Source organism: Papaver somniferum, chromosome 9 (genome assembly GCF_003573695.1).
Source record: "Papaver somniferum cultivar HN1 chromosome 9, ASM357369v1, whole genome shotgun sequence".
NCBI lineage: Eukaryota > Viridiplantae > Streptophyta > Magnoliopsida > Ranunculales > Papaveraceae > Papaver > Papaver somniferum.
Genome location: NC_039366.1, coordinates 8235328 through 8379506, shown reverse-complemented (window position 1 = coordinate 8379506; position 144179 = coordinate 8235328). Strand labels below are relative to the sequence as shown.

Below are 144179 nucleotides of genomic sequence, written 5' to 3'. Positions count from 1 at the left end.
CTCCACCTTTTAATTTATAAGCTACCAGTTTAACTTGAGAAGATTCAGGAACTTCCATGAAAGTGAAAAAGGAATCGACTTCATAAAACCAATCCAGCAAGTCTTCAATATGTAAACCACCATGAAAACTAGGTATATCAGCCTTCAACTTATATTCTGGTAAAGTTCCATAAGGATTCATACCAGATTTTAATCGTTTTTCATCAACCCATTGTTGCTCTTTGAGTTCTTCAGCTTTGTCATCTTCATCATAGTTGAGGGGTATGGTAATCTTTTTTTTGTTAACATAACCTTCCAAGGGTTCCTTGTGGTAAAGGGTATGGGAAATATTCTCAGGAATATTATCATTCTGAGTAAAAGAAGGTTTATCTTTTTTGGTTTCATCTTCTTCTTTTTCGCCAGAGCTTTGGTCCCCTTATGTATCATCGGTTAATTTAGGCATCACCAAGTCACCAAAACCAGCATGTTTCCATAATTTGTCTAAACAATCTCCATGCATAGCAAGTGCAGATTTTAGAGAATTTGTAGTTGAATCAAGCTTGGTAGCAAAATTGGTTTCTAAGGAACTAAAAGACGTTTCAATTTTGTTGCCGAGCTTGGTTTCAAGTGCTGCGCTGAGCTTGGTTTCAAGTGCTGTGACAATGGAATCAATTTCAGTTGGTGTTAACTTGTCTCCCATTGTAACGAAAGGTAGGTGGGTGAAAATTTAGGGTTTTGAGTTGTTGCGGAAGCTGTGGAAAGGATCTGTTTCTAGATAAAAATCTAAAAACTCTATATATGATACCAACTAGTATAGCACAGAACAGGGGTAACAGGGATAGGTTTAAGTTTCGTCAGAAACTTAATAGAAAACTGATTCTAGGATCAAGATTCTAAGACAAAAGATTGATAAACAAACTTGATAATAATATGATAATAAGATGTGTCTTGTAAACAAGAGTTCCAGTCTTTATATAGACTTACATGAACTGATTAAAGGAAAGAGTTTGACGAAAACTAGAAAAGGAAATACTTGCGAAGCAAACTAACTTAAACTGACGTAATGGATCAACAGTCATAGTTGATCCAAAAGCATGAGGTCAACTGTTACAGTTGATACAGAAGAAGGGGTCAACAATCATTAATGATACAGAGAAAGATGTACTACATCAGGTTCTTTGAAGGATATAAGGTTTTCGCAGAAAGATGTACATAGTCCACCATATTCCCAATCATTAACTGAGGAGGGAAGCTGTCTGGTAAAAACCGGCGGATCTACCTATTTTTTGTCAATTGTTTCGATTTTTGATCCACGGAAGTCCCCGAATTTGTATTTTGTTTTATGATCCCACATTATCTTGGGTTCGTTTAAAATTCCCGATCCATTTTCTTTTAGTCACCGTGGATCTTCTTTATTCAATACGATCGAGTGAAGTTTATGGTTTTACCTGTCATACCATCGTGATGCTAACTAACGAAATATTGCGGAAATATGTTCCTTGTCAACGGTTTTACTTTTGCAGGACATGGATAAGACGAAAGACATTGGAAAAGCAAAAGCATCGTCAAAGGAGACGCCAAGGACTACACCTTTTATGACGTGAAGCAAACAGAAGGGTGAAAATCTCAAAGCTACTACTAGCAAAGATCCTGATGTGGTAGAAAACGTCAATCTTGTCGATGCAGAATCGATAGCAGCGGCATCCACAAAAGCAGCCGCAATTAAGGCAGCACCGGCAAAGGCGAAGACGGCCAAGATAAACGCAGTGAAAGCAGCTGTGGCAGAAAGAGCGGCGGGACAACGAGAGGTCGACGTTGAAGACTCCATGATGCAGCAGCCCCTGTACGGGATGCTATGACCAGAATCAGTCGTTATTGCTGCCAAACACAACGCACCAAGTATCCGGCCACGTTCCTACGGGAGTCATCCAGCCGACGATACTACCAGGACCAGCAGAGGATCCTCCTGTACCATTGATCCAAACCATAGATGATGACCGAACCTCCGTTGTGATTGCATGGCAAGCAAGAACCCCAAACCAAGGATCTAATCCATCAATCCATCTGGTTAAGGAGCTAGAGGAAATGAAACGAAGCCAGAAGGTTTACATGGATGTATTAGCGCTGCTAGCGCGAGAGAATCAATAACTCAAGGAAAGGATGGCATCAGATGCAAGGTCAGCGGCTGTCCATGCTATACAAGACGAAGTTAATTCCAAGGCCCCGGTGCCCAATCAATACCGAAGGATGGTCATAGCCAATCAGCGAAATTCGGAACCATTAGACCGACGTCCTTCCCACAGAAGTGATCATACCGATCCTGACTATGTGCCACGATCCTCAGATTACTATGATAGCCAAACGCGAAAATCCAAGCAAGCGGGGTTGTGGGATGAACACTTCCTTGCCATGGATGAACACTTCCTGGTTCCCCACCTACCGAGAGCACTCATTCCCTTGAAGTGTCTGATCCCTGATTTTGAATGTTATGATGGTTCTAACGATCTGGCGGCCCACCTTCGTTACTACAACCGAATGATGGCCAGATGGGAGCGAGACGACGTCGTTCTGTGCAGCTACTTCCCATCGAGCCTTAAAGGATCGGGATTGTCCCGGTTCGATAACCTTCCCCCAAACTCTATTGATTCTTATGGACGGCTCACAGAGGTATTCTTGGAGACCTACATGTACAACAAGGCTGTCAACGCCGACATGGACAAATTCTTCTCGCTAGCAGTTGCATTCAAAGAAACTATCAGAGAGTACACTGACCAGTGGAACAAGATATGTCAATCAATAGAGAATGTAGGTCCAGTGGTCAGCATCAATTGTTACAAATGGGGATGGACATATTAAGTCCATTATTCGTCGAGATTCACAACAATAATCCTACCACCGAGGGGGATCTTCGAATAATCATTGAGAGACATGCCAGGTTAGAAGAAATCCAACGGGAGAATCCTAGAGATCAAACCCAGAAGTCACATCGAACTAATTCATTCGAACATGCCAGCGGGTCAAAGAGAGCAAACTCGACCGAGCGATAGAACGAAGATAAAAAGGATGAAGGGATGACCATCGTCGTAATGATCGAAGATTTGAAGATCAAGTTTACACGAAGCTGAATACCAGCTACGTATGGATCCTCAGAGATATCAAGGATCGGGAAAATCTCGAATTTCCGTGGTCCAAGGGACAGCAGCCGCCAAGATCTGAGAAGTCAAAAGACTATTGCGAGTACCACTGCTTCAATGGCCACCAAACTGAGAAATGCAAGAATCTTAAGATAATGATCCAGAAACTAATCGATGCTGGCGAACTCAAGTAGTACATTCAGAAGTCAGAACCTGAAGTAAACGTAAATCGGAACAAGCAAGTCCAGCTACCAGAGAATGACCGAACAATCAACGGTATTTCCTGCTCGGAGCCCAGCGATCCAGCACTAACTGATCAAATCGGGAAAAGATTAAGGAAACAGTTCGAGTACTACTGCGAGTTGTATAAAATTGATGGAGAGGAGGTGAACGAGCACGAAGAATGGATGAACACGCCTCTGATTTTTTCTGCTGATGTCGGTCAATGTCTTATTCTATGACACTTCAAACGGATGAAATTGAAGGATGAAAAACTGATGTCTTCTTACTACACTATCTACGGATTCAACGGAGTTGCGATAAAGCCGCTAGGTGACATTACCTTAGAAGTTAAAGAAGTACCGATGAAAGTCAGTAACAGATTCAGCGTAATGGACGCATCATACCCCTACAATGCCATTAGTGGTCGGTGATGGGTCCATAAACTCAAAGGTGTGGCCGCAACCTATCACCAATACCTTAGGTTCCCAAATCCCGAAGGGGAAATGGAAATCTAAGGGGATCAGGTATCTGCACGAGAATGCCAAACTATCCAGAACCAAATCATCGCCTAACAGGAGGAGCGACAAAAGACCCGAAAAAGTAAGGACAGGGCAGAGGCCAAGGACAAAGCAATTGATATATACCTTGAAGAAAGACTCTGACGAAGGGTAATGTCATCCTAACTAATGAAGCCAGCGGCTCAGGATCGAAGGACAATGAAGAGCCTGCCAAATAGCAATCAAAGAACGTTCCTCTCTTAGGGGAACCAAAGCCTAAGTTCACATCAGTTGAACCGACCAAGGACGTCAACATCGGAACTGAAAAAGCGGGGGTCTAACAACACCACCCAATATTTCGCTTAGCAATCTGTATGGACTAACTCCGAAATACTTTGCTAGAGAATCAACTAGACAGTCAGACTCAATCTAGATAAAAGTATCTCAAGGAGTTAATATCTCTCTCTTGATTTGATTTTTACTCAAGCTAAAAACAATAGCGAGTCTTTATCAAATACAAGGAATAACTTGGACAGTACCAGAGACCAATGTCCAAGGATCAATCAATATCAATCAACAACCAAAGGTTGGATTTCCAATTGATGATCACAAACGCACAACCTGTATTATTTCAATTGTATAAAATATAATGCGGAAAAGAAATAACACAGACACCAGAAATTTTGTTAACGAGGAAACCGCAAATGCAGAAAACCCCGGGACCTAGTCCAGATTGAATACACACTGTATTAAGCCGCTACAAACACTAGCCTACTCCAAGCTAACTTCAGACTGGACTATAGTTGAACCCCAATCATTCTCCCACCGATCCAAGGTACAGTTGTACTCCTACGTCTCTGATCCCAGCAGGATACTACGCACTTGACTCCCTTATCTGATCTCACCCACAACCAAGAGTTGCTGCAACCCAAAATCACAGACTTGATAATAAACAGATCTGTCTCACACAGAAAAGTCTATCAAAGGATAAATCTGTCTCCCACAGATAAACCCTAGGTTTTGTTCCGTCTTAAGATATAAAATCAAGGTGAACAGGAACCAATTGATAATCCGGTCTTATATTCCCGAAGAACAACCTAGATTAATCAATAACCTCTCTACAATCCTTCCTGAATACACATGCGGTTTGTCGAGGAATCACAAACAGTGAGACGAAGATGTTTGTGACTTCTTTATCTTGCCTATCGGAGAACTCTCACGATCTCAATCCAATCAATCGATTGTACTCGTACGATAGAAGATGCAAGATCAGATCACACAACTACGATAAAAGTAGTATCGGTCTGGCTTCACAATCCCAATGAAGTCTTTAAGTCGTTAACCTGGTTTTAGAGAAGAAAACCAAAGGTTAATGGAGAATCGACTCTAGCGAGCGCACTAGTATCACACATACGTGTGGGGATTAGTTTTGCACAATGCTAGATGTCTCCTTTATATAGCCTTCAAATCAGGGTTTTGCATTAGGTATAAAGCAATCCTTATTCACCGTTAGATAAAAACCTGATTTAGATTCAAGCTAATATTTCTTAACCGTTAGATCGAAAACTTAGCTTGTCACACACACTTGAGATATACGTTTACTGGGTTTGTGAAAACCATGCCCAAACATGTACGTGTATGTTGGTTCAACATAGTAACCCAAAAGGTTAACCATATGAGCATTTCATATTAACCTTGTTCTTTTTCACCATAACTAGTTCAGTTGACTCAAATGAACTAGTTAAAGAGTTGTTCAATTGTTATGAGATCTTATGTAACTACACAAGACACAATTCAAACAAAGATGATTCGATTCGATTGAATCGACTCATGAACATTATAGCCACGGTTTGCATAAAGCATTCCTTAGTAATTTAATGTTTCATGTTCAGAGCACATCTTTAGATCATAACCTCTTAAGTTCACAAACAAGTTCGCGGACTTAAGTTAATCGGTTGAGTTTTCCAAACTAAGAAGAAATTCTCGGAAAGAGAACTTCCGCCAGTTCGCGGACTTAGCACACAAACGAGTTTTGGAAAATCCAGCAGAAATTCTCGGTCAGAACTTCCGACAGTTCCCGGAATGAGTCTGCGGACTGGGTTCGCGGACTTGGCAAGCCAATTCCACAATCCTCCCGATTTCTCTTGATCAACAAAGTTCGAAAACTTCGGATCAAGGAATACATGGTTATGTAATCTAAACTCTCATTTCAATCATTGAGACATTCTCAGAGGACGCTATGTAGACGTTATTCACATACCGATTCACGTCAGAGCAATTCTCAAAGTGATTGAAACTTTTCATGACTTTCGTCACTAGGTGAAGATAAAATTGATCAAAGAGAAACGCTTTACCAACACACTATTTCGAGATAAAAGATAAGCAATGAATGCTCATCTCGAAATGTCAAATGTGTATGATCTAGTCTATATAACATACGACTTTTGTCTCATAAGAAGTAGGAGATAGAATAGATAGACTTTTGAGTGATATATAAGTTCAAGTCTCCACATACCTTTTTGTTGATGAAGTTCCACGGTTCCTTGTATAGATCTTCGTCGTTGTATGATGAATCGCCATGAAGTCCTTGAGCTCAACTACACTTTTCTATCCTAGTCCGAGACTTAGCTATGTAGGCTAGAAATCAAGACTCATAGTTTTGATCACTAACATTGACAAACATGCTTGAGATAGAAACGCATGCGAGGTCGACCGAGCTATGATCTGCCAATCTCCACATTTGTCAATTTTAGTGACAAAACTATTAATACATATGGAATACAAAAAGATAAACTTTAGTGGCTCCTATTCCATAGTCTAACCTTCAACGTTCCCTGAAATCTTCGTCCTTCCAAATACTCCAATGATCCCAAAGGTTGTAAGTTTAGCATCACCATTGTTGAAGATCCATAGCTATAACAATAAGAGAAATCGAGATTCTCGATCACTATTATATAGTGTCATAGTATTATTATGTAATATCAAAGTCCAATTGTATCACGACTTTAAAAATAATACTACGGTGATATGTATCACTCCCCCTTAGTCAATACTCCATCTCGATCATGGAAACCACTCCCCCTTACACAATGATCCGAAAACCATATGTATTTGTAGTGTGAACTACATTATTTCTCTCCCTTTTTGTCAATAAAATTGGCAAAGGTACAAGAACGGGATCATAATGAAATTTCCACAAGAGACATTTCATAGACTAAAAGAACAATACATACCAACTTAATTTAGATGCAATCATAAAGCCGAAGCTAAATGCATTCATCAAGGAGTTTTAAGATACAAGATAACCCCTACAAGATTCCACAGCCGCACACCCCGCAAGATATTACCATTAAGCACAAGTTCAAAAGAACTCTCCCCATTTGATGTCATTCCCGAAAGAACAACAAGAGCGACCTTAATTTCGAAAGAAAAGAAGGATTTTTAAATTGGACACCAAAAACCATAGAAATGATTTTCTATATCCAAAGCTCAACCAAATTAATCACAAGTAAACCCATGATTAACTCAATTGGAATATGCAACTAAATCAAACCACAAAAGTGATCAATTTAATTGAAAGTGCTCAACATAAGTAAACTTACGGAGCTACGACAAAGGTAATCATACGGAGATGACTAACTTAATCGTTCAGATACTCAACATAAGGAAAACCTTACGGAATATACGACTACATTAACCAATAGAACATGATTAGTATAGCCGTTCATATACTCAACACAAGAATTTGTGGAATATATGAAAACTCAACTAGATTAATTACAAGAGAACCTACAATTAATCTAATTGTAATACAAACAACCAGACTAATCACCGAAGTAATCAATTTAATTATTTTGGGATCAACATAAAGGAACTTATGGAACCCCGACTAAGTTCATCATAGAATATGACAACCTTAACCGTACATGTACTCGACATAAGAAAGAAAACTTATGGAGTACAAACTAAATAACCAAACTAGTTGATTAAATTAGTTCATAATGCTCGACATATAACATCTTATGGAACAACCAACAAGCCAATAATAATAATCGACTTAGTTGTATCATGCTCAACGTAAGACACACAATGGAGCCTTCACGGTAAAGCATAACAAAATGGATCAATGAAGATCAATACAGTGGATAACATACAAGGATCTATTCTATTTTCCATCACTATTTGCATAACGACATAATAGACTTTATCCTTGTCAAACAAAAGATTTCATCCTATTTTCCATAAAATAATTGACTGCATAGGCATAACTTTTGTAATTGTCAAAAGTCCATTCGTCCTTTCATCAATACGAATATCAATATATGAACGACTTTACTTTTGACACAATATGGGACCTTCAAGTTCACGGACGCAAACAATACATATCCCATAAAAAGTTGTAATTTAACAAATCATAAAGATTAAATACTGCAAACACATCATCCTCCAAATATTTTTAGAATTTAAACCAATAAATCTAAAAACAAGAAGATGAAACCGTTGGACATAGCAATGTGTAATCACAATAATGGCTATTCCAAACTCTAGTAATCCTTCTCAAAAATAAGAATAATTTCTCATAAGAAGTTTCCTAGGCTACAAAACTTAGTTTTCCTTGATGATTTCATACCTCAGAAATGGTCCATCAAAGTAGGAGTCACTGATATCCTTGACCATGTTGACCGTAGAGACACCATGTTCAAATGTTAGAACATTGACTTTTCGATCAATAGTGCGAGCATAATGACGAGCCTTTGCACAGTCAAGGATAACTTTCTTCTGATTTCTGATCAAGATATTCTGAGTACCAAGGATTTTCTCCTGTCCATCAATAAGATGGTTTATCTGCAATTGAAGATTAGCCAGTTCGTTCTTAACTTCATTCTGAACAAGAATCAGATCCTTGATAGATTCACCAATCCTTTGAGATCATCCTCAACCATAGGGTTAACTTCTTCTTTGGGAACAGTTTCCATAGAGCTCCTTTCTGAAGAAAAATGAAACAAATATAAGATTTACATATGTTCGTGAATGCCTTGGCTAGAAACCCTAGATTTACTTGAGGATATATGAGCGTTCGCGGGCCGACCAAAATGGCTCTAAAGAGAGATATTGTGCAGCTTCCAAAGCGTCCACCAAAGATCAAAAGTGACAGAAAGAAAAAGAGACTACAGAAGATCATTACAACAAGGGGTATACAACCTAGAGAAAATATAACACAATACTTTAGCATCTCTCAAATCCTCATCCTTGTATCTCTCAAGTTAGACACAAGGATAGAACATTCTGCTGCTAGATAGCAGAGGGAGACATAGTCTCACCATAGGTTCTGAGAGAATAGCTGTAATTTTCTCTAGGATATCTTATCTCAGCAATTCTTGTCCTTTTACCGTAGCTTCCAGGAATAACGGTGTGTCTCACAGTCTTTCTGGGAATCATAGGAGAGAAACCTTTCTGATGACAAAGTCTAGGGCCTCTAGAAATAGGTTCTAGGGGATTTTCCGAAACTCGTCTCCACACACTAGACTTAGATTTATCAGATTCGTTCTTATAAGTACAGGACATACTTTCATTGGTAGAACGAGAATTTACAAATGTCTTGTAATGATTTCTAGGTGAGAGATCATTTTTATAAGATGCCTGGTTTCCTGTGAAAGAGACCTTCACTGTAGTAGTCGTCCGACTATTTACTCCACTGACAGTAGAAAGAAGCAATTTGTGAAGTTCAGAAACACGTTTCTTTCTATCAAAACAATGGATAACATAGTGATTTTCTTTTCCACAAAAGGTACATATTCATGAAGGAGAAGCAACAACTGGTACTTGTTTAAACTTCATAGCTATCGGAGAAGATTGTAAGTTATGAGAACTTTTCTTGACACAATATTCTTATGGAGAAAATTTCATTCTGTATCATGAGAATTAATTTGTGCAGAAGAATTTTTCTTTAAAACAGAGTTTTCCTTTTCAAAGGATTTGTACTGTCCATGGGCTAAGACAAGCGATGCTTCAAGTTTCTCCTTCTTAACACGAAGTCTGTCTAGATCGGATGAATGCGTCTTGATCAACCAATTTTCTCTAATTGAGCCTTCTTTGACCAGCTTTTCAAGATCACAAATCTTTTCACGCTGTATATTGTTTTCTTGAAGAAGTTTCTCAATTTCCTTAGAGAATGACCCTATAATGTTGTAGAGTACTTGTTCACGATCAATAGAATTTTCGAATTCATCCATGAGCTGTACATGATCCTTGAGATCAACAAACTCTGTAGAATTTTTTGAAATTCTCGTGAGCTCCATTTCATCTTTTGCCATTATGTCCAAAGTCTCATTGGAGGAAGAATGACCAACATAGGATGGAACAGTCTTCCTACCTCGGGATTTGGAAGAATCATCTAAGGAGTGACCCTTTGAGGTATTTCCGAGGCGCTTGACAAGGTTGACAGATTTAGGAGGCATTTTGGTATGTGTATGATATTCTGTCCACAGACTCAGATTGCCACAAACACAGACTTGTTAGGTCTTAAACGTGTTTTCCTTCTCTGATACCAATTGAAAAAGCGGTAGTCTAACAACACCATTCAATATTTCGCTTAGCAATATGTATGGACTAACTCCGAAATACTTTGCTAGAGAATCAACTAGGCAGTCAGACTCAATCTAGATAAAAGTATCTCAAGGAGTTAATATCTCTCTCTTGATTTGATTTTTACTCAAGCTAAAAGCAATAGCGAGTCTTTATCAAATACAAGGAATAACTTGGACAGTACTAGAGACCAATGTCCAAGGATCAATCAATATCAATCAACAACCAAAGGTTGGATGTCCAATTGATGATCACGAACGCACAACCTGTATTATTTCAATTATATAAAATATAATGCGGAAAAGAAATAACACAGACACCAGAAATTTTGTTAACGAGGAAACCGCAAATGCATAAAAACCCCGGGACCTAGTCCAGATTGAATACACACTGTATTAAGCCTCTACAGACACTAGCCTACTCCAAGCTAAATTCGGACTGGACTATAGTTGAACCCCAATCAGTCTTCCACCGATCCAAGGTACCGTTGTACTCCTACGCCTCTTATCCCAGTAGGATACTACACACTTGATTCCCTTAGCTAGTCTCACCCACAACCAAGAGTTGCTGCAACCCAAAATCAAAGACTTGATAATAAACAGATCTGTCTCACACAGAAAAGTCTATCAAAGGATAAATCTGTCTCCCACAGATAAACCCTAGGTTTTGTTCCGTCTTAAGATATAAAATCAAGGTGAACAGGAACCAATTGATAATCCGGTCTTATATTCCCGAAGAACAACCTAGATTAATCAATCACCTCTCTACAATCCTTCCTGACTACACATGCGGTTTGTCGAGGAATCACAAACAGTGAGACGAAGATGTTTGTGACTTCTTTATCTTGCCTATCGGAGAACTCTCACGATCTCAAGCCAATCAATCGATTGTACTCGTACGATAGAAGATGCAAGATCAGATCACACAACTACGATAAAAGTAGTATCGGTCTGGCTTCACAATCCCAATGAAGTCTTTAAGTCGTTAACCTGGTTTTAGAGAAGAAAACGAAAGGTTAAAGGAGAATCGACTCTAGCGAGCGCACTAGTATCACACATACGTGTGGGGATTAGTTTTGCACAATGCTAGATGTCTCCTTTATATAACCTTCAAATCAAGGTTTTGCCTTAGGTACAAATCAATCCTTATTCACCGTTAGATGAAAACCTGATTTAGATTCAAGCTAATATTTCTCAACCGTTAGATCGAAAATTTAGCTTGTCACACACACTTGAGATATACGTTTACTGGGTTTGTGAAAACCATGCCCAAACATGTACGTGTATGTTGGTTCAACATAGTAACCCAAAAGGTTAACCATATGAGCATTTCATATTAACCTTGTTCTTCTTCACCATAACTAGTTCAATTGACTCAAATGAACTAGTTAAAGAGTTGTTCAATTTTTATGAGATCTTATGTAACTACACAAGACACAATTGAAACAAAGATGATTCGATTCGATTGAATCGGCTCATGAACATTATAGACACGGTTTGCATAAAGGATTTTTTAGTATTTTAATGTTTCATGTTCAGAGCACATCTTTAGATCATAACCTCTTAAGTTCACAAACAAGTTCGCGGACTTAAGTTAATCGGTTGAGTTTTCCAAACTAAGAAGAAATTCTCGGACAGAGAACTTCCGCCAGTTCGCGGACTGGGTTCACGGCTGAGTTCGCGGACTTAGCACACAAACGAGTTTTGGAAAATCCAGCAGAATTTCTCGGTCAGAATTTCCGACAGTTCGCGGAATGAGTCTGCGGACTGGGTTCGCGGACTTGGCAAGCCAATTCCACAATCCTCCCGATTTCTCTTGATCAACAAAGTTCCAAAACTTCGGTTCAAGGAATACATGGTTATGTAATCTAAACTCTCATTTCAATCATTGAGACATTCTCAGAGGATGCTATGTAGCCGTTATTCACAGACCGATTCACGTCAGAGCAATTCTCAAAGTGATTGAAACTTTTCATGAATTTCGTCACTAGGCGAAGATAAACTTGATCAATACGCTTTACCAACACACGATTTCGAGATAAAAGATAAGCAATGAATGCTCAGCTCGAAATGTCAAATGTGTATGATCTAGTCTATATAGCATACGACTTTTGTCTCATAAGAAGTAGCAGATAGAATAGATAGACTTTTGAGTGATAGATATGTTCAAGTCTCCACATACCTTTTTGTTGATGAAGTTCCACGGTTCCTTGTATAGATCTTCGTCGTTGTATGATGAATCGCCATGAAGTCCTTGAGCTCAACTACACTTTTCTATCCTAGTCCGAGACTTAGCTATGTAGGCTAGAAATCAAGACTCATAGTTTTGATCACTAACATTGACAAACATGCTTGAGATAACAACGCATGCGAGGTCGACCGAGTTATGCTCTAACAGGAATGGCTGAAGACCCCAAGATGATTAAGATAAGAACTTTAATGGATAAAGATCGAGAAGAGGCTTTAGTCCAATTGCTCAAGGATTATGCCTACGTCTTTGCGTGGAAGATAGGAGATATGCCAGGGATCGATCCTAAGATCATACAACACGAGCTTCGAATAAAGCCAGGTACCAATCCCTTCAGGAAGAAATTATGCAAAGTAGCACCTGAATACCATCAGGCCGTGGAAAATGAGCTTAACAAGCTTATGGAAGCCAGATTCATAAGAGAAGTCAGATATCCCACATGGATTGAACATGGTCATCGTGACCAGGAAGAACGCTGGAGTGAGGATATGCATTGATTTCACCAACCTCAATAAGTCGTGCCCGAAAGACAGCTACCCGCTCCCTAGCATCGATTAATTAGTCGAATTCGTAGAACGTCACGAAGAGTTGTCTTTCATAGATGGTTATTCTGGATATAATCAGATAACTCTGGCTGAAGAAGATCAACAACACACATCATTCTTCACCCCACACGGACTCTATTGCTACACTCGCATGCCATTTGGGCTGAGGAACGCAGGGGAAACATATCATAGGATGGTTGATGCAATCTTCAAGCCATGGATTGGGAAGACGTTGGAAGTCTACATTGACGACATGCTAGTTAAGAGCAAGCTGCGCATAGATCACTTGCAATACTTAAAGGATATCTTTGACAAGGTGAGGAAGTACCATATGAAGGTAAACCTAGAAAAGTGCACCTTCGAAGTTACATTGGGAAAATTCCTCGGATACCTGGTAACAAAGAGGGGTATTGAAGTCGACCACTAGTGGAAAACAACAATTCCGCGACTGTCAGGACACGTCATATATACGAGTTAAATGACCCATTGTAAGGTTCTCTGAAAGGGTCGTTTATAAAGCGTTTTTTAATTGAACGACCCCTAAGGCATGGGTCTCTGAACAGAGACCGTTTCTAACAGTAACTAAACGTTGACCCGCGACATTGGTCGTAGATTTGAATTATAATATAAAAAAAATCAGATTCAGATCAGCTGAATGTCTGAATGGATGAATCTGGATTAATCTTACTGGTATTTAAGTCAAACAGTCAAGTCAAATCTAGTTAAGTCAAACTACAATCAAGTCAAATTACAGTCAAACTGAAATTGAAATGCAACTTCAAATTTAACTGAAATTCAAATGCAACCTCAAATTGAACTGAAATTCAAATGCAACTCAATTTTAAATGAAATTCAAGTTCAACTTCAAATTTAACTGAGAATTTTAACATTCATTCCATTGGGTGTAAAACTACACAAAAAAATGAAATACTGAGCTCAGATAATACATGTCCAAAGTTGCTAAGTTCTGACAACAACATGGTAAACTAATAAACTGATAAAAAAACAAAATGATAATTCAGATCCTCCTATGACAATACTTCAAAATGATATTAAGCAGAGCATCAATGTGTTATGTCCTTGGTTCACATGCGACTTCCTGCAAAGCAAATCAACAACAGTACAATGACTTCGTTCGGTTCACAATACACGGTAGAACAAAATAAGTTACTAGATATAGGTCATGTACAACAATGTGAGGTAATTCAACAGACATTCTAGCAATGGGTAGTAGCTTAAAGCACATGTACGAGGTAATTTGACATATAGGTCATATAGATAACAGTTATTGGATCATTAATTGCAGGGATCAAACCATAATCATTTCTATTCTACCAGACCAATCAAGACCACAACTACAATTCACATCATGTGAACAACTTATACAATCCACATTAATTGCAGGGATCAAACCAAAGCAAAATTATTATTTTTTTTGAAGAGAAAGGTTAAATTTCATTCATCATGAAATGAAAAGAAAAAAGAATACAAGATGGAGAACGCCGAAGCGTGACAAGATGGAAGGCAAAAGCCTAACCACAGACAACTAAAAAGAAAACAAATGGAGTGTACAACTCCTAAACCAAAGCAACAACAACAGGCTATTGCAGACAGTGCAAGATACTTATGCTTAGCCAAAAAAAAAAAAATGGAGTGTATAACTCCTAAACCAAGAACAACAGCAACAGGCTATGGTAGACCGAGCAAGTTATTTATCCAAGCAAAACTCATTGAAATATACAATCATAAATACATGCAGTATTGGCCACAAACTGCAGGAAAATCATCACACAACCATAACTACGATAGGAGAAGATTGCAATAAAATATAAGCTTCAGGGAAATCGAAGGCAGATACAGGGTAAGAAAAAGATAGTTGCACAAGCTAAACTAGTAATCATATGTGCGTAGGGGAGCTAAACAAGTACTGATTGTCAAGGTTCAGATTATACAATGCCTTTAAAATGCACAGGAAAACTCACATGTGCGCAAGGGAGCTGCATGATTTCCAATAGTTGAATTATAAGGTGATGGGCAAGTTTATTCACGTACGTGTATCCCCATTTATCGTGCCCTTGGAAAGATAACCAATTATAGAAAATGAAATTAAAACGAAAGTGAACGTAAAAAATATGGAATCTACTAGAAGAGACATGTAAGAAGAAATAGAATGAAACCTTACCTGAGCTTCTCCATTCCAATACTCATCATCTCCAACAGTTGTCAAAATTGATGGAGCTTCATTCACATTTGCAGTGAAGACAAATGGATCTTCCAAAGCATTCTTATTGGGGTCTGATCTTATTGGAGATTCCAAAACCAAATTCCAATGCTCCCTTGTCACATCTCTGCAGTAAAAAACTTGTCTAGCTTGAGAAGCATGGATGAATGGCTCGTCGACTTCTTTTGAGCTTCTCATAAACCTTCTGAAGTTGACAAACCTCAACTTTGTATCTGCATCCACATAGGATCCATGTATTTTGTCTTCAACTCGCACCCAATCACAGTAAAAAACAATTTCAGAGAAAACTCCATAATCCAGTTCAAGTATACGTTGTAGAACGTCGTAGTATGTAGTATCGTTATCGACCAAGTTAGTATCTCTGGAACTTGCTCTAAAACTGGTGCAAGCTTCCATGGTGACTCCACTATTTTGTGTAGTTAAATTTTTTTCTGCATCGGCTGTGTAAAAAAGATAGCCATTAACAAATTTTGAGTTGTACGAAACTGTAGTGAAGGTAGGACCAATTGCCAGCCTACGAAAATCTGTCATGGGAGTGCTTTCAAGTTGTTTCTGTAGCCATTCAATGTATTCTGTAGGTTTTATCCTCCCCGTACGAGTTTGGTTACAATTACAAACGTATATCTTGTACTTCCTGTCAAACAACACACAAAGTGACAATTGATATAAGCATTAACTAATATACCAAGAAACATAATCAAGTAGTACTACTACTCCTAGATAACCTTGCTTCGAGCGAGCACACACAGATTTTTGAAAATGCCATTATAACAATCCCCAATGTTTAACAATTAATGGCAATAAACTGAACCATAAATCAAAAATAGCGACAAAACAATATAAAAGATAATAAGAAACTTTCAGTTTTAACATGTGGTAGTTAACTTCCGGTTTAAGTTCATTAGATGTAATAAAGTAATAAACTAAGATCTATCACTGATTAATACTATATTCATTTCTTTGAACTTAAAATCCAGTGCATAGTGTGATGAAACGATCTAAATAGAAATCAACTTGGGATTTACTTACTCTTCCCATTCAGTATTTTCATCTGAATGTCTCAATATCCACAAACGAACTTGTTCATATTCTACGGTGGTCAAAAAATGTGGTTTTCCTTGTGAATTAGCTGGGTATGGACATAAACATCACTAGGCATTGATATCTTTCCACGACACTTAAAAGATTTTCGCCTCACTGCAGGAAGTATCTCCACGCAATGGCGCGCTCCTTCATTGACCTCATACTGTTTGGTAATAGAGCCTTCTATATAATTTTTGTTGCGACCTAGAACCTTGTAGTATCTCATCATCCTGCACATGCGGTCAGTAAACAAAGATATGTAAGTTTTGCTTAGTTCCAAAAATAATTAACTGGATATTAGTAAACTAAAGAATCGTATATACCTCTCGTAAGGGTACATCCACCTAAACTGAACAGCAATACCATCTTCAACAGAAGTACCATCTTCAACAGCAGTACCAACTTAAACAGCAGTACCAACTTCAACAGTATTACCCGGTTGGTCTTCAGGATTATCAAGACCATCTACACGTCCTAGTGTCTCATTGAATAAGTCAAATATTCTCGTAAAAGATGCAGCTTCCTGATTCAGAACATTATTGGAAGGTAAAGTACGTGCTTGAATATTATCCACACGAGGTCGCTCTCCATGATGGATCCATGTTCGGTATTGGCTGTAGAACCCATAATCAAGAATATCCCCATGTCATCATCTATAAATTTTGGTAAACTATTGTAATTCTTACACTTAACGCAAGGACAACAGAATTCTTTGATACCTTCACCAAGACTCTTTGTTTCAAATTGGATGAAAGATTGAACACCTGTAATCCATTGAGGTGAACCCTTGCGTGCAGTCATCCATTCTTTATTTGGAGTAGTTATAAGATTTTGGTGAGCTAGAGATCTGAGTTCTGAAATCAAATCAGAGTTGTTGAGCCTTCTTCGTACATCCTACAATAGTTTAACTAATTAGGTCATCCAGGTACATATCGAGAACCAACATCCTAACCAGAAACTTCGAGAATTAAAAGCCTTATCAATTTTACCTAGTACAACATCAATTATATTTGCCTGCGATGAAAGTGTTTTTCAGAAATAGATATCGAGAGAGAATATAAGTTTATTACGAGAGGAGAGAGCTTATTTCCTTTTTCTCTTTCTTTTTTGTTCTCGGATCGATGGATAAGAAACTCATGGTGTCAAAAGAGTCATACTGATAACTGACTCAGCTGAATGGGCTGAATCGCCTTTAAAACGAGTCAGATTTCTTTTTTTAATTTTTTTCCCAGTTGATTTTTCCCCAGATAAGTTCTTAATATGGGAAGATTTTTCACCAGAGGAATTTAACCGAGACAGATTGATAAGAGAAGTTCTTATGTGCTTATGAATGATGTAATCTTCTCTTGAATGTAAAAGATTATGGTAAATTGTAGTGTTCATCTCTTGCTAATGGTTTTTGATGAAGTTAGAATTTGAATGTAAAAGATTATGGTGATGAAAGGTACCAATTTCTAGCTTTATTTCCTGATTCTCAATTAGTAATGAGTTGAAGTTTCTGTTCAACATGATAATTATCAAAAGACTAGATAAACAGATGCAAAGTAGGTCTTGCAGAGATTGAAATTTTAAGTTCCTATAAAATACAAGTTACAAGTTAATAACAATATTAAAACTGAAATGCTCGAAAAATCCGAAAGCTAATAAATGTAGGCTACTAAATATATTTCATTGGATAAAAGCATGGCTCCAAAACATGCTGAAGCTACATATCCATATAGTAGTTGCAAGACACTTCTTTACATGGTTTGAGCCTCTTCTTCTTTACAAAAAAAGAGATGAGACTCAAAACCATACAAACTTGCAAGTTCAACTAAACCCCAAAATACTAACATCTGAAAGTTAAGCTTCCCAACCCCAAAATACTTACATCTGAAAATTAAGCTTCCCCAAAAAGTTACATATATAAACCCCGTACGTACGTAAATATATATCCGACATGTATATCCCAACCATGCATGTATACCCAAAAAGAAAAACCAGGCCAGTGCGTAAATATATATCAAACATGTATATCCCAGCCATGTATACCCAAAAGAAGTTCCCAAAAAGTCAGTATCCTCCACTGCAAACCTGAACTCCAACTTGATTAAAAACCATCACCGACAATTGGAAAAACATAGTTGTGCGGACATAAAATCTTCTCGCCTATGTTAAGGTCCTTAAAAGTTTCATCGCAATCAAAAAGACCCTCAGATTCTATACAAACTTCTTTAATCTGGACCAAACGACATTCATCATTTATTAGAGGCATAGTCCTGTCTATAAGGCCCAAGGCAACACATCTCTTTCACCTATTTCTCAAAATTACTCTTTGACTGTTAGGTGGACAACCACCAGCATTCATTCCCTGCAGATCATAACCATATCCAATACAACAGTAAGAAATACTGGTGCACATAAGAAGAACAATGCAAACATAATAAATTTTTCAACTGCTCGCTAAGAAAGGTCATACAAAATCAAAGATTAAACACTCAATCATGATTCGACTATTCTAAAATCTAAGATTTTCTTTTCATTGTTTCTAATTCACTGTCAATTGGAACAAACATTCATTCAATCTAAAAGAAACTCATGCAATTAATCACTAACTAGTTATAGAATGCTACCTAAGCATTAACATTGCTGGTGCTAGCATTGCAGCTTAAACCAACCATTAGTGTCTCAACAGTGACCTCAAGAGTATGGACACGTTCTTCCACATCTCTAGTCTTCATCACCTGTTGACGTAACTGCTCCCTAGGAATGGCAGAAGCGCGCACTTCAGTCTTTGATACCCCACCTCTCATTCCTCGAACAAAGCCCCTACATCAATTCCAAGCACTTACAAAGAAGTAAACAAAACATTAGATTGCAATTGACAAGTTTCTTTTTTGCAAACTGCAATAAAAATTCAAGTTTACCCACCGTGGCCACAACATCTTTTTCCAAATTAGTTTCATTTCTATACTGCTCAGTTTCGTTCAACTCTCTTATCTTTTCCTGCAAAGAACATCAGATTATATGTAAGTGGAAAACCAAGTACAAATAAAACTAAAATATAAATGTATGCAAGTCGATCAAAAACCAAGAAACAACTTACAACATATTCTCTGCATTTTATTTCATAGCAATTTGGGTCCATTAACTCAAGATGTTCTTGAGGGATTTCTTGGTAAACATGTGTTGCCAAGTATACCACAGATCTTGATACACTACCAGTTGGACTTTGTTGCTCCATAAAATGTCGACGACGAGCAATCCCATCCCTTCCAGTAGTGTGGAGAGCTTTCAGTTGCTTCCTTGATTCCCTCCCTATCTGCCTTAGTTTCTTGTCCTTGTCTGAAGCATACAAATCAACAAAGCGTTCCCAATTCTCTCTCCTCACACCTGCTGGTCTATTTTGCTTTTGCTCAGCAATAGTATCAAACTTATCACACCACAGTCTTAGTTTGTTCTTTCTGTTCTTCCATGATTTATTTGCCATTCTTAAAACCTTGCCCTTGATGATTGCAGGTATCTTGTACTCATTGTTAAGGGTCCTACAAATTTCTTCCTTAAATTCCACAGGGACGATCCTCCAATCCTCATAATGTGGTGAAACAACATTCCTGCATATCACCCCAATTCTGGAAGCATATGGCTTAGAAATATCTTCTATTGGTTTTCCCAAGGAATTGAAAGGAATTTCTGGAAGTTGGTTACCTACATAAAACAAAACAAACAAAAAAACAAATTAGATGTCAATTAATCATATAAATTAATCTGAAAAACAAAGTTATATAATATACCGTTGTTCATGCTTTCCTCGGTATCACCAGGATCATTATCCGCCTGATGAAAGGCCTCATGACATCCATGTTCCTCAGGCTGATTCCCAGTACCTTGGCTTGGAGAATGTTCACCATCTGATGAAGACACTTGTCGACTCCCTACACTTGGAATTCCAGCTGGGTTTGCACCATCAGTTGACGGAGAGCCATGTGAATTGAGCAAACCCCTTGGCCAGTTAGCTTCAATTGAGCTAGGAGTAGTACTTGGTGATCTAGTACTAGCAGACCTAGTACTTCCAGACCAAAATCGGCTGCTACCTCCAGCACGAGGTGTTGGCATATTTTTCTACAACAAAATCACACATTGAAATATTAACAAACTCACTTCAAACAAAGTTATTACCCAAATAAGTAAAAGTTGAAGAGAGCCATCACAGAGAAAACTTTAAGCAATAAACTGTAAAACCTATCTAAGTGCAAACATTAAGTTGCAACGACGATCACATGACATCCATAAAGCACAACAATGGTTGCATTAAGCATAACAAACCATTTCATCAAAACCAGAGATTACACTAAGGTCATGCCTTGAATATATGACAGAAAACTGTAACTATTAGTGTTGCTCCCTTCACAAGTCATCAAATAGTGAACATAAGGAATAGGGATAACAGATGCTCAAACTTGAATAACCTATTAACCCATCACATAAAACATAAGGAACCAACTGCAAACCAAAAGGAAGAACAAAGAAAAATCTATGGGTAACAGCCATAAAACATGATTCTTTTCAACAACGCAAAACCTAAAACATGATACACAGACCCAATCAATAATATAATTTAACTAACCATAATACATGATCAATTACTACCACCCAAATCGATAAAATCTGCTATACCTGATGAGAATCTGAACTGCAAAGCTGTTGAGATGTACCTGAAATCAACCAAAAAAACAATAATTATTAAACCCCATGACCAAAATCGACCAGTAAAAGAAAAAGAAAACTTCAATCCAAAACCCTAATTGTACCTGTTGAAGAATTACAACTAGATCGCTATTGCGATTTACCTGAAATCCACCAATAAAACAGTTATTGTTATACCCCATGAGGAAAATCGACCAGTAAAAGAAAAAAAAGAAGGAAAAGAAAACTTCAATAAAAAACCCTAACTTTACCAGTACCTGATGATTTTGAGAATTAAACCTAACTGCTACACAATTGAGAGCTGTAACAGGTTAATCTTAGTAAAGATTTTGTGATACAAAGGCTTAATTAGTTTTAATCTTAGTAAAGATTTTGTGATACAAAGGCTTAATTAGTTTTAATGGTGGAGTTCTGGGAAAGGAGGAGAAGTTTTAATGGTGTCTGGTTTTTTTCTCTGCAAATGAACTATTGGAGAGAGATGGACGATATGAACGAGATAAATACCATCGTTAATAACGAGGTTTATAGAAATGGAGGGAACCGAGTGAGACTTCCCGCCTTAGAAAATATCACTGAATCAACCACGTGTAGCAGTCTCGGTGTGGGTTTCTAAATTAGGATATGAATGGAATTAAAAAATTAATTAAACGACGGTTTCTAAGGCTCCGGGATATGCTCCGAAAATTTACCGTATCAGAGACGGTCTTCAATGGTCAACAGGCCGTTGACCGGTAGTGAGGGTCTCTGATGTGGGTCCATAAAACCCCCTTTTCTACTAGTGGACCCGACTAAAATCTAAGCCGTCGTGGAGATGCCATCCCCAAGAAACCTCAAAGAAGTCCAAAAGCTCAACGGATCCATAGCTTCTTTAGGAAGGCTTATTGCTAGATCATTGGATAAATGCAAACACTTTTTCAATATCCTTAAGAAAATCAAAGAATATCTAGCAACCATCTCGATCCTTCAAAAACCTGATCCCGATGAGGTGTTGACATTGTACATAGCTGCAATCGAAGATGCAGTCAGTGCTTTGTTGGTTAGGAAAAACACGGAAGTGGAGCAACCAATATACTACGTCAGTAAAACCCCTAATACATCAGAAAGGAATTACACCAAGATCGAGCAGTTGATACTGGCACTAGTATAGGCGACTCATAAGCTGCGAACCTACTTCCTAACTCATTATGTTCGAGTCCCAAGCAAGGCCCCGCTGGAATCTGTCCCCAAGAATGCAGGAAAGGTGGGGAGAATAGCAAAATGGTATACGCAGCTGGAGCAATTCAACATTATACACGAAATCCAAACCGCAAAAAAATCACAAGTCCTAGAAGATTTCCTAGCTGACATACCCTTGGAAAATGACGAAGAAGTGAAGGATCTAATAGGGGAAAATGACGATGGAAAGGACCCGGTCGACATACTCGAACCTTCTAATCAGCGAAGATGGTAAGTCTTCGTTGATGGATATAGGAACAAGGACGGTGCAGGCATAGGCATCGTTATCACTACGCCCACCGACGATAGGATATTACATGCACTAAGACCGGAGTTCGAAGGTCACACCAATAACGTGGTAGAGTACGAAGCTGTGGTGCATGCTCTACGTTTAATAATAAAGATGGGGATAACCGATGTACGCCTGACAAGCGACTCACAATTGGTCATCCGACATATAGAACTAGAGTACAACACCTATGACGAGACTCTCTCAGCCTACATGGCGCTAGTCCAAACACTAGCATCCCAAGTGCCCAATATAAAGTTTAGACACTTATGCAGGAAGGATCTCAGGCATGCCGACGCCTTGGCCTACATATCATCAATGCTGAAAGACAAGAATGTGGAAGCCATTAAAGTACCAAAAGTATACGAATCTTCAGTTGTCTCACAGAAAACCCTCTCTACAACTAATCGTGAAGACAATGTAGGAGAGGACATTGCCGAAGATGATGTAGGAGAAGATATAGCTGATGGCTTCACCGAAGACGATATTTTTTCAAGATCCAACGAAGTTGAAGACTTCAGTAACGAGGAAGACTGGAGAACCGAAGTCCATGTATACCTCTAAGAAAGGACGCTGCCCGCAGATTGTAGCAAACTCGAAAAATATAGTCGAAGGCAGGGAGATATGAGCTTCGGGACGAAATTCTATACAAGAAATACTTCCTTGGACCGCTACTGCGACACTTATCCAGAGAAGAAGGTCATCGCATCCTGAAAGACATTCATTACGGAGATGCAGACAATCACAACAGCATGAGGTCTTTAGCTGACAAAGCCAAGATGCATGGGTATTACTGGCCACACATGATACGAGATGATGCAAGGATGGCTAGAAGATGCGAAGAATGCCAACATTTCTCCAAGAAGATCCATGCACCAGCAACAGAGCTCAACTCAGTGGGGATCCCCTGGAATTGTCGGACTATTCATCACTGGCATAGGCAAAATGCGATTCTTGATAGTAGAAACAGACTATTTCACCAAATGGGTGGAGGAAAAAGCTCTATCCAGGATCAGGGACGTGGACGTGTTCACATTTATTTTTCAAAACATTATTTGCAGGTTTGGCATCCCTGCAGAAATCGCCTCCGATAATGGGAAACAATTACAAGGGAAGAACATCGACATGCTCTTTGACACCTTTAAAATCCATAAGAACAAGTCCACTCCCATCTATCCCCAGAATAATGGACAAGTCGAAGCTACCAACAAGACCATCTCCCTAACCCTCAAGAAAACCTTAGATGAACATAAAGGACGATGGTGTGAACAACTACATAACAGCCTATGGTCATACCGAACAACACGAAGATCCACAACCGGAGAATCTCCTTTCCTACTCATCTATGGAGCCGAGGCAGGAATCCCGATAGAAATCATCATGCCTACAACCAAAACCGAAGCCTGGGAGAAGAACCTCACCTCTGACATGATGTTAGAGAGGCTCGATGATTTAGAAGAAAGGTGAGAGGCAGCGTTACAAATGATGGAGAATTATCAACGTAGATTAACAAGGGAGTACAATAAGAAAGTAAATCCCAGGAACTTTGTAGAAGGGCAGTATGTGCTAAGAACTATACCACAATATCAACGAGAAAAGAAATGGGGGAAATTAGCACCAACATGGGGAGGACCATTTATAATACACGATATCGCAGGAAAGGGATCGTATTACTTGCGCAATTTAAAAGGAGAGATCCTAAGGCATCCTTGGAACGCTAAATACCTCAATCCATACTACCCGTAAAGCAACGCAATTTTTCCATTGCGTGAAGATAACTAGAAGAAAAAGATGGTGTATCCGCTCAATATGTTTCTATCTCTGGACGAAGAGATAGAAAGAGATACCCAACCTAAAAAGATGGTGTATCCGCGCAATTCTCTCATGACTCCCCTATCAGTGTCTATGAGTGTACGACCATGGGGAAGGCTTCCAGTAGAAAGAGATACCCAACCTAAAAATCCAGGCAGCGTTCGGCGGCATGGGTGCATGTAAATAATGTACATAACGCACCACATATCCGACAACGCTGCACCAACCCCCACCGTCAAGTAATCCTCTGGCTCAGGATTGGCCTACGGGGTGACAGGTCAATAACAAGTGACGAAGGTATACCTTCGTTACGGCAAAACACTCTCATACCTTATTGTCAATCCTCAGTTTTCCAACTAAAATGTATAAAGTAACATTGCAGGAAACTCAAAAAAACTCCAAACATCTGACAAGAAATGATGATCCATTTCATAAAGAGTGATTACAGGCGTCGGGAACAAAGAACTACAAAGAAAGAAAAAACACAAAAAATAACCCGGAGCGGTGTAATCAACAACTATCAAATCTCCATCTCGCATAAAGACTTTACTTCTCACCCGAAGGCTCCACAGGAACTGTAGGCTGCTCTTTCTGAGAAGAAGGAACACTGCCACTAGAGGATGGGTCAGAAGTAGATTTAAAAGGCTCTGGTACTGAACGACGCTTCCATTTCCTAATGAGGCTTTCATTTTTGAGATCAAGTTCGATATTGGTAATAATCTTGTTCACCTCTTCGGCTAATTGTTTGCGCGCTGCAAAAGTGAACGTTGTAAGCTTCATATTTGCAGCAGACAACACCGATTGAAGACGCTCCAAATCCTTAGTAGTTTGATTCGAAGCTGCATCGAGACTTCCAGCCAACCCTTCGAAGTAGTGGGTCCGACCCTACTGATGGATTAATTCAGATTGAGCCTTTCAAACTTCTCATATGCAAGGCGAAGCTTTCCCTCGAGTTATGTAAAAAAGATAAGGAAATTCAATCAAATAAAACACATAGACCATTACACTTCACTAAACGAACGTATACCTTCGACATTAGCCGAAACTATCTCATATTAATTCGCTACCGCATCACGAGCGTCGTCAAGGAAATCATACTCGTCGGATAATTTCTTATAGTCTAGTCGAATATTCTCGAGATAAAATTGGCACTGATCTAACTCCACCTTCTTCATGGAATCCTGATGATGAAGCCGATTGATTTCACTAGTCATATCCTCGATCCCTTTAGTGAGCCTATATAGATTCACTTCTATATCTCTTTCCTAATCAACCAGGCGAGCAACATCAGCACGAGAACAAGAAAGGGCCAAACCAAGCGCATGGGCTTCGGATCTAGCATCATCCCGCTCACAAACCAACCGTTGTATATACTCACTAATATCAGGGGTATGGGATGATCGAGCCTCACGAATTTCTTTTTCCATATTTTCCACTCTAGTCTTCAACCTAGAAGTAGCATCACGAGCTTCACCATGACTTTGGCGGGTCTAGTAAAGAGTACCATCGAACCCACGACGAGCAGCATCCATTGAATTTCGCATAACTACCATTTGCTCTCGCCGTTCACGATACTTGGCTAATAATAGATTATGCTCATCCACACGAGAATTTTCATCTTCTTTTACTTTGATTACTGCAGTGAACAACTTCCTGATGCGCAAAGCTTGGCGATCTCTATCATTCTGAAGCGTCACTAACCCTTCGGAATCACCCGCTGAAGACAGGTGTGTCTAACTCAGAAAGAACACCTAGAAAGAGAAGAGAAGGAAGAAGGGTAGTAAAAAACCTTTAGATGAAGCGTTCGCTGATGATGCATTGGCACGGGCACTCACGAGTTCCTTACGGAGAGAAGCCAACTCTTCACGAAGCCCCTCTTCAGCGGCACCGACTTGCTGCTTCCCCTTTAGTTGTTCCTTAAGCCCCAGGATTTCCTTATCCTTAGAAGTGATAGACTCTTGAGCAAAATTAAGTTCGTCATTCCTTTGGCTAAGCTTCGCCTCTAATTTCAGAGCTTTCGCCCTAAAAAATTGGTAAAGGGTATGGTTGCTGCGTTCACTATTCAATAACTGCAACGCAAGGAGCATCAGAATGAGAAGAATAAAATAAACAAGTATGAGCTGCCGGGATCAAAAGACTACCTCCATAATACGCTGCTGGGGAAAGACATACTGGCACCCATCAGCAATAACGATCATATCTGCAATAGAAGAAGGGGAAGAATCCAACAGGTTTGAGGGAACGACAACACCAAGATCATGCTGCCAAACTTCAGCTACTTTCTCACGAGAGAACAGTTCCATTCGCTGGCGGGTGAAGGCATCAGAATCCCTCTCACCAGAAATCACAGGGGCAGGATAAGGAACATTCAGGAGTCCTTTCTTCTTCAACCAATCGTAAGTCTCATCATCATCGGAACGCATCACTACACCAACGAAATTGACCGAAACACCTGCAGCGGCGCCCTTACCCTTACTCTCTCTAGCATCCAACTGCTCAGCGTCCTCACCATCTGAACTCCCCTCAGCCTCGGTGTTTTTCACTCCGTCCTCCTCGGCTTCCACATCCCAATCATCATTAAGAGAAAGCAATGAGAACTCCGAAGCCATGGAATCACCAAGATCGACCTGATCATTAGCAGAATAGATCTTGCCAAATGAAAACTCCTGGGTCGGCTCAGACAGATTCACTGACTTAGGGGCCTAAGTGTGAAGATCCAAATCCTCATTTTTCTGATTAGGAGAAGGGCTATCTTCGGAGTCCCGCATACGATCATCTTTCTGTCCTTCAGGATTGATTTCTCCATATTCGTTCCTCTCAGGAGTAGTTTCAATACGTTCCTCATCGTCGGGGAATTCCTCATCATCGCTAGAAGAGCCAACTTCATCACCCACCGGGCTAGTTACTTCAGGAATCTCAGATTCCTTAACTTCAACAGTAGAAGATTCAATAGTTCCAACTTTCCTTTTCTTTGGTACCTACGACAGCTGCTCATCAATCTCTGATTCAAGGGGAAACACATATACAACACGCTAAATTAAATCATATCTTGGTAACAGCAACACCCTTAGGAGGAGGGGGAACGTCAGAGTTTCCTTCATCACCAACATCTTCGGCATCGATGGTATAATCAAAATTCATACCATTGAAGTTAAGAGTCCAAGGACAGAAGTCACCATAACGGGAAAGGGAACCATCACGAACCTTGCTCTGAGAAGTAGGCTTCCATCCATCTTCGCCTGGCACCCATCCATGAGCCCAAGCACCAATAACTTGAATAGGGGTAGCGTGCCATTCATAGTCGTGATAACGACGAAGACGCTCCTTAAAATGAAAGAGCTTGGGATTCTCAGTACCTTCGGTACCAGGAACATACCACAGCTTGGTGTCACTTACTTCGCCTAAAAGACGGACTTCACCAGGAGCAGCATCCATGGCACGAAGACCAACACTCCAGCATTTCCGGTTCCGACTATTAACTAATCTCCAAACGAAGCATTGAAGTTCTTAGCAGTATACCAACTTTTCTCTTTGGGATCGGTCTCATAACATTTCATCATAGTCTCACCCTTACTACGAAGATAACATTCATGCAGCGTCCTCAAATAATTACCACTCAACTGAACCACAGAGCGGCTGTGAGTATGAGGAGTAAAACCTTCACGACGAGCTAACACGTCATAATAGAATGAATCTCCAGACTTATACAAAGGCAACATCAGACCCGCTTCAAAAGCTCCTACCGTCATCAACAGGTGTTGGGAATCGTACTTATAATTGCTTATCATCTGATACGTAAGATCGTCACCCTGGTTGTATAAGCGAACCTCATAACGTTCGAGACCATGCCTAACCTTAAACTCCTAAAGATTAATATTCTTAAAGGATACAACACGCTTCTTCTTCTTCTTGGGAACCAGAGCCATTTGTGCCGAAGGAGCAGCCTCTGAAGATGCTTCCTTACCTGACGAAGTATTCATATCCGAAGCTTTCCTTTTTGACGGAGGATTCCTTGACAAGTTTACTTCCTTGAGAGCAGTATTTTTTGATGAAGTACTCTTTGACAAAGGTACCTTGGGTTTTTGAAGGGAAAACTGGGGAACAACGGTGTTAATGGGTTCAGCGTCCAAAGCTTCAGAACGCTGTGAAGAAGATTTAACCGAAGGACGATTAACGACATAATGAGAACCATGACCCTGATCATCCCTCCTAGGAACATCCCTTGGGGTAGACGAAGAAGAGACCTTACGAGGACGAACATCCGACTGTGAGGGTCGTGAAGGCCTGCCCTTCGGCGGAGAATTATTTGTAGTTCTAATTGGTGGGGACCGATAAGGACTCAACTGATGTGATTTATATGAACTGGTACGACGATCATTATCTGCCATGACTAAACAACTGGGGCATAAAGTATCAACAATCAGAAATCATGATCATCTGTAAAAACAGTTTTTAACTTTTGCAATGGAGAATAGGAGAAAGTATATATACTGTCGTATGATGTATTCCCCATCGCAAAACCTAAAAGGAAAAACATCCAGAAATCAAAAAGTAAGAACAGAACTGTGAAGAACAGATTACCTGCAACAATGGCGGAACTCAAGCAGATAATTCAAGGAAGTCAATAGTAACCAACCAAAATTCCTCCCAACATCCAAAAAACATGCAGGATACAATCAAGTACGATGAAGATATGTCACTAGCGGAATTGAAGAACAAGAAGACAAGAAGAGAATTAAAAATTTTCTGCAAAAAGCAGTGGAAGAAGACAAGGACAGAAAATAGAGAAGAGAAAAAGAATGTTAAATGTTTCACTCCCTTTCTCTCTCTTATTTATAGCCAACTTGAAATTTAAGGGAAGTTATTGCGAGAGTAGGAAACGTGCACATACACAATTATGAAGGAGAAGTTATTGCGGGAAGATGTGGGGGATTTTTTTCTTCCAACTTTGACCAAATTCAAACTTAGAAAGAATGTGGAAAATTGTATACACATAATCATCACCTACCACGTGTAGAAGGAATCACACGTGGAAGACACGCGACGTTTAGACATCGAGATATGATGCCACGTTCCAACACGCCAAGGGCATGTATCATCTTCATCTACTCGTCATCAGACTGATCCAACGATAGAAGATCGAGGAGCACCAAAGGAATAAACTACTGCGGAGTACCTTAGAAGACCCAAGATCCTACTTTACTCTATCCAGAGAAAGATCCAAGATCAAGGGCGTGGATGGGTTTCACTGACAGAGATGTGATAGGGGCAACAGACAACTGTCTGACGCGTGCAGACTGCCTAACCACACGCATTAAAATCTACGAACATAGGATACGTGTCAATTATCCTATGGAGGAGAAAAAAGCGACCCATCGTTACAGCATGTTACCGTTGGAGCCATCGGGATGTTACGAACAACTGTCCCTAGAAAAAATCCCCACATAGGGAGCCTATAAATACCCAACTCCACTAAGAGAGAAGGGGTCGGCCAATTTTAGGAAGAAAGAATTATAGTTCAAGAGAGAGAAATTGTAAGAGTACGTATGAGTTTTATCAATAACCCTATGAGCATCGTTCTCTACTCAGAGTCACTCGACTACTCATTGTAACCTCATCTAATACACAGTGAAAAACCAACCCCCGTGGATGTAGGTCTTAATACTGAACCACGTAAATCATTGTGTCATTTACTTTCAGCACTGTATTCTCTTGGTTTAATTACTCTCGGTATGCATCTCTTACATCGAAACGATGATGAGATCGAAGGCTCAGAGTTTCTCCTACACCGATTTCTTATAATTGTTATGCTTATTGTCGTATTGGTCATTGATGCGAACCTTGATTGTGGACACGATGTTCACCTTCGTTACTTCTGTGTTCACACATCAAACCTTTAAAAGAAATCTAAATCTTTAAAATTCTAAGTCATATGAGCCTCACATTAAACGGTGAGCGAAACCGCTTTCTTAAATTAAAGGACACTTGGTGTGACTCCATGCTGGAAAGGGCACTTGTTGGGACTCTATTGGTCTAAGCACTAAAAATTAAATAACACTAAGTAGGTCACCAGAATCGATGCTGATTCACAATTTCTCCGTTTACACAACTAAAAATTTCACCAAAATAAAATCCATGAAAATCAAGTTTTGACTTTCAATATATTAATCATCTGATTAGTCTAATCCATTCCCTGATAATGATTAGTTAAAAGGTAAATTAGGTATTATTTAAAATATTAGAATTATGAGTTATATGGATTACTATTTAATGACCCTATGCATTCCCAAAACCCAACAATAGGAATTTTTTTACATTTTTTTTAATAAATTATAACTAACTCTAATTAGCTAGGTACTAGGAAAATTGCCGAAACACAGATCTTTGTAAACATTAGAGGCACAAAACAAAACTTGGATATCCATGTGGTGGGGGATTAGAAAATTTCCAATTCTCTGTTAGTAAAATGCATTTCATTCCACAAGCCAAAACTAGATGCATGCGAGCGAGTGAATGAGATACTTGGAATTTAAAGCCAGCGTTCTTGCGACGGTGATGAAAGTGTACTCAATTGACAAATCATTTACTGCAATGCCCAGTACCCTTGCAGGGTTGGTTTTCCACCTCAATATGTATGTGCTTGGACGGTCCATGCTAGTTAGTGTTTTCGAGGTTATTTTATTGACTAAGTTTCAGAGGTATAAGTAACAGGGCAATGTATGTGCTTCTGAGCACCTCCTTCAACTTCAACTAGCTTGTAGTTCCGTTTTATGAAAAAGGAGAGAAATTTTCTTTGGCAGTGACTAAATACAACCCATATTTTAATTAAATACAATCCCCTAAAATATGGAATTATCTAAATACAATCTTGTGTATTTTTAACGATTTTGTTAAATACAACCATATCGGTGTTCAACCAATCTCCTTTCAAAAAGAAAGTTTTTTATCATAAATTTGCATTGTATCACTAAATCGAACGAACAGTTCTTCCTTTAAACCTCTTCTCCGTTTAATTCTTACTGTAACTATTTAAGAAAAAACAATTCAAGTTATTATGCTTAAACTTGCCTCCTAATTGAATGACATGATTATACTGGTTCTTTTAGGGTTCGGCCGAGGTTGATTTATTCCCATTACCAGAAGACCATGTGAATGCCTATTCCGAAAGACTCAAAGTGGAACTAATCCAAATCTATTTTGGATTGTATTTAGTTATTTTTAAAACTAAAAGCTGAAATCTCTAAAAGTGAAATAGTGGTTGTATTTAACCCAAATGTTGGTTGTATTTAGTGACCGCCTTTTTTTTTTTTTTTTATCGTTTCTTGTGTTATGGTTTAATATTATTGGACCGCTCTAATATCCAGTGAAACTAACGACGCGTGTCCAAGATTATTTTGAATTTCAAGAAAACAAAGTTGGCGGGAAACTTTAAAGGGTAAAATCGTCACAAACTGGAAAGAAAAAGAGTCACGGGTGGTGGTGAAACATTTTAACTTTGACTAATCTTACTTTTACTTTACTCTCTCTATCTCTTCTTCTTCTCAATCTTCAATTATTATATTCCCTCTGACTCTCTCTCACTGGTTTTTCTTCTTATCTTCATTTGCTTGTGTTTCTGCAAAAGAATAATAAATCTATCTAGTTTGAAATCTGAGGTGCTTATCTTATACTTGATTTATCTCATTTTCCCGATCTTTTTCCCACACAAATTTCAGATCTAACGAATCATCTTCGTTTTACTTCACAGGGTTACTGCTGCTGAAAATCAAATCCATGACAAAGCAAACCCTGTAGCTACTTTGGATTATGGTGAGTACTCTTTTTCTTCCTTCAAATCTTTGTTTTCCACTATTTTGCTTGAAATTCTATACTCGTCTTGTTTTTCTAGTTTATTACTATACTTACTAATTTCCACATGTTGATTCCTTCAAGTCATGCTTCTCTCATCTGTGTTGTGTTTCTTTCTTGTTTAAAGACATATAAACGCTGTGCCAAGAGTGAATGATAAAACACTTGGTTAACATGTGTCGCATTTGCTTACTTTTAACTAATTTCTATATATGAACCCCCAAAGTTATTGATGTAAGTTGTTAAATGACTACTTGAGCTTCATGTTAAATTTCAATTCCCCACCATGTTCTAATTGTTGATAGTCTGATGTTGTACTTGTCATGTTTTTCTTTCCTTGTTTAATGATTCAGCTTTGTTGTATCTTAGGGCTATACCTACTCTCTCTCTCTCTCTCAATGTGTGTACAAATATAGGGATGAATAATACAACACTTAACATGTTTACTCTAGAGTACTTGCCTCAATTACTTAGACTGATAATTAATGTCTGTCATGTCATCCCAATATTGAACTTTACTTATGTTTGCTTGCAGAAGGCACTCTCGTCAATTTCAGTTCCCTTATGTATTGACGTTCTTCATTTACCACAAGGAAAATCCAGGCCACCGCTAAGGCAAAGGCAAGCCAACGCTCAGTTCCGTGAACTGAGCGGATGCCAAAGGCAGACCCCTCAGTTCCATGAACTGTGGCTGCTAAGGCAAAAGCAGGCAACCATTTAGTTCCCTGAACTATAAGGTTGCAGAGGCACGCACCACTCGGTTCCGTGAACTGAGGCTGGAAAGTTGTGCGCTAAATGAAGAACGTCTTACTAACCAGAGCAGCTTCGGAATATATACTATGTAAGCTTCTCGATCTTTCTCTTCTCTATAACCAAAATTTGGGTTTTCTCTTCTTATTTCTTTATTAAATTGTCTCCTTTCGCGGTATTTCACTGATTCTTTCTTCGAATTTGAATCAGTGAAATTCTAAAAGAATAGGAGACCTTTGCTATGTCGTTCGAATTTGAGGAGATTACTGCTAAACATATTCTTGGTTATCTCATACTCTTGCTCTTTCTACCAACTAATTTCAGATCTGATAATTATTATTTTTTGCTTAACTTCACAGGGTTGCTGCAAAATAAGTCTCTGGAATAGCAATCCCTAGCTCTAGCTATTTTGAAGTTTGGGGTGATTACTGTGCTAGCCTTACCCTGTTGTTTCTTTGAATCTTCACTTGTCTGTGCATGTTGTGCTTCTTTTCATAAAAGTATGATACGTTCTGGGTTATTATTCTAGTCTGTGCATGTTGGTCCCTTCATTTACTCATGTCATGCTGTAGTAGTCATGCTTCTATCATCTATGTTGTTGTGTTTATGACCTCTTTTTTGGTGTTAGATCTGTTTCGTTTTTTTAGTCTTTTTCTTAACAAGTAAACCACTTGACCAATATTTGTCTTGTAGAGAATTTATTTTTATTGAGTTGCACTCATTTGTCAGATAACTTCACATGTTATTAGGTCTAAAGACTGATTTCTTAGACGACCTCGCATGTTATGAGGTCTAAAGATTGGACATATGACTTGGGCTTCATGTTATTTGAATTTCAATTTTCCATCATGTAGGTATCGTTTATACTTGATACTCTGATGCTGTGCTTATAATTGGTCTTTGTATTTCTTTCCTTGTTTAATGGTTCCGATTTGTTGTATCTTAGGGATGAATAATACAACAATGAACATGTTTACTGTGGAGTGATTGCCTCATCTTCCTGCTTTCCACTGGTTTACTTAGTCTGATCCTTAATATCTGTCATGTCATCCAATATCATGTATTGAACTTTCCTTATGTGTCCTCGCAGAAGACACGCCCGTCAATTTCAGTTTCCTTGAGTATTGACGTTCTACATTTACCACAAGGCATATCCAGGCCACAGCTTAGTTCCGTGAACTGAGCGGCTGCTAAGGCAAAGCCAAGCTAAAGCTCAGTTCTGTGAACTGAGCAGACGCCAAAGGCAGACCCTTCAGTTCCGTTAACTGTAAGGCTGCTAAGGCAAAGGCAGGCAACCGTTTAGTTCCGTGAACTGAAATGTTGCAAAGGCAGGCACCACTCAGTTCCGTGGACTGAGAGGCTGGAAAGATGTGTGATAAATGAAGAACGTCTCACTAACCAGAACAGCTTCGGAATATATACTATGTAAGCTTCTCGATCTTTCTCTCCTCTATAACCAAAACTTGGTTTTCTCTTCTCGTTTTTTCATTAAATTGTCTGCTTTCTCGCTATCTCACCGATTCAGCAGGGAGAGTTTTTTAAGCAGAATGCTTGCCGGGTATGGTTTCACAAAATAGTCCTGTTTAGCTTTTGTTGTAGTGCTGCTAGATTATTGGTACTCTGCTATATTATTTGCCATTTTTTTTTCTAGACTGCCGGAGTTTTTTGTTTTGCTAGTCGCAGGTCTATCTTTCTTGTTCAAGGTTTCCGCCATTTTCTGGTTAGAGTTTAGAGTCATGCATATAACTGTCATCTGGCGTAGATTTTTGTTTCAAATAAAAAAGTAATCATCTGTAATTAACTCTATACAAGGTCAAAAGGTAAACCTTATGGACTCGAACTCTATGTTTACTTTGTTGTGCATAAATTGTTTCTAACTTGAGCGTCGGAGTATCTTTTTTGTTTTTTGCAGGTCTTGGCTTTTTATTCCTGTTGACAGTTTCATAAGTAGAGTTGTTGAAACAGTACGCCGCTTCTAGGGTATGTCTGGATTAGAAAAGGTTGCCAACCTTTACCAGATTTTAAATCAAAAGCTATATATATCTGACTCTTGTGTAATATTCATTCTGACTTAAGCTTCAAAATATCTTTTTCTGTTTTTGCAGGTCTTCTTATTTGGATGCCACTCATTGGGGAGGATTGCTAATGTGGAATGCCGGTGCTTGGTAGAGAATGCTTGCCTGCTTGCTGTCAGGGTAAGTTCCGACCAAAGCAACTCGTGTTTTATTTTGCTTCTGAACTAGACTATTAGATGTAGAAATGTGGGCATCCAGTAATGGTGAACTGATAACCAAATTGGTATGAGTGCACTAGAAGTTCTATGGTACACAGTGGCTTGCCTTGGCTTCCTTGACCTTGTATTTGGGATTAATAGGCCTGTTGGCGAGTGTGGTAGGGAGGGTGAAGATGAAGGTGATGTGTTGATACACTTCCCGTGGTCATTTTCCTCCCTTAGTTGTCACAAGATGTAGGGAGGGTATATGTTAGCCAAACCCTATACCTAACCTTGCCCTTTCTGAGATGCATTATTAATTGGCCGCAGTTCCTATTTATCTAATTCCATTGTATGTATTTTGACTTTTTTATGCATGTTATTGAAAACATTAGTTCATGAACTATGTCGTGATCTGTGTAGCAGAGATACATGGATTCAGAGATCAGTAGATTCCGTTGAATAATTGGGACAAGTCCCCAATACCACATTTGTTCGTGCATACATCTTAATACAGGAGGATAGATGCTGATTCATTTGTTTGTGACTAAAAGATTAGTAGAATATAGCCCTCGCAAATTCACTTTGTTTATGAGGTTTTTTGTTTTTCCTAGCTTTTTTTACCCCTTCAAGAAATGGTGTAACAATGACCTTGTTATTAAGCTATCCCAGCTTTTTGGATTTCTTTAAAGGCACTTCACCCTTTGTTATTACGAGTTTCCAAGCTAGAGGAAGCTCAACAAGTATATTTACCTCTTAAAATGATTAGTGGTCATGGTGGTACCAATCTAGCTGGGTTGGCACTTGGCAGGATCACAGTACTTCTCATGGGACTTGGTCATATTCTTTTAAATCATGAGTACCCATAGAATGATGACATGAAGGTAACCTGGTTTATGTAATCGTCTCCTATTCCAAATGCCAGCATAATTTTACTGCAACTAGGAAAAGTTTATGATTGTGTAAAGTCCCTGCAATTAGGCATCTGTGATCCCGTGACCATCTCCTCTTTTTCGTTTATGTGTGAAGACATGATGAACAATGGAGTAAGATTTAGCTGGTCATAGTTGCACTATGTTAAAAGATAGACATTCACTGTAATCCTGGGATTAGGCGTAGATTTTCACCAGGCCTGTGAAATTGACACCCCAAAAAGATAAACCTATTCCATATAACAAAATACATTCAAGATAAACTTATTCCATTCAAAACAATGCATTAGGATGTAATCAAACTAACATACCAGTGCATCTTGAAAATGATAACGGTAATTAGAAAACATTAACAGTCTTAATAATAAACTATCCAACACCCAAATAACTTGCTTAGAAATGCACCTTAATTGTTCAACTCTATAAGAAGAAGTACTAACCAAATACGTTGTTCCCTTGTCCGATCACTAAACGAGGAGGGTAGCCGTCTGATTTTTATCGGGTTGAAAATCAAGTCCTTCTTTAAAGGATAGCAATAAAGTAAGGATGTTGGATTAACTCACACCGATGTTTTGCCACGCACTTGAATCGCATCAGCGATTTCACCGGGAGTCTGCTTAGTATGTTGCTCACTATATTCTCCTCGTCGATATTATCCGTAGCAGCTTTACCACTATGAACGCCATCACTGGTGCTCTTCGTCTTCCTCCGGATCTTTCTCTTTCTTCCATCACTTGTCTCAATATATTAAAAAAAGCCTTGCTCAGAGCAAAATAGTGGCTCAAGATTGACAGTAGTAACGAAAACTTAAGAATGGACAAGATGAGAGACTCAAAAACTCGTATTCCTCATTCTTAAAATAAAATTAAAAATAAGGAAATCAAAATAGGACGTTGGAGCATATTTCTCCCATATTCCACGGCCAAAGATCAGGTTTTAACTTAGGCAAGTCGAGTTTGAAATTTGAATTTCTCTTATCCAAAATACAGAAAAGTCCAACTATTTTAAGTAAATGAATCCTGATTGGCCTTGATCAGATTTATCTTCACTTTCAACAAAAGTGTGTTCTTCCAATCCTCATGTCTGTTCATGTAATCGATTTTGTCAACATCATTAAACCTCTGAACATCTTCCTCATAGACTGCGGCTAAAAGTTGGTATTCACGTGTTTTTAAGAAAGTTGGATCCATTGCCTCATAGCGCTTCAGTGCCTTGAATATAGCAACAGCAGCGTCGAATTCATAGAGGTGGCAAAGACCAGCATCGAGAAGACAACCTTTCACGCGCATGTCCTTGGTAAAATCGTCATCGTTGAGGAGGGACTGTTTTGCTAGATGTTCGAAAATCTGAATTGCCCTAGGATACTGTTCCAGTTGAGCGTATAACCTGCCGGTTTCCCTGCAATATCCGGCAGCCATATCAATTTTGCCGATTTCCTTGAACTGATCCACTGCCTCATCCAAGCATGATATGGCGGCATAGTTGTCAAGAGATCATTTTGTATAAGTTTGCGGCATCTACATAAGCTAAAGCAGCTTCATCCCTTCTACCCAACTTCAAATGATAACCAGCCAGCTTAATATAGACTTTTGCAGCTTCATTCAATGCATCAGCGTATCGGTAGTGCGTAGCAGCTTTTTCATACAAAACAACAGCATTTTTATATTTACAACCGAATACAGCCCATATTTTGACATTTCGATCTGCTTTTTTCTCAAATTCTTCTCCTTCTTTCTCGAACCTTTTTCGATCTGTGTCAGCCATTAGAATTTGTTCTCTGAAAGGCTTTCCGGGAGAGATGAAGAAAGAAGAATTTGGCAGAGAGACAGAGAGTGTTAGGATCGACACCAAAGCGATTGAATCTGAATGAATAACCAACTATGAATATATATATATATATAGAACCTTGAATCCTTAATTAGCAAATAATTAACTAATAAGGAAACACAAACTCTTTCCTAAAATAATTAACATTCCTAATCGGTGTTGGTATCCCGGATTTTGTCATATGACGTCACCGATCGACATTGTCTGTACTCCACTTTGTCTAACTAATAAGGAAACACAAACTCTTTTTCTGATGTTTCTCCCAACAAATTTCAAGATCTAATTAATCATCTTCTTTTTAATTGGTTTTACTTCACAGTTTGGATTATGGTGATTACTGTTAACCCGGGTCCAGATCGTCTGTGCCAATGCTTGTGTGTGCTATATGTGCCACACCAATAGAAACACGGTATTTTTTCTTGGATTTGTAATATCTTCTTTAACTAATTAATTATCTTTCCTAATCGATTAGTGTTGTATAAATAGAAAATCTATTTAGTTAGTCATGGTTAATGAGAGGAATGATGTGGCGTGTTTCTATTGGTGTGGCACATAGGGCACACACAAGCATTGGCACAGACGATCTCGACCCTGTTAACCCTACTACTACTCTTTTGTTCCTCAAAATATTCCTTTCTGTATGTATATTTTGCTTGATTTTCTGTATATCTGCATGTTATGTTAATGGCCTCTTTTACCAATTACATCTGGTTTCTTATCTTTTCTTATGGGAGTACAAGTAACATGAAGAGTGAATGATTAAGGACTTGGGAATCACTTGATTAAGATGTCTCCTGTGGCCGTACACTAATTTGCTTACTTTTGCTTGATTTCAACTAATTTCTTAGACGACTTCACATGTTATTAGGTCTAAAAATTGAAAAATTGTACATAACAACCCCCAAAATAACTGATTTATGTTGTTAAATGACTTAGGCTTCCTGTTTTATCTTTTATTATTCATACAAGTATAGTAATCTGTCTTTAGGACCTCTTTTAAAGCACTAGTTCTAGTTTGTCTCTTCTTAATTATACAACTATAAGTATAGGGATGCAAGTAACATGTTTACAGCACAACATTTGCCTCAAGTTTTATGTTTTGCATCGACTTAGACTAGTACATTGGCTAATGTCTATCATCCGATACGTATTGATCTTTGCTTACGTTTGCTTGCAGATGACCCTCCGATCGAATGCAGACCACCATTCAGTTCTGCGACTGAGAGAAAAGGTGTGCATTCTTAACTCTAGTTCTATGTATGCTTAATTTGTTGAATATTATTTTCTAGAATGCATTGTTTTGCTTGTTGCAGGTCTATCATTCTTGTGCTTACACTATTTTTCTGGTAATAGTTTAGAGTCATGCAATTAACTAGTCATGTGGCGTAGTTTTTTGTTGCAAATAAAAAGTAATCAACTCTATACAAGGTCGAAAGGTAAACATTCTTGACTTTTAACTCTACTTTGTTATGCATAAATTGTTTCTAACTTGAGCGTCAGAGTATCTTTTTTGTTTTCTGCAGGTCTTGCCTTTTTATTCCGTTGACAAATTCAATAAGGAGAGTTGTTGAAACAGTATTCTGGTGACTCGTAGGAAATGTTATCTTTTTGGCTTTAGTTCAGTTAGCCTCTAGGGTATGTCTGGACTAGAAAAGGAGGCATCTTTACAAATATCAAATCAAAAGGTATATATTCTAACTCTATGTTCACTTGTTCTTGTGGAAAGTTCATTCTTCAGAGTATCTTTTCTGTTTTTACAGGTCTTGCCCGCTTATTCGGAGGCCACTCATTAGAGAATGCTTGCCTGCATGTTGTCAGGGTATGTTCAGGCCAAAGCAACTCATGCTTCAGTTGTTATTCTCTAGTCTGCACATGTTGGTCGCTTCAGATACTCATGTCATGCTTCGCTGATGATGTTTCTTAAAAACATGGGTTAGAGTTTTTCTTAGTATCTGTGTTCTGTTTATAAATAATAGTTAGACCGTACATGTGTAAATAATCTTAGGGTTTAGCTTAGGAATTGGCAAGTGTAACAATTGTCTTGGAAGCGTTTATTTTGGATCAAAGACCCGATAATTAATGAATACTAGTGTGAAATCGAACTAAAGTGTATTAGTGGAACTAGGCTAATGCAATTGGATGTCCTACTTCAGGGTCTTGGTTATAACCATTTGGGTTATATTCATCCTTAACTTTGTTATATTAAGCTATGCCCCCTTTTTGTGACCACATTGTAAAACTTGTTACAAAGAACTGATGCTGTTGTCGTATCTCGCATGATTCTAGTAAGAATTTTTCTAATTGTGTGCTGAGAAAAAGTCACTCAGGGAGCACACGACTTTGAGATTTCTCAATCTAAACAAAGTTTAGAGCTACAGGAAGCTAAACAAGTATATTTGGTTATTTAATTACTGCGTTCTTTTTATCTCCTTGACACCTGAAACCGAATGTGATCCATTTTGGAAACCTTTGATTGTGGAGTTATTAGGTTAGCTGAATCACAGTAATGCTCATGGGACTTTAGGCTTCTTGGGTTTTTCACCTTGGGGTTGAACTGATTAACATGTTGTGTAAATTATGAGCACCCATAAAATGATGAAATGAAGCTAACCTGTTTTATGTAATTGTTTCTTGTTCAAGTTGTCAGCAATAATTTTATTGGAAAAGTCTATGTGTCAGTCTTGAGTAGAGTCTATGCCAACTGTGTTGTTTTGAAACCAAAACCAGATCTCTTGGCCTAGTAATAATAGAATATTGCGTGGAAATTATGAAGTTTGATTGACAAATCTACACTGCCCAAGGAAATCCATGTGCAGCAAATGCTTGGAAACAATCAAAACTTTTGAAAATATAATTTTACTTAATTTTTTATGTTTTGGAATCAATTTTCTGATCTCAAGAAGCTTACTCTAATCTTTTCTCCCTTCGTTGACATTCATTTTCATGGAGAAAGATCAGTCTTCCTCCCCTGCAACTGTCTTCAGTTTCCGCAGTTTCTGTTGCATTTTAGTCATTGTCTCTTCAGTCTCTTCCATTTCATTCTTCTACTGGTCTCAGTACTACTACTCAACTAGATCGTCATTTTCATTACCGTTATATGATCAGAACACACCCATTAATCTCCTCACTTACACATCAGCTTGGAACCATCTTACCTTCTCGTCTGACCCTCCTAAAAAGCTTCTCAAGATCGCTCTTTTCGTCAAGAAATGGCCTCAAAGAAACCTCGCCGGAGGTCTTGAACGTCACGCGTTAACTCTCCACCTAGCACTGGCTAAACGAGGTCATGAGCTTCACATTTTCACCACCACCACCACAAATGACACAAATACTACTACATTTCCTAATATGAACTTCCATCTCTCACGGCCAACGTCAGGTGGATATCTTGATCAAGCTCTGGTTTGGAACCAATTTCAGATTCAGAACTCAACTGGGAAACCATTTGATGTGGTTCACACCGAAAGTGTTGGGCTTATGCATACCCGGGCAAAAAATGTAAAAAACCTTGCTGTCTCCTGGCATGGGATTGCCTATGAAACCATACATTCCGATATCATCCAAGAAATGGTCCGGTCACCGGAGGAACAAAGGTCACATACACTAACTGAAAGATCAATTAAAGTTGCGGATGAGGTGAAATTCTTCCCAAGGTACTCCCACCATGTTGCAACCAGTGATCACTGCGGAGATGTTTTGAGGAGGATTTATATGATCCCGGACGGACGGGTTCACGTGATACTGAACGGAGTAGACGAACAAGTCTTCAAACCAAATCCGGCAGAAGGTAAAGCTTTCAGACACAAGGTTGGAATTCCTGAATCAGAAACAGCATTGGTGTTGGGGATGGCAGGAAGGTTAGTAAAAGATAAAGGGCATCCAATTATGTTTGAAGCACTTTCACAGATTTTCGCCGAGCAAGATGATGCATTTCGCAAAAGGGTGCATGTCATTGTTGCTGGAGACGGACCTTGGGGTGCCAGATATAGAGAACTTGGTTCTAATTTACTGGTTTTGGGGCCACTGAAACAATCTGAATTGGCAAGTTTCTACAACGCAATAGATGTTTTTGTTAATCCTACTCTCAGAGCACAAGGACTAGATCATACATTGTTAGAAGCAACAATGTCCGGTAAGCCAGTGATGGCTACCAGATTTGCCAGCATAACTGGTTCAGTGATAGTCGGTCCGGAGATGGGTTACACATTTTCACCGACAGTAAGTTCATTGAAGGATGCCCTTCTCAATGTTATAGGAGATGGCAGGAAAACTTTAGAGAAGAAAGGTCAAATGGCAAGACAGCGAGCACTGAAGCTGTTCACAGCTACTAAAATGGCAACTGCCTACGAAAGGCTATTCCTATGTATCTCCAATAGTACCTCTAATGAAGATGGTGATTACTGTAAGTATATACCACCACCACATTTTTCTGGCTAACTAAACTTAATTACCGGTTCGCGATAATTACATAAATTTTTCAATGCAATTCTGCAGCATTTCTATAACCAATATGAGAATTATCAAAAAAACTGAGTCTTAGACTAAGAAGAAAAAAAATCTAGTCCCAGCTTCAAAAACCATAAGAAGCACAATCCTCCAACATGAAGAGACGCGACATTCCAAGATAAAAATGCATCATACCTGAGTTGAGTTGAACACTGCAGAGCCCTCAGTCTAGTTGCAAAGAGGTGTCGGCAACATAGTTAACACAAATGCCTTGATGAATTCCGGAGCACGATTTGGATTATTATAAACCCTATCCAATTCGGATCTTTCGCTACTCATACTGTATTTACATACATAATATGTCGTAGTACGAGTGTAGCTTTCCAAGGTCACGACACTTTGAGTTGTAGGATTATAAGCTAAAGGCCGAAAAGTACAGTCAGGATGATTGAGATGCCGTGTGCAGTGGAAACCGCGAATCCATGTATCATCATCCGGTAATATCCAAACACTCAACTGATTTTTATGACCGTGGATACAAGCAATAGACCCATTGAATTCTGCAAAACATTTTTCACCACCTTGTTCAACTTCCTCTGGCAACTCAATCACCTTAGATTGGCGATTACAACTGTCATTAGTACCTACAATTCTATTACCGTTTCCTTCACTCCAATACAAGACCCCACCGAGTCCAATTGTGCTAAATCTTGTTTGTAAGAGTTTTGGCATAGTCACAGCCTTATCACACAAAACTTGACAAGAACTCCATTTTTCCAAGAGTATATTTCGATATTGAATTCTTTTTTCTTTACGCCAAACTGTGACTTGGTAACCGGTTTCAGAAGACGAAGTAGAAACCAAACCCGAGAATACAATACCATTGGTAACAAAACCGACCTCTTCAAAAGTGGATTACATATGTAGTATTCATTATGACGATGTTTGGTTGTTGAACATAAAACCAGACCGTTGTTTGAAGCTTCTAAAATGTATAACTCATAGGAGCATACAAAATTTAAGGAAAACGTACCGGTTACAAATTTGGCGATGCAATTGTGACATGCTCGTCATCAAAGGGGAGAGTAGAATCATGAATAATCGTTGTCCATGGCATGTACTTATTGATTTTCGTCCAAGCAGAAATGAAGACAGGATTTGAAAGAATTGAACACCATTGTTTTGAAATTGACCTACAGCTGAAGATTAATTTCCAGGACCTCCAAGGAATACGAAGGAAAATCTCGAACATAACATCATCATTTCCTAGGGGAGAATCAGTAATCATCATCTTCTTCTCCATTAGACACTGCAGTCAATAAAAGAGCTCATTACAAACTAATTTCATGTTTTAGGGATTCTAGAATCTAAAGCAATTTTGGTAGATTCATCTTAAGATTCTTAGCAAAGTAAACAATTATTATGAGGACCGAATACTCTTCAAACCATATATAAAGAAACCCACTTATAGAATCTTCTATAAAATGTTAAAACTGTAGTCAATTTCAAGCCCATTCTTTAAGCCATATTATCAAACAGTGACTGAGCATTGTAAGAAATTGTTATTGGTTCAAATTTAGATCACACTATAATATAGAAAATGAAGATCGATCTATAGTTGCACAAGGTTTTAGTTTAGAAGAAAACGAAAATAAAGACTTACTAATAAGTAAAAATGAAAGGTGATACCATGATCTCATTTTCCAGTTGCTGGAGTAATTAATAGATTCTGTGGTAAGTATACATTTTTGACCGACATTTGTGATGGAAGAAAATATAAGATCGGTCAGAGGTGGTAGACCCAGGTCAATCTTGACAATTGATTAAAATGAGGTGAATTTTTGTTACTGTAAATGTCTAAACCATTCAGCATAAAAACATATCATGTGTATTTATTTTGATGACAAATTTGATTGTGAGGTCCAGAATGCTGCTATTTGAATCACTGCTTCATTTATTACTTCGTCTCTATGAGGAATTTTCTTCTACATATATATACGTGTAGAGGGTTCAAGATAATTAAGAACACAGAACTGCAATTTGAGAACTTGGTGCAGTGCTAAAATGTCGAGCGTTCTTCGGTCTGTCATTAGCATTGCGGTGGTGCTCGCTTTGATATTTGCATTTTCATTCGACTTGTGTCTCTGCGATACAATCACAGTGCGGAATGCATTCACTAACAAAACAGAAACCGCATTTGTTGGCATGTATCATCCTGCCTATTATAAATTCGATCTTGTCAAGTATGGAGCTGAAAACGAGATAAACTTCACTGTCCCGATGGATGGCATCCAGTCTCACCTCGCACAGTGCAGTGCTTTCTATCATCTTAATGGCAATCAGTTCTTGGAAATATGGTTGTATGATTCTGTGGTAGATCACGCTGCATGTGCAAACAAGTGTATCGTTGAATTGCGAGACGATGGTTCATACCGTTTGGACGAAAAGAGTAATACTTGGGTTAAAATTTACGGTGTCAATGTTATAACTTTTGCTCGTACTACTGAGAACCATTTACCAAATATGTAAGCTGCAGTTGGTTAAATGATCTATATTGACATCCCAGAATAATATTAATAAGAAGAATTAACGGTTAAACGGACCAAGATCATTTATGAATTTGTATCGAAACTCCATGCATGCATGCATGCAATACTAAACTGCTGGTCTCGTTTACTGCGTTTCTCAGGTTCCCTCACTATATAATAGGGATACTGTCAGGATATAAAAAACAGAAAAACATTCAAGCAAAGGTAAAACAAAAAATATACAAATTATCAAAAACTAATCACTTTGAGGCTTAGATCAGAAATGACGGTCACCAGTGCTCAACTTGCGGTTACCATTGTCGTAATGTTTGCAGTTGCATCTCAATTGTGTGTCTGCGATTATGTTTCTGTGCGAAATGCGTTAACCAACAAAACCGAAAAACCAAAAGCTGTTTTCTTTTGGGAAGCGTGGCCTTATGGAGGTGAATACATCGAGAATGGAGGTGAAAAGACATTCTATTTGCCTGAAGGTTGGTTTAGTAGTGAACAGGGTGTTTTCGGAAACGCTTGGACCGATTCTTATTCTTACAGCACCGTTGTATATAATTCCTTTTATGATCACACCGTATGTCGAAACAGCTGCACCGTTGAAATGAGAGACGATGGATCTTATCGTTGGAACAAACAGAATAATTCTTGGTATAAGATTTACTAATGATTTGGTCCTTGTATTCTCGTAATGAAACTTTTACTTTATACCTTTTAACAATATATGTACGGATGTTTGCTAGTCATACGAGAGACGAATAAACTAGTTCTTCGCTTATACATTTTTTACTTGCTCGATCCCCTTTTCCAAATACTTAATATTTGTATCTCGTACTAATTACTAAAAACCGATGGGATAAAATGGAATGTCGAGGGTATCCTAAAATGAAATATATATAGTTTGCTTTACTAGTAATTGATACTCAAGTTCCGACCTTAGTAATACAATTAGAAAATAAGTTGTGCTAATAATATTTATATGCCAGACCCAGATCCAACTCCAGCATGTTGGATTGGCCTCATGCTAGATCCAACCCCATCAAACCTCTCCATATAGTAATTAATTTGAATACAAACTTTTATGGTGGGATTAAACCCCTAGCTTACTGCTTATTATATTAGAGTTGGCGGGATACCATTGAGTTATGTTGTTGTACCAAAACGAAAATGTTTGGATGTACGTTTTTGAAAACTGAGAATTTGAAAATTTTCATGTAAAAAATATTGTACCTAGTTTGGTGAAATAGAGCCATTGGCAGTCTAACTATTTGTGAAGGCACCATTTTTAGTTTTCCAATAACTAAAGGTGTGCATTTCAAGCAACAACAACCCCCTCTCTCCTCTAGAATCTAAGAAAACACCCCTTAGTCGCCTCCTTTTCTTGCTAAGATTTGGCCCATTCTGGACCAGATCTGAGCAACGATCCTTTCGTTAACGCTTTCTGCTTAGTTTTATAGCTTTAATCTACCTTATTTGTTACTTGTTATGTAGTTTTTTCATAGATTTAGTCAAGTTGCAGAAGTTATTAGGGTTAGTTCTTAGTTTGGTTTATCTCCTGCCTCTTGGCATGGCTTTTTCTGCGCTATTTTGGCGTCCATATATGCGTTATATAACGTCTCTTCTTTGCTATAACAACAATCGTTTGATGGATTACTCAAGTAACAATCTCATCGGTGTTTTTATCCGGCCACCGGAAGCACCGTATTTGTTTCAAAAACATCCAGATCTCGAGCAAATCACTCCTTTCGAAATGGAGCATATCTTCATGAAGAATGAAAAAGCGGGGGTCTAACAACACCACCCTATATTTCTCTTAGCAATCTGTATGGACTAACTCCGAAATACTTTGTTAGAGAATCAACTAGACAGTCAGACTCAATCTAGATAAAAGTATCTCAAGGAGTTAATATCTCTATCTTGTTTTTGATATTACTCTAGCTAATAGAAATCAGCGAGTCCTAATCAAACACAAGGAATACTTGGACGGTACCAAAGACCAATGTCCAAGGATCAATCAATATCAATCAACAACCAAAGGTTGGATTTCCAATTGATGATCACGAACACACGACCTGTATTATTTCAATTATATAAAATATAATGTGGAAAACAAATAACACAGACACCAGAAATTTCGTTAACGAGGAAACTGCAAATGCAGAAAAACCCCGGGACCTAGTCTAGATTGAATACACATTGTATTAAGCCGCTACAGACACTAGCCTACTACAAACTAACTTCAGACTGTACTATAGTTGAACCCCAATCAGTCTCCCACCGATCCAAGGTACAGTTGTACTCCTATGCCTCTGATCCCAACAGGATACTGCACACTTGATTCCCTTAGCTGATCTCACCCACAACCAATAGTTACTGCAACCCAAAATCCCATACTTGATAATACACAAATCTGTCTCACACAGAAAAGTCTATCAAAGGATAAATCTGTCTCCCACAGAAAAACCCTAGGTTTTGTTCCGTCTTAAGATATGAAAATCAAGGTGAACAAGAACCAATTGATAATCCAGTCTTATATTCCCGAAGAACAACCTAGATTAATCAATCACCTCTCTACAATCCTTCCTGACTACACAGGCGGTTTGTCGAGGAATCACAAACAGTGAGACAAATATGTTTGTGACTTCTTTATCTTGCCTATCGGAGAACTCTCACGATCTCAAGCCAATCAATAAGATTGTACTCATACGATAGAAGATGCAAGATCAGATCACACAACTATGATAAAAGTAGTATCGGTCAGGATTCACAATCCCAATGAAGTCTTTAAGTCGTTAACCTGGTTTTAGAGAAGAAAACCAAAGGTTAAAGGAGAATCGACTCTAGCGAGCGCACTAGTATCACACAGACGTGTGGGTATTAGTTTTGCACAATGATAGATGTCTCCTTTATATAGCCTTCAAATCAGGGTTTTTCCTTAGTTACAAAGAAATCCATATTCATCGTTAGATGAAAACCTGATTTAGATGCAAGCTAATATTTCTCAACCGTTAGATCGAAAACTTAGCTTGTCACACACACTTGGGTAGACGTTTACTGAGTTTGTGAAAACCATGCCCAAACGTGTACGTCTATGTTGGTCCAACATAGTAACGCAAAAGGTTAACCATATGAGCATTTCATATTAACCTTGTTCTTCTTCACCATAACTAGTTCAATTGACTTAAATGAACTAGTTAAAGAGTTTTTCAATTGCTACGAGATCTTATGTAACTACACAAGACACAATTGGAACAAAAATGATTCGATTCGATTGAATCGGCTCATGAACTTTATAGCCACGACTTGCATAAAACATTCCTTAGTAATTTAAGTTTCATGTTCAGAGCGCATCTTTAGATCATAACCACTTAAGCTCACAAACAAGTTCGCGGACTTAAGACAACCGGCAGAGTTTTCCAAACTCAGCAGAAAATCTCGGCAAAGAGACTTCCGCCAGTTCGTGGACTAACACGCAAACGAGTTTTTGGAAAATCCCAGCAGAAATTCTCGGCACGAGAACTTCCGTCAGTTCGCGGACTGGGTTCGCGGACTTGGCAAAGCCAATTCCTCCGGTTTCTCTCAATCAACAAAGTTCGAAAACTTCTGATTAAGGAATAAATGGTTATGTAATCTAAACTCTCATTCCAATCATTGAGACATTCTCAGAGGAAGTTATATAGCCGTTATTCACAGACTGTTTCACGTCAGAGCAATTCTCAAAGTAATTGAAACTTTTCATGACTTTCGTCACTAGGTGAAGATAAACTTGATCAAAGAGAAACGCTTTACCAGCACATGATTTCGAGATATAGATAGGCAAGATACACTCAGCTCGAAATATCAAATGTGTATGATCCAATCTATATAACATACGACTTTTGTCTCATAAGAAGTATGAGATAGAAGACATAGACTTTTGAGTGATGGATAAGTTCAAGTCTCCACATACCTTTTTGTTGATGAAGTTCCACGGTTCCTTGAGTAGATCTTCGTTGTTGTATGATGAATCGTCATTAAGTCCTTGAGCTCAACTACACTTTTCTATCCTAGTCCGAGACTTAGCTATGTAGGCTAGAAATCAAGACTCATAGTTTTGATCACTAACATTGATAAGCATGCTTGATATAGCAACGCATGCGAGGTCGACCGAGCTATGCTCTAACAATCTCCCCCTTTGTCAATTTTAGTGACAAAACTATTAATACATATGGAATAAAAAAAGATAAACTTTAGTGGCTCCTATTCCATAGTCTAATCTTCAACATTACCTGAAATCTTCGTCCTTCCAAGTACTCTAATGATCCCAAAGGTTGTAAGTTTAGCATCACCGTTGTTGAAGATCCGTAGCTATAAAAATGAGAGAAATCGAGATTCTCGATCATTATTATACAGTGACATAGTATTATTATGTAACATCAAAGTCCAATTGCATCACGAATTTAACAATAATACTACGGTGATATGTATCACTCCCCTTAATCAATACTCCATCTCACATGGAAACCACTCCCCCTTACACAATGATCCGAAAACCATATGTATATGTAGTAGAACTACACATTAATTCTCCCCCTTTTTGTCAATAAAATTGGCAAAGGTACAAGAACGAGATCCTAATGAAATTTCCGAGAAGAGATGTTTCATAGACTAAAATAAAAAATACATACCAACTTAATTTAGGTGCAATCATAAAGCCGAAGCTAAATGCATTCATCAAGGAGTTTTAAGAGAAGTAAGCAGAGCAACACGTATCCGAGAGAAGTATTTCACGGATTTTACCAAGCTTTGTTGTTGTTTGCGTGTGCTTAGAAGGATCCAGCCACCAGTTAGATCGTGTCAGAGATAAACAAGGAGAGTTTTGTGGCTGTAGACGTGTGAAGAAAAACAAAAATCAGGGAAGAAAATATTCAGACTTTATTGCCTGCATGAGACGATTTTGGGGATTTTTCGGAGTTATTAGGGAAGATTCTCCCTGCTGTGATTGTATATATTGAGTGCTGGGGACTCAGAGACGGGTTACGTAGTGATCGGGAGTAAGATAGAGCAAAGAATAGAGTGCAACCATTGTTGATTCATCAACAGGGAAGAAAGAAGGTGAATAACAAAATACAGTCATACACCACAGTTTTTGGCTGTTATCTATTCTTCCCTTCCGTAACAGTATTTTTGTAATAGTCAATACACCCTGTAACAACTATAAACCGTTGCAGAACTCTATTTTCTTATATAATCATTTTGTAAGCACTTTGTAAGCAATGAAAAATCATTTTGAGTGTGTTTCCAACATGATGATGTGCTGATTCTCCCACAATCAAGGCAATGAGGAAGCTATTTACGCATGAATAATTGGTAATTATTTATTTTCTCTAATTTATAATTTATAATTCACTCAATCACTGCTTTTGCAGAGTTTTTAATTGTTTGCACTATTTTCTTCATTAGTTGTGATTCAATTTGATAGGTTATACTTTGTTTAGATAATCTATGCATAAGGGATACAATTAATATTTGAGAATATGCCTGATTATATGTGAATTAAGAAATAAGGGACTTAAAATATAATTAGAGTGTTGAGTTGTTTACCATAATTTATTCATGTGTAATAGTGGAATCAGTGTCTTGGTTGTCTTTAATATCTTGAAATGAATCTTGTATTAAGTTTTCTCTATTTTTAAGTTTTATTAAGTCTAGAATCTTTTGCTTTCACAAGCCTCAACGAACTTTTTACTACAACATTATTGAGATCACATCAGATTGTGAAGCCAGACTAATACTAATTTTATCGTAGTTGTGTGATCTGATCTTGCATCTTCTATCGTATGAGTACAATTGATTGATTGGCTTGAGATCGTGAGAGTTCTCCGATAGGCAAGATAAAGAAGTCACAAACATCTTCGTCTCACTGTTTGTGATTCCTCGATAAACCGCCTGTATAGTCAGGAAGGATTGTAGAGAGGTGATTGATTAATCTAGGCTGTTCTTCGGGAATATAAGACTGTATTATCAATTGGTTCATGTTCACCTTGATTTCATATCTTAAGACGGAACAAAACCTTGGCTTTATCTGTGGGAGACAGATTTATCCTTTGATAGGTTTTTCTGTGTGAGACAGATTTGTTTATTATCAAGTCTGCGATTTTGGGTTGCAGAAACTCTTGGTTGTGGGTGAGATCATCTAAGGGAATCAAGTGCGCAGTATCCTGCTGGGATCAGAAGAGTAGGAGTATAACTATACCTTGGATCAGTGGGAGACTGATTGAAGTTCAACTATAGTCCAGTCCGAAGTTAGCTTGGAGTAGGCTAGTGTCTGTAGCGGCTTAATACAATGTGTATTGAATCTGGACTAGGTCCCGGGGTTTTTCTGCATTTGCGGTTTCCTCGTTAACAAAATTTCTGGTGTCTGTGTTATTTCTTTTCCGCATTATATTTTATATAATTGAAATAATACAGGTTGTGCGTTCGTGATCATCAATTGGAAATCCGACCTTTGGTTGTTGATTGATATTGATTGATCCTTGGACATTGGTCTTTGGTACCGTCCAAGTATTCCTTGTGTTTGATTAGGACTCGCTGATTTCTATTAGCTTGAGTAATATCAAAAACAAGAGAGAGATATTAACTCCTTGAGAGATACTTTTATCTAGATTGAGTCTGACTGTCTAGTTGATTCTCTAGCAAAGTATTTCGGAGTTAGTCCATACAGATTGCTAAGCGAAATATTAGGTGGTGTTGTTAGACCCCCGCTTTTTCAATTGGTATCAAAGCAGGAAAACACGTTCCATTGTACGAATAAATAAAAAGTTACGAATCACTTTGAGGCTTAAGCCAGAAATGGCGGCCGCCTGTGCTCAACTTGCGGTTATCATTGTGGTAATGTTTTCATTTGCGTTTGAATTGTGTGTCTGCGATTACATTTCTGTGCAAAATGCGTTAACCAACAAAACATCAGAAATACCAAAAGCAGTTTTCTTTTATGAACAGTGGCCATTTCAAGGTGCATACACCGAGAATGAAGTTGAATTGACGTTCCATTTTCCTGTAGGTTACGTTAATAGTAATTCGGGTGTTCTCGGATCCGCTTGGACCGATTCTTATTCTTACGAGAACTTTCTTGTTTAGTCCAGTAAACCCGACCCGGATTAATGGCTAGTCCAGCGGGAAAACTGGTAGGCCGGGGACAGTGTATAAAAAATGGAGAAAGTTAAGGCCTACAGTGATACCGCAAGTGCACGGTTTCGATGTAGTGAGTGCACAAGTACGGTTCGATCCACAGGGACTTGGGTGTGTTCATGAAGATTCCTAAGCTAAATGGCAGTGACAGTGCAGTGAGAACAATGAGAAGGCAGTAAAGAGAAAAGCAAAGCCAAGAGGCAGTGAACAGGGCAGTGAAGATGATGAGTGAGCAAAGCAGAAAGAAACAAGGCAATGTAACAAAAACAGTGACAGTGACCAAAGGTCTTAGGCAGTGGGTGAGCAGTGGTGAAAGCAAACAAAGCAGATGAAGGGAGCTAGGATCACTAATTCCACCACTAACCTACACCATGTATTCAACGACTACATTCTTGTTCTTGTGATGACATGGGTTAAGATGTGGTCTGCCCTATGTCTAAGAAGTTTCTCCACTAGAGAAATCATCCCCAATAAGACATTGCTCCATAACACTAGTTATCTGGCTAAGTATAACTAGTCTAAGGCTCAACATGGTCTGGTTTAGCATGATTGGTGGCTATGTCCACATAGAGATATTCTAACTACAGTGGATACATGGCATCCACTGTGAGAGCAATTTGCAGACATGCCAAAGTGATTATCTCCTAAACATTTTTAACATTCAAGAATGCATATTCACATCACACAGGATAGCAAGTTAAGGCTTCCTTAAGACCCTAGCAATTGAAACTAACACATGATAAAACTGAAATTAAGACAAAACAACATATGAATTGAAGTTCAAACAAAACAGGGCAAACATATGAGAAACTGGCTAGCCCAGTTCTCTACAAGAGTGAAACTGGCTAACCCAGCCTATCTTTAACACTAATCCCACACCCATATTTATACCCAATACCCAATTAGGGTTTACAATCAAAATCCCCAAATTTGAGAAATTAGGGCTTTTAGAAATTGGAGAAATCTCACCTAATTCTCTGAAATTGTTGTCGACCCATAACTCCTCTGTACTTGTTCTTCCTCCTGCTCCAACAACTCTACTGATGCCCTAACTCGAGGTGTTTTATCTGCCCTCACCTAGGTTTTAGTGAGGAAAGGTGAGAGATGGCAAAACAACTAGGTTATGGGGATAGGGATTTCGGGCTTTGTTGCTGTCGAGTGAATGGGGTGGTGATGGTGATGGTATGGTGGTGGCAGAAGGTGGCAGGGAGAGGTGGTGGAGGTGGTTCTGATGCATAACCTGTGAAGGAGAAGGTGAAATCGATGTTTTGGGAGAAGGGTGCGTTTGGGTAGCTGGTATAGGGTTTGGTGCTCCAGTGTGTGGCGGTTTCATCAAGTTCGATGATTTGCGAAGCGAGAGCGTTGGATATGAAGATGATGAATTGATCCAACGGCGAGATGGAAGGAAGCGAGGAGCGACCGTTAGATGCGGAAGTACAACGAAATTGATGGCTCGAAATGGAGTTAGGTGCTGTAGTGTTAGACAGGAGCTTCAGACTTCGATGTACTGGCGATGCTGCGACCGTAGGATGCTGAGATGATCCAATCTAACGGCTAGAAAGGGAAACGGGTATGGATATAAGAAATGGATTTGGGTGAGGGTTTTGGGCCTTGGGTATGTCGAGCCCATATCTTCTTTAAGAACAATTCTTCCTCTTCAAGCCCATTTCTAGCCTTTTGGTCTTGTGCACAACATTCTTCGCGGCTTCCTTGTGTAATTCCTCCCGGCTTTTCACCACTCTTCAGCTCTTTTCCGCTCCGCAAGTTATCCAGACTTTATTTATTACCTAAAAATGCAAAATTAAGTAAGAAAAATATTTATTCTTGAAAACAATGAAAATACAGAATATGGGATAAAATGTAGAATTAATGCACAAAAGATGAGTTAAATGCCAAGAAAAATATATAGAAATATGCACTTTTTAGCACTCATCAAAAACATATTTACCCGCTAGTCCAAAAAAGTTTTGAAAAAAATAAAATTACTCTACTAACCCTAACATATAATATTATGTATATTAATACATATATATGTTACTACATATGTATTATGTAATAACTAGTAGTAATATGTAGTAACTAGTATACTAGTAATAATATGTAGTAACTAGTATACTAATAATATAGTTACTACTAGTATAATAGTAACTAGTATACTAGTAGTAATATGTAGTGTACTAGTAGTATAGTAGTAACTAGTACACTAGTAGTAATATGTAGTATACTAGTAGTAATATGTAGTAACTAGTATACTAGTAGTAATATGTACTCCCTCCGTTCCAATTTAGATGATGTTATAGAGTTTTTCACGCAGATTAAAAAACATCAAAAGAGTAATTTTTTTCCAAATATGTCCATATTAATATCTTCCTAAAAATTTATATCTCCTAGTTTTTTGTTTATGAATTCTAGTATAAATTATGAATCCCCATTTAATTTCACTTGGGATGACCAAATATCCTAAGATAATAGAGAATAAATTTAAAATCTTAAATTAGATTAATTATCTCTCACTGATAACAAAGACAGTGAATGTTATGTTGTGATCCCAAAGCAGGGGTAAATCAGTGAGAATTTAGAGAAAATAGCTAAACTCTCATCTATTTTGGAACATACAAAAAACCCTAAAACATCATCTAAAGTGGAATGGAGGGAGTAGTATACTACTAGTAACTAGTACTAGTAGTAATATGTTATATTGATACTACATATTAATATGTTATATATTGGTACTACATATTAATATGTAGTATCAATATGTTATGTTCAATACTGTTATGTTATGTATTGATACTACATATTGATATGTAGTATGTTATATATTGATACTACATATCAATATGTAGTATGTTTGATATGTAGTATATATTGATATGTAGTATGTTATATATTGATACTACATATCAATATGTAGTATGTTTGATATGTAGTATATATTGATATGTAGTATGTTTGATATGTAGTATATTAAATATTGATACTACACATTGATATGTAGTATGTTATATTGATATGTAGTATGTTATGTATTGATACTACATATCAAAAATTGTTATGTATTGATACTACATTTTACTACTAGTACTAGTTACTACTAGTATATAGTATACTACTAGTACTAGTTATTACTAGTATGCTAGTATATACTATTAGTATAGTAAAGTAGTTACCTAATTTACTAGTAACAAATTAGTAAGATATTTACTACTAGTACTAGTTACTAGTATATAGTATATTACTAGTACTAGTTACTACTAGTATACTAGTATATACTAATAGTACAGTAAAGTAGTTACCTAATTTACTAGTAACAAATTAGTAAGATATTTTTGTTACTACTAGTATAGTACATATTAATATGTAGTATCGCCGTATTGATATTACTAGTATGTAGTAACATATTATTAGTAACATTTACATGTGTTGATACTAATTAGACCTGGAAGGGTATTTTAGGTATTTAGAAAATACACTTTATAATCTTCACGAAGTTTTTGGACTAGAGAGTAAAAATAGTGTTCCATGTGTTTTTTTATTTTGACATTTGAAATGAAAATATGAAGAGCAAAAATCGGTCAAAGATAGAAGACTCAGGTCAATATTGACCAACAGGGTGCAATTTGTTTTCTCTGTAAAAGATCTTTTTGTGTTGTTGAGAATGATATTACTGTAAATTGGGTCGACCATTGAACATAAAAACATATCATGTGTAAAAAATTTGATGACAAATTTGATTGTGAGGTCTAGATTGCTGCTTCAATTACTACTACTACTACAATTATTACTTCATCTCGTTTCTATGGAGAGGTCCGTTTCTTCCTCTATATAAACATGTGGAGGTTTAAAGATACATGAAGACACGAAAACATAGTTTGAGAACTTGGTGCAGTAGTGCTAAAATGTCGAGCGTTCTTCGGTCTGTCATTAGCATTGCGGTGGTGCTCGCAACGATATTTGCATTTTCATTCGAGTTGTGTCTCTGTGATACAATCACAGTGCGAAATGCATTCACTAACAAAACAGAAAGTCCAATTGTTGGAATGATTCATCCTGTCTACTATAAATTTCATTATGTCAAGTATGGAGCTGAAAATGAGATAAACTTCGTTGTACCTATGGATGGCATCCAGTCTCACCCTGCAAGTTGCAGTGCTTTCTATGATGTTACTCACCATCAGTTTTCGGTAATACGGATCTACGATTCCGATGTAGATCACGATGCATGTGCAGACAAGTGTATCATTGAATTGCGAGACGATGGTTCTTATCATTTGGACGAAAAGAGTAATACTTGGGTTAAAATATACGGTGTCAATGTTATAACTTATACTCGTACACCCAGAGCTAATGCTTGATTTTTCTCTTACAAAAGAATGGACCATTTATATTATATGTAAGTGATCTTAGATCTATGAATAAAATGAAATGAAATGTTGTTGACATCCCAAAATAAAATTATCTCGTTTGCTTTATTTATTCACTGAATTTTACAGACTTTGAAGCTCAATAACCCTGGCTAGAGTTAGCAGCAGGCTAACTCCATTTTTTGCAGTAGATTAATTAGCATCAATTGAATGTATGGAGAAATGTCAAGAGACTCTCAGCCTACGTTTCTCATCTTGGTAATCATCTAAAAGTCTTACAATCGATCGACTTTTAGCCGCATTTGATTCTCATCTTGGTGATTAGCCACGAGTCATATAATCGATAGGCTTTTTAGTTTTTAGCCTTCGGTACGTACTCAGGAAATTGTTTTATTTCAGAACCCTGGCTTTTAGCTGAAACTGAGAGACACTTCCACAGAACCCACGACAATCCAAAACTAAACCTAAGATTATGTAACTAAATACTAAGATTTCGTAAATAAATACTAGTAAGACTTGAGAAAAATATGAATTGAATACTAAGATTTTGTAATTAATGACAAATTAGTAAAAGTAAATCTTGGATTAATATGCTTTCTTAAGGAATGTTGATAACCTAAGTTTTGATTGATCTCTAGTTATTTTTAAAGTACAAATTTCCTCAATACAGTATTATAAATTCAAGTTTCAAATCGGAGGCAGTTTGTGTCCATCTAAGTCATTTTAGCTAAAAAGAAATGGGGAGAACTCTTTTCATCCTGCTTCTAACAATTATTCATGCATCACTAATAGTAAACTCAGTCATTGCGGTTAATCTAAAGAAAGGGTTTAGTTTGAAGATGATTCACAGAGAAGAAGAAAGGCTTCAAAGACTCTTTGAACAATCTAAATCTCAAGCACGCTACATCCAATCACAAATATTACTCCAGAGCAATGCAACACACTCTGTGAATCCTGAAGCTGCACGTTTGCCGGTAGTTTACGAACCTAGAATGTATTAGGTTCCAAAGGTTGGTTTAGGTACGTTTCCTCGTAGACGACAACCATTCATGAATTACTATTTAATGGTTGATACAGGTAGTGATCAGACATGGCTTCAGTGCGAAGATGCCACTGAAGTTTTCGCTCAAGATATGCCACTTTATCCTTGGAGTTCGTCAACTACATATCGTCCGGTTCCTTGTAATATGCATCCTCTTTGCAAGGGATATAAGTGCAATGTCGATGGCCAATGTACTTACGTAACACGATATGCGGCTGGTGCGGTCACGTCTGGTGTTGTTGCTGAAGAAAAATTCACTCTAGGCTCTAGTACTGGTGACTTGAAAGTATTGAATTGCATATGGGTTGCGGATTTCTCCAAAAGAATTTCAGTACTATCGGTAATAATCATTTATATGGAAAACCTGATCTTATTGTTGGAATACTTGGTTTAGGATCAGGAGAATGGTCTTTCATAAATCAATTAGGTGCTGCGGGACAAGGTAAATTTTCTTACTACTTCGAGACGTTTAACCCGAATATTGAGGGATCGGATACATATCTAAGGTTTGGTACAGATGCAACAATCGGAGGCGTAGGTCAAATAGTACACACAACTCCCTTTGTTGTGCCTAAGTTTCAAACGTCGTTATATTACTTAAACCTAGAAATCATTGTAGGTAATAAAAGAGTGGGATTTCCTAGAGGTACTTTTGAACTTGTGTAGGTAATAAAAGAGTGGGATTTCCTAGAGGTACTTTTGAACTTAACAGTCAAGGAAAAGGAGATACCCTTGTAGATTCTGGTGCTCCAATATCCATGATGTTTAAAGATCATTTTGATAGAGTTGCAGACTTGGTAAAGGCACATTTTAACAATCTCGTAGTTGAATATGTTGGTCGCCATGAATATTTTGATGTTTGTTTCCGCTTACGGGGAAAATTCAATATTACCAACTATCCTTCCATAACACTTCATTTTCAACAGGCCAACTATGTTATTTCAGATTACAAATCTAATTTCATAGTATTTAATGACATCGTTTGTCTAGGCATTTAGCGAGAGAATACTTATACGCTATTTGCTTTAGGGGCGATGCAACAAGTTAATAAAAGGATTTTGTATAATGTTATGGATCGATCACTCTCGTTTGCTAAGGAATATTGTGAATTAGGTTCATGAATGAATAAAAGATGTTTAAGATTATTAATTTATCGAAACATGTTTATCTTTACAAGTGTACCGATTAAAAGATGCTAATAACTACTCCAAGAACAAAATATAGTCCGTCGACTCGTCCTTTATTTGTTATTTATTTAGTCCTCTCCGGCCTTTTCTCGTCGGCGTTTCACAGAGGTTTGTGAAGGCACCCTATGAAACGGGGTAGCATCAACGGTTCGAAAGCAGCGAATTTAGTGTGTTGATTCAAGGTGATGTGGTTTCCTGAGGATCTTTTTCTCTGTCACTGATATTGTTAATTTTGTTGTTTTTCTTGTTCCTCCTAGTTGCTCTAATGTAACACGCAATTGATACGAGAAAAGTCGTCGCCAGTCCCCCCAATATGACTCCACCTCCGGCAACTGATTTCTCGCTTGGATGATAATGATGATGACGATGATTCGCTAACTTTCTGCTGCTCAATGGTGATTCAGCAGCTTCATGGTGCTCTTCTTCATTATGTCCTTCAATAGTCCCATGCTGAGGAGCAGCGGCAGCTTCACTCCCATGGTTTTCATCAGGAGTGGTTTCTCCATGAGGATGTGCTTCTTCAACCGCATCAGTAATTACACTGTGGTGTTCACCGGTAGCAGTAGATGGTGCAATTGCAACAGAATCAGATTTGCCATGTTCCGGGAAAATGGATGCGGCGCTGGAGCTTTTTAGGTCTTTCTGGTTGTTATTATTTTTTGTTGTGATGATAGGATTAGACGCTGGGGAGCCAGAGAAACCGGCTGATTTGGAACTAGACCGGTGATGGTTGCCTCCCGCTTTTCGTGGAAGTGGCACCGGTGCTGCTGCTCCGGTAATGCTGCCATGGTCTTCATTTTGATTATGAGCAGGTAAGCTTGTTGTAGCCTTTTCACTGGCCATGGCTAAAATCATAAAAACATTTGGTGCCAAGAAGAAGAAGCTCATACAAACAAGAAGAAATCCCTTCGCCATTGTTGAAATTATAGAACTCTGATTTTTGTATTTCTACTGAGCTTGGAGTTTGAGACTGAAATAAGCTGATGCTATGTGATGAATGTCTTTGAAGAACTGAGGAGACATACTCCTGTTTATATAATAGTTGAATCGAAGTCGAAGAGGGATAGGAATTAACAGCTCATTCTTCCCCCCCACGCTCAGTTACGTCGTGGTTCACTGGAAGCTTCGCATTTTCTGGATCTCAGCAACCGAATTCTTAATCGAATTAATTAGTGGTTGTTCATTGAATGATTAGTGGGAAAACAAAGGATTACACGTGAAAACATTAACTTAAACCTAGAAAAACAGACTTCCAGTGAGGCTTTCCCCGTTACAGGGAACAAATCTGTGTGTTTTATTAATGTAGTTGAATTAGGTGGACGTGTACGTGTTATATTTATTCATTTCACTCATTAATGCACACAGAAGCTTAAATTCAACAACAACGGCAACAGCTAGACACCAAAATCAAGAAAGAGTTATGGTTATCAATAAGTCAATGCAGAGATACAGACTGTTAAAACTTTTGCTCTCGTAATTTAATCTTCATATAGTTTAGTGTTTAATTGAATTCGTGCAGTTTACAGGGAGCCTCTGGTTAAGAAGAATATTTCAGCAGAGCACTAGTTACTTAGTCACAGGAATATAACTAGACCTGTTTGATTTTTAGATGATATGCCACCACACCACAATGCAACAACAACTTAAGAAGAAAAAAAACAACTTTGAAAACTGAATCTCAGGAACGATTTGCCTGTCTCCTGGCGTCGTGAAACAGGTGGATATGGTCATAGTTCTAGAGTCAACAGATCAAACATTCAGTAACAATGATGAACAAAAATCAATTTTATGTGTCTGTGATGTTGGTGCGAGGGGACAAGGGTAACAAAGCCTGAAAAGATATCTCTATGAATGAACTTCTGCTCTATGAAGGGTGATGAGTAAGTAATATTCAGTAACAATGATAACAAAAATCAATTCTGTGTCTGTGATGTTTAGGCGGGGGGGACAAGGATTACAAAGTCTCAAAAGATATCTCTATGAATGATCTTCTCCTCGCTGAAGGGGATATGATGGGTAACCATAATTTTGGTGTCAGGGTGAATAACAAGCCTGAGATTTAATTTCTGCTATAGTACGAAGACTACTAATACTAACAGAGCTAGCTGGATCTTGTATTTTGTTTATTACCATTCCATTCTGTCCATGTGCAGGAACTGGTGCGCCACACACCCATAGTACGAAGCCTACTCATACTAATTCTGTTCAACTGACTGAGCTGACTGGATATACATGCATCCAGTACCTTTATCTGTGGCATTGGTTTTTAATGAACCATGATATTTTTCAAATGGAAGATTCACAGAGCCAAACAGCGAACATGCGTTTGCCGCAGGAATAAAAAACATACTACTGCCTAAAGTTTTAGTTAACTATTATCTGACAGACAGGCATGTACTAAGTAGTCATTTCGCCAACAAAGAGATTGTCAGCAGAATACTTGTACATTTTACTATAATTAACAGACCCGAAGGTCCTATGTTTCAATTTCACAACCAACCAGACTGTCAGCAGAAATTGCTGTGGGTGTTCACCAGAGGTGGGACAACAAAGATGCCCAGGCACCACCCTTTGGTGAGTCCATGAATAAGAAACAACAAATACGTATTTGGTTGCACGATTATCCACAATAAAAATTTATAACAAGACTAACTAAAACAGGGAGCTGAAGGGTATCTCTTTGTTCCGATGGTAGTAGGTAGGTGACTTCCGTTCAGAATCACAACAAGAAAAATACTGGACGGTTTTAAATTACGAAAAAATAAGCTTTTCGAAAATAGGAACAAAGAGTTAAAAAAAGAGTAGTTACAGGGTTTCAAAATGGAAGGGGCTGGGGATATGGGTGAAGCTAGAGGCTGGGGAAGCTAAGGCAAACTTGCACACGGATAGTTACAAAACATGCAGGGAAACTTCCATGGAATGATTACAAGACCAATCTTGCACACGGATAGTTATAAAACATCACTAGTGCTCCTAAATCCTGACCAATGATAAGAGCTCAACATGGCAGAAGACAGGTGGGGAAATATTTAAGTAATAAGGTTCTAATTTCACTCCCGAAGTGCATTACTCCTCTGTGCTATATTTCAAATAACATTCAACAAGACAGCAGATCACTTCAAAAATAACGACGCAAACCAACACTAAATAATAGTTTCAATCAACCATCCTTAAATAAAAAAAGATCTTGAAGGTCATTACATTCTAATATCCACAAAAGGATTGACTATCTGTTATAATAACTAGCAGGGAAAGTAAAAAAAAGAACCTCCATAGCAACAAGGTTCATCAGTCAAAGCCTCGAGAGAATTAAGTTCAAATATCCAAGAGACCCATCACGCTGAAAACTTCCCCCAATGAATATTTATATCAACAGTTTTTCAATAGCATCCTGCATTTCAAATTTAAGTGTATTAGGATTCACATTCTAAGCAGGTTCTGAAAAATGTGGTACAAGCTGTGTAAGCTGTGTGACATTGAGGTACCTTTAGTTGTGTAATTTGAGATTTCAACTGACTCCCCTCATTGGTCGTCACCGAACATGCAATCACGGCCTTTGTGACTCCACATGCACGACCAAGGGCTTCTTTTGAAGGAACAAACACATAAGGAACATTCTGTAACAAATGAAGGGAGAAATAAAGTTAAATTGGTTCCACACAAAGAACTATTATTCATTACTGAACAACAATAAGAGTTTCAACACAATGCCAAACGATTATGAACTTATTGCATAATATTATCCTTATACTGCACCAATGATATACGAGTTAGCCATACACATACGGGCTAAATACATTGTCACCGACTCAATCAGTTTTCAGTTAAAGAACTATCTATCAATAATCTACATAACCAGCTCATACATTCTTTCCCAAAAAAAAAAAAAAAAAAGACAGTATTCATTACTCAACCGCAATATATACATCAACACAATGCCACTCGATTATGAACTTATTGCATCATATTATCCTCACACAATACCAATGTTATCCTGCTACTGCTTAGCCATACACATACTGGCCAAACACATTGTCACCAAGCCACTGCTATGTACATCTATTATTGATGTCTTTTTAATCAGTCTTTTCAGTTAAAGAGTTATACATAATCTATATTACCAGCTCATACATTAAAATTATCTCAGAAAACCAAGGTGCATTCATGAGATTTATGAATAAAGTATTGTCTTTTCATCAAGATGTTGATTCACCGCCGAAAAAGAAATTCTCTCTTGATTTCAATGGTTCTTTTGATATCTCAGGTTGATGGATAGATTTCTATTATAGTACGACATAAAAGCTGAAGAGCTTGTTCTTACTGCTCTTACTCTGATCACGTTTCTTCCATCCATATTTATTTGTGAGTCACTCACATAATAGAAATCTATCCACACTCACATAATAATAATAGAAGATTTACCAAAACAACCATTGAAACAGAAAGAGAATTTCTTTATCGGAAAACAAGATTCTACCCAAAAGTCTCATGCACGGAATCCCTAATTGTGGAACACGACGGAAGCTCACATATACCATCATTATCCATTCTGTAGCTATTGACTCAATTTTAGAGATACATACAAGCAGTATTATAATCTATTAGTAAGGAAATCAGTAGGGTAGGAGGGAAATCAGATTACCTTGTCTTCGGCAAGTAGTGGAATATGAAGAAGGATTTCAAGTGGTTGAGCATCAGCTGCCATAACTACAAACTCGGAGATACCCCGATTTAAAGTCTTTGTAGCTAAAAGAAAAACGCATAAATAAATTAGAAATTCAATCAATTAAAAGAAAAAAGAAAAGGGGGGATGTGAAATCTAGAGAAAGAGAGGGTAAATACCTTCATTGGCACCTTTCTTGAGCTGTTTGTAATTAGCAGCTTGTTGAACCAAATCATGGATTGTCATAGCTAGCTGAGAATCAGCTAACGGGTATGCCTTTGGATTTACTGCTTCTTCCATAGTCTATGAGAATCAAGAAAATAATAATTAGAATCATAATCAAACAACAAGAATAATAAGAAAGGATGGAAGAGAAGAGAGATGATCAGCAGATACCATTAGTTTTCTTCTTCTTCTTCTAGGGTTTTACTTTTCGCGGCTCGGCCGTGGGAGAAGATGATTCAAGGGTTTAAGAAATAAAGTTAGTCCACGCGCCTCTTAATAAATACTACTCCGCGTGAGGTCTGACCTCGGTTAGTTTGGACTTGGACTCTGTCCTATACAAGCCCAACTTGTTTTGTAACGTGAGATTTAATAAGCCCAACCTCTTCTTTATTTTTAAGCTATTACATGAGGGCTTGTGACTTATTTTATTTTAGCAAATATAAAATTCATCATAGTTAGATTTTACTTGGTTGTAAAAAAAATTATCTAAGTAAAATATTCATCCAACTCCATCCAATTCTACTTGGTTGGACTCCTGATCTGTGCATAGTTAGGGTATGTGGGTGCATTCTTAAAAATCCAACTATTGATATGGTTGTTGACATAGAAAATCATTCGATACCTAGACCCAACGGGATTTAAGTCACCTTGTTTCAGTTTAGACCGTTAAACGTTAAACGTTTATGTATTTGGGTTCGTTTGAGTATGAATGTAGTTTATAGATTTTTTATTCAGTAAAACATGTAGTTGTAATTTTGTTTTCTTTCTTTCGTGAACAATCAAACCACATTTTATTCAATCCAAAAAGGTGATTACATGATTGTTTACAAGAAAAAGAACATCAAAATATAAGAAACTTAAAACCCAAATACAAATAAAAATACCAATTACATGTAATTCGCGAAGAGAAAGAGAAAAATACCACAAAGGTACCCAATTATTGTATGAAAGTAGAGAGAAAGATGGCATAATCCGGAATAAATTCCGACCATTTTAAATGTTTGTCTTCTATAATAAGAAATGCTATTACATGAGGGCTTGTGACTTATTTTATTTTAGGAAATAAAAATTCATTATAGCTAAATTTTACTCAGTTGTAAAAAAACTTATCTTAGTAAAATATACATCCGACTCCATTCAATTTTACTTGGTTTGACAAAGTTAGGGTATGTGGGTGCATTCTTAAAAATCCAACGATTGATATGGTTGTAGACATAGAAAACCATTCGACGCCTATACCTAAGGGGATTTAAGTTACCTTGTTTCTGTTTAGACAGTTAAATATATATGTACTTGGGTTCGTTTGAGTATGAATGTAGTTTATATGGATTTTTTGTTCACTAAAACATGTAGCAGTAAATTACTATTTCAAGGGTTTGTTTCTCAATTCAACTTCCATGTTTTGAATTATTTGAAATAGATTTATTGGTTTTAGAGGCATTTATTGGATGTTGGATAAAGCACATATGCCAATTTTTATTTCATTATATGCTGGATTGGGAGCGAATAGATTCGTGTTCAATCAATCCCATCTATTGCTCGGTTACGAACACATGACTCGAACTACGCACTTCAAATATGACACTCACTTCGCTAATTTCATTGTTTTTTATTCTGTTATTTTTACACGGAAAAAATACTTATACCAAAATAAGAAAGATAAATGTAATCATGTTTCCTCTCTTGCTTTTGTTCATTCTTCATTCCTTGGTTTTCATTGTATTTGTACTTTTTCGGATATTATTTCCACGCTTGGAAAAATGAAAATACAAACAATCTAATATTTGAGTTAGATCTAAACTAAGGTGCCAAGTTGCTTGACTAGTCCATTACCCATTCAACCCGAGAGTTAGAGATATAAAACCCCAATGACTCGTTGAAAGGACGATACTAAACTCCGTCCTTGGAACTTGGAAGATAGACCCCTATGATTTTCTCTATACCCATAGATTATGCTTCAATTTCAAGAATTATGCACGTGGGCATAACCTTTCCATGAAAAAAAAATGGGATTTTAATAAAATACCACACTTTCAATTTCATATTTAACGAAGTGTCGATGTTTTTTTTCCATAATTAATAAGGTTCTATTTGTTTGACTTTTTCGTCAAGTATTTTTCTTTAAAACGGCTAACGGCGGTTAATACATACATGTCAGTTATTGTACTCTAGTAAAAGATGATAAAACCCCTGAATAGTCTTGTTGGGATTTGTGGTGGTGAGTCAGTTTTGAGTTGGGAATTTTGTCGAACACCTTCCAAGCGTTTTTCTGGTGTTGAAGGGGTGTCAAATACTGCTGTTTCCACGTAACAAAGATGCACCTTTTAAGCCAGTACCTGAATCACAATTGAGCAGATATCAAATCTGAAGTCAGATGAAGTCAGTATACGTTGCTGAATGGACTGTGTAATTGCAACGACAAAAAAAAGGACTTAAAAACTCAATTAGTTTTAAGAAGGAAAAAAACAAATACAAAAGTATTGATATGGTTCCACAAGAATAATCGGGAAACTTTGTAAATACACCAAGATACCAATGATGACATATAAAACAAAAACGAATACAAAGATAATCATCAAAGTTTTGGTGGAATTAAAGCATTCACCAAAGTTTCAGTGGAACTAAAGAAACATATGTATCAAATGTGGAAAACAATGAACTCGCGCATTGTTGGAAAATTCAGGGTAATAGAGATGTAAAGAAAGAACGAAAAGAATGTTGTATCATTGGAGCTACAAGGCCTTGCGATTATTTTCACCAATTATTTTGACCCTTCCCAAGATATTGGCGGGTACAATCGGTCAGCGATATATTTCTTTCAAGATACAATGAAGTCCCAATAACATTATTGGATTCAAAGGTTGTACTCCCTTAACCCAACCAAAAACACACAATGTAATTGATTCTGAAGATTCTTAGAGAGAAAGAGTTTTTGATAATTGAGATAGGACAAAGCCTTCGCTATTTAAAGAGGAATTCATGCCTTTTTGGAGATGGCTTTTCGTCTCCAACAAACTCTTTCAACGGGAATCCATTAATGGTTTCTCTTGAGTAGAAAACCCAATGGAAAGAGACGTGTCGATAGAAATTTCTGGAAACCGAAATAGGTTTTCAAAATTCAAACCCCGGATAGTGGCAAACAATATTGAAAATATCCAACACACATTACACAAAGTGATCTATGGATGGTTGTCTATTATCATAACATGGAATACCAAAAATATCATTTTGTATAGTGAGGACATTCCTTTCTAGTTAGTTTTTTCAAAGGTTGAGACTTACCTTGCCGGTAGTATCTATCATGTCATCCACCATCATTGCAACTTTGCCTCTAACATCTCCGATCACATTCATCACCTGCAAGATAACATTTGAGGAAGATGCTTAAAATGTCAACTTCAAAAAGTCTAATGCACTAGTATCACTGCCATAGTGCCATGTATAAATGGATTCAGCGAAGGTAAGTTGAGTTGAAGGTAAGAAATCGTGAAAAAAGGAAACTAAAGTTTAGTACACATTACCAACAACCTAAAATTGAACCTTTTATCAACAATGGTGATAGCGCATCTGATAACTTCTTGGAAAAAGCGTGATCTAACAACTTTTCCTACATCAGGTGAGACCACTGTCAAATTCCTTAAGACCCTAAATCAATATTGAGAAACCCAATTTATCAATTCAACTTCAAAGAAACATGCATATATTAAATTAACACAAACCCATCATCTCATATCGGGGGAATTTTAAGCAAACAATTACGAATTTGATGAAACACTCATCAAACAATAAATATGAACAATCACAACAATTGAGATTTTCTTTTTTCCTTTGTTGGAAATTAATTTGTAATCTAGTTTAGTTTTTGTTAAGTGTGAATGGACTTTGGAATAGTATATAGTTGACTGGAGTGAGCTAATCCAGAGAAATATGTATACAAAAAGAAATGGATAAATATGATGTATCGAGAGTACTCTAGAGTTGTAGTGTTAGTCAAAGTCGGTTGTAATGACTGACTGAGAAAAGAGAACTCTAAAGAAAACTAGAGAATTGTATGGTCGGTAATTATATCCTACAAATAGGCAGTCCTGTATGCATTGTAATCTTGAGCAAAATCATCTAATAGAAAAAGAGTTTCCTAGAGCTTAAACCTTGCTCCAAATACTATTATACTAGGAGCTCTGTGTGAGCAGTTCTAACTATATGCTCTCACATCTCCAAAGTATCATCAAAATATCAAAAGTTTAACATCCTTAATATTTAAGCAGTTAATTGAATTGAAAATTTGAAATATGGTTTTGAAAATTTGAAATATGGTTTTGTGTAATTAGTTTTTAATGTTTTCAATAAAAAAATCACATTATTTGTGATTCTAGATTTTAGGGTTTGTTTTATTTTCTAGTTTTACTGTTGATATCTCATGGCTGTTTTATGTCATGCAGTATTCACCATTAGTGCGATTTTCTATAGCCTTCGGGCATTTCAATTGGAACCTGATGATATATTCAAGTATACCTTCGAAGGTAATCAATTTCGGTGTGACGATGATCAAGATTCAATCAAACAAGATCAATGGCTAATGGAATTGGTTACAATAATGATGTTTAGTGCAAATTATCCTTTTTACAAAGGATTTTCTCTTAATGAAGAAGAAGAATTTGCCAAATGGTGGATGTAGAATCAAAACATCATCCCTCTGATCACATCGATTACTTCTATGACCAAAAATTATGTACTTTTGTTATATTACAATTCTTATGTTGTTGTAGTATTTTGCTTTTGTACTTTTTTGTTGTAATCGTTCGATGTACTTGAATTAGCCTGTTCATGGTTTCCAATTAATTAATATAATCTAAAGAGGTATATCCTCTTTTTTCCTTCCAAAAAAAATGTTGTTGATTAGAAATTGGGGATGAAATTTGACTTTCTTATATGTTTTTACTTCTCGTGATAGACGGGAACCATAGTCTAATGAAAACGAGTCTAGGATCATGAATTTTATGAAGAATATAAGGTTGAACAAGTTTATGATGATGACTATGCAATTGAAGCTTTGTAATATCTTTGAAACCTATATGAGCAGCAACTGAAGAGAGGTAGAGGCATGCGTTTTTTTTCTTCTTTTCTCGTGAGCGATTGTGAATGATAAGAAGGATTGTAGGATTCGCAAGGGTAAATATGTAAAGTGTGATGGATTTCTTGACCAAGTCAACGAAAATGACCATACATGTGGGTCCAGATGGATAAGCTAATTACAATGACATTTAATAAATTTTGAAAAAAATGATAGTACTTTCTTGTATCGAAAAAAAACGAAGTGTGTCATCTCTTCTTAAATTCCCCCTCCCCATCCCCAGAAAAAGTGTTAAGATCGATAAATCCGTGTTCATGAAAGAGACTAGGAACGAACCATTTCAATAAATAATGGCAATCGCAAACGAAGTGTGACATCTTCTTAAAATTCCGGAAAAAAGAAAAGATAACTAATTCATTGTGAAATCAACAACTCTCACCCACCAAAGAAAGAATCCTAATGAATGACACCACTGAATCTCCTAAGTTGTTGACTGTTGTAGCCGATTCAAATATATTCTAGTAAGATGCACGGGTGTAAATAATACCCGAAAATACTCGCCCTGCCTGTATCCGTCCGAGCCCGTCTGTACCCGAAGTAGCTCAAAGTCTGTTATCGTCCGTCATGGGCCAACCGACCTAGCCTGGATTAATTTATTGGGCGGTTTCGGTCTTTACAATTAATTATGATACCCGGCCTGGTGCCCGGCCTGAAAACCTTCTTTGCACCATTAATCATTTAATATCCTCTTAAAAAGACTTAAAAGTTACAATTTTATAATTGTCAATTTTTGTCAAGAAAATTAAAATATATAGTTGTTTTTACTTATAATTAACCTTTTCAAAACATTAATGGTAATATATTTTCTTATTAGAAACTCTAATTAATTATTTATTATAGGTTAAACTTTAAAGTTTTGTCATTGTAATTTAAATATAAAATAATACTATCACTTGAAAAGCATATTGTATTAAAAATAAATAAATTTAATTACTAAGATGCCCTTTGTGTAATTACTAAGATGCCCTTTGTGTCTAAGATTAGGATTTACATACCTTGGGCACCAAGTCCTCTATCTATATAAACAGAGACTTAAAACTTTGTATTATAAACACATCTAATGAGAACTCTCTCTTTTCTTCTTTATGTATATATGTGTTTCCTTCCTCTCTTTCTCTATTTTATAAGACGTTATCATGCACCTTGCTCCACCAATACAAGCAAAGAAGATTAGTTACCATCCTATCTAACTCTTTTAAATTGATTTTTTTTTCGATAATTTAGTAATGGGATTCTGATTACGTTTCCATTGGATTTGTTGCAAGGTACAGTACAATCTCAAAGAAGTGATCATGATAACCATCACTTTACGGCTGTATACAAACCCCATCTCGGTTGGCGCTTTTTGTGGTCCGTGAACGCTCCCTCCAGGCACTAACTGGCTATGCAGTAGTCATATATTAATGGGCTTATATATTAGTTGGACTGCGCGAAACTTATATTTTGCTTTTTGATCTTTATTTTCGTTATATATTTGCGGTTTTTTTTTCATTGTTATATATTCACGGGATATGTTTAATATCTTTTCTTCCCTAAATTTTTTCTATAGAGAAAGAAAATAAATCCCATCAAAAAATGGTTTACAGTTTCTATATTTCTTTAATGAAACTGTAATTGACAAAAAATTTGGTATTATTGTAGATCGGATTATATGCATGGTTGAAAAACCTCCGACCAATTATTATTGGTATTTTTGTCCACTAGACAATGATCATGTGATTTGTATTTGGTATCTATTATCTTTTCACAAGATACCATCCGTCCACAAAGTGGATTTTCCCTATGTGATGGCTAAAACGACAATTTTCTTTTTTTATTATTTTGTCAATGAAATTTTCGTAAATTCTACAAACCAATTGATATTGGTTTTTCCCATCTCTTTTCTTTAAGAGATGTAAAAATTGGCATTCTAAGAACTTTTAGCCAGTTTTTGTTATTGATTTCTATTCCTTCAATGAAATATTCATCAACCAAAAAGTAGATTTTTCTCTACAAAGAATAACAATAATGGTTTTTTTTATTTTTATCAAATGAACCATTTAAACCAATTGGAATTTGATTTTTCTATATTGTTATTATGGTTTAAACTAAATGCAAATACCAGTGAATAAAAATTGTTGCATTCTTAAGGGATATTGAGCAATTTTTCCTCATGGTGAAAATCTCGAAAAATTTGAAACGGTTCCACTTGTAGTTGGAATATGTAAGGACACAAAAGATCAACGGGTGCGCACCCGTCTTGTTCGCCTATATAATTATTCCTTGAGCGACTTGATTGATCTTGCTATAAATTTCTTTTGCTAACAAATATGTTCATAATTTTATTCTATTTTTTATTATTATTTTGAGAGATCGTATATTTTATATGCTTTTGTACCAATTAATTTTGGGGTCCAAAAGTAATCCATGGTTGATGATAAATATATATGTTTATTAAGACTACATTTTTTTAATGTCGAAAGACATATTTCATAATGAGTATATGTCTCGAATTAAGCGGATAATACTTTACTAAACTTGAAGTTTTCGTATATGAGATAAAAGGAAAATTTCCACCATGATCAGGGGGAGGGCATATACTATCAGAAGCTTGTGTTAATTAACTTAGTAGTTATATAAATTTGTCTCCCAACATGATCAAATCGAAATAAGGTTGTCACTATCAATAGGTGTGAAATGTCTCGTTTTGCTTTTTTTCTTATAAGCTTTTTCCTCTTGAAAGGAAAATCCAATCACATACAGCAAAAAGTAGCATTTTGGAATAAGCTACACATAGTACTTAAATAGAGTCTATCAAAACAAGATCCACATTCTCAAAGTGCATATCTCTTCACTGGAAGAAGAGGATATTATAACGCTCGCGGGTGCTGGTACCAGTAATTTACTGAATTTTTCAATATATGCATATATTTAAGAATTTTGTGGGATCGTGATAAGCTAATTATTGTCGGATATTCATTTATAGTAGCTACTGAAATAATAAAGATGGTGGTTGTTAACCCCTCTGCAGAGGAATATCGACATATGTGATTGGTTGGCATGTAATCCAACTTAGATTGGATTAATGTAATTTCTCGATTGACGCAATATAAGGATCCTAGCTAGACTTGACATCGTAAAAATGCCAAGCCTGAACATCACAGGTTGGTGTTAGTCATATTGCATATTAAGAGAAATAAATCGTTTTAAGAGCTATTGGGGGTTGTTTGCCCTAGGATTGGTTCAATAATACGTTGTTCTCCATGTATATTTTTTTTCGCGTGGTAGTCCTTGAAGGACTTGTATTGCATTACACAAGAAATGTGGTCGGGAACATATTTAGGCAGCCACCTGATTTGATTATGTCAGGTTGAACAATCCTCTATTTTTTTTTAAATTTGGTACAAAACCAAAAATCCGGATTAATTAGTTGATGATATCAACGTTATAGGTCTCTTGAGGAGTCCTTAAAAACACAAAAATCCACGCTTTAGCAGCATAAATTCTGTTTTTGTTTTTTTACTTCTTTCTTAAATCTGCAGTTAGAATTATGCTAGCTTAAACTCGTCTTTGACGTAGACTATAGTTATTATTTTGGAAGCTTATCTGTATAACACTCATATAGTTGAGATAATTAGCATTCATATTTACGCCAAAAGTTGTACTCTTTTTTCCTTCCTTTCAGGTTTTGTCCCATGCGGTTTGCCTGACAAGGTTTTAATGAGGCAGCATCTCTGACGTTTAACATTCTTTTAATGTTGATATTTGTGCTCTTTTTCCTTCGTCCATTTTTTTTCCGTTGGGATTTACTGGCAAGGTTTTAGTGAGGCAATTTATTCAACATGATGGTCATCCAAGGGGGAGTTATATAATTTCGGTTATTTGGTGGATTCTCACCATTAACTAGGTCATTTTGTTAGGCCAAGTCTCAATGTTTTTGAAGAAACATGGAGACACGAGGACACTATTATTAGAAGACAAACATAAAATCAAAGAGCGATCGAAAATTACACCATTTCGGCATCAACATAATATCCCTCCTCTGCCAATAACACAATAATAGTCTAATAAATAAAACCTTTTCATGTAAATTAGGATCAACAACTTTTGAATATACATACACAAACTTCTATCATGACACAAACGATATAACGATCAATGACATACAACATTTCAAAAACTACACATTGTAATAATGATTACTATAACACCCCTGGAAACAACAAGAGTAACATGAAACTGTCGTTAGCAACTACACACAGTGCAAAGGAAACTCGCCAAAATAAAAAAAAAACAGCTAAATTTGAATTGTAAACCAACTTGTTTGAGATTTCAAAGGGGAAAACTGAATTACTGAGTTTATTCATAGTATGCACATTATGTAACAAGTTAGCATTGGGAGATGAGACGTGTCATGTTATTTTGGTGCCTCTCCTTGGAGACATGGGCCTGGTTAAACTGCAGCAAAAGGGACTAAGGTAGTAGGTCTTTGTATAAAATGAAGTTCGTTTTATATGACTATCTTTTCATTCGAAATTTTTTACCGGGGGCAATATATGACTCGAGCCTAGTTACACAACAAAATGAAAACAACAGCTAAAGTAGTATCTCCAACCTCTTATATAAACAAGGTGTGAGAATAAATAAATAAACTTGACAAGGGCGTAGGGTTTCCGAAAAGCCTTGTTATAAATACAACACTATAAGTCTATAACCTATAGGAGATCCAATCTCTCACTCATCTTCTTATTCTGTGCCGTTTCCGCCAGAACTATTCTCTGTTTTAAATCTTCTGCAAATCTCCAAATAAAACACTTTCAGTTTGATTTTTCTGTTTAATCAGAGATGGCTTTTGATGTGGTTTGAGATGAATTAAATGCCGGTATATCGCGCCAAGCGGCAAACTCATATGATTTGAAGGAATCCTTGTTTTTGTGATTGGCAATGGTATTTTTCTTATCACCCTTGAATTCGTGTTCAACTGTAGAAAATGATGGTGAAAAAGGGAATTCTAGTTTTGGGGAATAGCTGTTTGATTGGAAATTGAGTACACAAGTGCTTCTGGGGTTTGAATCTATGGATAACCGAGGTCCCCTGAAATGATCCTTGCACGTATGCTCACCGATGTATGTCACCCGGAACATGGCTGGTTCTTCTTCTCCAGTTCTTTGGACTTGTTTCAAGGCTTCACACCCTAAGAGTTCTCCGGAGGTACCTCCCTCTGGCGAGAAGGGAAAGCAACCTGTCTGGCCTGTAATGTCAAATCCTCTCTTTGACCCTGACATGCAATTCCTTCGAGGTATCTACCACAAGGCTCAAGAAGATCCGGATATGAGATCTCGTGCTTTGGAGTCTTTGTCCGCCTTTGTTTCTGACGACTTCCTCACCCAAGACTTGTCTGCGCTTTTGAGTGCTTCAATGAATCTGTCTCTCCAGCAGCACTCTGCCTTGATGAACCAGATGATTTCTTTGTGCATTTTCTGTCATTTTTCCTTTTCGTCTCCGAGATCTATTTTCCGAGTTCAAGTTTGCTTCGCATGAAGTCTACCGTCACATGTCCACCCTCGTGGAAATTCGGATTGTTCGCGAGATGGCTAGGAAGGATGAAGCTAAAACCAAAGCTTTATCGGAGGACCTTCAGAAAGAAAAAGATCATTTCTGCAAGCAAGGCCAAAAGATAGAGAAGCTTTTGAATAAGTTCTTTTTTCTTGGACATCCCTCTATTGTTCTTGCTTTGCTTCCATTATTTTCTTATTTTATGCTTCGTCAAGCTCGATGCATGCAGCGTCAAATGAGCGCCGACGAAGCTTCCTCCTCGCTGGAAGATATTCGCGCTGAGATGGTGAACCTTACAACTCAAAATCATATTTATGTTTCTGAGAACTCTATCCTTAATGAAAAGGCCGAGACCCTTTGCTTGAAAGTGGACCGTCTGTCAGTTGAATGCTCCCGTAACGAGGAACTGAACCTCCATCTCCACAGTGACAACCTGCGCCTTAATTCAGACCTTCAACGGGTCTCTAATTCTCTTACTACCTCGCGGAGCCTCCATTCTTCGTCGATAGCCAACTATAAGAAACTGGAGGAAGATTACGATCGAGTGATCAAAAGAAAAACCGAGCTCGCAGCTACTCTTCGTAGGTCTCGGAACACTGTGGATAGTATAAACGAGGAGGTTGATTGTTTGAAAAAAAGGTGAAACTCTTGCAAGCTAAATTAGCCACTTCCTCTCGTCAAAAACCTGCGAAATCCTCTCCTCCGATCAAGCCTGCAAGTCTCCGTGGAAAAGGCGCTCTCGTCATTCAGTCTGACAAGAGCACTTTGAAATCCTCTCGTGGTAAAGTTTGGGATATAATGTATCATGAGTTATGTGTTCAACTTGAAGATTCCAACCTCAAAGTCGCCAAGCTCGATCATCTATACTCTGATGTTCAGAGTACTTTAAATACTACTATCCTTCAGGCGGAAGGTAGTTTTTAGATGTATTATTATCTTTGTTTGACCCGTCTTACTTCCTTGTTTTTAATGTAGTTTCTCTTATCTTTGTAGAATTAGATGAGCGTCATAAGAGTCAGGTCCTTCGTATCACCAGGGAGAGAGATGAAGCTCGTGGTGACATTTCTCGTCTTAATGAGGAGATTGGGAGTCTAAATGATAATATGGGCGAGATCATCGATTCTTCCAAGAAGGTAGCCAAGACGGCCCGCAAGAATAATCAGAGCTATTTGGTTCCACTCTTCAATGACTATTGCGCTGAGCATGGCATTCCTCCTCCTTCTTTTCCTTTGGTGATTTTTTCTGATGATGAGAAGCCTCAGGATGAAGCTGCTGAACCTACCAACGAGGAATTGTCTCTTGATGACGACGAGGAACCAAAAGTTGACACCTCGAAGGATAACGAGGGGTCCAAGGGAGCTTCTACTAGCATTACCAAGGCTGGCGGCGAGATCACTGAGTCAACCATCATCGATAGTGCCATTCCTCAGTAGTAGTTTTAGTTTTGTCTTCTCTCGTCTCATAGTAGTGTTTTATAACTAATAATTTTTTTTATGGGCGCTCCCAAGCTTGGGGGGAAAACGCTTTATTTTGGGAATCATCACATTTCATGACATTATGATTCTGTTTTATCAAGCGTGTGTTTATTTGATTTCCGCCATTTGCCTCAAGTATATACTGACCATGGAAACTCTCAAAAGAAAAGTGAATCCTTTAAGTATATACTTGCCTTTTATTCTTTTGCGAGTTTTCATCTTCGTTTCTGCCTTCAGCTTTCAAATCACCCTCAGTTCCGGCTTTCTGTCTTCACTCATCCCTGCTGCCTTTTGCTTTTCAGCGAGGTTGAGAATGCTAATTTAAAAGAGTGAGGAGCACTGGTTGCTAAAGTATGCGCCCGGTCTTAGTTTTTTGCTCCAGGTTCCTTCTTGCCCTGTGTTGTAGCCTTAGATTGTATCTTAAGCGCTTTGTAGTTTCGTGCGGATAATGCCAAAAGAACAAAAAATATAAAAGTATATGCTTGCCTCTTGTTCTTGTTGGCATTATCCAATCGAGACGAGATGGTTCTGAGAATGATCTTTATAACTTTGTTGTTTTAGTAGCTGTGTTTATTTCTTGCTTATGAGGTCTTATTGCGCCTCCTAATTAAGGTCTTATTACGCCTCACCCTGTTTTTAAGGGTATTACTTTGGCGAAGTCTCAGGCGCTTGCTATTTTTGCGAATATCAATCCATCAACCTCTCCTTAACATTTTTGATAAGTTTTCTTTTTGCGACAATATGACAGGCCTATCTATTCCCATGAATAGCATCCCCATGACATTGCCGTCTTTTTTAGTCACACAGCTCCCTAATCTGGAGGGTGCCATCCCTTTATATTCCCCCTGAGTGCCCCTTCAAGGAGGTTAACCCTAACATGCATGTTGGTCTCCTCCCATCCGGTTATTACGACATTCAATTGTTTTCGTGACTTCTTATCCTCTAGAGGCTCTTTCGTCATGACGCTGAATATTTCGTTTCCCTCGAAATCCCTCTTGTGTACTCTTTTAAACACATTGTCATGAAAGTCTTGGAGACTTCTTGCCGCGTGGATTATCAAATTACAGTTTAATTGTTGCTTTCCTCGGTCTATCTCGATCCGGTATATTGGCTGATTCTCACGAGGTGGCGGGGTGGCACATAACCCTCTAGGAAATGCGCGAGTTTCCCTTGGTCTATCAAGCGAAGTATAATTCGTTGAACGTTCTTGCAATCACCTGTTTGGTGTCCATGGGAGCGATGATACATACAAAATTCATGAATTCGAGACCCTGGTGAGGGCTCTCTTCCGAAATTTGGTGGGGGCGGGATTTCCTCCGTCAACACTATTGCCTCCCACACTTTTTCCACAGTTCTGTTAAGTCGTGGGAGTTTTACATCTTCAAAGATTGGTCCATTGGGCCTCCTTTCCCCGTATCTGGGTCCCCGATTATTCCTAGGTTGGTATCTCGTATTGTAGCTTCGTGGTTCATGATTTCTTCGTTTTGACTCCTCATACCTTTGTTGATCAATCCATTACTGATCTCCACTCGAGACGACCACAAGCTTCGTTGGGAAGGGAACTGCTGGCTTTCCCTTTCCTCGCCCGAGTTTATCCTCTACTGCGTGCACCTCCCTTGGTAATAGCCTAGAATTCCCTTCTTTCGCTGGGGCCAATGTCATTTTGCTGACCTGCCTCTGCTTTTCCTCCAACGCTATGTATTCCTCCTGGTACTCCCTCATATCATTCATCGCTATCGAGTTTTGAATAATGAATATCTGTGTGTACAGCAGGTTCGTTGGGATCAAAGTGTTCACGAAGGCTAAGATGAAGTTTCGTTCATCAACTCTCTCGACTAACTCGCTGCACACTGTTCTCCATCTCGTGACCAACCCCCGCAAGCTTTCTGTTGGCCTTCTCCTCAAGTTGAACATTGTCTTTATCCTTGGTCTCAACAAGTTGTTGATTATGTACGTCGTCAACAATATCCTATGCAAATCTCTGAATGATGATATTGACTTTTCCGGGAGTCCATCGAACCAGGCTAATGCCTCCCCTGTTAAGCTCGCGGGGAAATATCGACAAAGTACCGCGTCATTTCGGACCCATTGCATCAGCGAAAGGGTATATTGTTTCAAGTGTTGCACTGCACTTTCCGATCCACTGAATATGCTTGCAAGCGTTGGTAATACGAATTTCTACGGGATGCCCGTATGCATGATCTCATAGGTGAATGGCGATTTATCTGGTTCCTCTATTGCTTCTGCTAACTGTACTCTTCCACCTCTTCGTGAGTTATTAATTAAAGCCCTCATGTCTCTCAACTCGTTCAGGACTTCTTGGTTCAAGTTTCCTCCATCCTCCTCATGGTGACGTCCTCTCATCACGCTAAGCCTCCCTTCGCCTGGTCGTCGCCTTTCCTCCTCGTCTCGGATAAGGTTCGCCCGACGTTGCAGTTCGTCCTCCTGCCTATGTTCCTCCTCATGTCTCCGCCTCTGATCTTCCCATTGTGAGACCAGTGATCTTTTCAAGTCTCTTTCTTCGTCTTCATTCATTCATCGTCTTCTTCTTCGTCCTCCTTCATCTTCCTCGTGGTCATATCTCCTTCGTCGCAGTTCATCTTCCTCCGAAGATACAGTGTTTCCTTCCGAATTTATGGCATTCATCTCCACGTTTTCATTAAGTTGCCGGTTTTGTTGCCTCAACCTAGCATTATGCCTTTCCAACTGCACCTGTTGTTCCGCCAAGTCCCGGTCCCGTTCTCGTTCACGATGGAGCATCTCCCTTAGCTGGTCCAACGTCATGTTTTCTTCTCCGATATTCTCTTCCATCTCCTCACGAGTCATCTCCTCCTCGACAACGGTGTCTGTATCGGATGTGTGCACTGAACCTTCCATGAGGCCATCTTCCTCCGTCTGTCGCTGGTTTTCTTCTCGTCTGCCTCCTACAGCTGATGTTTCGTCCCGTTCTATCCTTCCTCTCCTCGCCTCTATACGTTTGCTTCTTCTTGTTGCTATCACATGCCTTGCTCGATCTGGCCCCATGTCCATCTAACAATCTTCAACTACCACGATCTTTCTTTGCTCTCCACGCGAAATTCCAAGATCTCTTCCTATTCTATGTCCCTAACCTTGTCTACGAATGTAAAAACTCAAGATCTACAACCCTAACTTCAAACAACTCGCTAGATCTATAATCTCTACAATCTCTAAGACAACTTCTTTCCTTTTCTAACTCTTAGATGAGGATAAATCCCCAATCTAAGTTTCCTGTTTCTGGACGCCAAAATGTGATTACTTGAAATCCAGCAACACACCCAAATGGAGAATATGCAAGATATAAGACATAATAAACACTAGAACTTAAACTTATTTATTAATCTCAAGCGAAATACAAGTTACACTTGTGGGTTACAAGGAAACCCTAATCCCTTCTCCCAGCCATGAATTACAAGGAAACCCTAACTCTCTCTCTCTCCTATGCTAGACCTTTCCCTCTCCAAAAAATCTCCCCCCTTTACATTGTCCCTAAGCAACCTTAGTGGCATACAACTCATATCATCTCGCCAAGGTTACTTTATGCTTCGCCCGGAACATATTCCATAAAGTTTTTCCCCCACCTTTCGCTGACTTCACGTGGTCTTGTCGGAATACCTGTCCTTTTTCTTGCGCCCTACTGCTCCTACTTCGCGGTTTATCTTCTTCTCCAAGTAATCTTTTTATGGCTTCGCCTTAGTATCTTGATGGTCCTTCTACTTTATTCGGGGTGGAGAGTTAACTCGCGCTTGAGATTTGTATTTCGCCTTCTGATGTTGACTGATTTGACAGGTCACTGACACGGATCTTTGACTAGGATTTCTTTACCTTACTTGATATGACACGTGGCAATCCTATTTCGTGTATCTACAATGTCATAATCAGGGGCGCAGCCAAGGGTTGACTAACCCTGGCTCTAGCCTCCCCTAAAATCTGCAAAACCATAAAAAACCCTTAATTTCATTGTAAATTTTACATTTAGTCCACCTATTTTCATAATTTATCCCACCTAGTGCACACATTTTATATAATTTTTTATTTTAGTCCCCCTCATATTTAATATCTGGCTCCGCCACTGGTCATAATCACTTATCCTCTAAAAACACACTAAAACGAAGTGGTCTCAAAGAAAGGCTAGACAACCCAACGGATGTGATATTTTGTGGATTTTCTTACGTGGAGACCCTTGTAAGGTATACTGATTGGGTTTTTATGAATTTTGAAATGTCGATTTTTTTTTTTGCGGGGATTTTAGAAAATGCTGTGTGTTAAATCAATGTTAAGAATCTTGAAATGGAAGAAAAGCCCGATTTAACTGTCGAAGAAGTCGAATAAGTGGAAATCGGATTACTGGTGAGGCCATATGGTTTGAATGCCTGCTTGGATTAAAAGACAACTTGCAACAGCTGAGCAAAAGCTACGCTCCAGCAGATACACTTGTTGTGTAACATGTTTCTGAAGAAGTTCAGGGAAAAGAACCATGCCGGAAACAGCTTGGAGAGTTGTGCAAGAGACCCATGCAGGATAATGAGAATCAGATGCGAAAGTGAAGATTGAGGTAGCATTAAAGGAGGCCCTTGAATAGTTTGATTAGCACCAGTCTGGCAAGGAAGACTAGGACGAGAAACTTGTAGAAGCTGTTTGCACCCCATTGATGGGATGTAACGAAATTCTATGAGCTTTTTAATTTTCGGACTAGTGTAATTTTCATTTTTGTGCTCAGCAAACTTTTCTTCCGGGCTAACCGGTTTGGCTATGTTTTCAACTTTTGTCATGTCCAGCTAGTGGAGAAAAGGACTTGACATTATTTGTGTGTTTCCTAATTCAAGAATGCTATAAATATAATTGATTATCTTGTTCATATTTGTGCATTAGAAAGTGATCTTGTACATATCTGTTAGGCAAAGAAAGTGTTGGATAATCATTAGCCAACTAACATGGTTAGGACTGTGCTGAAATATATGGCTCTTGTTGGCTAAGCCCCTTTACAATTCCGCTCATTTGTACCAAAGCAATGCTTCTCAAAGCTAGAAACACCTCGGCGCATGTCCTTTAATGACTCAAGTAAAGCGTCGTGTAATTAGCTTCATACTTCCATCTTTAGTAGAAGTACGTCTATCTTAATCTCAGGTCATACTTTCTCTGGTTGTACAAGGAGTAGCTTGAAGTTCTATAGTTTGGATAATGATAAATTTCACCTCCTTTTACAGCTCATTGAAGGTTCTAAATTATTTTTTCAATAAGAAAGTTGATTAGTTCTGTAGAACTGGAGAGTTTTAGTACATTTCACCTATAAAAGTGACGCTGATTTCGCTAATCTAACGGGTCTGAAAGAATTAGAAGTGCATTTTCTCTAGTTTATAAGTTGCATCCTGATTGGATTCTGTTAAGGATCGAGCAAGAGAGAGGAGAGCATAAACGCGGAAGATTTTCATCAGTACCTTCATTCTCATGGCCCATACTGTATAGTTTATGGCGTTGAAGATTGGAACTTGTATTGATGGTGGTGTGAACTGTTTTGCACCCACAATGGTGGTTTCATTTTCCATGGCTCAGAAACAAGCTCTGATACCAATTAATGGCAACTTCAAGATGAAACTTAGCTTATATAAAGACAACTCTCTGTATCGATGTTTAGAAAATCTCTCAAAACTAAACACAAGCTCTAATCTTGCTCTTATGATCAATCACAACTTTGGTGATCATATATATATAGAACTATGAATTCCTTTTCCTAGTCCTATTACCTTATTACATGTCTTTTCTTTTCTTAGAACTAGATGACTTTTAATTCCCTTAGGATTACATCAATTTCCTAATCTTGTCCTAACCAGCTTGTTAGTGACTTCTATGTTGAAGTTTAACCAACAGGTTATCCAAAACTTCCTTATTTGAGCCATTGATGATCACTATCGATCGGCAATATTCTTCTCTCTTCATGGAATTATTACAGCGGTCAACAGCTTGAGCTTCTTTCTTTGCAATAAATCAAACAACCCATCATAGTAATAATATTCTTCTCTAAACACCCATGGAAGCAATCAAATTCTTCTTTCTCATCCTTCTCTGATTTGAAATCTGAGAACAACACTCATCCTCTTGTACACAGTGCTATCTGTAACCCAGTGCAATCTTCTTTATAGCTTCGCACCGGCAGACAACATCGCTTCTTCACAACGGCTACTACAAGCTCCATTACTGCCATGACGGCCGAGCTCTCTCTGTCCAATCAACCACAGACCACCATTAACATTATCGATCAATCACCATCCAACCATAGAGCTCTTTCTATCGTGATCAAACACCATCAGTTCTTCTTCCTAAAGAAACCTAGTTTCACTTGTGCGCTGTTTGGTGAAAAAATCCACGAACACCTTAAACCAACAGCTACATCATCTGTAACTTCTTCTTGCAGTTTTACTTCATAACTTTGAACAGCAACATTGCCACCTGCAATCCACCTTCGTAGACAGACCATCATCCACCTTCCTTGTTTATCACAACTTCCAAATCATGGACGACAACCTTCCATGTCTGCCAGCATTAACCTTGATGACAAACCAGCTTTGACCTAGTTTCTTACTTGTGCTTTCTCATAACAGTAGACTTCTTAGGAACATGTTGAACGTGTCCACGAACCTGACCGTATGGACTTCTCAGCAACTTAAACATCAGGTCCTCAAGCTTTCCCTGTTTCGTAATTACGAAACTCTAATTTTTTTTTTCTTTTTTTTTCTTAAACCCTAAAAACATGGAAAAACTTCTCTAACTCTTTCTTCTTCTCTAACTCTTCCTCTCACCTGGCTCTGATACCATGTTAAGGATCGAGCAAGAGAGAGGAGAGCATAAACGCGGAAACATAAAAGACTACATTGATAATAATTCTGTGTATCTTTCTCATTAATTTTCTAGCTATTTATACAATCACAAGACTTGGCTCTCAAGGCACAAGACTTGGTTCTCAAGATAATTCATTCCTAATATAACTCTCACAACTTAAATATGTATATCTCCTAAATATGGACTTTCCCATATTATTTCCTAATAGATTCCTCCATTCAACTTCAGGTTGCAAACTTTCTAGCTTGTCAACTAGGACCCCGGAAAGAAAAATTTGTCTCTTTTTAAGTATTTGGTTTCATCCCCATAGTCATCAGATTCATCAAAGCAAATACAAAAAACAACTAAAAGTCCGAATTACCGTTAAATGATATACTGCCAACCCAAAGTAAGAAGTAAGTTAGTCTCAACAAAATAACAAATGACAGAAACTAAAAGCTTCACTGCAACCAGGTCACTTATATATGATCTGAGCTGCTGGAACTGTTAAGTCGCTATTACTTCATCTGAAATTCATTGCTGTCAGTCAGCATGGATGTAGCAATCGGTACCACCTCGCACATTAAAAAAATTCAGTCGACAATCAACATCTTACTTTGGGTGTTAGGCATGTAGCATTTGATCTCGGAACCAATTGGCAAAATTTTCTGTATTAAATTATAAAATTTATGTAGATTCGGTCTTTGCAAAAATCAAAGAGAAGAATACACACCAATTAAACAAGGTCTCGTGGTCTGCAGTACAGATTTAAAAGATTTTAAATGCAGCATTGGTGATTTAAGTACACGCCAACTACAATAATAAAAGAGACCACCAATCAATAACTAACCTAGAATGAGATAGCATCAAAGGGCAGTCAAGTCGAGTTCTGATCATGAGAGAAATTATTCTGAATGGTTTGGACATCCAAGTAACCCGCTTACACAGCCGCAATTCGCTAAACAAAATGGCTCTGTCAAGCTGAGTACGCAATCCATGTGGTCAAAATATGATACTGGATGTGTAATGCAGCATTAAGGAACTTTTGAGTTTACACTTGCATCTATTACACATCTTGCACAGTGTAATCCATCAAAGGCTCAAAGCAAATAAACAAGCTACAATGAACACAAAACATAAAACATAATTTGAAGTTGTAAGCATCTGAAATTGCAGAATATGTCACCATGGCGTTAAGCGGTTCAGTCCCAAGTTCTTTATAATTCGATATCCTCATAGGTGACATACATCAAAAACATGCATATATATAAACTAAAAGGAACATGACAAAATGTATGTCTCATGGTCAGACCCAAGAGGTAATGGCTAGCTGTTTCTAAACAGATGACTAAACAATCAGATAAACTAGAAACATGCACAGTAAGATGAGAGGAGTATCATTAAGCACAGTGAATACGAACATGAAATTACTTCAAAATCCTAATCAATGCTGCTGCTGCTGCTGTTGAGTTTGTTCATACACACATAGCACAATGATATCTCCTCTAATCTAGTTTGGTACCATTTTCCAGTGATATCATCATATATCACATACAAGACTCAACTCTAAAACTCTTAAATCATGCCGGACGAAAGTTAGATTACTAGAAATCAGATAAACTAGAGAAACAAAAAACCAAAGAGATGGGAAGAAAATCATTGTGCACGATAACATTTCTAAGTAACTAGAAAGATCACTAACACTCTAATAGAAGATCAGATAAACTAGAAACATACCCAGTTAGATGAGAGGAATATCATTGTGCACAGTGAATACAAACATGAAATTACCATAGCTTCAAATCCTGATCTATGCTCTTCTGCTGCGTTTGCTCATCCTCACAGGACATAATGAGTTGTCCTCTCATCTAGTTTGGTAATTTTTTCAGAGCTATCATCATATCATGTACAACACTTGAAACAATCACCAAAAGTGAAACCCCTAAACAGGAGAGCAATCTAAGATTACTGGAAAAATCAGATAATACTATCTTCTCAACAATTTAGACCGAAATAATCTAAGATACTGAACTGAAAATGATATAAGAATTCATAGAAAATAGATCAAAAAAAATATGACTATGAGTAGGAACTACATGAAAACCTAACTAGGGTATGGAGATAGAATGAAGAAAAAATTTGACATGATATATTGATAGAAGAAAATAAGATCTATATAGGGTAAGCTAGCCAAGTTGGCTGAGCAGAAGAAGACGAACCAAAACTTAATGGGATTTTATGATGGCCACTTATTATCTGAGCTGCAACCTGTAACTAGGCCACTTACGATCTGAACTACAACTATAAATTCATCTGAAATTCAATTACTATCAGCATCAATGGATGCAGCAACCGGTGCAACTATAAAATTCATTTCTGCCCAGACTGGTTAATTATATGACAGACCAATCAACATCTATTTTGGAATGGAATACTGGACAAAAGTGAAAGTGGATTTGCGTATTAAGCATGCATGATTTTGGACATGTGACCCTTCATAATACCTGCAGAAGTAAAACACAAAATTAAATAAGGCCTTGGGGTGCGTCTCAAATGCATTGGTGATATACATATTCATAACAACTGGTACAAATAAATAGACCTGTATTTTTCTGGTTGCCCAGCTGAAGTTTTTACACTTGGGTAATAAATTAAATTGTTGTTTCAATGATTCGTACATGGAGTCATTCATTATGCTTAATGAAAGCAAAGCACAAAATCAATTAAGGTCCTGGGCTCTGTCCGAATTTAAGTAATTTGATGGTGGGATTAAACACAAATATTGGTGGTTTAAATTTTCACACCAACTATATATAACAATAAAGAAACCAATCAACTTTCAATCGCTTAATAAAATCCCTAGGAAAATCAAATGGCGTAATAGACTAGTCAAGATTTGTAGCATGTCATTAGTAACTTTAACCAATCTGACAAATAAAAACACAACTAAGAGCATGTTTGTTTTTGCTGACTAGGGGTCTGGATCTGAGTTGGTCTGAGTTAGATGTCAGACGATTTGAATCAGACCTAACTGCTAATTCGGATCCGTTTGAGTCATGTAATAAAATACCTCTGACTCATGGGAACAAAGCACTGATTTATATTTTTAAGTCAGATGAGTGATCAGACTCAAAAAAAACAAACATATTGAATCAATTTCAAATAAATCGGGTGAATTCAGTCAGATCCAAGCGAGCTAGTCAGATCCAGACGAGTCTGGAGAAAACAAACAAGGTGAAACTCCTTTGAAAAAAAAAAACTACAGCATTGGAGCATCAACATAATAGTACTCTACCCTGTCAAGATTATTTATTGTCACACGTTCTTTACACCAGTGGTTGGAAAAAAATTATTTGTTTACCCGAAAATTTTTAGCGTGCAAATCATGTATTAATCGACTATAACTGTTGGATATCTTATTCTCACGAATTACTGCATTTATACAAGAAATTCACAAACGACGAAAATCTCTCTTTTACCTGCCCCTATCCCGATGAGCCGAAACACCAATCATTGAGCTGGTGCTGCCGGTATATCCTGCTGCTGGTGTTTGTTAGCTCTTGTCGATCCCAGTTGCTTTCATTTCGTTGGTAGTTAGCATCCTAAAGTGTTAATTGTTTACGGTAATTTCGGATGATACATACTTCATTCAAATTGTCGTGATGATGTCCAAGTTAATGTATACCACTATTTCAAATTGCTTATACCGCCGGCACAACACGAATGTTCGTGTGATGTGCACAGGGGTTGTGTTGTGCCTAGTTTTTGACTAGTAAAGCACAACACGACACATCACATTTAAATCGTTGGCACAACACAACACGTCACATAGGATGTGAAGCACATATCTTTGTGTGTCGGCCCGGTCTTACACCTCTACGACGGCTGCTTTATTTCCAACCACTGGTATAAAGAAGGTATGACAAAAATAAGCTTGAGTCACTTGACAAGGGTCTAGGGTTTCCGAAAGGCCTTGTTATAGATACACTACTAGGCAGAGCAGATCCCATATATAACTCGCCTTCTTTTGCGCCGTTTTCCCCCGAAATCACTCTACCATCTCCTCAAACATGATTGTTCAAAATTGCTTATATCACATGTGTCGGCACGGCACGACACGATTGTTCGTGTGATGTGCATGTGGGTTGTGTTGTGCCTACCTTTTGACTAGTAAAGCACCGCTCAGAACATCACGTTTAAATCGCTGGCACAACACAACACGGCACATAGGACGTGAAGCACGTGTCTTGGTGTGCCGGGCCAGTCTTACACCTCTACGACGGGCTCCTTGATCTCCAACCACTGGTGTATACAAGGTGTCAGAATAATTAAACTTGACAAGGGCCTAGGATTTTGGAAAGGCCTTGTTATAAATAAACTACTAGGTACAGCAGATCCCTCATCTTCTTGTGCGCCGTTTTCCCCCAAAATCACTCTCTGTCTACAATCTCCTCCAGCAAAGAAACGCACTTTCAGTTTGATTTTTCAATTGAATCAAAGATGGCTTTTGATGTTAACCTTGAGAATCATAGATGTAGATGTCCGCCTGTCATAATGACTTATCCTCTCGAAAACACACCATCTGGAGGTGGTTTCAAGGAAAGGAATGAGATCCCTATTTATATGAGATTTCAACTTCCTAGGAACCGAAGCTTCTGTGACTTGGGCTGATGATGACCCTGCAAGGTATATCGATTGGGTTTATAAATTTTGAAATCTCAATTTATTTTGTGGGATTTTTTTTGCTTCAATTCTTACAGCTTTGATCATAATGTTAAAATGTAACTTAAGATGTAGAAAATGCTATTTCTATGTGTGTTAAATCCATGGAGTTAGTTAAAAATCTCTGAATTTTATAGGTTATTCAGTGGGATAGTTCTCCCCTTCTCAATGCTATGGCTTCCTGTTTTTCTTGCAGGTGCCGTTTCTATACGTTTGGATAGTTCAGTTGATTCGAGGCTGCAAATAGGTGAGAAATTACATTAGAAAGGGTACACATGCATCTGCTAGGTTTTCTTTTTACATAAGAAAGGATATAGATTGGGTAAGTTAGCTGATCTTTTCAAATGTTACTGTTGGCAGTATTCTCTTTGATTTATGGTGAATAGATATGTTGTGAATTTGGATGTTCCATACAAATATGACCTTTTGTATTGTTTGTTTGATATTGTAGTTGTTCTTTTGCAAGGAAATCAACACTTTTGATGAACCACTGAGCCCTCAGTTGACTGTGTAGTTCCACGTCAAGATAGAATTGAAGAGATGCCTTAACCAGGGACATATGGCAGCTTGCACTTAGGAATAGAGTGAAAGAAATGGCTAGCAGATATATCCATAACAAGTTGCATCAATTAAATCAGAACATGAAGCACAAGGAAGTTTAGCTAATAGAGAGTACAGAAAACAATTGGAATGTCATTCATTAGTCGTAATTATGAAAACATAAAATCATCCTTGCACAAAATCGATCTTCAGAATGTCGTGGACATCAGATATCAACAGGACTAGGATGACTGAACAATAAAGAGGTTCAGTTATGCAGCTATTGATTCGCATTATACTAGTAGGATTAAAAATAGATTTCAAATGGCGGTCTTAGCCACACAATTAAAAACATAAGAAAGGGAACCCAGACAGACTAACAATACTTAGTTCTACCGAAAAGAAAAAAAGATTAACTAAACTGGTGGCTCCATGTATCAATCAAGACTTCTTGAGATGCTTCTGGTGGCTCCATGAAAAAAAGATTAACTACACTTCTTGAGATGCTTTTGACATCTGAAACGCTTTAATGTAAAGATTTTTCATGAAGCAAAACAGTTTTGCTTCTAAATTTTGGAACTGACTCTGGTTTCGGCATCTGAAACGCCTTAATAAAAAGACCACCCAAATTAATTTTTGCAATTGATGAAGGTTTCTTCCCAATTGGATGATTGCATATTTCTCATCAAGTATTCCCGTGATCATTCACCTGAACTACAGTCGTGCCTAGGTCTCTCTCACTGCCGAAGGAAAAATTAGTATCTCCAACCTCCGGTGTAAAGAGGGTGTGAGAACAGTAAAACTTGACAAGGGCCTTGTTATAAATACACACTGGTTATAGGAGATCCAATCCATCACTCATCTTATTCTTCTGCGCCGCTTTCCCTAAACTTCCTTGCATAGAATTGAAGAGACGGCAACACTAGGGACACATCGCATCTTGAACTTAGGAATAGAACGAAAGAAAAAGCTAGCGGGTAAGAAAATTAGATGAATTAAAGCGAAAGAAAAAGTTAAAGCAAGTTGTGAATGGAAGGAAAGCCCGATAGGTTGAAGAACAAGTTTTTGTCAAGCAATTAATGGAAGACAAGAAAGAGAAGAAGACTGAAATGGATGTTGAAGCAAGTGAAAATTGGATTACTGGTGAGGCTATATATATATGGTTGGATGCCTGCTTGGATTAAAAGACAACTCGCAACAGCTTAGCCTAGGAGCAGATACCCTTTTTATGTAACATTTTTCTGAAGAAGTTCAAGAAAAAATGATGGATGCCAGAAACAGCTTGAAGAGGTGTGTAAGAGAGTCAGATGATAAAAGTGAAGATTGGGGCAGCAGTGAAGGAGGCCATTGAATGTGAAGACTACAACGAATAACTTGTAGAAGCTGTTTGCACCCTAGGCATTTCAGGGGTTTGGCTATGTTCTCAACTTTTGTAGCTGGTGGATAAAATGATTTGTGTGTTTTGTTATTTAAGAATGCTATAAATATAATTGATTATCTTGTGCATTAGAAAGTGATTTTGTACATATGCTGGGCGAAGAATGTGTTTAATAATTGGATAGTCATTAACAAAATATGTCCTCTCAAATTGTCTAAAACACCGATAAGTCCTCGGGAAGCCATCTTGTGAAATACAATTCTAACTTTTTTCAGTATCAAAATCTAATGATTGACCTGATTCTGTTGGGGTATCGTTAATCAAATGGACACCTAGAATTGGTGCACATGTTGCATATCAAGCCCGTTGAACGTTGCACTGCATGAAACAAAGAAAAAAAGTAGACTTTATTTCATAAAAAAGAACAAACAAATAATTCGAAAAGAATATATACTTTTCAGCATATCCAATCCAAACACCCAAAAATTATTAGAATCAAGAAAAGATACAAAGAGAATCCAATGCAAAGGGCCATCAAGTTCTCCGGGAAATATTGCATTTTAACAATCCTCTAATAGACTTTCGGTTAACAAACCTTTATTTTGTGCGTGCAGTAGATCAGGTACTATATCAGACTGAATATGTTTTGATCATATTTGATAAGGCTTTCTGTCTATACAATTGTGCTATAAATCTTCGAAACACGCCCTTCATGATTGTGTCTTTTCGAGGGCCAACTCTCTTTAAAGGCTTCTGACGTGGCTTCATAATTTTTGAGTATTCGTAAGGCTGAATATGGTGCCAACACGTCAGCAAAGTTATTCTCCTTTATATAATAAAGAATTGGTTGATGTATTTTTGGATAGAAAACTTGTTTTCTTAATTGTTATTGGTATTTTTGGAAACAGAATTTATGGGAATCAAAGACATGTGTCAACATATCATTTGTCCCCATGCCCCCTTCGAATTTCGCCCCCATCAAAAAATTTCTCACATTAAAATGGTCAGAAATTCCTGCCAACTTTGTTGGCATTACCCATTTGGTTGGTTTGATCACTATCATGGCAGCCACTGTGTTCCACTATTCTTGGTTTGTGCCTTACATGGTTTGATCACTATTTGGGCGAACCTATTACCACATCCTGCAATGAGGCGTGAACTATACTAACGCCTAAATGGGGCGAATGTATATTGTTCGTCTCACAGGGGCGAACCTAATACCTACGCATGTCATGAGGCGTACATGTTACCAACGCTCCATCGAAGCGTACTTTATAACTTCGCCTCATCATGGAACGAGGAATATACAACCGCTTCACATGAGGCGTACTTTATAACTTTTCCGCTTAACAAACGTACATTATACGTTGCTCGACTATATTTGATTTTGGTCTTGGTCCCAAACCAAATATAGTCTGGAATTTGATTTTGGTCTAGCTTTTACTCTTTAGTCCGTCCCCCTGTGTCTCGTTTCTGGACCATAAGAGGAAGTCATGACTCTCGACTAGCATTTTTGTTCGGAGATGGAAATTGGTTTGAATTTTGTGGATCACGTTTCACCACTTGCACTTCTTCAAGGCAAGCGAACTCTAGCCTTAGTCTTTCTTTCGTCACAACCACAGTTTGACTGTATAGCTAGATTAGTCTTTCAGTCCACTGGAATCTCAAATCTTATCTTTAAAAGAAAATTCCACAAACACATCAATCATGGGCTGGGACATGCACAAAGAAAAATTAGCTAACTGATGAGTTTCCAAGTCAAGCTCTAGTCGTTGTGAAGGAAAATTCAAAGTGATTTGGGATAATTGAACAAGCTGGAGTTCTTACGCTTAAATTTCGACATTAGCTAACTGATGAGTTTCCATGAGTTTTACAATCTTTCTCGTCTATCTTCTCTCACATTGAGAGGCAATTATGATCTAAATTTCGACATACCAGTACAGCTAGTCAATTTAACTTCACTTTCTATTCTCGACTTATCTGATTGTGAACTACAAGGTTCAGTTCCTTATCTTCCTCAACTTACAAAGTTTGATGTGAGTGGTAATTCTAATCTTCTTCCTGATCTAACTAGAATGTTTCAACAAAAATGGCCTAAACTTCAAAGACTTTCCATATCAGTTACTAATGCAAGTGGACCATTCCCGGACTCAATTTCCAATGCGCCATTATTGGTCGACTTTGATGCTTTTTCTTGTCGGTTTGAAGGGTCTTTACCTTCTTCAATCTCCAATCTTTCCCAATTGCAATCTCTCGACCTCTCTGAAAACTCAATAACAGGTTATATCCATTCCTCAATATCTAATCTAAAATCCTTAAGGACGCTCGTTTTGGCTGGAAATAATCTCCAAGGTTCCATACCCAAATCAATATCTAATCTAAAATCCTTAAGGACGCTCTACTCGTCTGGAAATAATCTCCAAGGTTCCATACCCAAATCAATATCTAATCTAAAATCCTCAAGGACGCTCTACTTGTCTGGAAATAATCTCCAAGGTTCCATACCCAAATCAATATCTAATCTAAAATTCTTAAGGACGCTCGACTTGTCTGGAAATAATCTCCAAGGTTCCATTCCAGAATCAATATCCAATCTAACATTCTTAAGAACGCTCGTCTTGTCTTACAATGCTTTCAACGACAAATTTAGCACCAGGAATTCTCTTCCTTCTATTCTTTGTTTTGCTTCTCAAGAAACAGAAATGGTGGTTCCCGTATTGGAGATTAGTAGATGTGGTTGCAGTGGGAGTCGCTAATTGTATGTGGAAAAATTAAATATGGTCGTGTGCTAAAATGTTAATAAATGATACTAAATCTTTTTCCATGTCTATATCTTTCTTTTACTGTTATTTCTTCCATGACAAATATTGTGCAGTTGAGCTTAAATCCAAACACCAAATAATTAAGCAAGCATGACATTTGTTCATGATTGTTAACGACAAATTTAGCACCAGGAATTCTCTTCCTTCGAGTGAACTTTTGTTCAGGGCTAATAGGGCTAACTTTTGTTCACTTTTTGAGTGCAAAGTCCCTTTTACAGTTCCCCTCGTTTGCACCGAAGCAATGCTTCTCAAAGCTGCAAACACGTCGGCCTCCACACTTGCCGAAACAGTACATCCATTTCAATGACACTGCTCAAAATAATGAGAAAATTTTGAAATATCTACTCAATTCCTACGTGTTGATTAGACGACATTACCAGCAGCGACGGAGCTACTAAGGGCATCCGCCACTGTCGATGATTCCTTATAATTAACACTTAAATGCTGGCAGACCAGCCTATTCCTAATGCAATGAAGTCTACCCCCTATATGGCACTATGTCACAAATTACTAAATCCCAAAGTGTCAGGGAAAAGGACATTCTCCGGGCACTTACACAAGATCCGTTTCACAGACATGAATGTTATGGATCAATTTCTTCATTAGGATGCTGTTTTACTAGTTTATTCTCAGCATTACAAGAACCAAAAACGCAAGTCTCGATTTCCAATACAAAAAGGATCAGCTCTTTCATTTCCATTTTGCGATATGTTATTTCGTCATATCTGCAGTGAAATGTCCTAAAGCCATTTCTCTGACTCAAAACAACAACAGAAAACACCCATTTCTATGGCTTTGCCCAAACAATAAAAAAGAAGCCAGTTTCAACCAAGTGCATAGTGTGAATTCGACAAAATTACAAACAACAGGAGAGGCAGCATAGGTCATGGAGAAGGGGCAATTGCCCCAATGACCTATCCTAGGTCCACCGCTGACGATAATTTCCTTAAATCAACACTTGTTTGCTCCCAAGAAATTAAAACACAAGCAAAATAGATGGTAGACATGAGAATCAAAAATCTCATCATCTCAAGTATACCAAACCCATGAAAAAGGAGCCGTATTCTAGTAACAATGATAAGATATTCAATAGATGTCTAAATTTTCAAGTAAAACTAAAAAATCCAGCATAAATAACTGAATACGGTTATCAACTAAAAGACCATCCAACAATAATGAATTTGTCAACCACAGAAGATAATGGCTCCTTTTTGAATTAACAATTAACAATTACTTATAAAGTATAATCAAAATTTATAATCCTGTTACGATGGCTACCAACATCCCTCCTAAATTCTTCTTGAGTCTTACTTTCGGGCTGTTTTCACCTCTCGAACGAGCTCAAAACTTAAATATTCCTGCGTTAGGGAAAATAGGAAATTCTTTCCCGTACAGAATGGAGTGGCGGACCATCAAAATCCGAGGTCGTACGAAAATTCTACTGCGATTCTAGTAAAGAGCGCTAATTAGGGTTACAGCATACCAAACCCTTATTTAAACAAAGCTGCAAGCGCTTCCCTTCCAAGCTGCAAGCGCTTCCCGTTTCCCTTCCAAGCCAAAGCGCTTCCTTTCCAAGCCAAACGAAGGGTTGCATCAATTGACGGCTACCCTTCATTCTGAGATGCAAATCTCAGCCGTACAAGTTCGCCACCAAACGCGTGGCAACTTCTATCCCAACGCCAAAGCTACACGGTTTGTACCAAACCCTAATTTTTGGTCGCGCCTAAAACATGCACGAGCATGCCAACCATACCACCATGTTGCTGGTTTCCAAACGAAAGGTAGCCACGATCCACGACTATCCTTCCTCCTGAGATGCAAGATCTCAGCCGTGCAAGTTCGCCACCAAACTTGTGGCAACTTTGGGTCACGAAACCAACTTGGATACGATGCCCATTCTTTGGTTACGACACCAAACCCCAATTTTGGCCGTGCTTAACACATGCCAAAGCCATGCACGTCGTTGGCTGCCAAAACGAAGGGTTGCAATAATCAACGGCTGCCCTTCCATCTAAGATGCAGATCTTAGCCGTCCAATGTCACCAGCTAACGCGTGGCAACCTTTGGCCGCGCCCAAACTGTGCCAAAACCCTAGTTCTTGGCCGCGCCTAAACTATGCCATAATCTTAGCTTGGCCACGCCTAACCATATCAAAGCCATGCCGACCATGCTTTCATGTCGCTGGATACCAAACGAAGGGTTGAAACAATCAACGGCTACCCTTCCTCTCAAGATGCAAAATCTCGACTGTCGAGGGTCACCACCGAGCCGGCAAGTCTCCCAAGCTCAACTTGCCAAACAACAACAACATGCTACATGTTTTCCACGAAAACACTCGAGACATCAACACATGTCACAAACTGGGGGATGCTCATTAGGTTTTTGGTTTGGCGGTTTACAGCGTGCGGTGTACGCTATGCCCGTTACAAGAAAGTGTCATAAGAATGAGTCGGTTAGTAAATACAAGGAGTAATGGAGAAATGTTTCTTCATTATGGAACATCAATTTCAGGCGTTACCCGTTACCACCTCCTTCCACTTTACTCAGTCGTTTCCATTTCTTACGAGACTAGAGTATGTTTTGTTACGACTTGTATAAATAGGTCTTACCTATTTCCACCAAAGAACAAGTTCTGGTCAGGAGCATACAACTTTTAGAAAATATTTTGCTAGCTTTCCCACCTGTTAGCTTCCCACTTTCTGATACAAGTCGTCAAACAACTACTCTTCCGCAATCAACTATTCTGGTCTCAACACTCTCTTTGCTTCCCTCCCCAAAACCAACCATTCTCCTCCACTTTGTGACCGAAGCAAGTCTGGAACGGCCATTTCTTGGTTTAGGCCAGATTTGTACAGATTGATCTCTCGAATCTAAGGTACTCCCTTGCAGTACATTGTTTAGGGTTTAGACTTGTTTCTCACCCACACACCCGAAATTACCGAAATCAGCAGAAACCGTTTTCACCCTCAAACAACAAGATAACAATCTGGACAAGGTAAAGATACCTGAGTAGGATGATCACGCCTTTTTCGTCCCTTAGTCATTAACTCAGAAGAGGGTTGCTTAACAAGAGGAATATTATCCTGCGAAGAGTATAAAGTTAGAGTTCAAGGTTATCACGCCGAAAATAAAGTGATAGGGGAAGTGGCTACCTGTTTGAGAGCAGGAGATTCATCAATGACATCCTCTTCCTCGTGTGCTTTGAGAAGGCCAGCAGCAGGCATCTCGTACTAACCAAACGAGAAAAAGGTCATGAGAACAGGGTAAAACTAGGACGTAACCAGAGATTAAAAGATGAAACAATACCTCAGCTGGAATGGACCACCGAAGCTTCCAGGGATCACAACCAGCAAGATAACAGTGTTTGGGAAAAGGACCTTCACGAGGAACACCTTTCTCGTCGACGCCCTAGAGAAAAGGGCCCCCAACCACGAGGGGAAACATCAGCCAATCCTCGTCGCAAGGGAAGCGAAGTCGGTCATCTCACCCCAATTTGAGAGGATCCACGTCAAGGGGAAGAGCTTTGGACGGGGTAGAGATAGTGTTCCGAACGAGCTCGATACCCCACTCCTGGTACTTTCGCATGCTTGTAAACCTAGCAGAATAGTTAGCCACGGAGGAACCCACATTGTAAACTCCTTGTCCATAGACGGGACTTGATAAACTGGGGTCTCTTGATAAACTGGGGTCTCTTGATAAACTGGCTCCATTTTGGGAGACTTACGTGGGGCTAGATTCATTAATTTTGAACTGTTAGGATTGAACCTCACGGATGCCAGTGTGTGGATCATTAGTTAGATTAGTCTTTCTTTCATCACAACCACAGGTTGACTGTATAGCTAGATTAGTCTTTCAGTCCACGGGAATCTCAAATCTTATCTCTAAAAGAAAATTCCACAAACACATCAATCATGGGCTAACTGATGAGTTTCCAAGTCAAGCTCTAGTCGTTGTGAAGGAAAATTCAAAGTGATTTGGGATAATTGAACAATCTGGAGTTCTTACGCTTAAAATGCAGTGAATTGCTATAAAACCCAGTCTATATCAAAGCCATTCTGCACATCCATTCATCCAGCAAACACTTGGGTTAGAGTTAGCTATGAATTCACTCTTTCTACAGTTCTTGCTCTTTTTATTAATTAACATCACTCACTGCCCATTAGCTTGCCATGAACAGGAAAGAAGAGCACTCCTTGATTTCAAATTCTCATTGGAGGACCCTGCGAATCGTTTATCTTCATGGCTAGATGACAACAAATATCGAAACTGTTGCGATTGGCAAGGAGTGGGATGTTCCAGTGATTCATCTCATGTTATCTCCATAAACCTCCGTAACACAGACCTTGAAACCTTCTACAATGAGCTTCTCATTGATTTTGATCTGTACGATGTGCCACCACCAAATACTGCATTACAAGGTAAATTCTCTTCCTCCTTTGTCAACCTTAGTCATCTCGAGTATGTTGATCTTGCCTTCAACAATTTTGAGGAATCGAAAATCCCCTTTCTATTTTATGCTCTCACGAAACTCGTGCATCTTGATCTCTCCCACTCAAACTTCTCTTCTCCAGTTTCGACACCATTAAGCAACTTATCGTCCTTACGATACCTCGACTTATCTTGTGGTTCTATAGCTTCAGATGAAAGATACTTTGTAGCTACTGGTTCTTGCTTTGAATTGTCATCTATAAAATGGTTAAGAGGGTCAGTAAATCTAAACGTCTTAAGATTGAGAGGCATTGATTTACATGAGGCGGCGTCTTCCGAAAAGAATTTTGCTGAATCAATTTCCTATCTTTCTAATCTTAGGATTCTTGATCTCAGTGATTGTAATCTACCAAGCACAGTTTTTCCCACCCATGAGTTTTACAATCTTTCTCGTCTATCTTCTCTCACATTGAGTGAAAATTATGGTCTAAATTTCCACATACCAGTACAGCTACTCAATTTAACTTCACTTTCTATTCTCGACTTAAATGATTGTGGACTACAAGGTTCAGTTCCTTATCTTCCTCAACTTACAAAATTTGATGTGAGTCACAATTATGATCTTCGTCCTGATCTAACTAGAATGTTTCAACAAAAATGGCCTAAACTTCAAAGACTTTCTATATCAGATACTAATGCAATTGGATCAATCCCGGACTCAATTTCCAATGCGCCATTATTGGTCGACTTTGATGCTTCTTTTTGTCGGTTTGAAGGGTCTTTACCTTCTTCATTCTACAATCTTTCTCAATTTCAATCTCTCGACCTCTCTTTAAACTCAATAACAGGTTATATCCATTCCTCAATATCTAATCTAAAATCCTTAAGGACGCTCGTTTTGCCTGGAAATAATCTCCAAGGTTCCATTCCAGAATCAATATCTAATCTAAAATCCTTAAGGACGCTCGTTTTGGGTGGAAATAGTCTCCAAGGTTCCATTCCAGAATCAATATCTAATCTAAAATTCTTAAGGACAATCGAATTGTCTGGAAATAATCTCCAAGGTTCCATTCCAGTATCAATATCCAATCTAAAATTCTTAAGGACGCTCGACTTGTCTGGAAATAATCTCCAAGGTTCCATACCCAAATCAATATCCAATCTAACATTCTTAAGGACGCTCTACTTGTCTGGAAATAATCTCCAAGGTTCCATACCCAAATCAATGTATTCTCTTCGATTCCTTGATTTAAGGAGTAATAACATAACAGGATTCATACCAAAATCAATCTGTAAAATGAGTAGTCTAATGTCTTTGGACTTGTCTCATAATCACCTAACTGGAATTATTCCAACTTGTTTCTCCAAACTCAATTTCTCTACATTTGATCTGTCAAACAACAAACTTCATGGTCGACTGCCTCTTCCACCGAACGTTGTTGGTATCTCTTCATCATTTGATGTATCATATAATAAAATCACTGGTGAAATCTCAACAGAATATGGAAAACGACTTTCTAGTTTTTATTACATCAATCTAGCTGGCAATGAACTTTCAAGTTCGATCCCATTTTCCATATGTTCAAGAGATTCAGAGTCTAATCCTGAATTTATAAACCTTTCAAACAACAAACTTTTCGGGGTTATACCTACAAGTATAGGGTACTCGCGGAATCTTAGATCTCTAAACCTCGGCAACAATAACCTCACGGGAAATGTTCCAAATGAGCTTCAACAACTAAAATCATTGTCATATCTTCAACTAAATGACAACATTCTGGATGGTACTCCTCTTAGCTTCATCAGTAAACTTCTAGAGTTGCAAGTTCTCAACTTAGCGAATAACCACTTCGAAGGCAGTATACCCAGTGCATTTGGTTCGGCTATCGGATTGAGCATTCTTTCCTTAAGGTCAAATAAGTTCAATGGGTCAATCCCTCAAGAGTTCAGTCATTTGGTAAAACTCCAAATATTAGACTTATCGGGGAATAATCTAAACGGGTTAATTCCTAGGAAAATAGGAAACTTAATGATGCTAAGAAGTAGACCTAATGATGTATCTTTCCTAGTAGACATTTATGATATCGATGTGCAATTGCAGATGGTGATCAAAGGGATCATGATACAGTTTAAGAAACTGTATGCATATAGTTCTGGGATTGATCTATCATGTAACGATCTTGAAGGAAATATCCCAGAAGAGATTGGTCTACTAAAAGGGCTATCCACACTTAATTTATCAGACAATCGCTTTTCCAGCGTTATACCACAAAGTATTGGAAGCATGAATGGTTTAGAATCCTTGGATTTGAGTTTCAACAAATTAACTGGACTTATCCCATACTCTTTACCATCACTGAATTCTCTTGAGAGACTGAACCTATCTTACAATAACTTGAGTGGTACGATCCCAAGAGGACCACACTTTGATACATTGAGTGGAGATGGTTCAGCATATCTCAACAACAGTTTGTTGTGTGGCTTCTACACAAATAATACTTGCGAGGCTGATCAGAGAACTGACGCTACTGATGGGAATTCTCCAAATGAAGGTCATGGAGATGATAAAGATAAGTTGTTGCTGTATGCTATAGTTTCCTTGGGGTTTGCAGTTGGATTTTGGGGTCTATTCTTTGTTTTGCTTCTCAAGAAACAGAAATGGTGGTTCCCGTATTGGAGATTAGTAGATGTGGTTGCAGTGGGAGTCGCTAATTGTATGTGGAAAAATTAAATATGGTCGTGTGCTAAAATGTTAATAAATGATACTAAATCTTTTACCATGTCTATATCTTTCTTTTACTGTTATTTCTGCCATGACAAATATTGTGCAGTTGAGCTTAAATCCAAACACCAAATAATTAAGCAAGCATGACATTTGTTCATGATTGTTAACGACAAATTTAGCACCAGGAATTCTCTTCCTTCGAGTGAACTTTTGTTCAGGGCTAATAGGGCTAACTTTTGTTCACTTTTTGAGTGCAAAGTCCCTTTTACAGTTCCCCTCGTTTGCACCGAAGCAATGCTTCTCAAAGCTGCAAACACCTCGGCCTCCACACTTGCTGAATATAATGTAGTATCAAGCATGTATATTTTACATAAACAACGGCATAAGACAACAATGAGAAATACACGAAAAGGAACCCTGACTGACAAAATTTCATTGCAGATATGGTAGATCAACATTACCCCATCCAGCAAGAAAAACACCACTAATAGCTCAAAGATTATAAAATAATTACACCAAGAAAACCATATTTTGCACATATGAGAAATCAGCTTTACCCGTTTTAACAAGAAAGAAAAACACCCCTAACTGCTCAAAGAGCAGCAAAAACAACACCAGTTCAGCATCAACGTAATATCCCTCCTCTGCCAATATGCATACTATCAAAATAAAAAATAAAAAGATGGGAATAAACCCTACTGGAAACAATGAACACCAAACTTCCATTTGCAACTACATACATTATTACCCATCAATTTGTGTTTCCCAAGATTAAATTCCCGCAAAAATTGTGAATTCAAATTTGCTATCTGTGTTGACTAAATGTCCACCAGACAAGTCTACTTTGGGACAGCAGTAAAGTCAGCTATTGGACACATGGCACGACTAGCAGATTTTAAGATTCCCGGTCAAGATTTTTGGGTATATTTATGGGACATTGTGTCTGATTTTTGTGGACAAGTACAGAGTTTGGGCACTGGTCCATAGACTCCATACTGTGGGTAAGACTTGAGCGGAGATATTGCCAAAATGAGTGGCAGCCATAATTATAATTTCGGCTACCTGCCGATTTGGTGGCCGTGAAAAAAAAAGCTGTCAAACAAAAGGGGAAGAACGCAGTCCAGCTATCTTATTTGGGGCCAGATGGAAGTGGAACCAATTTTGAGTTCCCCACCAAGACAGTATGGGAATGGCAATTAAAAGTAATAACCACTCATCTGAACCACCACACCGGTTCTTAAACTTGAAAATTTCAAATATGCAAGTTCTACACAAACAGCAATACATACCCAGCAATGCAGAGAACAGATTCTAAGATGGGATTGATTCTGCACCGTTTTGCAGAATAAAAGACACCGGCAAGGTATGAAAAAACCAACAAGTCTGTTTCTTGGGGGTTGAGAACCTACTACAAATATATGGCCATTCACAAGACCAAAATGTATTTACATGAGCACCAAACAATTATTCGCACCAAATATATGGCATTTTTTCATCTAGACAGTACACTCAAACAATTATTCGCATTAGAAAACACAGGCGGACTGTTCTGAAACATTACAAATAGAAATGGTTGTCTTAGCCACACAATTAGAAATACACTCGCAGCGTAAGAAAAGGAACCCAGACTGACAACATTTCCTTGCAGATATGGTAATTACACCATCTGCTAACTGCTAATTGCAAGAAAAAACACCACCAGCAAATTGCTCAAACATTATAAAGTAATTACACCATTTCAGCATCAGCCTTGACAAAGTTGATGCATGTCGCTAAGGATTGATACCCGATGAGAAATCATCCTTAACCATTTTAATAGAAAGAAAGAAGAAATCCCAATAACCCTAACCCTAACTGCTCAAAGAGCGATCGAAAACTACACCATTTCAGCATCAACATAATATCCCTCCTCTGCCAATAACACAATAATAGTATAATAAATAAAACCTTTTCATGTAATTTAGGATCAACAACTTTTGAATATACGTACACAAACTTCTATCATGACACAAACGATATAACGATCAAAGACATACAACATTTCAAAAATTAAACATTGCATGAATGATTATTATAACACCCCAGGAAACAACAAGAGTAACATCAAACTGTCGTTAGCAACTAATCACAGTGCAAAGGAAACTCGCCAAAATAAAAAAACAGCTAAATTTGAATTGTAAACCAACTTGTTTGAGATTTCAAAGGGGAAAACTGAATTACTGAGTTTATTCATAGTATGCACATTATGTAACAAGTTAGCATTGGGAGATGAGACGTGTCATGTTATTTTGGTGCCTCTCCTTGGAGACTTGGGCCTGGTTAAACTGCAGGAAAAGGGACTAAGGTAGTAGGTCTTTGTATAAAATGAAGTTAGTTTTATATGACTATCTTTTCATTCGAAATTTTTTACCGAGGACAATATATGACATGAGCCTGGTTAAACAACAAAATGAAAACAACAGCTAAAGTAGTATCTCCAACCTCTTATATAAACAAGGTGTGAGAATAAATAAATAAACTTGACAAGGGCATAGGGTTTCCGAAAAGCCTTGTTATAAATACAATCTCTCACTCATCTTCTTATTCTGTGTCGTTTCCACCAAAACTATTCTCTGTTTTAAATCTCCTGCAAATCTCCAAATAAAACACTTTCAGTTTGATTTTTCTGTTTAATCAGAGATGGATTTTGATGTGGTTTGAGATGAATTAAATGCCGGTATATCGCGCCAAGCGGCAAACTCATATGATTTGAAGGAATCCTTGTTGTTGTGATTGGCAATGGTATTTTTCGTATCACCCTTGAATTCGTGTTCAACTATAGGAAATGATGGTGAAAAAGGGAATTCTAGTTTTGGGGAATAGCAGTTTGATTGGAAATTGAGTACACAAGTGCTTATGGGGTTTGAATCTATGGATAACCGAGGTCCCCTGAATTGATCCTTGCACGTATGCTCACCGATGTATGTCACCCGTAACATGGATGGTTCTTCTTCTCCAGTTCTTGGGACTTGTTTCAAGGCTTCACACCCTAAGAGTTCTCCGGAGGTACCTCCCTCTGGCGAGAAGGGAAAGCAACTTGTCTGGCCTGTAATGTCAAATCCTCTCTTCGACCCTGACATGCGATTCCTTCGAGGTATCTACCACAAGGCTCAAGAAGATCCGGATATGAGATCTCGTGCTTTGGAGTCTTTGTCCGCCTTTGTTTCTGACGACTTCCTCTCCCAAGACTCGTCTGCGCTTTTGAGTGCTTCAATGAATCTGTCTCTCCAGCAGCACTCTGCCTTGATGAACCAGGTGATTTCTTTGTGCCTTTTCTGCCATTTTTCCATTTCGTCTCCGAGATCTATTTTCCGATTTCAAGTTTGCTTCGCAGGAAGTCTACCGTCACATGGACACCCTCGTGGAGATTCGGCTTGTTCGCGAGATGGCTAGGAAGGATGAAGCTAAAATCAAAGCTTTATCGGAGGACCTTCAGAAAGAAAAAGATCATTCCTGCAAGCAAGGCCAAAAGATAGAGAAGACTTTGAATAAGTTCTTTTTTCTTGGACATCCCTCTATTGTTCTTGCCTATGCTTCCATTATTTTCTTATTTTATGATTCGTCAAGCTCGACGCATGCAACATCAAATGAGCGCGACGAAGCTTCCTCCTCGCTGGAAGATATTCGCGCTGAGATGGTGAACCTTACAACTCAAAATGATATTTATGTTTCTGAGAACTCCATCCTTAATGAAAAGGCCGAGACCCTTTGCTTGCAAGTGGACCGTCTTTCAGTTGAATGCTCCCGTAACGAGGAACTGAACCTCCATCTCCACAATGACAACCTGCGCCTAAATCAGAGCTTCAACGAGTCTCTAATTCGCTTACTACCTCGCGGAGCCTCCATTCTTCGTCGATAGCCAACTATAAGAAATTGGAGGAAGATTACGATCGAGTGATCAAAAGAAAAACCGAGCTCGCAGCTACTCTTCATAGGTCTTGGAACACTGTGAATGGTATAAACGAGGAGGTTGATTGTTTGAAAAAAAGGTGAAACTCTTGCAAGCTAAATTAGCCACTTCCTCTCGTCCAAAACCTGCGAAATACTCTCCTCCGATCAAGCCTGCAAGTCTCCGTGGAAAAGGCTCTCTCGTCATTCAGTCTGACAAGATCACTTTGAAATCCTCTCATGGTGAAGGTTGGGATAGAATGTATCATGAGTTATGTGTTCAACTTGAAGATTCCAACCTCAAAGTCTCCAAGATCGATCATCTATACTCTGATGTTCAGAGTACTTTAAATACTACTATCCTTCAGGCAGAAGGTAGTTTTTAGATGTATTATTATTTTTGTTTGACCCGGCTTACTTCCTTGTTTATAATGTAGTTTCTCTTATCTTTGTAGAATTAGATTAGCGTCATAAGAGTCAGGTCCTTCGTATCACCAGGGAGAGAGATGAAGCTCGTGGTGACGTTTCTCGTCTTAATGAGGAGATTGAGAGTCTAAATGATAATATGGACGAGATCATCGATTCTTCCAAGAAGGTAGCAAAAGTTGACACCGCGAAGGATAACGAGGGGTCCAAAGGAGCTTCTACTAGCATTACCGAGGCTGGCGGCGAGATCATTGAGTCAACCATCATCGATAGTGCCATTCCTCAGCAGTTTTAGTTTTGTGTTCTCTCGTCTCAGAGTAGTGTTTTATAACTAATAATTTTTTTTATGGGCGCTCCCAAGCTTGGGTGGAAAATGCTTTATTTTGGGAATCATCACATTTCATGACATTATGATTCTGTTTCATCAAGCGTGTGTTTATTTGATTTCCGCCATTTGCCTCAAGTATATACTGACCGTGGAAACTCTCAAAAGAATAGTGAATCCTTTAAGTATATACTTGCCTTTTATTCTTTTGCGAGTTTTTATCTTCGTTTCTTCCTTCAGCTTTCAAATCACTCTCAGTTCCGGCTTTCTGTCTTCACTCATCCCTGCTGCCTTTTGCTTTTCAGCGAGGTTGAGAATGCTAATTTAAAAAAGTGAGGAGGACTGGTTGCTAAAGTATGCGCCCGGTCTTAGTTTTTTGCTTCAGGTTCCTTCTTGCCCTGTCTTGTAGCCTTAGATTGTATCTTAAGCGCTTTGTAATTTCGTGCGGATAATGCCAAAAGAACAAAAAATATAAAAGTATATGCTTGCCTCTTGTTCTTGTGGGCATTATCCAATCGAGACGAGATGGTTTTGATAATTCTCTTTATAACTTTTCTGTTTTAGTAGCTGTGTTTATTTTTTGCTTATGAGGTCTTATTGCGCCTCCTAATTAAGGTCTTATTACGCCTCATCTTGTTTTTAAGGGTATTACTTCGGCGAAGTCTCAGGCGCTTGCTATTTTAGCGAATATCAATCCATCAACCTCCCCTTAACATTTTTGATAAGTTTTATTTCTGCGACAATATGACAGGCCTATCTATTCCCATGAATAGCAGCCCCATGACATTGCCGTCTTTTTTGGTCACACATCTCCCTAATCTGGAGGGTGCCATCCCTTTATATTCCCCCTGAGTTCCCCTTCAAGGATGTTAACCATAACATGCATGTTGGTATCCTCCCATCCGGTTATTACGACTTTCAATTGTTTTCGTGACTTCTTATCCTCTAGCGGCTCTTTCGTCATGACGCTGAATATTTCGTTTCCCTCGAAATCCCTCTTGTGTACTCTTTTAAGCACATTTTCATGAAAGTATTGGAGACTTCTTGCCGCGTGAATTATCGAATTACAGTTTAATTGTTGCTTTCCTCGGTCTATCTCGATCTGGTATATTGGCTGATTCTCACGAGGTGGCGGGGTGACACATAACCCTCTAGGAAATGCGCGAGTTCCCTTGGTCTATCAAGCGAAGTATAATTCGCTGAACGTTCCTGCAATCACCTGTTTGGTGTCTGATAGACACATTTTTGTTTCTAATTTGATCTCAATACTATATATTGTTGGCACTCGATTTTGTACTAATTTTGTTATTTTATGTATTTGTAGGTATTTTTTTGGAAATAAACATTTTTGGAAAATTCGGCTCGAAAAGTTGATTTTGTCACCCGGAGGACAAGTGTTATTCGGACTCTCGCTTTTGGATAAGGGGTAACCTAATTACTAAGGGGCACCCCCAGGTCACCCCAAGGCAGCTGCTATTCGCACCCCAGTTCTGGTTAGGGGGAGGACATCTTCTTCCCAAATTCAAAAAAACAAAATTGGCGGGAAAAAATTGTTATCAACTGGCAGATTTAGGGTTGGCAGTTTGGACGGGATTAAAGGAGATTCAATGGACCAAATTAAATGGGTTTGTTCCTAGGGCCTAGATAGAGCTGGTATGGGTGTTGGATTCGGTCAAAATTGGTTAGATAACCGGTGGTAATCAAATCAGGGAAGATATTCTAAAATAAGAAAAATATTCTATTCTTGGAATTCTTGGATGGAAGAGACGTGCATGGGTTGATTTTATTGGCTGGAAACAATCCCTACAGCTCAAGGATGACGCGTGAGAAGAGATAAAACATGGAACAATCCGTAACAAATCAGAGAATTAAAGAAAAAAATATCGGGAATATTTTCATTCACTGCCGAGTAATGGGAAGATTTTTTGGATTAATGGAGGAGATTCAATGGTTCAATTACGTATAAATATGTTCCTAATGTGCTACAGAGAGGTTTTCGAGAGTTTGGGGTCGAAAGGAGGTCCAGAGAAGAAGAAATTCGAGTTTTCCCAAACTCGGTTTCTGCTGCTGCTGATGATGAACACGAAGAACACGAAGAACGGACTCGCAGCAGCAGTCGTTTATCAACAGTGAAAGAGACTCACAGGCGTGGGTCGTAGATGTGGGTCTTAGAGATTCAGTAACAATAGCACCTCTTCTGTGTCGTTTATTTTGGACGCCTTTTGTGGGTCGCAGAATCCTGTTTAATACTATTTACTTATCTTTTTCTTCATTGTAAAACACTTTTGAGCATCAATGAAATTCTTTGAGAGGTTTTCCAACATGATGAGCTAAACCCAACACTGGGACGACGGAGGAGGCCGTGTTTCATCCATGTGGTAATTTAAATTAATTCTTTATTTACTTTTTGCACCAATTTTAATTGAAATAAGATTTTAAATTAATTACTTGTGATTTCATTTGATGGAGTATGCTTAGTCCTAGGGATTTTTGATATGCCATGCTTAATAAATACAAGTAATATTTTATAAAATCTATCTTGGCAATAAACTAGAGTTAATATTTGTTTTGTTTTGAACTATAATCGCCTAAAATTAAATTCTGAACCACTTGAAAATGAAAAATGGCCGAATCTTTAGTCCCAGTACTCTTCACCTTCACAGGTTCGAGTTTGAACGATACCCCTTACCACTACAACTACAACCCTCAGAAAAATCTTTAATCAATGTCCATGGGAGCGATGATACATACAAAATTCATGACTTCGAGACCCTGGTGGGGGCTCTCTTCCGAAATTTGGTGGGGGCGGGATTTCCTCCATCAGCACTATTGCCTACCACACTTTTTCCACAGTTGTGTTAAGTCGTGGGAGTTTCACATCTTCAAAGATTGGTTCATTGGGCCTCCTTTCCCCGTATCTAGGTCCCTGATTATTCCTAGGTTGGTATCTCATATTGTATCTTCGTGACTCATGATTTCTTCGTTTTGACTCCTCATACCTTTGTTGATCAATCCACTCCTGATCTCCACTCGAGACGACCACAAGCTTCGTTGGGAAGGGAACTGCTGGCTCTCCCTTTCCTCGCCCGAGTTTATCCTCTACTGCGTGCACCGCCCTTGGTAATAGCCTAGAATTCCCTTCTTTCGCTGGGCCAACGTCATTTCGCTGACCTGCCTCTGCTTTTCCTCCAACGCTATGTATTCCTCCTGGTACTCCCTCACCTCATTCATCGTTATCGAGTTTCGAATAATGAATTTCTGTGTGTACAGCAGGTCCGTTGGGATCAAAGCATTCACGAAGGCTAAGATGAAGTTTCGTTCATCAACTCTCCCGAATAACTTGCTGCACACCGTTCTCCATCTCGTGACCAACCCCCGCAAGCTTTCTGTTGGCCTTCTCCTCAAGTTGAACAGTGTCTCTATCCCTGGTCTCAACAAGTTGTTGCTTATGTACGTCGTCAAGAATATCCTATGCAAATCTCTGAATGATGATATTGACTTTTCCGAGAGTCCATCGAACCAGGCTAATGCCTCCCCTACTATGCTCGCGGGGAAATATCGACAAAGTACCGCGTCATTTCGGCCCCATTGCATCAGCGAAAGGGTATATTATTTCAAGTGTTGCACTGCACTTTCCGATCCACTGAATATGCTTGCAAGCGTTGGTAAAAAGCATTTCTACGGGATGCCCGTATGCATGATCTCATAGGTGAATGGCGATTTATCTGGTTCCTCTATTGCTTCTGCTAACTGTACTCTTCCACCTCTTCGTGAGTTATTAATCAAAGCCCTCATATCTCTCAACTCGTTCAGGACTTCTTGGTTCAAGTTTCCTCCATCCTCCTCATGGTGACGGCCTCTCATAACGCTAAGCCTCCCTTCTCCTGGTCGTCGCTTTTACTCCTCGTCTCAGATAAGATTCGCCCGACGTTGCAGTTCGTCCTCCTGCCTCAGTTCCTCCTCATGTGGTGGGCCCGAAGATATTATATTTAAATGCAAAATGGTCCCCGGCAGCGGCACCAAAAACTTGGTGGGCCCGGGAAAGCGTATAAAATTGAAGCGAAATGAAACGGGCCTACACTAATACCGCAAGTGCACGGTCTTCGGTTGTAGCTCGTGCAAGTACGGGTCGATCCACATAGACTGGGTGTGTTTGGAGTTCTCTAGCTATTTTGGGCTCTAATTTGTTGTTGGTTAACTATGAAGCCTTTTGGGCTTTGGGCTTAGGGTACCTTTGGATTATAGGCTTGTTTGATAATGAAGTGAACTGAGCTTGGGCTCAGTTGGTCTTGAAGTGCACTAGGCTTGGGTTTTGAATTTGGGCTTGGGCTTAGCGTAGTGAACTGAGCTTTGGTTTTGAATTTGGGCTTGGGCTTAGTGTAATGAACTGAGCTTTGGTTTTGAATTTGGGCTTGGGCTTAGTGTAATGAACTGAGCTTTGGTTTTGAATTTGGGCTTGGGCTTAGTGTAATGAACTGAGCCTGGTAACAGTGAACTGGGCCTTGGGATTAAACCTTGGCTTTTAGCCTTAACCTGAACTGGACTGCGGTCTGGGCCTTGGAGAGGAAGCAGCAGCAGCAGTGGTGGCTTCTGCAGCAGCAGAAGCAGTGCACTGCAGCAGCAGAAGCAGTGCACAGCAGCTGCTTAGCAGGGAAAGGGAGAGCAGCAGCAGTGCAAAGGGCAAGTGCACAGCAGCAGGGGGAGACAAGGCAGCAGAGCACTAGGGGAGAACAAGGCAGTAGCAAGTAGTAAAAGCAGTGAATGCAGTAACAAGAACATGAGAAACAAAAGAGAAGCAAGAGCAAATAGTGGTAGTGAAACTGTGATATTTACAAAGCAATGAAGATGGTAGCGAAATAATGAGACAATGGAAATGAAGCAAAGAGAAAAACCAAAGCAGTGAAGTAAATGTGACAGTGACAGAACAATGAAACTAAACAAGAACAATGGAACCAAGGCCTAAGCCAAGGGCAGGGGTGTGAAGAAGACAGTGAAGTAAAAAAAAGGAAGGAAAAAAACAAAGCCAAGGCAATGGCTTTAGGCATTCATCTAGAGTGGGAAGAGAACCAGCTTGCTCACAGTCACTAGTGAGCACTAGTTTCTCCCCACTGCTCAATCAACTCAATGCTCTAAGGCTCTAACTTAGCATTGACACACAACAGTAAACTAATCCTAACATTTGAGAAGCTAACAGTTGACAAAACAAGAGAGCCTAGGCATACAACTAGAGTGGGAAGAGAACCAGTTTGCTCACAGTCACTAGTGAGCACTAGTTTCTCCCCACTGCTCAATCAATCCAATGCTTCAAAGGCTTTAGCCTAACATTCACACAAAACAGTAAACATCACAGAGATAACATAGTAACATACACAAATCAGGAGCATTTACAGTGAAATTAAACAGTGCAACATTCTAATTAAACTATCCTAACATAGATTAAACAATGAAACATTAACAAAATTTACAAAATAAAATTAACAGTAACACAGACAATTAACAGCAAACACTAAGAATAAAATTGAAAATTGAAATTAACTGAATTTGAAATTAAAACTAACCTAAACATGGAATTAAACAATAAAGTATGGAATTGAAATTTGGACAGTGGCAGCAAATGAAGAACCCTAAATTAACAGAACCCTAACTGTTTATGAAATTGAAATTAGAATTTTACAAACTAAAATTAAACCTAATTGGTAACTTGGCTAGTCCAAGAACACCGCTAACAGTGATACCCAACCCTCAATTTATACCCAAACATTAAAATTAGGGTTTCCCCCAAATCCCAAAAATTAGGGTTCCCAAAATAAAATTTACCCAATTCGACGCTGACCCATGCTCTGCAATTGTTCCCTATGCTCCTCTCCATGCTTCTGATGCCCTAAATCGAGGTGTTGCATCAAACCCACATCTAGGTCAGTGAGATGCGTGTGGGTTAAATACAACAGCTAGGCTTAGGGGGATAGGATGCTGCTGTTGTCGGGTGGCGCTACTGGAGATCATGGTGTTGTCGGAGATGGAGGCAGGTGATGGAGATGGTGATGGCTTACGGCCTGCACTGTCGGGTGTGGAGGAGACGGAAAGAGGGAGGAGAAGAAGAGAACCCGTTAGTTTTTTAGGGTTTGTTTGATTTCTTTTGGGGGTATATGTGTTAGGTATTAGGGTGTGGGTCGGGACATCAAGTTTTCGATGTTTAGCGAAGCTTGACCGTAGGATATGGAGATGGAAGATCAATCTGACGGTGAGATGAAGTGGATCTTGTAGCGACCGTTAGATCATACAATACAACAAAATTAACGGCGCCAGATGGAGTTAGGTGTTGTAGTGTTAAGCGAAAGTATCTGGATTTGATGCACAGGCACAAGAGCGACCGTTGGATCTAACTGCAATCTAATCTGATGGCTTGGAATTTAGGCACTATGGTGTTTGATAGGAGCTTCAGATTTTGATGCGCGATGAAGGAGCGACCATCGGATGATGAGATGGATCCAATCCGACGGCTGAAGATGGAGGCGGTTTTGGTTATAGAAAATGGGTTTGGGTAAGGGTTTTGGGCCTTGGGTATGCCAAGCCCATATCTTCTTTAAGCACAATTCTTCCTTCTTGAGCCCATTTCTAGTCTTTTGGGCTTATGCGCACCATTCTTCGCGGCTTCCTTGCGTAATCTCTTCCGGCTTTTCACTACTTTTCTGCTCTTTTCCGCTCCGCAAGTCATCCGACTTTATTTATTACCTAAAAATGCAAAATTAATTAATAAAAATATTTATTTTTGAAAACAATGAAAATGCAGAATATGGGATAAAATGTAGAATTAATGCGCAAAAGATGAGTTAAATGCCAAGAAAATATATAGTAAATATGCACTTTTTAGCACTCATCAAATACCCCCAAACCTGAATTTTACTTGTCCTCAAGTAAAACAAAACTAAGGAAATCCTAACTATACCATTGTCGCTGGTCTCTCGAATGCATTTAGCGTATGCACTAAGCCTTTTAAACCACTAAGTGTCCCTAGTGGACGAGTTGAAGTCTCGTGAAGGTTTTCTTAGAACGTACCTACAAAGTTCTAGGACAAAATATGAGCTCAGATTCCATCAAATGTGACATGTGCAAGACAGTTTAAGCTCACAGCAAAATGGAGATGTCAATCTATCTATCAAAGGCACAATCCTAGCACTGATAACAAAAAAAAGACATGTGATAAGAGTGTAAAGTGTATCTACACATGTGTAAAGAAAGATCTGAAGTTATGACTACTAATCACCAAGAGATAGTTTCTCAGGCTAAGAACCAAGGTCGAAATCTAGCTAGCTGTCCGGACTTTACGAGAATTGTGAATGAGTTGGAGGTATTTCACAATTACTCGCGTTGTACATCAATGGCATACACCCTTCCTTGCTTATTACAATGAAACAACAAAATGACTCTTTACATGACTCTTATTTACATTGACTACTCTCTTTTATTTTTGGAACAAGAGATGATGGAATTGATAAATACTTGATTTTTTTTTTTTTTTTTTTTTTTTTTTTTTTTTAAGGAAACACTTTTGATACAAATACAAAAGGAAACAAAAGATTACATGACACTTTGCAAGAGGAAGCCCTTTTTGATGCACCTAGTTAAATTCGATGGTTGTCTTTCTTAATGTAACCTCCACCTTCTATCCCAACCAACCAAAGAACAAGCTAGTCAAGTTTCGTTCAGTATTCTAAAGTGATTGGCAATCGTGACTTCCTATCAAACACCTTGAAGATCGAGGCTATACATGTATTGGTAGATCGTGCGCGTGCAAATTTCTTATCACTATGTGAATTGTGCTAGAGTCAGGGTGCCTAAATATCTAGACTAAGACTCCTAATAATTACATATTTGCACAAGAGTCAACATTTCAAGGTAAATGAGCTCCATTTTTTATGTTTTTTTCAATTTTTAATTTTTAATTTTTAATTTGGAATTTTTCAATTTTTTCAAAAAGATGGAGTTCTTGTTTTCAATTATGGCATATTATCAAAGTATCTACTTTTCACCCCCAAACCTAAACTAAACATTGTCCTCAATGTTTCAAAATATGAACAAAATTATAATACAACATATGAAGAGGATCATGTTGAGTAGAGAAAAAGGAAAGAGAATACCCGATTTCGGCGAAAGCAATATTAGAACTCCGTTATTCAAGGCAAGAATCCAACATATGTCAGCCGAGATCATATTGGATTAGCAAAATATATACAAAAGGAACAAAAGGGTTTTTAAGAAATTTTATCTACTGGATTATATACAAAAATTCACCATACACTAACAATCTAAAGAGTTGAGGATCAACCCAAAAGACAAAGTGTAGAGGTTTCAACAGCTTCACACAATAATAATATGATAGGCATGCAAGTGAAGCTGTGAAACAAAATGGGCTACCCCCAAACCTGGATTTTACAGAAGATATAATTTTGAAAACAAAATCGCGCAGTTTCGGGGGTTCATCATGCACAAGGTCTAGCTCGAAATGAACTGTGCTAGGGACGGGCAAACATGCTAATTCCAACTGTGGTTCCTCAAATGTATTATACTTAGAAGCAAAATAGTCCAAGAGGACTTGGGAAGCACACAGTTCCAAACCTAGGTTAGGCATTCTCAGAAAAATTGGTTTGACAATATCGGTACAAACCAAATCTAGGTTGGGTGGAGGGCCATCAGATTGTGACTTATGTAGAAGAATAGGCACATCATTATCAATCAAATCAAAATCTCCTAAATCATCTACACATGTCACATCATGATTACAATCATCAATCACATTAGCAAGATCACAATCAGAGTCATCAACATCATTAACAGATTTATCCTCGTGTATCGGCTCATCAGGGGAAACATCACATGGAATACTAGAAGACATATCATGCATTAAGGTCGGGGCAGAGACGCCTAATGTATTTGAACCCAAAGGTTCCATAACATTTTCAGTATAGACATGTTCTTCTAACATAACATCATAGTCATCATCATAATCATGATAGCATGCATATTGGTCCTCATTAACAGTGGTGGTGTCATTAGTCGATTCATGTTCCTCTAAATTAGGTTCATATTCAACATCATTTACATGAATGGGACTAGACACTTCATTAGGGACAACATACATTTCCTCATGAATTTCCTCCTTTTGTAGGTGAAGCAAAATCTGATCTAAATATGCATGAGTTCGTGATGTAGATCTATTTAGCTCACTGAGAGTTTCTATGGTGGAGTCTAAATTCATGGGAGTACAAAATTCTTCATGTTCAAATTGTGGTGATTGGTACATGTATGCATGGTCATTAGGGTTTATAAAAGATTGATCGCAACCCTCAAAGGTTTGATTATGGTCCCAATGACTACCATTCTCACAATTTATGGGCATTTCATACCTTGGATTTTCTCTAGATTGCCTAAAATTATGCAAAATATGACAATTCTCAACAGGGTGGTCTAAACTACCACATGCGGGACATGCATAGATTTCAGGTTGCCTAAGAAAATTAGATGTGACAGATTCCTCATGTGATTGCATTTCTAAAGCTGCGATTCGAGCTTCTAATTGATCCATAAGTGATGATTGTGTGAGTAAGGCTCTAGCAGAATGTTCATTTTCACGTTGCGATGAATGATGCATGTATGAATAGTCATTAGGGTTCATGTATTGCGGCTCGGGACTTTGAAAATGTCCATAATAATTCCTATGACTATTGACATCATGGTCCGTGGAAGGTTCGTAACGTGAAGTTTGTCCATATGCAAGTTCTCTAAGGGATTTGTTGTACTCCCCAACTGTAGCAAAAGATCTATTCATGATTGGATCAAAAGCTAAGTAAAGAATGTACAAAGCTCAGAATTTGGTTTTTAAAGGGTTTGGATTTTTGGGAAAAATTTGGTTTTGGTGGGAGACATTTTTTTGGTTTTTTAGAATTTGGGAGCAAGTAAAATTTGGTTTTTGAATGGGAGAAAAGTTTTGGTTTTTGAAATTGGGAGCAAGCCCACTGTTGGTCCTCTAATGGAATGGGAGGAAGGCTGCGGCCCACGAAACACTAAGTTTTAATTTTGAAAGTTTAATTTGGCCCAGTTGGTTAAGGCCCGACGTTTGTTTTAAAACTTTGGTTTCGAGGTCCACTCTTGAGTGGAGACAAGCCCACAATCGGTTACAAGCTCAGCTGGGTTTAAACCTAGAGTCCAAAATACCAGTCCAATGAAAGAATTTAAACAAGCCCACAAAAATTAATTACAAACCCAACAGAAAATAAAAATCCCAAAAATTGGCTTTAATATTACAAGCCCACAATTAAAAATCGGAAGCCCACAATTCGGGTTCTCTTAAATGGGTTACCTTTTAAGCACAACCCAGCTGCTCTGATATTGTTGCAAAAACCCAGTTGGGCTTTGGTTCTTTTCCTCGGTGGCGTCCCAGCAGAGGAAAAACTGGTTCAGAACAGCAGGTCCAACAGCAAATGAAGTGAAGCAGATGCAGATGCAAATGCTATACAGTGAAATGCAAAAATAGCTAATAAAACTACAAGAAAAACACAGCACCAATCCCCGACAGCGGCGCAAAAAACTTGGTGGGCCCGAAGATATTATATTTAAATGCAAAATGGTCCCCGACGCCAAAAACTTGGTGGGCCCGGGAAAGCGTATAAAATTGAAGCGAAATGAAACGGGCCTACAGTAATACCGCAAGTGCACGGTCGTCGGTTGTAGCTCGTGCAAGTACGGGTCGATCCACAGAGACTGGGTGTGTTTGGAGTTCTCTAGCTATTTTTGGCTCTAATTTGTTGTTGGTTAACTATGAAGCCTTTTGGGCTTTGGGCTTAGGGTACCTTTGGATTATAGGCTTGTTTGATAATGAAGTGAACTGAGCTTAGGCTCAGTTGGTCTTGAAGTGCACTAGGCTTGGGTTTTGAATTTGGGCTTGGGCTTAGTGTAATGAACTGAGCTTTGGTTTTGAATTTGGGCTTGGGCTTAGTGTAATGAACTGAGCTTTGGTTTTGAATTTGGGCATGGGCTTAGTGTAATGAACTGAGCTTTGGTTTTGAATTTGGGCTTGGGCTTAGTGTAATGAACTGAGCCTGGTAACAGTGAACTGGGCATTGGGATTAAACCTGGGCTTTTAGCCTTAACCTGAACTGGACTGTGGTCTGGGCCTTGGAGAGGAAGCAGCAGCAGCAGTGGTGGCTTCTGCAGCAGCAGAAGCAGTGCACAGCAGCTGCTCAGCAGGGAAAGGGAGAGCAGCAGCAGTGCGAAGGGCAAGTGCACAGCAGCAGGGGGAGACAAGGTAGCAGAGCACTAGGGGAGAACAAGGCAGTAGCAAGTAGTAAAAGCAGTAACAAGAACAAGAGAAACAAAAGAGAAGCAAGAGCAAATAGTGGTAGTGAAACTGTGATATTTACAAAGCAATGAAGATGGTAGTGAAATAATGAGACAATGGAAATGAAGCAAAGAGAAAAACCAAAGCAGTGAAGTAAATGTGACAGTGACAGAACAATGAAACTAAACAAGAACAATTGAACCAAGGCCTAAGCCAAGGGCAGGGGTGTGAAGAAGACAGTGAAGTAAAAAAAAGGAAGGAAAAAAACAAAGCCAAGGCAATGGCATTAGGAAAAAAACAAAGCCAAGGCAATGGCATTAGGCATTCATCTAGAGTGGGAAGAGAACCAGCTTGCTCACAGTCACTAGTGAGCACTAGTTTCTCCCCACTGCTCAATCAAATCAATGCTCTAAGGCTCTAACCTAGCATTGACACACAACAGTAAACTAATCCTAACATTTGAGAAGCTAACAGTTGACAAAACAAGAGAGCCTAGGCATACAACTAGAGTGGGAAGAGAACCAGTTTGCTCACAGTCACTAGTGAGCATTAGTTTCTCCCCACTGCTCAATCAATCCAATGCTTCAAAGGCTTTAGCCTAACATTCACACAAAACAGTAAACATCACAGAGATAACATAGTAACATACACAAATCAGGAGCATTTACAGTGAAATTAAACAGTGCAACATTCTAATTAAACTATCCTAACATAGATTAAACAATGAAACATTAACAAAATTTACAAAATAAAATTAACAGTAACACAGACAATTAACAACAAACACTAAGAATAAAATTGAAAATTGCAATTAACTGAATTTGAAATTAAAACTAACCTAAACATGGAATTAAACAATAAAGTATGGAATTGAAATTTGGACAGTGGCAGCAAATGAAGAACCCTAAATTAACAGAACCCTAACTGTTTATGAAATTGAAATTAGAATTTTACAAACTAAAATTAAACCTAATTGGTAACTTGGCTAGTCCAAGAACACCTCTAACAGTGATACCCAACCCTCAATTTATACCCAAACATTAAAATTAGGGTTTCCCCCAAATCCCAAAAATTAGGGTTCCCAAAATAAAATTTACCCAATTCGACGCTGACCCATGCTCTGCAATTGTTCCCTATGCTCCTCTCCATGCTTCTGATGCCCTAAATCGAGGTGTTGCATCAAACCCACATCTAGGTCAGTGAGATGCGTGTGGGTTAAATACAACAGCTAGGCTTAGGGGGATAGGATGCTGCTGTTGTCGGGTGGCGCTACTGGAGATCATGGTGTTGTCGGAGATGGAGGCAGGTGATGGAGATGGTGATGGCGTACGGCCTGCACTGTCGGGTGTGGAGGAGACGGAAAGAGGGAGGAGAAGAGAGAACCCGTTAGTTTTTTAGGGTTTGTTTGATTTCTTTTGGGGGTATATGTGTTAGGTATTAGGGTGTGGGTCGGGACATCAAGTTTTCGATGTTTAGCGAAGCTTGACCGTAGGATATGGAGATGGAAGATCAATCTGACGGTGAGATGAAGTGGATCTTGTAGCGACCGTTAGATCATACAATACAACAAAATTAACGGCGCCAGATGGAGTTAGGTGTTGTAGTGTTAAGCGAAAGTATCTGGATTTGATGCACAGGCACAAGAGCGACCGTTGGATCTAACTGCAATCTAATCTGATGGCTTGGAATTTAGGCACTATGGTGTTTGATAGGAGCTTCAGATTTTGATGCGCGATGAAGGAGCGACCATCGGATGATGAGATGGATCCAATCCGACGGCTGAAGATGGAGGCGGTTTTGGTTATAGAAAATGGGTTTGGGTAAGGGTTTTGGGCCTTGGGTATGCCAAGCCCATATCTTCTTTAAGCACAATTCTTCCTTCTTGAGCCCATTTCTAGTCTTTTGGGCTTATGCGCACCATTCTTCGCGGCTTCCTTGCATAATCTCTTCCGGCTTTTCACTACTTTTCTGCTCTTTTCCGCTCCGCAAGTCATCCGACTTTATTTATTACCTAAAAATGCAAAATTAATTAATAAAAATATTTATTTTTGAAAACAATGAAAATGCAGAATATGGGATAAAATGTAGAATTAATGCGCAAAAGATGAGTTAAATGCCAAGAAAATATATAGTAAATATGCACTTTTTAGCACTCATCAAATACCCCCAAACCTGAATTTTACTTGTCCTCAAGTAAAACAAAACTAAGGAAATCCTAACTATACCATTGTCGCTGGTCTCTCGAATGCATTTAGCGTATGCACTAAGCCTTTTAAACCACTAAGTGTCCCTAGTGGACGAGTTGAAGTCTCGTGAAGGTTTTCTTAGAACGTACCTACAAAGTTCTAGGACAAAATATGAGCTCAGATTCCATCAAATGTGACATGTGCAAGACAGTTTAAGCTCACAGCAAAATGGAGATGTCAATCTAGCTATCAAAGGCACAATCCTAGCACTGATAACAAAAAAAAGACATGTGATAAGAGTGTAAAGTGTATCTACACATGTGTAAAGAAAGATCTGAAGTTATACTACTAATCACCAAGAGATAGTTTCTCAGGCTAAGAACCAAGGTCGAAATCTAGCTAGCTGTCCGGACTTTACGAGAATTGTGAATGAGTTGGAGGTATTTCACAATTACTCGCGTTGTACATCAATGGCATACACCCTTCCTTGCTTATTACAATGAAACAACAAAATGACTCTTTACATGACTCTTATTTACATTGACTACTCTCTTTTATTTTTGGAACAAGAGATGATGGAATTGATAAATACTTGATTTTTTTTTTTTTTTTGAATATATACATCGTTTCTTTTTTTTTTTTTTTTTTTTTTTTTTTTTAAGGAAACACTTTTGATACAAATACAAAAGGAAACAAAAGATTACATGACACTTTGCAAGAGGTAGCCCTTTTTGATGCACCCAGTTAAATTCGATGGTTGTCTTTCTTAATGTAACCTCCACCTTCTATCCCAACCAACCAAAGAACAAGCTAGTCAAGTTTCGTTCAGTATTCTAAAGTGATTGGCAATCGTGACTTCCTATCAAACACCTTGAAGATCGAGGCTATACATGTATTGGTAGATCGTGCGCGTGCAAATTTCTTATCACTATGTGAATTGTGCTATCACATGCCTTGCTCGATCTGGCGCCCTGTCCATCTAACAATCTTCAACTTCCACGATCTTTCTCTGCCCTCCACGCGAAATTCCAAGATCTCTTCCTATTCTATGTCCCTAACCTTGTCTACGAATGTAAAAACTCAAGATCTACAACCCTAACTTCAAACAACTCGCTAGATCTATAATCTCTACAATCTCTAAGACAACTTCTTTCCTTTTCTAACTCTTAGATGAGGATAAATCCCCAATCTAAGTTTCCTGTTTCTGGACGCCAAAATGTGATTACTGGAAATCCAGCAACACACCCAAATGGAGAATATGCAAGATCTAAGACATAATAAACACTAGAACTTAACTTATTTATTAATCTCAAGCGAAATACAAGTTACACTCGTGGGTTACAAGGAAACCCTAATCCCTTCTCACAGCCTATGAATTACAAGGAAATCCTAACTCTCTCTCTCTCCTATGCTAGACCTTTCCCTCTCCAAAAAATCTCCCCCTTTACATTGTCCCTAAGAAACCTTAGTGGCATACAGCTCATATCATCTCGCCGAGGTTACTTTATGCTTCGCCCGGAACATATTCCATAAAGTTTTTCCCCACCTTTCGCTGACTTCACGCGGTCTTGTCGGGATACCTGTCCTTTTTCTTGCGCCCTACTGCTCCTACTTCGCGGTTTATCTTGTTCGCCAAGTAATCTTTTTATGGCTTCGCCTTAGTATCTTGATGGTCCTTCTACTTTATTCGGGGTGGAGAGTTATCTCGCAATTGGGATTTGTATTTCGCCTTCTGATGTTGACTGATTTGACAGGTCACTGACACGGATCTTTGACTAGGATTTCTTTACCTTACTTGATATGACACGTGGCAATCATATTTCGTGTACCTACAATGTCATAATCAGGGGCGGAGCCAAGGGTTGACTAACCCTGGCTCTAGCCCCCCCCTAAAATCTGCAAAACCATAAAAAAAACCTTAATTTCATTGTAAATTTTACATTTAGTCCACCTATTTTCATAATTTAGCCCACCTAGTGCACACATTTTATATAAATTTTTGTTTTAGTCCCCTCATATTGAATATCCACTGGTCATAATAACTTATCCTCTCAAAAACACACTAAAACGAAGTGGTCTCAAAGAAAGGCTAGACAACCCAACGGATGTGATATTTTGTGAACTTTCTTATGTGGAGACCCTTCTAAGGTATACTGATCGGGTTTTTATGAATTTTGAAATGTCGAATTTTTTTTTTGCGGGGATTTTAGAAAATGCTGTGTGTATGTGTGTTAAATCAATGTTAAGAATCTTGAAATGGAAGAAAAGCCCGATTTAACTGTCGAAGAAGTCGAATAAGTGGAAATCGGATTACTGGTGAGGCCATATGGTTTGAATGCCTGCTTGGATTAAAAGACAACTTGCAACAGCTGAGCAAAAGCTACGATCTAGCAGATACACTTCTTGTGTAACATGTTTCTGAAGAAGTTCAGGGAAAAGAACCATGCCGGAAACAGCTTGGAGAGTTGTGCAAGAGACCCATGCAGGATAATGAGAATCAGATGCGAAAGTGAAGATTGAGGTAGCATTAAAGGAGGCCCTTGAATAGTTTGATTAGCACCAGTCTGGCAAGGAAGACTAGGACGAGAAACTTGTAGAAGCTGTTTTCACCCCATTTTTCACTGCTGAGAATAAGTCCCGATTGATGGGATGAAACGAAATTCTATGAGCTTTTTAATTTTCGGACTAGTGTAATTTTCATTTTTGTGCTCAGCAAACTTTTCTTCCGGGCTAACCGGTTTGGCTATGTTTTCAACTTTTGTCATGTCCAGCTAGTGGAGAAAAGGACTTGACATTATTTGTGTGTTTCCTAATTCAAGAATGCTATAAATATAATTGATTATCTTGTTCATATTTGTGCATTAGAAAGTGATCTTGTACATATCTGTTAGGCAAAGAAAGTGTTGGATAATCATTAGCCAACTAACATGGTTAGGACTGTGCTGAAATATATGGCTCTTGTTGGCTAAGCCCCTTTACAATTCCGCTCATTTGCACCAAAGCAATGCTTCTCAAAGCTAGAAACACCTCGGCGCATGTCCTTTAATGACTCAAGTAAAGCGTCGTGTAATTAGCTTCATACTTCCATCTTTAGTAGAAGTACGTCTATCTTAATCTCAGGTCATACTTTCTCTGGTTGTACAAGGAGTAGCTTGAAGTTCTATAGTTTGGATAATGATAAATTTCACCTCCTTTTACAGCTCATTGAAGGTTCTAAATTATTTTTTCAATAAGCAAGTTGATTATTTCGCTAATCTAACGGGTCTGAAAGAATTAGAAGTGCATTTTCTCTAGTTTATAAGTTGCATCCTGATTGGATTCCTCCATTCAACTTCAGGTTGCAATTAATTAAGGTCCTGGGCTCTGTCCGAATTTAAGTAATTTGATGGTGGGATTAAACACAAATATTGGTGGTTTAAATTTTCACACCAACTATATATGACAATAAAGAAACCAATCAACTTTCAATCGCTTAACTAAATTCCCTAGGAAAATCAAATGGCGTAATAGACTAGTCAAGATTTGTAGCATGTCATTAGGAACTTTAACCAATCTGACAAATAAAAACACAATTAAGAGCATGTTTGTTTTTGCTGACTAGGGGTACGGATCTGAGTTGGTCCGGGTTAGATGTCAGACGATTTGAATCAGACCTAACTCCTAATTCGGATCCGTTTGAGTCATGAAATAAAATACCCCTAACTCATGGGAATAAAGCACTGACTTATATTTTTAAGTCAGATGAGTGATCTGACTCAAGAAAACAAATATATTGAATCAAATTCAAATGAATAGGGTGAATTCAGTCAGATCCAAGCGAGCTAGTCAGATCCAGACGAGTCTGGAGAAAACAAACAAGGTGAAACTCCTTAAAAAAACTACATCATTGGAGCATCAACATAATAGTACTCTACCCAGTCAAGATTATTTATTGTCACACGTACTTTACACCAGTGGTTGGAAAAAAATTATTTGTTTACCTGGAAATTTTTAGCGTGCAGATCATGTATTAATCGACTATAACTATTGGATATCTTATTCTCATGAATTACTGCATTTATACAAGAAATTCACAAACGACGAAAATCTCTCTTTTACCTGCCCCTATCCCGATGAGCCGAAACACCAATCGTTGAGTTGGTGCTGCCGGTATATCCTGCTGCTGGTGTTTGTTAGCTCTTGTCGATCCCAGTTGCTTTCATTTCGTTGGTAGTTAGCATCCTAAAGTGTTAATTGTTCACTTGAAATTTTTTTACGATAATTTCGGATGATACATATTTCATTTAAATTGTCGTGATGATGTCCAAGTTAATGTATACCATTAAGTGATTTCAAATTGCTTATACCGCCGGCACAACACGAATGTTCGTGTGATGTGCACGGGGGTTGTGTTGTGCCTAGCTTTTGACTAGTAAAGCACATCACGAGACATCACGTTTAAATCGTTGGCACAACACAACACGTCACATAGGATGTGAAGCACATATCTTTGTGTGTCGGTCCGGTCTTACACCTCTACGACGGATGCTTTATTTCCAACCACTAGTATAAAGAAGGTATGACAAAAATAAACTTGAGTCACTTGACAAGGGTCTAGGGTTTCCGAAAGGCCTTGTTATAGATAAACTACTAGGTAGAGCAGATCCCATATATAACTCCCCTTCTTTTGCGCCGTTTTCCCCCGAAATCACTCTACCATCTCCTCAAACACGATTGTTCAAAACTGCTTATACCACATGTGCCGGCATGGCACAACACGATTGTTCGTGTGATGTGCATGTGGGTTGTGTTGTGCTTACCTTTTGACTAGTAAAGCACCGCTCAGAACATCACGTTTAAATCACTGGCACAACACAACACGGCACATAGGACGTGAAGCACGTGTCTTGGTGTGCCGGGACAGTCTTACACCTCTACGACGGGCTCCTTGATCTCCAACCACTGGTGTATACAAGGTGTCAGAATAATTAAACTTGACAAGGGCCTAGGATTTTAGAAAGGCCTTGTTATAAATAAACTACTAGGTACAGCAGATCCCTCATCTTCTTGTGCGCCGTTTTCCCCCAAAATCACTCTCTGTCTACAATCTCCTCCAGCAAAGAAACGCACTTTCAGTTTGATTTTTCAATTGAATCAAAGATGGCTTTTGATGTTAACCTTGAGAATCATAGATGTAGATGTCCGCCTGTCATAATGACTTATCCTCTCGAAAACATACCATCTGGAGGTGGTTTCAAGGAAAGGAACGAGATCCCTATTTATATGAGATTTCAACTTCCTAGGAACCGAAGCTTCTGTGACTTGGGCTGATGATGACCCTTCAAGGTATACTGATTGGGTTTATAAATTTTGAAATCTCAATTTATTTTGTGGGAATTTTTTTGCTTCAATTCTTATAGCTTTGATCATAATGTTAAAATGTAACTTAAGATGTAATAAATGTTATTTTTGTGTGTGTTAAATCCATGGAGTTAGTTAAAAATCTCTGAATTTTATAGGATATTCAGTGGGATAGTTCTCCCCTTCTCAATGCTTTGGCTTCCTGTTTTTCTTGCAGGTGCCGTTTCTATACATTTGGATAGTTCAGTTGATTCGAGGCTTCAAATAGGTGAGCAATTACATTAGAAAGGGTACACATGCATCTGTAATGTGGAACAAGGTAAAAGAAAGCAATACTAGATTGCTATAAGCAAGAAGAGAAGAGAATTCAAGCAAGAAGAGAAAGATAAGTTTTGTGTTTAATAATTTGATTGAGTAATAGATAGCTCTTACAAGACTTAATCTAGCCTTTATATAGGCTTGAAGAATAACTAAATTAGGAAACAGAAAACTAAAAGGAAATCTAAAAGAATCCTAAAAATAAGAAAGACTGAAACTAGGAAACCATTGAAGCCAAACCTCTAAGCGGAATCTTCTGGAATTGTAGTATGCCCCTGCATCAGTCCCCCCTTCTGGAGTAAAGCTCGTCCTCGAGTTGTCCAAACAAACCAGAAGTTCATTGTCACCATGAAACGTAAAAATCTCTTGAACATTAAATGTGTTGGAGATATTCCAATCATTTGGTAGATCAATAACCTAAGCATTATCATTGATCTTCTTTAAAACCTTGAAAGGACCATATTTCTTCATCTTGGTTTTGTTATAAGTACCCACTGGAAATCTCTCTTTTCTTAGATGTATCATCACGAGCTCCCCTTCCTTGAAGGTTTTAAACCTCTTGTGTTTATCAGCATCCTCTTTATATTTAGAATTGGACTTCTCCAGTTTAGATTTTACTTCATTATGTAATTCAGTTGCTTTGTCTACAAAAGAGTCGGCTGCAGTGTTTGTACTCTGTGTGGTGGGTAAGGCTACCAAATCAAGAGTATGATTAGGTACTTTAGAGTACACAATCTCAAATGGAGTTTTCCCAGTAGAACGATTCACAGAAGTGTTGAAAGCGAATTCCATATGTGGCAATAACACATCCCACTGCTTACTATTATCCAGGCACTTAGCTCTAATCAAATTCCCAAGTGATCTATTAACAACCTCAGTCTGTCCATCAGTTTGCGGATGTGAAGTTGTGCTGAATTGTAAACTGTGCCTAAGCGCATCCATAAACTTTTCCAGAAATAACTCAAAAATTTGTATCTCTGTCAGAAGTGATAGACTTTGGAACCCCATGCAATCTTACTACTTCTTTAAAGAACAAAGAAGCAACATTAGAAGCGTCAGTTGATTTCTTACAAGCCGAAGTGAGCCATTTTAGAGTAACGATCAACTACGACCATAACAGAATCATTACCTCTAGCAGTACGAGGTAAACCAAGTATAAAATCCATACTTATATCAACCCAAGGTGCATCAGGAACTGGTAAAGGAGTATACAACCCGGTATTTTGAATTGTACCCTTTGCTCTCTGACAGACCATGCATTTTTACGAACTTTTGTACATCACGTTTCAAAGATGGCCAGAAATATCTTTCTTCAATCAGGGCAATGGTTTTATCTCTCCCAAAATGACCACCAAGACCACTGCCATGTAATTCTCGCATAAGATGTAAACGTAAAGACCCTTGAGGAATACATAATCGATTCCCTTTAAAAAGAAAACCTTCTTGTATAAGAAAATCATCAACCCCATGAGTTTGAGAACTGCATTGATCCCATAGTTTGCCAAAATCTTCATCTTCTGGATAAATGTCTTTGATATAGTCAAATGCATAACTCTCATTACGAATTGTAGTTAATAGATGACTTCTTCTACTTAAGGCATCAGCAACTTGATTCAATTTGCCACTTTTATGTCTCACGGAGAAAGTGTATTTGTTGAGTGTGGAAAGCCATCGATCATGCATTCTGTTAACTTTAGCAGAAGTATTCAAAAACTTCAAAGCATGGTTGTCAGTGTTGACAACAAATTCCCTATGTATAAGATAAGTATGCCACTGCTTAAGAGATTGAACAAGAGCCAATAACTCTAATTCATATGTAGACCATTTCTTTTGTGCATCTGAATTCTTCTCACTGTAATATGCAATTGGATGACCCTCCTGTGATAATACTGCACCAATACCAACAACAGATGCATCACAATCTATTTCAAAAGGCTTGTTGAAATTCGGAAGTGCAAGAATTGGTGCGTACAAAGCTTTTCTTTAAGAAGAATAAAGCTTTTATCCATTGCTTCGTCCACTCAAACTTCTCCTTCTTGAGACAGTCAGTCAAAGGTGCAGAAATAGAGCTAAAGTTCTTCACAAATCTTCGATAGAAAGAAGCCAAACCATGAAAACTACGAACATCACGAATAGAAGTAGGAACTGGCCAATCTTCAATTGCTTGAACTTTAGAAGGATCGACATGAATACCATCAGTAGAAATCACATATCCCAAAAATGTTACTGAAGAAGCCATGAAGGTACACTTCTTCAAATTAACATATAAAGAGTTGTCAGCAAGAACTTGAAACACTTGTGAAAGATGTTGGAGGTGTTCTGGCTCACTGCGACTAAAAATTAGTATGTCATCAAAATAGACAATAACAAATTTACTGAGAAAGGGTTGGAGAACCTGATTCATAAGTCGCATAAAAGTACTAGGTGCATTAGATAACCCAAATGGCATGACCAGCCATTCATATAAACCTTCACGTGTCTTGAATGCTGTTTTCCACTCATCTCCACCTCGAATGCGTATTTGGTGGTAACCACTGCGTAAATCCAACTTAGTAAAAATAATAGAGCCCGACAGTAAATCAATCATATCATCAATACGCGGGATCGGAAATCTATAAGGAATGGTGATGCGATTTAATGCTCTGCAATCGATACACATCCTCCATCCATTGTCTTTTTTACTAACCAAGAAGGCAGGACTGGCACAAGGACTGTTGCTAGGTCGTATCAAACCCTTTGTAAGCAAATCATTTACCTGTCCCTGTAATATCTCATGCTCAGCAGGACTCAAGCGATAGTGTGCTTGGTTTGGTAAAGAGGCTCCAGGAATAAAATCGATGCAGTGTTGAATATTCCGTAAAGGAGGTAATGCAGTTGGTAGTTCATCTGGAAATAAAACATTATATTGAAATAATAAGGGCTTCACCTTTGCAGGCAACTCAATCATAGGCTTAGAATCTTCATGGGAATGTAAAGAATGTTGTGGGTGCAAAGAACGAATAACAGTGGCTACGACAGCATCAGTCTGCGCACAAGAGTTTGAAGTGGAATTGGATGGACTAAGAACCTTGGTTTTCCCATTATGAACAAAAGTGTAAGTATTCTCGAATCCATTGTGAACCGCGTGAAGATCGTATTGCCAAGGTCTGCCAAGAAGAAGATGGGTTGCCGTCATATTAATGACATCACATAGAACTGTGTCTTCATAACCCTCAAAAGAGAATGACACATAACACTGAAGAGTAATCTTCTGTGTGCTAGAGGCATTAACCCATCCTACAGTGTAAGGTTCTGGATGAGAAGTTACTGGTAGTTCAAGCTTCTTAACTACGTGATCAGCAATATAATTATCCACACTGCCACTATCAATTATCATCTTGCAGATTTTAACCCCCAAATAACATCTGATTTAAAGATACTGTGTCTCTGAGACTTGCATTGTTGAGTAAGAAATAATGGACGAATCATCCCAACAAACTCATCGTCATCACCAGGTGAGTCTTCATCTTCGAACTCATTAAGCGCACCAGTGACTTCATTAATGAACTGAGGTTCACCAATCAAAGCATTGAATTTCCGACAATCACTAGACGTGTGCCCCGATTGCTGGCATTTATTGCACTTATCTCCACGAAATTTTGCATAAGTATTAGTCTCTGTTGCGGTGGAAATTGTTGTTGCCTGTTATGAAACCGATTCCCTGTAGTAGGAGGAGTTGGTTGCAGAGAGTGAGACTGCTGACCCGGCTGAAGATCAACTGGATTGGCTAAGATAGGTGTAGCCAGAGGTGGAGTATAAGGCACAATATGGCTAGGTTGTCGATGTGAATGGCTAACATCATCATAAGGAGGCCTGGGAATAGTCAAAACAGTATCTGGAGAAAAGTTTTGAGATGAATTGGTACCCCTGGAATTATTTTGATAACGCCCTTGTCTGGATGGATAAGTCCTAAAAGAACGAAGAAGGTGATTTTCTATCTTAATAGCTTGCTGCACCGCTTCGACCATAGTAAAAACTGAATGAGTCATACCATTTTGTATTAATCTATTCAGCCCCTCAATGAATCTTGCAACTAACTGTTCTTCAGATTCTTTGAGTTGATTTCGTGCCACCAAATTATAAAAATCTGACACATATTCTTCAACAGTGCGTGCCCCCTGCTGAATGTTCTGCAATTTGATGAAAAGTTGCTGCATAAAGTCTCTAGGTAAGAACTTATCCCTGATCAAAGTTTTCATACGTGTCCAAGTACGTATTTTCGGTTTGTTAGCGTTTCTACGATCATCACAGATCTTATCCCACCAGGCTGCAGCTCCTCCTTTGAGCTTGTAAGTCACAAGTTTGACCTTAGAATCTTCAGGGACTTCCATAATTTCAAAAAAAAGCTTCTACCTCAAAGAACCAATCAGTTAGTTCTTCAATACGAAAATTTCCAGAGAAGTTGGGAATATCAGCTTTTAGCTTATATTCGGGTAAAGAACTGTAAGGGTTGTGACCAGTTTTTAAACGTCGTTCTTCAATCCAATTCTTCTCTAGATCGTTCTCACGTTCATCTTCATCATCACTGTCGAGTGTAGGAGAAACTAGCTTCTTCTTTGAATGACCTATGAACCCTTCATATGGTTTCTTAATGTTTAAAGTACGCAATACATCTTTAGGTACTTCATCATTCTGTAAAAACTGAAGTGTATCGTTTTTAGTTTTTTTTTCTAAGTCTACAAGCTCAGGCATATCCAAATCTATATTTATGTGTTTTGCAACCTTGAAAAGCTGATTCTGCATTGCGTCAAGCTTGTTATCTCTTAACCCTAATTTTTCCTCCATGGACTTCTCAAGAGTTTCAGTAATGTTTTTTGCCAAAATCTCGGTATGAGATTTGATGAGAGCCTCGATTGCTGCTAGAGTAACTGGTTGAGCAGTCATATTTTTTTTTTGTGTACTTAAAAGGAATGAAAAGGTGTTGCGGAAGCGAAGTAAAGGATCAAGTGATAGGATGAAAAACCTAAAACTAAGCGGGTGATACCAACTAATGTGGAACAAGGTAAAAGAAAGCAATACTAGATTGCTATAAGCAAGAAGAGAAGAGTAATAGATAGCTCTTACAAGACTTAATCTAGCCTTTATATAGGCTTGAAGAATAACTAAACTAGGAAACAGAAAACTAAAAGGAAATCTAAAAGAATCCTAAAAATAAGAAAGACTGAAACTAGGAAACCATGGAAGCCAAACCTCTAAGCGGAATCTTATGGAATTGTAGTATGCCCTGCATCAATCTGGTAGGTCTTTTTTTTTACATAAGAAAGGATATAAATTGGGTAAGTTAGCTGATCTTTTCAAATGTTACTGTTGGCAGTAATCTCTTTGATTTATGGTGAATAGATATGTTGTGAATTTGGATGTTCCATACAAATATGACCTTTTGTATTGTTTGTTTGATATTGTAGTTGTTCTTTTGCAAGGAAATCAACACTTTTGATGAACCACTGAGCCCTCAGTTGACTGTGTAGTTCCACGTCAAGATAGAATTGAAGAGATGCCTTAACCAGGGACATATGGCAGCTTGCACTTAGGAATAGAGTGAAAGAAATGGCTAGCAGATATATCCATAACAAGTTGCATCAATTAAATCAGAACATGAAGCACAAGGAAGTTTAGCTAATATAGAGTACAGAAAACAATTGGAATGTCATTCATTAGTCGTAATTATGAAAACATAAAATCATCCTTGCACAAAATCGATCTTCAGAATGTCGTGGACATCAGATATCAACAGGACTAGGATGACTGAACAATAAAGAGGTTCAGTTATGCAGCTATTGATTCGCATTATACTAGTAGGATTAAAAATGGATTTCAAATGGCGGTCTCAGCCACACAATTAAAAACATAAGAAAGGGAACCCAGACAGACTAACAATACTTAGTTCTACCGAAAAGAAAAAAAGATTAACTAAACTGGTGGCTCCATGTATCAATCAAGACTTCTTGAGATGCTTCTGGTGGCTCCATGAAAAAAAGATTAACTACACTTCTTGAGATGCTTTTGACATCTGAAACGCTTTAATGTAAAGATTTTTCATGAAGCAAAACAGTTTTGCTTCTAAATTTTGGAACTGACTCCATGGATTTTGATGTTGATCTCGACTGCATATGTAGAATGAATCATGTCATAATGACTTATCCTCTCAAAAACACACTATAACCATAACCAGGCTGTTCCAAAGAAAAGGATGAGATCCGCTGTAATGTGTAGTTTCGCATACTCACGACTTGTGAGATTTTCTGAAGACTACACCTTCTTAGGTATACTGATTGGGTTCAAAAATTTATTTTTGGGGAATTTTTGCTTCAATTTATGTAGCTTTGATCATAATGTTAAAATGTTCGACCTTTTTTTAGTAAGATGTAAATCAATGGAGTTTGAATTTTTATAGGTTACACATTCAGTGGGATAGTGATGTAGTGCAAGATATGGCAGAATCCTACTTGGAAGGAAGGGATCGACGAAAGAATATCCGTTAAATATTTTCCTATTTGTTATTTTTGTTAGGAAATAAGAGATATCTTGCTAGTATTGGCATGATATTATATTTAGTAGGATTTCCTCTTTATTAGCATTAATCATAAAAGATATTGGCATATCCCATAAGGCCTATATATGGCCACGTTTGTAAGGAAGATCGGCAGATTTTTGAGAAAAGAAAACTCTTCCTTTGAGAAGTTTATTCATTGTGTGATTTCTAGTACTAACATTCTACACCATTTGGTATTCAGAAACTGGGTATCGATCCTTCCAACATGGTTCGTGGTAGAGGTCAGGGTGGTCCTCGCGAGGCTTTAGTTGAGGAGGTAATGGAGAGAACGAGATACGATGAACTATCACGCACGGTTGAGCAGCTCGCCGGTCAGGTAGCAACCCTGTTACAACGACATGAGCGCCGTCATCCTCCTATTGATGAGTCCAATTCATCTGATGCCGATGACGATAATGATACTGATAACCCTTTTGCTGGGCGTGAGCGTGAATCTAGGAGTTGGGAATCATCATTCCGCATCGAAATTCCTGAGTTTCATGGTAGCGGGTTGACACCAGAGGATTGTATCGACTGGTTTTCTACTGTGGAGGAAGTTCTGGAATTTAAGAGGGTTCCTGATGATCGAGTGGTTCCGCTTGTGGCTACACGCTTTCGGGGTAGGGCTGCTGTTTGGTGGCGTCAACTGAAAGCTTCCCGGATTCAAAAAGGTAAAACTCCTATTTCTTCCTGGGCAAGGCTTGAAAAGTGTATGCGTTCAGCCTTTTTGCCATTTAACTATACCAGAGAACTGTATATTCGTTTACAAAACCTTCGTCAGGGTTTTCGTTCCATTGATGAATATACAAAAGAGTTCTATGATTTGGTCACTCGGTCAGGTATTACAGACACCGATGATCAGCTTGTCTCCCGCTATATAGGTGGTCTACGTGAGACTTTCCAAGACACACTAAATATGTTTGATTATTTTTCTGTGTCTGAGGTTCACCAACGAGCTCTGCGTTTGGAAAAACAATTATCCCGTAAGTCAATTAGAGCAGCTGTTGGCCGTCCTACTATTACTCCTTCACAGATTGCTTCCGCTCAACAGAATGTTAGTACGTCTCAAAGGCCTGGTCCTAAATGCTACCGTTGTGGTGATCCTGGTCACTTGGCAAACGATTGTCGTAAGGCTGGTCGACCCGGCAAAGCTTTACTTGTAGAGCCGACTGCTGCTGATGATATATTTGCTGATGCGGAGGAGACATCAACTGAGTTCGATGAAGTATTTCTGCCGGGAGACCAAGGTGACTGCTTGCTGATTTCTCGACCATCGTTCCTGACGCCGAAGGTTGACACTGACGAGTCATGGCTCAGAAAGAACATCTTCCAGACAACGTGCACCATAGAAGGAAAAGTCTGTCGAATGATCATTGACTCAGGCAGCTGTGAGAACGTGGTGTCTGAAGAGGCTGTGAGAAAACTCAAGTTATCGACAGAGAAACATCCTAGTCCGTACTCTCTTCACTGGCTGAGTAAAGGTTCGGAGGTAACTATTTCCAAACGTTGTCTTGTGAAGTTTTCCATTGGTTCTGTATACGAGGATGCTTTGTGGTGTGATGTCGTGGTTATGGATGCTTGTCATCTGCTATTGGGACGACCTTGGCAATACGACAGGGAGGTAATTCACAATGGTAAACTAAACACATATTCATTCTTGTTCAAATCGACTCGCGTCACGTTAGTACCTGCCAAGGAAACTGTGCACAAACCACTCTCTAATCTGGCTTCCAATTTTCTGTCTTGGCGTACGTTTGAGACCGAGATGATGGATGAGGGTATTGTGTTCATCCTGTGTGGCCTTTCTCTTGCATCTGCGTCGACTGTGGCGGTTCCGTCATGTATCCAGGGAGTATTATCGGACTTTGCAGACATTTTTCCCGTTGACCTTCCGGATGGGTTGCCTCCATCTCGAGCTATTCAGCACCGGATAGACTTAGTACCAGGATCGGTTCTCCCTAATCGAGCTCATTACCGTATGAGCCCAAGAGAACACGAGGAACTACAACGTCAGGTAGGGGAGTTGTTAGCCAAGGGTCTCATCAGGGAGAGTCTTAGTCCTTGTGCAGTTCCGGCGTTACTCATTCCTAAGAAGGACGGTTCATGGCGCATGTGTGTGGACAGTCGTGCTATTAATAAGATTACGGTGAAGTATCGTTTTCCCATCCCTCGTCTGGATGATATCCTGGACCAGCTTCATGGTGCTACGATTTTTAGCAAATTGGATTTGCGTAGTGGCTACCATCAGATTCGTATACGGCCTGGAGATGAGTGGAAGACCGCTTTTAAAACTAGGGAAGGACTTTATGAATGGTTGGTGATGCCGTTTGGTCTCTCCAATGCTCCGAGTACGTTTATGCGTGTCATGAATGAAGTATTAAAACCATTCTTGGGTAAGTTTGTGGTCGTTTATTTCGATGACATTTTGGTTTATAGTACTAACTTGGATATGCACTTGCGTCATCTTCGTGAGGTCTTGGTAGTCTTACGCCAGCAAAATTTCTTTGCCGCTACAAAGAAGTGTGTCTTCGGTACAGATCGCATTTTGTTTCTTGGATACGTCATATCCAAGGATGGTATTTCCGTGGATGAATCGAAGGTTGATGCTGTGCGTACTTGGCCTTGTCCGCAAACAATCCATGAGGCCAGGAGTTTTCATGGGTTCGCATCCTTTTATAGAAGGTTTATTCCCCACTTTAGCACTATTGCAGCAGCAATCACCGATTGCATGAAGAATGGCAAGTTTTCTTGGACAGATGCAGCTACAGCAAGCTTCCTCTTACTGAAGGAGAAGCTTTGTTCTGCCCCTATACTGTCGTTACCAAATTTTTCTTTACCATTTGAGGTTCATACAGACGCCTCTAAGGTTGGTATAGGTGCAGTCCTCAGCCAATCCAGCAAACCGATCGCATTTTTTAGTGAGAAATTAAATGGCGCTAAGCGTAATTACAGCACGTATGAACTAGAGTTTTATGCCATCATCCAAACCCTTAAGCACTGGCGTCATTATTTGATTCATTCTGAATTGTGTTGTTTACTGACCATGATGCTCTCAAGCACATCGGCAATCAAGACAAGATGAATGCACGACAAGTTAAATGGGCTAATTATCTACAAGATTTCACATTTGTCCTCAAACACAAGGCTGGAACTCAGAACCGTGTGGCTGATGGTCTCAGTCGTCGACGAAGTCTGCTAACGTCACTACGGACGGAGGTCTTGGGTTTGGAATCGTTTGCTGATTTATACAAGACTGACCCCTATTTTGGTTCAATTCTGGACGCTGTGCATGCTGGCAACAGTACCCAGTTCTCGCTGTTGGATGGTTTTCTCTTCAAGGGAACTCGACTTTGCATTCCTGACTGTAGCTGGCGTTTACGTATCATTCAAGAACTGCATAACGAGGGTCACTTTGGTCGTGACAAGACCTTCCAGTTGGTTTCAACATCATACTTTTGGCCGCGCTTGTTTAAAGAGGTACAACGTTTCGTTTCTCGTTGTCATATCTGTCAGGTATCTAAAGGTTCTACGACAAATGCTGGTCTTTATATGCCATTACCAATTCCGTCTAAGCCTTGGACTGATATTAGTATGGACTTTGTTGTGGGTTTGCCTCGCACTCAACATGGGATGGATTCTATTTTTGTCGTTGACAGATTTTCCAAAATGGCGCACTTTATAGCTTGCAAAAAAACTACGGATGCAGTTCATGTGGCATTTTTGTTTTTTCAACACGTGTATCGTCTTCATGGTCTCCCAGAGTCCATTGTATCGGACCGTGATTCTAAATTTCTTAGTCATTTCTGGAGGTCTCTTTGGAAATTATTGCGTACGGAGTTGAAATTCAGCAGTGCTTATCACCCTCAAACGGATGGGCAGACAGAGGTTGTTAACCGATCTCTTGGGAACATACTTCGCAGCCTGGTGGGTTCTCACACTAAACAATGGGACAAGCATTTGTTTCAAGCAGAATTTGCCTTCAACAGAGCCATTCATAAGAGCACCGGGTTTAGCCCTTTCCAAGTGGTCTGTGGATTTAATCCGCGTTCACCCCTTGATCTTGCGCCTGTGCCAGATTTGCAACGAGTACATGCCACTGCTGATGAGTTGGTGCATCACTTACAGCAGATACATGACGAAGCTGCTCAAAACTTGGTGGCGTCCTCTACGAAGTACAAAACGGCTGCCGATAAGCATCGTCGTCACGTTGAATTTGAGGTAGGTGATTTCGTTTGGGCTGTACTTATTAAGGAACGTTTCTCTACGGGCACATACAACAAATTGGGTCCTCGCAAGATTGGTCCGTTTGAAATTATTGAGAAGATCAATCCTAATGCTTACCGTTTGCGACTTCCCAGTCATATTCATACTGCTGATGTGTTCAATGTCCGTCATCTCATTCCTTACCACGGCGACTTGTCTGATGATGATTTTTCTACCCTGCCTAATTCGGGGGCGAATTTCCTCTTTCCCGGGGAGAATGATGTAGTGCAAGATATGGCAGAATCCTACTTGGAAGGAAGGGATCGACGAAAGAATATCCGTTAAATATTTTCCTATTTGTTATTTTTGTTAGGAAATAAGAGATATCTTGCTAGTATTGGCATGATATTATATTTAGTAGGATTTCCTCTTTATTAGCATTAATCATAAAAGATATTGGCATATCCCATAAGGCCTATATATGGCCACGTTTGTAAGGAAGATCGGCAGATTTTTGAGAAAAGAAAACTCTTCCTTTGAGAAGTTTATTCATTGTGTGATTTCTAGTACTAACATTCTACACCAGATAGATAGTTCCCCCCTTTTCAATTGCTATTTTTCCTGCAGGTGTCATATCTTTACATGGTGGTTACTTGTGCGGATAAAACGGTGCAAATACTTGTGCTGTTGTTTAGGTGTTTCCATTCATGTGTTAGTCCAGGTGACAACAACAACAACAAACTTATATAAATTGTGCTGTATTTTTATTTTTTTACATAATCTCTTTGCTTTAAGTATTATGATATTTGTGTTGTGAATTTTGATATTTCATACAAATATGTATTGTTTTGCAGGGAAATCAATATTTTTGATGAACCACTTAGATGGCATGTTCTACAACTGAAACTAATAGTTAGATTAGTTAGATTAGTCTTTCAGTCCACGGGAATCTCAAATCTTATCTCTAAAAGAAAATTCCACAAACACATCAATCATGGGCTAACTGATGAGTTTCCAAGACAAGCTCTAGTCATTGTGAAGGAAATTCAAAGTGATTTGGGGCAATTGAACAAGCTGGAGTTCTTACGCTTAAAATGCAATGAATTGCTGTAAAATACAGTCTATACCGAAGCCATTCTGCACATCCATTCATCCAGCAAACACTTGAGTTAGAGTTAGCTATGAATTCACTCTTTCTACATTTCTTGCTCTTTTTATTAATTAACATCACTCACTGCCCATTAGCTTGCCATGAACAGGAAAGAAGAGCACTCCTTGATTTCAAATTCTCATTGGAGGACCCTGCGAATCGTTTATCTTCATGGCTAGATGACAACAAATATCGAAACTGTTGCGATTGGCAAGGAGTGGGATGTTCCGGTGATTCATCTCATGTTATCTCCATAAACCTCCGTAACACAGACCTTGAAACCTTCTACAATGAGCATCTCATTCATTTAAATCTGTACGATGTGCCACCACCAAACACTGCATTGCGAGGTAAATTCTCTTCCTCCTTTGTCAACCTTAGTCATCTCGAGTATGTTGATCTTGCCTTCAACAATTTTGAGGAATCAAAAATCCCCTTTCTATTTTATGCTCTCACGAAACTCGTGCATCTTGATCTCTCCCACTCAAACTTCTCTGGTCCAGTTTCGACACCATTAACCAACTTATCGTCCTTACGATACCTCGACTTATCTTGTGGTTCTATAAATGGAGAAAGATTCTCTGTATCTACTGGTTCTTTCTTAGAATCGTCATCTATAAAATGGTTAAGAGGGTTAGTCAATCTAAAGGTGTTAAGATTGAGAGGCATTGATTTATATGAGGCGGCGTCTTCCGAAAAGAATTTTGCTGAATCAATTTCCTATCTTTCTAATCTTAGGATTCTTGATCTCAGTCAATGTAATCTACCAAGCACAGATTTTCCCACCCATGAGTTTTACAATCTTTCTCGTCTATCTTCTCTCACGTTGAGTGGCAATTATGATCTAAATTTCCACATACCAGTACAGCTAGTCAATTTAACTACAAGGTTCAGTTCCTTATCTTCCTCAACTTACAAAATTTGATGTGAGTTTGAATCATAATCTTCGTCCTGATCTAACTAGAATGTTTCAACAAAAATGGCCTAAACTTCAAAGACTTTCCATATCAGTTACTAATGCAAGTGGACCATTCCCGGACTCAATTTCCAATGCGCCATTATTGGTCAGCCTTTATGCTTCTGGTTGTCAGTTTGAAGGTTCATTACCTTCTTCAATCTACAATCTTTCCCAATTGCAATCTCTCGACCTCTCTTTCAACTCAATAACAGGTTATATCCATTCCTCAATATCTAATCTAAAATTCTTAAGGACGCTCGACTTGTCTGTAAATAATCTCCAAGGTTCCATACCCAAATCAATATCTAATCTAAAATCCTTAAGAACGCTCGTCTTGTCTTTCAATGCTTTCAACGGTTCCATTCCAGAATCAATATCCAATCTAAAGTTCTTAAGGACGCTCCACTTGTCTTACAATGATTTCAACGGTTCCATACCCAAATCAATCTGCGAGATGTATTCTCTCAAAGAACTTGATTTAAGTAGTAATAACATAACAGGATTCATACCAAAATCAATCTGTGAAATGAGTAATCTAATGTCTTTGGACTTGTCTCATAATCAGCTAACTGGAATTATTCCAACTTGTTTCTCCAAACTCAATTTCTATATATTTGATCTGTCAAACAACAAACTTCATGGTCGACTGCCTCTTCCACCACGAGCTTTTGATAACTATCCATCAACATCCTTTGATGTATCATATAATAAAATCACTGGTGAAATCTCAACAGAATATGGAAAACGACTTTCTAGTTTTTATTCCATCAATCTAGCTGGCAATGAACTTTCAAGTTCGATTCCATTTTCCATATTTTTAAGAGATTCAGAGTCTTTTACAGAATATATAAACCTTTCAAACAACAAACTTTCCGGGGTTATACCTACTAGTATAGGGTACTCGCGATATCTTAGATCTCTAAACCTCGGCAACAATAACCTCACGGGAAATGTTCCAAATGAGCTTCAACTACTAAAATCATTGTCATATCTTCAACTTAATGACAACATTCTGGATGGTCCTCCTCTTAGCTTCATCAGTAAGCTTCCAGAGTTGCGAGTTCTCAACTTAGCCAATAACCACTTCGAAGGCAGTATACCCAGTGCATTGGCTTCGGCTATCCGACTGAGCATTCTTTCCTTAAGGTCAAATAAGTTCAATGGGTCAATCCCTCAAGAGTTCAGTCATTTGGTAAAACTCCAAATATTAGACTTATCGGGGAATAATCTAAACGGGTTAATTCCTAGGAAAATAGGAAACTTAATGATGCTAAGAAGTAGACCTAAGGATGCATCTTTGCTGACTGGTACATCTATGCTAGGTTCAACAATTGACGTGCAATTGCAGATGGTGATCAAAGGGATCATGATACAGTTTAAGAAACTGTATGCATATAGTTCTGGGATTGATCTATCGTGTAACAATCTTGAAGGCAATATCCCAGAAGAGATTGGTCTACTGAAAGGGCTTTCCACACTTAATTTATCACACAATTGCTTTTCCAGCGTTATACCACAAAGTATTGGAAGCATGAATGGTTTAGAATCCTTGGATTTGAGTTTCAACAAATTAACTGGACTTATCCCATACTCTTTAGCATCAATGAATTCTCTTGAGAGACTGAACCTATCTTACAATAACTTGAGTGGTAAGATCCCAAGAGGACCACACTTTGATACATTGAGTGGAGATGGTTCAGCATATCTCAACAACAGTTTGTTGTGTGGCTTCTACACAAATAATACTTGCGAGGCTGATCAGAGAACTGACGCTACTGATGGGAATTCTCCAAATGAAGATGATAAAGATAAGTTGTTGTTGCTCTAGGGTTTGCAGTTGGATTTTGGGGTCTATTCATTGTTTTGCTTCTCAAGAAACAGAAATGGTGGTTCCCGTATTGGAGATTAGTAGATGTGGTTGCAGTGGGAGTCGCTAATTGTATGTGGAAAAATTAAATATCGTCGTGTGCTAAAATTTTAATAAATGGTACTAAATTTTTTACCATTTCTATATCTTTCTTTTACTGTAATTTCTGCCATGACAAATATTGTGCAGTTGAGCTTAAATCCAAACACCAGATACTTAAGCAAGCATGACATTCTCATTTTTAGACTGCATGGATACTGAAATCATGATTCCACTTGAGATTGTTAACAACAAATTTAGCAGGTTTGGTTCTGTTTTAATAAATGGGAATTCTCTTCCTTAGAGTACATTATTGGTCAGGCATAACAGGTTTGGTTCTGTTTCGTCTCACTGTTTTAAACGGTTTATGTAAAACTTGTGTTAGCTATGTTCTCAACTTTTGTCATTTCCAGCCAGTTGAGAAGAGGATACTGTTTGAAACCTGTCCTTATTTGTGTGTGTTTTTAACTTAAGGATGCTGATTTTGTTCATATTTCTGCACTAGAAAGAGATTTTGTACATTTGTTCTGGCTCTTGGCAAAGTCCCTTTTACAGTTCCCCTCATTTGCACCGAAGCAATGCTTTCTCAAAGCTGCAAACACTTCGGCCTCCACACTTGCTGAATATAATGTAGTATCAAGCATGTATATTTTACATAAACAACGGCATAAGACAACAATGAGAAATACACGAAAAGGAACCCTGACTGACAAAATTTCATTGCAGATATGGTAGATCAACATTACCCCATCCAGCAAGAAAAACACCACTAATAGCTCAAAGATTATAAAATAATTACACCAACAAAACCATATTTTGCACATATGAGAAATCAGCTTTACCCGTTTTAACAAGAAAGAAAAACACCCCTAACTGCTGCTCAAAGAGCAACAAAAACAACACCAGTTCAGCATCAACGTAATATCCCTCCGCTGCCAATATGCATACTATCAAATAAAAATAAAAAAAAAGATGGGAATATACCTGTACAGATGAGGAGGGTTTGGAAGAAGAGTTCTTGAAATTGAGAGCTAGACTGTGGAGTCCAAGTTCTGCTATCATCTTCTTATTCTCTTCAAATTTCGCCAATCTTTCCTCCTCATAATCACTTTTCTAATTAACAGCAACCATTATCTTCTGATTTCAGAACCGCACTATGAATCAGAGACCCTCTCTTCCTTGTGAGTTTGAATAAGAAGAAGAATAAAAACCCTCATTTTGATTTGAGGCATATTGTGGAGTAGTGGGCGCTAAGATAGGGGATTAACAATTACTTATAAAGTATAATGGCTCCTTTTTGAATATACCATCCAACAAAAATGAATTTGTCAACCACAGAAGATAATGGCTCCTTTTTGAATTAACAATTAACAATTACTTATAAAGTATAATCAAAATTTATAATCCTGTTCCTTGATATTTGTGGAATTGTGTTGACTAACTGATGTATTAGATTGTGTTATAGAAAATATATAATATCCTCTGGAAGATTGGACAGTTAAAATCCATTTGTCCCCTATAACAATGAACTAGTCATTATAAGGATCAGCATTCATAAGTCATACTGTGATATCATAACTGAATAATAATATGACATACCTCTGCAACTTAATAAAGTGTCAACAGCTGCGGTCATAATATACTTGTAGACAGCATGCGCCTTTCCCTTGCTTCTGCAGGCTTGAGAATTTGAAACAAGCACCTTAAGTTTTCATCAACACTCATCATGGCACCAACATTATCAAATTCCCCAATATTTGGGTGCAGAGAATATTGTAACAAGCTGCCTGCCCGCAAAGAATTCATACCCATCCTCTACATCCTGCACCGTAGAGCCATCTCAATAAGCAGCAAATCACACATAACCAAAAAAAGAAAAAACTGTAAAACATGGGCTTATCCAGTTTAGTAGCTGGATAGTCGACTAAGATTGCATAATATAATGTGATATCATGTATATTTTACGCAAACAATAGCATCAGACTACCAGACATGGGTTAAAAATGGCATCACCGATGCAGATACCAGTTTTCATCTAGACATTACATTGATCATTTATTTGCATTGAAAACACAGACGGCCTGTATTGAAGCTTTATAAAAGACAAACAAGTCATTTCGTGGGGATCATAACTATAAGTGTATGGTCGCATACAAGACCAAAATGTAGGTATCTCGCCCAGACAGCTGACTCCTTAGAAAACCTCAGTGCACCGGAGGTTTACTAATCAATGAAAGCCGAAGATAGCTCATCTTCAACTCTATTTTATTTTTCAGTGGAATCTTTCCTACTGCCAATGCGAACAAGGCTACAATATATAGAGAGGGATTTATAAACTCCACTTATGGACACAGGTTTTTGAAACATGAAGCACAAGGGATAACTATATGCCAAACAGATTACAATTGATCATTATTGGTAAATCAGGAAACATACAATCATCCTGCACAGAGTCTCCAGGGACAACTATATGCCAAACAAATTACGACCAGACATCAACAAAAGTACTGTTATGACTGAACAATAAAGAAGTTCAGTTATGCAGTAATTATCACATTATATACCATTCTCTACAATGGGTTTGAAATGGCTGTCTTAGACACACAATTAAAGAATATACTCATGACATACGAAAGGAAGCTCATTTGACAAGAAAAAACACCATTAAACCCAAGAACACCACGAATTCTCAAAGATTAAAAATAACTACACCATTTAAGCATCAGCGAAAAAGTTGATGCTGAAATTCCAAATTTGTTGCAAGGCGTCAACATTGGATGAGTTTACGATTGAATATTTGGCAAATGATTTTGAAAATACATCCCCAACTGCTCAAAAAGCAACAGAAATACACCAATTCAAGAAATGTTCGATCAGCAACTTCTGAATATACATAGACCAACTTCTATTCAGAGGCAAACCATATACACCACAGCACTCCCAAGTCCTAAGACATACTGTAGTGGAGCTCCAAGATTCAAGGGAAGCCACGTCGCCAAAATTCAACATTTAAGCCTTATGGGCAACACTTTTTCCCTTGAATGTTGAATCTACAGGCTCCACTACACTAAGTCTAACGACATGCCACACTCTAAATCTAATTAACATGTTAAATCTAATAATTAACATGTTAAATCTATAGGCTCCACTACACTCCAAATCTATAGGCTCCACTACACTATGTCTAACATGTTAAATCTAATAATTAACATCCTACACCCTACTGGAAACAATGAACACCAAACTTCCATTTGCAACTACATACAATTTGTAGAAGAATACTAATCAGTAGTTAACTTATATATTGTTTATCTGCAGGAGTGGAACTCCTGATGTACTTGTAAGGGAATAAGCGAACTACCTGACACTCTTCCAGAAAAGAATATGTGAACATATATTCACGAGATAGAGAGGGCCGAAACATTAGAGTTTACTGAAGTGGAGACCTGCAAAAAAAAAAAAAAGGACTCCGACGCCCAAGTAAGAAGGAATTTTAACCAAAAGTTGGAGTTGAGCAGCATGAGTACCTTTTGAGTTGGAATGTACTGTTGCCTTATCATCTTCTCCATCAATTTTTAAAACATTGTTACAAAAACTACGTGATAAAATAGATTTTCCATCTAATCATGTTCATAAGAGCATATAGTAAAGATTTCTCGTAGCAGTATACTAAATTGTAAGGATACTATTGGAGTGACAGCATGTATTAGGGCAGGCAAAAATCTATCGAACTCAATTTAAACTAGTATTCTGGAAGGGAGACTGAAATATTGGTTTCGTGTTCATGGCGGTATATGAAGATCATGAAAATGGATAACCACATATGGTTTCATCATACACCGCTTCCCAACACACGTTCTCATTACACACCATCTAACAACACACCGCTTCACCTCACACAGTTTCACTACACACCGGTCACCTTACACGGTTTCACACAATGTGTGGCAATGGGTGTGAGGCAATAGGTGTGCAGCAATGGGTGTGAGGCAACAGGTACGAGGAAATGGGAGTGTAGCAATGGGTGTGCAGCAATAGGTGCTAGGCAATGGGTGTGTGGCAATAAGTGTGGGTAATGGGTGTGCGACAATGGGCGAGCAGCAATGAATGTGGCAATAGTAGTGAGTGAATTGCCCCTTCAATTGAAAGCAGTAATATATGTTCAGAATATGTTAAACTAGTATTTAGGAAGGGAGACTGAAATATTGGTTTAGTGTTCACAGAGGTACATGAAAATCACCACACACAACTTCACAACAAACGGTTTCATCATACACCGCTTCACCTCACACGGTTTCATTGCACACCGCTTCACCTCACACGGTTTCATTGCACACCGCTTCACCTCACACGGTCTCAGTAACATCCCCAAAAAGCAGTACATCTGCATTGCTGAAACATGAACAAATCCATCAGTTTCTTACCAAATCCCACATAATAAAATTCTTAAAAACACGGAATGAATGCATTAGGATTTCTTAGGTTACCTTAACAATCAGCTCAAGGTAATCATCATCATAACCACCAAGATTTGGACCAATCTGTGTTGTTCATCTTACCTACAACAATAAGCAACCAAAATTTGATCAAAAATTCTGACGATACATGAAACATCAAAAAACAATTGTAAAAGCAGATTGATTTATACCTTTCAGATCTGATTCAGAACTTCATTTGTTATACTCTCAAGTCTCAAGTTCACTATCTTTCTCTCTGCTTTGGTGATGAAAAAACAAAGAAAGATCTGAATGAATGAAATGATAGATGAAAGAGTAAAGTAACTATCCAGATTACATTATTACCCATCAATTTGTGTTTCCCAAGATTTAATTCCCGCCAAAATTGTGAATTCAAATTTGCTATCTGTGTTGACTAAATGTCCACCAGACAAGTCTACTTTGGGACAGCAGTAAAGTCAGCTATTGGGCACATGGCACGACTAGCAGATTTTAAGATTCCTGGTCAAGATTTTTGGGTATATTTATGGGACATTGTGTCTGATTTTTGTGGACAAGTACAGAGTTTGGGCACTGGTCCATAGACTCCATACTGTGTGTGGGTAAGACTTGAGCGGAGATATTGCGAAAATGAGTGGCAGCCATAATTATAATTTCGGCTACCCGCCGATTTGGTGGCCGTGAAAAAAAGCTGTCAAACAAAAGGGGAAGAACGCAGTCCAACTATATTATTTGGGTCCAGATGGAAGTGGAACCAATTTTGAGTTCCCCACAAAGACAGTATGGGAATGGCAATTAAAAGTAATAGCCACTCATCTGAACCGCCACACCGGTTCTTAAGCTTGAAAATTTCAAGTATGCAAGTTCTACACAAACAGCAATACATACCCAGCAATGCAGAGAACAGATTCTAAGATGGGATTGATTCTGCACCGTTTTGCAGAATAAAAGACACTGGCAAGGTATGAAAAAACAAACAAGTCTGGTTCTTGGGGGTTCATAACCTACTACAAATATATGGCCATTCACAAGACCAAAATGTATGTACATGAGCACCAAACAATTATTCGCACCAAATATATGGCATTTTTTCATCTAGACAGTACACTCAAACAATTATTCGCATTAGAAAACACAGACGGACTGTTCTGAAACATTACAATTAGAAATGGTTGTCTTAGCCACACAATTAGAAATACACTCGCAACGTAAGAAAAGGAACCCATACTGACAACATTTCCTTGCAGATATGGTAATTACACCATTTGCTAATTGCAAGAAAAAACACCACCAGCAAATTGCTCAAACATTATAAAGTAATTACACCATTTCAGCATCAGCCTTGACAAAGTTGATGCATGTCGCTGAGGATTGATACCCGATGAGAAATCATCCTTAGCCATTTTAATAGAAAGAAAGAAGAAAACCCAATAACCCTAACCCTAACTGCGAAGACTTCATCGACTAGAAGATATCTTCATGAAAGCACAATGATTTTCTGCATTCAAGAAATTCGTTCATCAAATTCGAAAGTCGACTCAAAGATTTGCAAGCCAAAATTCGATTGAAGTATTTATCATGGGGAGCGTCATCATCAAATGTGCATTTACCGCACTTATCGTGTTGTACTCTTTTTCCTTCGTCAAGGTTTTGTCCCAATGGGTTTTCCTTGTCAAGGTTTTAACGAGGCAACATTTGCGTGTCCAACACTGTTTCAAGTCTTTACTGTTTATGCAATTTCAGGTTTT

At 38.4% G+C, this 144179-nt stretch overlaps 7 protein-coding genes, 1 long non-coding RNA gene and 1 pseudogene across 9 annotated transcripts in view; 5 read left to right on the top strand and 4 right to left on the bottom strand.

Moving 5' to 3' along the window:
• The window catches only part of LOC113311300, a 2588-nt gene extending 1909 nt beyond the window's left edge, over window positions 1–679 (bottom strand). Inside the window, exons 1-2 of the mRNA XM_026560138.1 lie at window positions 446–679; window positions 1–304 (exon numbers count right to left, since the gene is read on the bottom strand). The exon at window positions 1–304 is cut by the window's left edge and continues 648 nt beyond it. Of these exons, the coding sequence (XP_026415923.1) occupies window positions 1–304; window positions 446–679 (538 nt within the window). The remainder of the gene's footprint in view (window positions 305–445) is intronic.
• A 33346-nt stretch (window positions 680–34025) lies between these two features.
• Window positions 34026–36027, top strand: LOC113314426. Of its 2 annotated transcripts, none has more exons than XR_003342401.1 (3): window positions 34026–35114; window positions 35240–35329; window positions 35773–36027. It is a non-coding gene; the product is annotated as an uncharacterized LOC113314426 (long non-coding RNA). The 2 variants fall into 2 exon arrangements; XR_003342399.1 differs by having other exon boundaries at window positions 34026–35134.
• A 1255-nt stretch (window positions 36028–37282) lies between these two features.
• LOC113311299 lies at window positions 37283–37696 on the bottom strand (annotated as a pseudogene).
• A 3352-nt stretch (window positions 37697–41048) lies between these two features.
• Window positions 41049–43199, top strand: LOC113307933. The gene has a single exon (XM_026556403.1). It carries the CDS (start codon window positions 41049–41051, stop codon window positions 42540–42542), a length of 1494 nt encoding a protein of 497 aa, XP_026412188.1. The 3' UTR covers window positions 42543–43199.
• Window positions 43200–57359: 14160 nt separating this feature from the next.
• LOC113311298 lies at window positions 57360–58662 on the top strand. Its single transcript, XM_026560137.1, has 4 exons — window positions 57360–57588; window positions 57700–57939; window positions 58059–58106; window positions 58331–58662. The coding sequence occupies exons 1-4, from the start codon at window positions 57360–57362 to the stop codon at window positions 58660–58662; spliced, it is 849 nt and encodes a 282-aa protein (XP_026415922.1).
• Window positions 58663–58832: 170 nt separating this feature from the next.
• On the bottom strand, window positions 58833–59838 carry LOC113308375. Its single transcript, XM_026556843.1, has one exon. It carries the CDS (start codon window positions 59764–59766, stop codon window positions 59029–59031), a length of 738 nt encoding a protein of 245 aa, XP_026412628.1. The 5' UTR covers window positions 59767–59838; the 3' UTR covers window positions 58833–59028.
• Window positions 59839–62002: 2164 nt separating this feature from the next.
• Window positions 62003–63976, bottom strand: LOC113307908 (NHP2-like protein 1). The gene is made up of 5 exons (XM_026556374.1): window positions 63911–63976; window positions 63694–63817; window positions 63494–63597; window positions 62337–62468; window positions 62003–62242 (listed from the first exon to the last, which is right to left on the bottom strand). Exons 1-5 carry the CDS (start codon window positions 63911–63913, stop codon window positions 62216–62218), a joined length of 390 nt encoding a protein of 129 aa, XP_026412159.1. The 5' UTR covers window positions 63914–63976; the 3' UTR covers window positions 62003–62215.
• A 32299-nt stretch (window positions 63977–96275) lies between these two features.
• On the top strand, window positions 96276–99335 carry LOC113311297 (LRR receptor-like serine/threonine-protein kinase GSO1). Its single transcript, XM_026560136.1, has one exon. It carries the CDS (start codon window positions 96276–96278, stop codon window positions 99333–99335), a length of 3060 nt encoding a protein of 1019 aa, XP_026415921.1.
• A 37187-nt stretch (window positions 99336–136522) lies between these two features.
• Window positions 136523–137896, top strand: LOC113311296 (receptor-like protein 56). Its single transcript, XM_026560134.1, has one exon. It carries the CDS (start codon window positions 136523–136525, stop codon window positions 137894–137896), a length of 1374 nt encoding a protein of 457 aa, XP_026415919.1.
• Window positions 137897–144179: the final 6283 nt, after the last annotated feature.

What these genes read in the sequence shown, in the direction of transcription:
- LOC113307908 (XM_026556374.1), bottom strand. An exon ending in CACTACTTGCCGAAGACAAG is followed by an intron (nt 62,469 to 63,493) that starts GTAATCTGATTT and finishes CATTTGTTACAG; the next exon opens with AATGTTCCTTATGTGTTTGT. An exon ending in CTCAAATTACACAACTAAAG is followed by an intron (nt 62,243 to 62,336) that starts GTACCTCAATGT and finishes TTTGAAATGCAG; the next exon opens with GATGCTATTGAAAAACTGTT.
- LOC113311296 (XM_026560134.1), top strand. Translation starts at nt 136,523, where the DNA reads ATGTATTCTCTCAAAGAACTTGATTTAAGTAGTAATAACATAACAGGA.
- LOC113308375 (XM_026556843.1), bottom strand. Translation starts at nt 59,766, where the DNA reads ATGGCGAAGGGATTTCTTCTTGTTTGTATGAGCTTCTTCTTCTTGGCA.
- LOC113311298 (XM_026560137.1), top strand. Translation starts at nt 57,360, where the DNA reads ATGGGGAGAACTCTTTTCATCCTGCTTCTAACAATTATTCATGCATCA. An exon ending in TGTGAATCCTGAAGCTGCAC is followed by an intron (nt 57,589 to 57,699) that starts GTTTGCCGGTAG and finishes TGGTTGATACAG; the next exon opens with GTAGTGATCAGACATGGCTT. An exon ending in ATTAGGTGCTGCGGGACAAG is followed by an intron (nt 58,107 to 58,330) that starts GTAAATTTTCTT and finishes GAACTTGTGTAG; the next exon opens with GTAATAAAAGAGTGGGATTT.
- LOC113307933 (XM_026556403.1), top strand. Translation starts at nt 41,049, where the DNA reads ATGGAGAAAGATCAGTCTTCCTCCCCTGCAACTGTCTTCAGTTTCCGC.
- LOC113311297 (XM_026560136.1), top strand. Translation starts at nt 96,276, where the DNA reads ATGAATTCACTCTTTCTACAGTTCTTGCTCTTTTTATTAATTAACATC.